General features: G+C 42.1%; 5 protein-coding genes across 9 annotated transcripts; 1 reads left to right on the forward strand and 4 right to left on the reverse strand.

Annotated features, from left to right (window-relative positions):
- Window positions 1–2,136: 2,136 nt before the first annotated feature.
- On the reverse strand, window positions 2,137–17,322 carry wapla (WAPL cohesin release factor a). The gene is made up of 20 exons (XM_076075957.1): window positions 17,046–17,322; window positions 15,964–16,371; window positions 15,068–15,782; window positions 13,837–14,144; window positions 13,536–13,666; window positions 12,545–12,640; window positions 11,846–12,007; window positions 11,015–11,151; window positions 10,219–10,330; window positions 9,460–9,690; window positions 8,724–8,835; window positions 8,501–8,598; window positions 8,157–8,233; window positions 7,567–7,742; window positions 7,196–7,311; window positions 6,837–7,061; window positions 6,041–6,257; window positions 5,007–5,095; window positions 4,828–4,923; window positions 2,137–3,966 (listed from the first exon to the last, which is right to left on the reverse strand). The coding sequence occupies exons 2-20, from the start codon at window positions 16,343–16,345 to the stop codon at window positions 3,901–3,903; spliced, it is 3,546 nt and encodes a 1,181-aa protein (XP_075932072.1). The 5' UTR covers window positions 16,346–16,371; window positions 17,046–17,322; the 3' UTR covers window positions 2,137–3,900.
- Window positions 17,323–20,407: 3,085 nt separating this feature from the next.
- On the reverse strand, window positions 20,408–39,004 carry LOC142931754 (serine protease HTRA1A-like). Of its 2 annotated transcripts, none has more exons than XM_076075831.1 (9): window positions 38,545–39,004; window positions 32,516–32,615; window positions 31,593–31,797; window positions 23,983–24,177; window positions 23,868–23,900; window positions 23,663–23,777; window positions 22,919–22,976; window positions 22,659–22,754; window positions 20,408–20,576 (listed from the first exon to the last, which is right to left on the reverse strand). In XM_076075831.1, exons 1-9 carry the CDS (start codon window positions 39,002–39,004, stop codon window positions 20,408–20,410), a joined length of 1,431 nt encoding a protein of 476 aa, XP_075931946.1. The 2 variants fall into 2 exon arrangements, with proteins under 2 accessions (XP_075931946.1, XP_075931945.1); XM_076075830.1 differs by having other exon boundaries at window positions 32,516–32,610; window positions 38,534–39,004.
- A 3,648-nt stretch (window positions 39,005–42,652) lies between these two features.
- On the reverse strand, window positions 42,653–57,039 carry LOC142931682 (pleckstrin homology domain-containing family A member 1-like). Of its 3 annotated transcripts, XM_076075730.1 has the most exons (14): window positions 56,895–57,039; window positions 53,188–53,418; window positions 52,231–52,287; window positions 52,069–52,114; window positions 49,755–49,852; window positions 49,230–49,361; window positions 48,836–48,976; window positions 48,648–48,716; window positions 47,991–48,055; window positions 47,802–47,865; window positions 47,609–47,698; window positions 46,439–46,512; window positions 45,646–45,720; window positions 44,260–44,629 (listed from the first exon to the last, which is right to left on the reverse strand). In XM_076075730.1, the coding sequence occupies exons 2-14, from the start codon at window positions 53,326–53,328 to the stop codon at window positions 44,395–44,397; spliced, it is 1,287 nt and encodes a 428-aa protein (XP_075931845.1). In that variant the 5' UTR covers window positions 53,329–53,418; window positions 56,895–57,039; the 3' UTR covers window positions 44,260–44,394. The 3 variants fall into 3 exon arrangements, with proteins under 3 accessions (XP_075931843.1, XP_075931845.1, XP_075931844.1); XM_076075729.1 differs by lacking the exon at window positions 45,646–45,720; XM_076075728.1 differs by lacking the exons at window positions 45,646–45,720; window positions 46,439–46,512 and having other exon boundaries at window positions 42,653–44,629.
- A 15,427-nt stretch (window positions 57,040–72,466) lies between these two features.
- phactr2 (phosphatase and actin regulator 2) lies at window positions 72,467–95,960 on the forward strand. Of its 2 annotated transcripts, XM_076075798.1 has the most exons (13): window positions 72,467–72,665; window positions 80,388–80,573; window positions 81,175–81,249; window positions 81,443–81,583; window positions 82,742–82,987; window positions 84,041–84,557; window positions 85,164–85,339; window positions 85,939–86,095; window positions 87,059–87,114; window positions 88,832–88,893; window positions 89,336–89,473; window positions 90,539–90,615; window positions 91,552–95,960. In XM_076075798.1, exons 1-13 carry the CDS (start codon window positions 72,623–72,625, stop codon window positions 91,565–91,567), a joined length of 1,890 nt encoding a protein of 629 aa, XP_075931913.1. In that variant the 5' UTR covers window positions 72,467–72,622; the 3' UTR covers window positions 91,568–95,960. The 2 variants fall into 2 exon arrangements, with proteins under 2 accessions (XP_075931913.1, XP_075931914.1); XM_076075799.1 differs by lacking the exon at window positions 82,742–82,987.
- A 6,220-nt stretch (window positions 95,961–102,180) lies between these two features.
- Window positions 102,181–103,400, reverse strand: sf3b5 (splicing factor 3b, subunit 5). Its single transcript, XM_076075755.1, has 2 exons — window positions 103,272–103,400; window positions 102,181–102,702 (listed from the first exon to the last, which is right to left on the reverse strand). Exon 2 carries the CDS (start codon window positions 102,672–102,674, stop codon window positions 102,414–102,416), a length of 261 nt encoding a protein of 86 aa, XP_075931870.1. The 5' UTR covers window positions 102,675–102,702; window positions 103,272–103,400; the 3' UTR covers window positions 102,181–102,413.
- Window positions 103,401–111,061: the final 7,661 nt, after the last annotated feature.

Raw genomic sequence — 111,061 nt, forward strand, 5'->3', positions numbered from 1 at the left:
TTTTACATGCGTAACAGCTCTTAGTACTTCTTCCAGTGCTGTTTTAAAAGCCTGATTCCTCTATGCCTAAATGCTCCAGTTGATCATCTAAAAGAGGATCCTTGAAGAATTAAATGTGTTAAATATGTGGCGATATGAAAAAACCTTCTCTGAAAGTTAAAAGCCAGATTGAATTATTATTATTATTTTTTTTAATCTTAACCCACATAACTATCATCAAAAGCACTCACAGCTCTGCAGAATTCAAGATTTGAAGGCTTCTCCACGTCTCCAGTCCGTCTGATGTGTCGGTACACAGGCGGCGACATGTTCCCGACATGAGACAGCTTGGTTTTAATTTGCTGAAGAAGATTGTTGTTGACCAGCAAAGCAACTAGCCTCTTCATAAATGTTTCACCATCCTGTTGCTCGTGCAGGAGTGTGTGTGTGTGTGTGTGCCTGCTTCAGCGAGGCGAGGGCGGTTTATCTCACCAAAGACAGCAGAGCTCTTACAGCTTGAGTGGGAATCAGTAGGCAACACCACTGATGAGAAGATGCGTGTGTGTGTTTGCTAGCACGGCAAATATATGTAGATGCGTGTTCATTTCACTTCAGCTGTTCAGGCACTGCGGTCAGAGCACTCACACCACCTAGTGGCATCGAGGCCTCGCATCGTTTCGCCTTCAGACGAAACCGCAGGAAAGATGAAAAGACCAACACCGCAGTACTTAAACATGTAGACTGATCATCCATTCCACCGTGAGGTAGAACACCAAAAACGAGTCGCGTGGAGTTAAAAAGATCATTTTGGCGGAAGCAAATCTCGCACTCGACAGTGGCCAAGAAAACAACAGTTTCTGAAACAGCACGTTCACAGGAGAGAGGCAGGGCTGAAAAGAGAAATAAGTGGAGCTTGGTAAAAATGCGTCCAGAGACGGAAGGGGGGGGGATGAAAGGATGAATGTCGTGGGGAACCTGCAACATTCATGTTGTTCTCCCCCTCAGGCTGTGCAGCTTCACAGAGAGGCTTTTGATTGGCAGGTGGAAAACAGTTAATCCCGTGTTCTGCATCCTTTTGTCCCTCGTTCTTCCCGCCCTCGCATTCTCTCTCAGTGGAGGACATCTCATCAATCTTGTAAACCTACAGGAAGCACTGCTTTCCTCCTCCTCCTCCTGTGTACCCCTCATCCACCTCCTTGCCACTGATCATGAGAGGGAACACTCTCCACCTTTGGCTTCCTACAACTGACGAGCCACCATGTATAATGTATAAAGGCAGAGGTTCCTATTATCTACATAAACGCTCTTTGGAACGCCACCTCCGTCTAATCATATATTTGCATGTGGTGAAACGAGACATAATTGCATGTTATTTGCGCACTGTTTACCAAACGTGTTACCCGAAACTTCCTGACGTTTCAGAGGCTGCATTTGTCCCCGCTTGTTGGATCACAGTTGACACAACTGTCGCCGGCGTTGGAATCCGTGTTGCCAGATAGTATTTCCCTGCATTCCCCAGGCTCCCCCGAGCTATTTGTAAGTTTGACTCTCGTGTAGCGACTGCAACATGAATCTTTTGTTTCCATTATGCAGCAGTCAGTCAAGCTGAGGGGCCGTGTCCACGAACTGTCACCGCTGAGTGCTGTTAAGTATACCGACCACGCTTCGGACTCTCACTGCATCCCCTGCCAGTTTGTCAGGGATGAGAAAGAAACGGGGGTTTCTCACACACACACACACACACACACACACACACACACACACACACACACACACACACACACACACACACACACACACACACACACACACACACACACACACACACACACACACACACACACACACACACACACACACACACACACACACACACACACACACACACACACACACACACACACAGAGAGAGAGAGAGAGATCCCTCACCACACAAACTTTCACTTAAAGCCTTGAAGGGTTACAGGCAGAGGCAAGCTAGAATACAAAGTTAAGCATTCGGCGGCTGCCACATGCATGAATGCCAAAAGGAAACTAAACATCACTCCTGTCCGAGTGGTTTCCTCCTGCAGCACTAAATGCTTCAAAACATTCAACCAAACGGCAAAAAGAACCATTCCTGTTTAAACAACTCAAGGAAGAAAACAGAGGGGGGTGTACTGAAAGTAGCAACTTTTTTCTTTTCTTTTTGGAGATACAACTATTTACATGTGACCAAAGACAATGTCCTTGAAACGGGTACAAACTTTTTTTTTTATCCTCTTCCTGTCGATTTTTGTTTTTCCAAATGACAACTCAGAAATATCATATAAAATAAAAAATATCAGCTTCAGGGAAAAAAGTAGTCTAAGCATTTTGTTTTTGTTTTTAAATGTCCATTAACCGCTATGTACAGGAGTATTTACAGTCTAAAATTTCATTCAGACCAGAACTTTGCAAAGTAATTAACAGTAAACACGGTTGCGACCGTGCTCACCCAGCCCTACACACCAGAACTAAATCTGCGTGTACAGAAATCAGTGATCGTACACGTGAGCAGCACATTACAGAGGCGTATTGAAGGTTCATGTGCATCATTACAGGTAAAATGACACCAAAAGAATAAATAAATGGGAGCTTATGAACGTTTTCCAACGCAGACACACCATGATGCAATGAGAGTAACACAAAGGTGGCTGGACGTACAGAAACTAGAAGCCGTGAGGAAATACTCCACATCGGTTAACATGACAAGAAAAATGACCTTTTCTATTAAATGCGGAAAGTTTTGATGAAATTTTGCGCTTTCAAACCATAATTCAGCCAAGTCTGTTACACTGAGCTGTGACACCTGGGATATATCTTAATAAAACATGGCGTCTCACTCGGTAAAGACTTTGCATTTACAAAAGCAGAAGACATTAAATTAAATACATTTCTAAAAAAAATTAACTTCGTTATAAATTCAAAAGGAAGCACAACAATCAATTTTTTCGATCACATTTGTTATATCTGCAAGTTTCAATGCATACTGTACTTACATACTCTTGAATTGATTGGAATTTAAATAAAGCTAAAGTAAAATGTGAGGAAGTTGATAGTTGGTGGAAGGAAATCTGAAGTTCACAATAATCTCCAGGTGTCCTCATCGGTCACTAACGGACATCCTATCAAATCCAGCATGACGCGCGGTCCTGATTCATAATCTGGGTGAGGGAGAACAAAAATGCCTTAAAAGGAAAAAAACAAATCTAAAAACATAACGCTCAGGCGACTTGCTAACTCGCACTTTACAAAATTAACGGAAACAATGAGAAGATAAAAAATCAAAAAGAATTCCCTTAAAACATTCAAGCCAACCGCAAACATTTAGTTAAATGGATGTATGCGTTCAAAATCATTCCACACGAGTTTACACACAGAGACGTCATTCTAACAGCCATGAAAGTGATTGTTTTTCATGCTAATCAATGATTTCACCCGTGGCGTTGATGCGGATGAGTGTCGAATAAAATGCAACGATCCATTAAATTTTGATTCAGGAGGTTCACACTGCAGCTAAGGCGAGCAGGAACCGAGAGCAGGCAGCAGGACAGGAGACTCCGCTTCAGTGGGCCCGTTACTGTGGAACTGTCCCAAGAAGAGGTCCGAAGAAGAGTCCGCCTTCATGTTAGACGTTCCTAGCCTCTGACGAATCTCGAGCCGACTCTGAATGGGACGTTAATGGAGTGGGAACTGCATGTCTGTCAGCTAGCAGGGCTTTGGTTCAGTATGTGCTCCAGAGACGGAGTGAAACTTTTCACTGCGTCGGGTGATCTGGTGAAGTCAAAGGAATGCGGCCGAGTCTCCGGCGACCCCCCCCTCCCCTCCCCTCCCCTCCCTCCGGGATAGCCTGGCATCCCGTTAATGTGCATGAGTGTGAGCTCCCCGTCTGGCCGTCTGTTAAAGGTGCTCCAGGTAGTCGATGGCCCGCGTGATGGACTTCTGCCCCGTGGTGCCCATCGCACACTGTGTGCGGAGACAGGAGAAAAACAAAAAAAAAAACAAGCGTGAGAGAGCGGCGACGTGTACCACTGTACCTGTGAGGTCTCGAGGCGCCGACAGTGAGGATTTCTTTTGAGCGTCTGTTCACTTGAAAAGGCGATATTTATGAAACAGATGGCTCCGGTCTTCAGCTCTGACAAGACGAGTCACTTTCAAAGCCGCTACAAAACGCACATCTGGGACCGTGTAACTGTTCGGTTTAATATTAATGCTCGGCTTATTCCGAAATCATCCTTCATATCACTACTTGAGCTGTGCTGCTCGGATACACAAGAATCATATTTAAATGACAACAATGTATTGGTCACATTTTGTATGGTAATGGCACATTACTGCCACAAAGCCTTTTAAAAGTGCCACTGGAGGCTGTATTTCAGACCGCCGAAGACGCTATTGAGATACATTTAAATGGGCGACAATCACAGAGGCTTTTTGGAGATTGTTTTTTACATCTATTTCAGACATTATGCATTCCTCAATCTCTGCGTTAATGAAATAAAAGCTTTAGTTTTCATCTACATTATAGTGTTTTCTCAGAAAGTCGCCGAATTGGAGGTGCAGAGAAAAAGAGAGCAAATACTGCAGTTCTATGTGAAACTAAAAGGAAATACCAAACATGTGCTTCTCCCTCGATGAGCACAATTTAAGGGCCTTTTGTGACTTCAATACATTTTCTCTGGAGCTAGGATCGCATCAGCATGTTTTGGCGTTTACAAAACAAAGCTCTGATGTCACACTGTCATTTAATTCTAATGTTTAAGTCTTGTGTCATGTGTCATCATGCAACGCTGATGAAAGAAGGCTCGTCTCGACAGCCATACTCACAGTGAGGTTCATGAAACTCAGGAACTTCTTCAGCATTTCTGTCATGATGGAGAAATCCCCTTTCGGTAGATTCTCTCTCACAGTAGTCACATTTTTCTGAGGGGGGCAGAAAGGTCGGTGAGCAACGGCACGAATATCTTTTGAGTCGGAAGATAACCTTAAATGTCTGATATTCTCACCTGGCTTCCCTGGCACAGGCAGCCCAGCAGCAGAGCGGTGTAAGAGGCAACGATGCTGTCCTCCATATGCTTGCCTGCATGCTGCAGAGCTGCAGCAAACACACGGGAGAAAGAACAATGATACACACATATACTTTCCTCTGCATTGTAGGAGGACACCTGAGTACTGGGTTATGGTGACATTTTAAACATGCATGCTTCAGCTGAGACACTGATGCCCCTGAAATAATTATAATACTCATCATTGTTACAGTTGTTGCTCTCGCTCTCTCTCGATAGACACTGGGTTTTATAGATTTATAAAGGCCTTTACTGTTTGTTTTCTTTGAATTTGGGTTCTTGTCGAACACTCGATTGAATTAAACTGCAGGTGCCGGGATTTTTTTTCTTCCGATTTTGGAAAATCTAATTTTTCTTATTGCGCACCCACAGCACGGGATAACACACAGAACAATTCAGAGCTTACATCACTTTAATCCTGAGGGCGATTACAATTTGTTATTTAATCCGATTTGAGTTACGTTTAGTTTCCATTTTAGTTGATTAATCGGCCTTAAACTATAACTGCTTTATATATTATCAAGTTTCATCTTTGACACTGATATGCTGTTCAGAAGCACATTCGGGTGTTGCAATTGAAGTGACGCCACTTGTGTCTGCTCAATTGTCTATAGAGCCGCTCAATAGCAGAGAAATAACATGGCTGCCAGTGCTGTGACTAATGTTTTTTTCAATGTCTTTACAGTATCAGACAATGGTGGAAGAATGCCAGCTGAGAAAGTGGAACTTCAGTCCAACATCAATAGATTAACCGCTTCAGCTCTAGTAAGTGTTTACAGTTTGAAGCCTTTGTAATGCAGTTTTGTGGAAGAGAAAGAAAGCCAATTGCTCCAATCTAAATTAGTTAAAAGGGAAAAAAATTAACATAATGAAGTCGTAATCAGCACAGTAATCAGCACTGCAACATTAAACACATGCATCTGGATTATGCTAAAAACGGCTCGTCTCACATGCACACGGACACAAACGTCTACCTTTATTTAGATCCAACTCTTCATCCTCCTCCTCTTTCTTCTCCTCCTCTTTCTTCTCGGTTTGGCTGTCGTTGGGTTCGGCCGCCACCCACTGGATCTCCCCAGACGTCTCCTGCCACTCGCCACTTTGGTCCAGTGCCGGTTTGGGCGCCTCGCTGATGAGGTCGTCAGTTTTCGCCTCAGCCAGGATGGCAGCGCGCTCCCTCTCCAGGAAGAGCTACAGTTTGGAGAGGAATAAACAGATGTGAACTCCAAACACAAACTGCTTTTAATTGGAGCCAAGTAACAGCAGATTTTTAATAATTTAAAAAGGGAATAAAGGGATAGCAGTTAATCATGATAGCCACGGTATTTCTTCATGGCGAGGTCAGAAAGCCACTTGGTGTACCAAAAACTCCCGTGACAGTTAAAGTTAATCCTTACTTTACTCTCAAAGGTTCCTCTCAGGCTTTCACAAAACTTTGCGCTAATAAGTCAGTTAGGCAAGGAGTTTGGTAAAGGAATCAACTATAAAGCAGAATATTAATAAAATAAAATTTCTATCTTGAAATTAAAATCCACAAATTGGTGCGCATCGATTTACACTTGCTCATTATTTAGTGTTCTGCCAAATGTATGAAACTTGAGCCTTTACTACTTTCCCTCATGACTGCTCATCACTAACGGTTTCTGCTCACATCCTTACTTTAAAGGAAATCATGGAGAGAAAAACAAACTATAGCCAAAATGAAGAAAAAACAACCCCCACACAGATAAATGCTATAATATGTATTAATGAGTCCTGGCACAATCCTACCTGCACCAGAGCAGCCAGAGCACCGGAGGGCTTGGGCCTGACAGCCGCTTCTCCCTGAGTCTCAGCTGTGCTCGGCGGTGCTGCCGCCGTGTCGGACTGTGTTGGGTCAGCAGGCTGCATCAGGCTGTCTTCCAGACAGGTGTCATCGACTATGTACTCCATGTCCACCAGACAGTGGCGGTTTCTGGAGCTGTACTCCACAAGGTTGATCAGTAGACCCAGACCCTGGTGAACACAACAAAACGCACAAATGAGAGACACGTTCATACGGGGACAGACTTACACAGAGCCAACACGGGTTGGAAGAAACGCCCTTTTCACAATTATGTGGTGTTTTGTTTTGCTCGAGACAATCTTACCAGCACTCGCACGTCAAAGCGCTGCTCCTGGGGGATGTAGCGGGGAACTCGGAGGACGCAATTTAGAGCAGTTGCGGTCAGCTGTTCCTGCTCACCTGTCTTCGTGCTCCCCCACTCTGCAGATAAAAGCAACACTAAGAAACTCTGCTCATACTAGTCAATACCGTGCTAAGTACCTGAAGCCTGAGTGATACGGTCCAAGTCTGTTTGAGCACATTAACAAGAATATAGCCCAAAACTGTTCATGCAACACTTCAGACAAACAATAAGACATCATACTGAGTCATGTCCAGTTCCTAACATCCAGAAAATGCCAGAGAAAAGCAACAGAAACAGAAAAGCAAAGCGTATAACGTGGTGGATGAGAATACCATTGTCGTGGGTAAGGTTGAGCAGCACTCCTATGATGGCCCTCATGCAGTCCTCCACAGCCTTGCCCACGTTGCTGAAGCTGCAGTGGGGCAGCGCCGCCCCCGACAATGACAGAGAGCTGTTGTTCAACGCCCTGCTGTAGCGCTGAATCATATCCTCGCAGTACCGCAAAGCTCTGGTGAACGCAAGGAAAACACACATTGATGAGATGAACTGAGGAACAAAGAGATACGGCAGAGATTACGTACATTTTGAGGAAACCAAGCGAAAGGATGAGGAGGAAGAGATTAAGAGGATAAAAAAAAACACAGATTCCCTTTATATGACAAAACACTGAATGCTATTCTGTGTTTAACAATACAGAAAAATAAATCCAAGCTTTATCTGGTCCGTTATGTTACTGTGTATTATTGCATTGAGAGATACTCAAGTAGAAAGACCTCCAACACCCCCGAGGACTCCGTTTAAGATGATGGGTACAATAGTGTTACAAAAAGTAGAGCGGTAAACTGAATGAACTGTTGTTATACTAGACAGTGCCTCAGTATGTGTTCATGTCCAGTCAATAATAGCTCCAAGCTGTGCTCACCTGGCAGAGGACACGATGAGTTGTGACTCTTTGTAGGCAATCAAGTAACCCTGGTTCTCTGGGTTCTGCACTGTCACCTGTTGACAGAGGATGAAAGAGAAATAAAGTCAATAGAGGGGAAAGAACACTGAACGGCTCCAAAATGAATCAAGAAACAGAAAAATGACGGGAGACACTTTCGCTTTGATCAGAGAGATAGTTGATAAGAAACATATTTTTAAACACAGCCTTTCATGAAAAGGTAACAATAAAAGTAACCATCCACTTCACAGTACTCAATTACTCTCGAGTTTCACTCCCGTGCATCTTTTGGTGAAAGAGGAAACCCGACTCGCAGTACTTACACTCTCAAGTACTCTCAGACACCTCTCAGCCCCCCACAAAGACGCCACCAGGTTCTCCTTGTCGTCCTCTTGGCTCAGGTTCTCCACATACTCTTTAACTGTGGAAACACAAAACACAGATACATCAAAGTCAACAGCTGTGACACTTGATCTGGGAAAGCAAATCTATGAACATCTAGTATAGAGACGTGCAAAGTGCCACTCTGCGTTGTACTCATCCTACCTTTGTCTACAATATGGTCCAAGCCGCCCAGGAGTCGCAGCTCTTCTTTGAACCAATCTCCTGCTCTCTTGGAGGTGAGAGAGAGCAATGTCTCCATGGCTAGGTGGCCCGTCTACAACAGATACAACATGTGAAATCTGCAATATGACACCTATCGCCCATCTTATCAAACCAGAAATCTGACACACATGAACACATTTTTCATAATTATTCGATAATATTGTCATGGATGCCTGCCTTATAATTTGACTCTTTAATTGGCATCTCCACATAAAATATGATCTAGCTCCGCTATCAATTTGAGCTTACAGATAATGAATATGAAGGAGCTAATGTGAACAGTAAGAAGGGCACCAAAAGACGCTTTTATTGGATCTAAAAACATCAGTGCAGTTCAACAGACTAATCTTCGTGGGACTACCTGTGATTTATTCACAGCAACCTTCGGTATAAATATTCCTTTAAATATAACATAATACACACAAACGGGTGCTTAGTGTTTCATAAGGAACAAGAGAATAGAAAAGAGCGCGGTGCATTAAAAACAAATTAGACATTTTATGCTCAATTTGACAGATTAGGTTTTTACTAAACCATTTCCAATGAAGCCATTCAAGTATGTATGAAGTTCTGCTTGTTAAAGAAAGAATCATTGAACCCAGAGAAGGTTGATAAAGCTGAACTAAGTACATCCAAAAGATGAAGCGTTTTTTATTTATTTCAGCATTTAACCCACCGTGATGTTTTCCAGGTCGAGGTGCTTGTTGTGCACCGTCTCACACAGCTTCCGGATCTTCTCCTTGACCTTTTCCACCTCCTTAGCGGTGAGCTGCTCCTGGTCGGCTGAGCAGTCCTGGTCCATCTCCAGCAGCTTGATCATAAGCTCCAGACAGGCCCTGTCCAGATCCATGTTGAGACGATCCCGACTCAGGATGTACATCAGCGCAGCCGTGCACAGAGCAAGGTTCTGATGGAACGAGGGAGAAAGACGTTTACAAAGTGGCGTGCAGAGGGGAGACATTGTGTTCAGCGGTTTGAGCGCCCTGGAGGAGCTGGAACAGCTCTCCACTGTCACTGCAGCGTTCTCCAAGTTAGAGGAACTTTAGCTCGGAGGGTTCCACATAGTTGTGCATGCACATGTGCAGCCAAGAAGAATTAGCACGAGAAATAATGCACACAGAGAAAATGTTACACTTTCAGGATAACTGAAACTGTACTAAAGCTCTCGGTGCTTTGACATGAATGTAATAATTAAAAAAATGAATCATGACTTTCAAATAACTGCAGGCATGTAGATACTAAACATCCACTTCATTAGCAAGTATTGCGGAGGTGTTGAACAAGATACTTAAAACAAACTAACACTTCTATAAAGCTTCTCATGAACACACTGCTATTGCTACTTATGCCCGTTAAAATAAGCAACAACGTCCACAGGACAGACGATGACAAAGTGAACTTGAAGAAAGAGGTGACAGAGGAGACTTCTACTGACCGGGTGTTGAGGAGAATCACTGATCATTTTGAAGACCTGCGCCACTTTCCCTCTGGCCCGCAGGTGCATCCTGAAACCAGGCATGGCGCACCGTGTGGCCAGGCTGATTATACTGAGGAAGAGGAGCAGAGGATTACTGAAATGAATGAGTCAGAATGTGGCATAGCCCAGTTCCAAAACAAAACCATTGTTTTGTTTTGTACTTTTCACCCTCTTCTCGCTGCGTGTGTCAAAAAATAAATAGTGCAGCACTAAAGGAGGCCGGACTCCATGCAGCGTTCTCTGAAGTCAAGGTTGTCTCTCCTGAATGGATTTCATTCTCACAACAGGGCGGCTGTGTGCTTTACCAGACTAAAGAAAAACATGAGCTTTATCTCAGCACATTACCCCAAAAGAGGGTGAAAATAACAGTGAGATGCACAGAAAAAGAAAAAAGAGCAGAGACGATTGCAAAATATAGGGACACACATGCTGCCATTTAAAAAAAAAAACGATCACAAGTGCAAAGCCTGTTGGTATGTTGCATGTAAACAAGACATTTAAAAGATATATACTTTGTACGACTACCTCCTGTTGCTCTCTCTTAGAATAACTATCATTTTTTTGTTTTATTTAATGAAGTATAAAATGTCAAGCTTTGATCAACTGAAGCAGCTGTTCGTGTAATTGCTTTTATAAATAGGCCGGTCTGATACATGAACAAATGTTAGGTGACAGGTGCTTGTACCATTCAATCAACTTAGCGAGGTATTTGGTAAAAAAAGAAGGGCGGCACCAAGTGTTTCATTCCACTTACCTAAGGCATCTCGTGTTGAGTGGCTGGCTGCTCTTCAGCCCCGTCTCCAGGTACTCAAAATCATCTGTGAACTCCTGATTCTCTCCGAACTCCACGACGTCGTTGAAGTGTTTCACATGCTGCACCACCGTGTACAGCTGGTGAAAGGGGAATGGGGTTAATTACAGCTAATTGGGAAACCGCACATCTGCCCAGAATCACAATCCACTCAAACAGGGACAGACACACCACCGCTATGAGAGGATTGCTCTCATTGTTAAAAATCCTCTTTATCGGTTCAATTACCAGAAATAGCTGACTGTGCTAATGCAACCATCATCAATAAAAGATCAGCATGTGGAGTTGGGGCCAGATCAGCAGTTGACTCTGTATGTTTACCAGAGTCAACAGTCATGCTGTGTGTGTGTGTGTGTGTGTGTGTGTGTGTGTGCGTGTGTGTGCGCACACAGCACAGGAGGGAGGACCCGGGTTTAAGATAACACCAGTGTGCAGTGACAGCTTAGCTGGAGCCATTTTACCTCAGGGGGTGTGTGGCTAACAGCCTGATCTGGGGCCCAGAAGGCCCATCTGTAAACGAGACAAGCTGGAGGAGATTTTAAATTAACAACTACAGTCCTCAGCACTACCTCCAATCCACAAAGGGCATCAAACAAACACTGTATATGTATATGTATAACCTGCATTAATGGGTAACGGAAGCTTCGCCGAGTATGAAAATAAGATTCAAATCATAGGAGCATGCAAACAAATAGAGTAAAAACTGAACACAAATAAGCATTAAGTTGCGTTCCTCAGTAGACGTCTAAAAACTTCCGTGTGCTCCGGACTCACCTCCTTGTGCTCCTTCCTGCATTTGAGCGCAGTGACGATGTCCTGGTTGAGTCGCGTGGGGAGGGTCTCTGACTTGATGACTTTGGGCGGCGGTGGAGGGGCTTTGAACAAGCCGTCATCTTTATGAGAGTTGCTGTCCTTGCTGCTGCTCGACAAAACGGCCTGAGGAAGATAAAGAGGCGGAGAAATGGGGCTCAAACCAAAGTAACAAAATCTGTTTAACGACATATCCCCGTGATTTACCACAGCCGAATAGTCGGGTAAACACACACAAGTCTTTAAGAGGTGTTGTTAACGTATGTCAGATGAGTTAAAAACTGCTTTTAAATGCTATCTCCTAATGGCCTGTCTCTGAACAAACATTTATTTCCATGGGGGGGGGGGGATTCAACATAGAATATACAAATAAACCCAGGTTCAACCGTGTGAAAAGAAAGACTAATTTGAGCAATTAAACAAAACTGTTGACTTCTAAGAGACCAATAAACTATATCCTGTGTGGACAGCAGGGAATGGGAACTTCTGGATACAAATAATACTAGTTGTGAGCATTCGCTCACACCCTGTAATATTGTTTGCCTGCTTTGTGCACAAGATGAATGCATACATTAGACCTTTAAACGCACCTTAATTGTGCTGAAATAAAACGCAATAAAGCAAAACTCAACATCAAAAACCACTCGGGGAGCGGTATCTTACCGGAGCGGTTTGAGCTCGTGAAAGTGGAGGCACCGGTTTCTCTTCAGGCTCCGGTTGGTTCCAGTGGCGAGCGTTGTACACAGCTTTAGCAGGGGACTGGAACCAAGAAAGGGTTTAAGAACTGGTTAGTTATCTGAACAGAGACAAAGCGTAACACCTGATTTATTCATTTACTGATGGATAACCGTCGTCACAACTAACATCAAACATTCCAGGACAGAGCTCAAGTCATTGTTGTGATTTAGCACAACTGCACACACAAATATTGCATCCTGCAATCATGATAATAGACCGAGACAACAGCAGCCTCAATGTAGAGCACAACAGTCCCAAAGCAGCACAAAACATTTCCTGAAAATGACACGAGTGCGACTCAATTATATATCGCAGAGACAGTGTGCGGGGTTCTGTCGATGATGTGGAAACAGTAAAACACACAGAATTAGGAAGACAGACCACAAATAACCCGAAGCCACTGCAAAACATGATCTAGATAAGCAGAGCATATACGGCCAGTACACACAATACCACAAATCAGAGCTGAGTTCAGACAAATATGAGCCCGACCAAGAAGTAATATTCAAACCCCAGCATACTGGAAGACCACGTAGGGTGAACGCTACTGAACACACATTTAACCCATTCATATGAGACTGTAGTTCTAGCACACATTATAGCTGAATAAAAATAAAAATCCATAACATTGAATGACTACAAAACTCATTTTAGTTGACGTTTAGCTTCATTCTAGCCCCCTTGCTCAATTTTCCTCTGGCGCTCTCCTTTCTCCCACTATCTCTGTCTATTTTTAGACACGCTAGCCATTATGTTATGTAAATGTCATTTAAATATGAATAACATTAAAGGAAGGCCTGTTTAAAGCCAAGCAGTGCCAGAGCTGAGATCAACTCTGGCCAGGAAGCAGGTTAGATGACAAAATTACTTTTTAGTAAGGCAGAGAAAGACAAATGTTTCTAGCATGCTCACAAACCTTTTTGGGTCCGCTGAAGATCTTTTTGAATCCACTACTAGTGTCCTTGGATTTGTCACCTGACTTTCCCGAGCGTCCTTTCTGCCCCTCAGCACCGCCAAGACTGGGGTCATCAGCGAAGTCAAATGTATCTGTCGGATAAACCAGATTGTTGATGGTGAGAGACAAGCATCGGTGTGTGAATGGACTGGTATGGTTTACAATGCTACAAATACCGTGATCACAATATCACCCAAACTGCACATACGTTAATGAAGAGCAACTAGATAACCATGTGTCTATACATTAAGGATCCGCTCACCTGTATTGCTGCTGGCCTGGCTGTCCTGAGAGTCACTGGTGTGAGGGCTGTCCACACCAGAGCTCAGAGCAGCTAAGGCTGCAGCCGCCTTCTTGGCCTTCTTCTCTTTGGCCTGGGAGCTCTCCTCATCGCTGTCACTCTCGCTCAGGTCGTCGAAGCCAAAGTACTTGATCTTGTAGTTACTCATGCCCGCCATGCTCCCTTCTGGACCCTCCTCGCCCCCCTGGTCCTCCTTGTCCTCAAAGCCAAAAAACGCTAGCTTGGTCTCAGTCTTGGTCTTCTTGGTCTTTGTCTGGGTGGGTCTGAACCTGGGAAGATACAGTGAGTGGATGCATTTCTTGTTTGTTTGTGTCATTGTTATTTATTGGCTGAGACTGGGAGAGAAAGAGGGGGAACGTGGAGCAGGACAAGCAAAACAAAAAGCACCCATTGAAGCTAAATAAATAATAAGAAAACAGGAGTAGAGTCCAAACTTTTGCACAACTCAATGAATACAAAACAAGTCAGACAACTATTCTCAGTGAAGGCAACACAATGTGACTGTTTAGAAACCACTGAAACATGATGCATTATAGAACTATAACAGACCACACATACACTAATGGCAGTAACGCCAAAGAGCCGACCTCGACAGTCAACGTGAAAACTATAAATTCATCATTCATCACTATAGTTTACCAATATGATCAGCCTGCTATGCTTCATCCAATCTGAAAATAGGTTCAGCACAGATCTGCATTTCATTTCAAACTATCACAAAGCAACAACAAACTTTGGCAGCGAGTAACACTTCCATGTACATGACATGCCTTATGAATAAAAGCCTTGCAGCAGAGTTTATACTACTTGAATACCACTTCAACTTCACTCAGTCACTGCCAAGAATGTATGATAATGAAATACTTGATAACATTTCCTTTCAAACATCAATATTAAGGCCTATACTGCTCCTCAAGACCTGAACAAATTATATTTTATAACATTCAGTCCAAATGGTGGATCCAGGGAAGTTGAAGACAGGATGATCAAAGCCACACTGTTAAAGTGTGTGCGTGTGTGTGTGTGTGTGTGTGTGTGTTAGAAAATGCAGGCGATAATATTACTCCGCATCACCCATTCCCACAATTAAGATTGCTAGATTAGCATCTTTGATTAAAGGATTTTTTAACTCTTAAAGTAATGTTCTTCACAACGCAGGCTGTTGAGTTGCACAGAAATTGAAATTACTTACCTGGTAGATTTGGATGCGGGCGTGTCCGACTTCTTCTTCATCTGGCTTGCTTCTCCGAGGTCAGCAGGGGTAGCTGGGGTGACTAGTTCGTCAATGCTCCGCTCAATCGAGTCCTGGATGGTGACGTTGCACACGGAGAGACAGGAAGGGTGCAGAACCGTGTAGTCCCGTACCCTCCCGCCTCCCCTGCCCGTGGGCTTGGCTGCTGGTTTAGCATTGGCAGCTGGTTTAGCATTGGCAGCGGTACTACTTGCGCTAGCAGAAAGGGCACTGTTGGGTTTATCGTGGGCACTCGCTGTTTCAGTGGGCTTGTTGCTGTTTTCAGCAGGTTCAACGGATGCTTTCTTAGACTGGTTGGGTCGCAGGTATTTCTTGCAGTTTGAGGCCCTTAGGGTGAATGGAGAAGGGGGAAGGCTGTCCACTGCCTCTTTGGGAGGCTCCAACTCTGCACTTTTCTTATTTTCCAACGGCAATTCAGCATAAGAGGAAGAGGTCTGGAAGTCTCTGCTACCGCCTGGTGCATCAATGGACAGTTTAAGGGAGGTGACTATGTTAGGAGCAGAGGAGATTGGCCTCTGGGGCGCTGAGAAGTTCTGTTCACCAGAGGGGACTGTGTTTGACAAGGAGGCCTTGCATGCAGGTTTTTGGTTATCCGATGTACTTTTGTACCTGGGCTGGTTATTTTTAACAGCACTCTCTTCAGACGTTTGCTTGGCTGTGAATGGAGAGAAAGAATGAGAAATGGTTACATGAAACAGCTGACACTGCGATAACATTGCTTGCAGACACTATCAATTAAATAAACTAATGGAGATGAAAAACAAAATGTCAGTACACAAATCACTGGCAAGACAATCAAGGGTGTTGTTTGGTATGTTGATGGATTGATGACTTACTTGTGAACTTGGCTGTTGAGTTTGCAGAGCCCTGTGCAGAAGTAACAACAGTGGCTGTCCCACCGCTCTGCACTGCAGTGGTCTTAGTCAATGCCCCTTCATTGACTCCCGCCTGGGACACGCTGTGAGGGGTCTTGGACTCATCATCACTGTCGAACCCAAATGGGTCTTCGTCACTGTCGCTGTCATCAAGCCTGGGCCTTTTGGAAAGCTCAGAAACTTCGGGTTTTAAAGTAGGCCTTTTGGCCCCCAGCTGAGCCTTGTAGGTGGTCTCCCCCCATTTGGTGGTCAGCGTGGGCTTTTTATTAGAGAAGACTTCGTCAAATTTAGAGTTAGCCTCCCCTCCCTTGCGGTTGTATGTTTTACCGAATCTGGATGTCATGTTGGTTGCTTTATGTTACATATTCCCTGTAAACAGAAGGCAGAGATGATTCAACATTTTAAATATCACTCAAAAGCGTCAAGTAAACGGTGCAAACGTCAGGCAGCGGACAGCTCGATCAATGCGTGTCTGACTGGTTAAGTAAATGTTAAATATCACGCTCGACACGCGGCGTTGGACCACGTTTTAAAACATGCAATCATCCACCATCACACTGGCATGGTTGGATTCATTAACTTGGCGTAAGCTCGAAAGTTATGTATGAACTGTCGGTTGACAGCACACCAAGTTCGCATGGCTAAATTAGCCCGCTAGCTCGAGCAGCATAGCTTGCAAATAACATTACCGCTCGTCTGCAATACGAGAAGGAGCTCGAGCGACTTGGATGAACTTTAGTAAAACTTTGAGTCAATTACATGAACTAGCGTCACACTGACAGGACAGTTAATTGAACTACGTATGTTACCCCTAGCTCGGCCCGCTCCTGCTTGTAAAGTTACTATAAAGTTAGCCGTTAGCTTCACCACTGCTAAACTATGCTAACGTTAGTCCCCTGTTTACACTTCACACTTGACTGCATCAAAGGTGGGAAATGTTGTGTTTTGAATATGATTAAGTAATTAAAAGCATACATTTTAATGCAGAGATTGAGGTTTAAAAATCGTGGCGAGTACAAAAGAATAGCAGCACACACTGTTACCTTCCAACTCCGACGACTAGCTTAACGTCCGCTTGTTTGTTAGCCAGCCGGCTAGGCCTGATCTCCACTCGCTCACAGATCAAGCGGGTAAAGTCCGTTTAAACAACACTAGAAACACAACTCCAACCGCAATATGTCCCAAGAGTAATGCTCGTTATCAAAGAAAAGCGACCAAAACGCACTCGTATCTAGTATAGCCTAAATATAGTGGATAATCCGGACTTTTTGCATTATGTAGTGCTACTGACGGCCATTAAAATATCCCCTCCCTCCTCGATCCCTGGCAAGACCCGAAAAGTAGTGCGCTGCAAGAAGGGCGATAGCCAATCAGCGGAGGGGAGGTTGTCCTGTGCTTCGAGACTCTTTCAGCAAATTTGCTTTTGATTGGTTAACAACTAAAACCATAACAAACGATAGGGGACGCTGGAGGTCCACTTTAGTTGATGATTTAAACTTAAAGACTTGCCAGAAACGAGCATTTCTCTCAAGCTCTTGTTTTTAAAATACGTAGTGTATTTCAGAGTGGACTATGTTGTTCTTACTGGAACAACTTTGAAAAAGACCTGGATTGGAAAATATAGGAAATTTATCCTATGAGGAAATATTGACAAATAGTCATTGTCATCACTATTGTCACCATTAACAATTTGGATTATTGATTATTGACTATATATTGTAAAAATATATATACGTATATGTATGTATATAGTCGCTTGCAAACAAATAAGCTCAACTGAAACAGATAAGCAACCCCAAATAACAAATAATTTTGTATTTAAATGGTTCAGTTCACTCAAATTTACAGTTTTCAGAGGTGCATGGCTGTACCACTAGAGAAATATATTTGTTTTATTGTTGTCGTTTTTCCTGTCATTTGAGTGAATAAACCCGTTAAACCACTAATGGACATGAGCAGTATTTAGGGGTCGAATTGGTCTGCCAAGGGGGAAAAACAGATGTTGTTAAGTTACTTTAGTTATTTCATGCTCATGCCAATTTAATTGCATCATTAGGGGTTTAAGTAAGTAAAAAATGTATTAAAAAATGAAGTGTACTACTTTAATAAAGTCCCTACATGTGGGCACAATACAGTATAATAACGTATATCTTATACAATCAATAGAAAACACAATTCTTTACAGGGAAGTCGGATCATTGCGTGCTCACTTCACTACACCTGCAGCATGTTGAAAAACAGAAGACATATAGATCACCAACACTGGCACTGGTCTGGGGCGCAGATGGTGTCCAATGAATGAATAGTGGGTTAGAAACAGCCCGGGTCTGCAGGGCAAATTGGTCCCAACTGTATCAACTCTGAAGCATTACTCAGCCCAGGCAGACATCACAACATTTCCTTCAAAGCATGAAAGTCTTTTAAAGATGCGGCATGGGGTCAGCTCTGAAATGGCTGGTCTCAGCTCAGAAACAGAGGGACAGCCTACTAATTTCTCAAGGGAGGCATTTGAAAGGTATTTTTCATTTTATTTAGCCATCTGACCCAAAGTAAATAAAATAACTCTTACTGCAATGGGGTCACAGCTGTTCTCTATATTACTGTAAATAATGCATGATGTCAACGGTTAAGTGACAAATCCATGAACACATTTCTTACTTTTTCATATGAGTCCTGTCTTACATCACAATTAACGAAATGATCAAATCTTCAGGTTCCATCATCGTTATGCAACATTTGGATAAAGAGTATAAAATCACCCTCCATATTCAGTCAGTGCTAAACATACAGATTTTCTTTTTTTTGGCTTCTGCGAGACTGTCACTCCACATCAAGGCTCAGAGGTGGTGAGGTAATACAGCCATAAACAGCCATGCCCCGGGTGACCGATGGTTTTGAGCTAGTCCTGGCAGTTTGGCAGTCATTACTTCTTTCAACAAACAAACTTTACAGCTACGTCCAAACCATTTTGTAATCTCTCTGAATGTGTTGCAGTCTTGGAATAAATGAGTCAGGCATCTGTGCTATTGCCAAGTGAAATAAAAACATAGAACTACAGTGTTGTGTGTAAAATCTGCCTGTATATAAATATATTCGGAGGGGTATATTAAGAGGAGAGACTGCAACACTGATACAGAACCATGAGATGGCAGCAACACTTCCTGTCACGCTTCTGTCTCAGGGATTTTTTTTATTTGTTTGTTAGAAATTTTGCACTTTTGGCCTTTGACCGCAAATTAATACATTTATCAATTGGGTGCCCAGTATGCGACAGTATTTAACTCAAACAAGTCAACATATTTTATAATGTCTAGTATAGCCTGAAAATAATGTGTGATTATGATACGTCTGTGGGCTGCATAACATAAAGGGAAAGCATCTGTAACATAGCTTCCATGTGGTGTATGGGAATGGAAAATAGGGTGTGAAGGATAAACATCCACTGGTTATTAGAGGTATGGTCTTAAATTCAAATGTAGCCACACTGCTAAATGACAAAATGTTCCTCTGTCTGTAAAGCATACTTTTAAAGCTGTTGAAGTTTGGTTACTTCTTGCTGTAGACAGCATAGCAGACCTTTCATTTGAGTAATGGTGGGTTACAATAGAGAAAACAAAAGCTTCTGCACAGTTTTTCCACAGCAGATTTCACGTTTAGTGAAAGAGAAAGACCGTCTTGTAAACCGTGAAGCTTTTTGTCGTGTGTGCTGGCTTCTGTATAGTTCTCATGAGGTTTACTTTTCATCATCATCCAAAATGTATGTGGTGAACAAAAATCTCTACCAAAACACTAAGTGTATTCATGCGAGCCACTGCATCGTGGGTCGGATCTCTGTTTGGCTCGCACTCCTGTCTCTGAGGTCAGACTGCAGAGCTCCTGGCCCAACAATAACACCAGACCACTATAAGGCCCATATGAAGGCAATAAAATCAATTTTGACATAAACCCTTTATTCTCTTCTCAGTATACATTACATAACCAACAAACAAAAAACATTCTACAGTACTTTAGAAAATAATTTTAGAAAACAACAATCATACAAATCGGATTTGCCCAGGGAGTCTCTAAATTGCTTGAAACTGCAGTGGAAGGCCTGGCTGAGCATAAGTCCATGTTAAAAAAGACACAAAACAAGAGAGAGCAGATACAAACAAGATGCCAATAACCATCATTGATCAAAGCATTAAATACTAAAAGTGAAAACAAACACAGAGAACAAAGTAGAGGACTGAGCATCTGTACAGTCATTCCTTTCAAGGCAAAGCCAGAATATTCCTGGATGTGTGGCGCCACTAGCGTTTGGCCACAGGACGAGGGGGTATCAGTAGAAGCCCCTCTCCAATGTAAGGTCCACTGGTGATAAGTCAAACCTAGCTCCAGCTCCTGTGGTGTGATTTGTGGAGGGTCAAGGGTCGATCTCCATGGGAACAACCGTGAGGATAGCGTCCTCGTTTCCACGGCGCACAACTATGCTCAAGGTGACGTCCCGCTTGACGGCGGCACTGACGTCAGTCGCTGATGAGATCCTCTGGCCGTTGACTGAGATGATGACATCGTGCTCTTTGAGTCCAGCACTGGAGGAAAGAAGAAGATCAAGACTGAGCAAGGGCTTCATAAATGGCAAGCACTTTATGTGTGAGTAACAGCCGTAATAATATCCATTTTAGTAATCTGGCGCTGATTATCTTAGTAGAGTGACATGATATTCCTGTACAGTTTTAGCCACTGAAGAGGTATATGGGACTGAAAGGTAACACTGGCCAGTGATGAGGGCTTCCTCTTGGTTTCAGATGCTGACCATGTCATCACAACATCAGTTTAAGAACAGCTGCATGTCACCCCCATCACTCTCTACCCTCATTTTCTGTCAGCTCTACCCTTTGTAGTATCAAATAAATGCAAAGACGCCACAGAAATAACAACAAAAACAACAACAAAAGCCCAATGCTGTTCTGCATGTGGTCTTATTAAGTATACAGTGTGTAAGAACTTACATTTTGTGTGGTGATATGCATTATTTTCTTATTGTCAGCCAATCCCATGAAAATACCAAAACCATCAATAAATTGATATCAAATATTATTTATGTATTTAAAGCCAGACATATCATATTCCTCTTACTCTTCTGTTGTTGTAAAAAAAATAAAAAATAAAACTTCCATCGCTAAAAATAGTCCAAAACAGATGCACTATTTACTGCTTTTTGAGGAACATTTGCTAATAAATTTAGTGTTTTAGGAATTTGAAACGTGAAATTATGTATGACATTCATTCATGTCATTACATCTTCAGTAGAAATCGATGAGCTATCAGTTGAGCGTATTGACAGACAGACTAACTCATCATTGGTTTTGGTCTTTTCATTTGTAGACAATAATAAAAACCTACAATATCATCAGTCCGATCCTTCAATGATCAAATATGCTGATTTTATGGCAACGTTATCCCTCTGCTTGCATATTGTGTTACTACAATTTCCTCTTCAGATTTTAGTAGAAATACATTAATTTAATGGCCTACAGATACATGTCAGCTACAAAATAAATCAAGTTATAATCAAGTTATCCTACTGTATGTATGGTCTTTATTCAAACAAATCTAACTTGTACTTTGGTCAGGTTTGGTTTGCAGGCCCGTGAGCACAATCTGAATCCACGTTACATCTGTTGTAAGAATTGATGATGGGAATAGTAGCACAGCGAGGTGAGAGCGCCTTGCAGATAAAAACATGTTGGCTAAACGTACACCTGTACTAAAAAAACAAACAAACCAGTAAATCTGAAACCACACGCAGACCAGGGGAGCAACAGTGTTGATATCAAAAGAGTACTCTAAATGCGGCTGCTTAATCACAGCCACATGCAAACACGGACCACCACACCTTCACTTGCCACAGCATCCATAAATAGCAGTGCAGCTCGGTGCTCCGCTCATTACACTCAGCTGCTCTAACACCTCAAACACAGCAAACCGATGGTTTTTTTAAAGGCCACAAAGCAGCACAAAACAGAGCGAGATCAAAAGCGTGAATAAAAGGAGCCACAGAAATGCAATTATTCAGAAAGCAGGGTGATTTATGCAACAAGTAAATTGACGAGGCCCTGTAGGGGGACCCCGCTCTGGAATGGGCTGGGTGAACAGGCGCAGGAAAACCACAGCACAGCCAGTAACCTCCCTGCATGAGGTTTGAAGGAAATAGCTGACCTCAGCTTCTTCCGAGCCCCACTCTGCTGGAGTTGTGGTGGCGGCTGATTGGAGTGGGCTGCGATTGTGGGAGGAGGGGGATATTTTAGAGGGCCAGGCACTCCAGGCACGCAGGAGTGAGCCATGAATCTACGTCCCATTACGACAGTTGTGTAGGAGGCTTTGTGTGTCTTTGAGTGTGCGTCTATGCACACTTGACAGTCAGAGGAGGGAAATAAAGCGAAGGAAGGAAATTAAATCTGTCTATTTGCAATGCGAGAGGGGAGCAGGAGCTGCACGGAGAGTGATGACTGCGAATTAAGAGCACACGTGTAACGACAATATCACATAGCTGAGAAACAGTCAAAGGCGAGTTGCATTTGTGCCTCACTGAAAACCAAGACGTTACAATCAAGTTAATTCAAACTGAGCCCACTCTAATGGATGCCATATGGGCAAAACATCCTCCTTACGTTGCAGCCGGTGTCTTCGCGATGACCTCCATGACGTAAGCTCCAGAGGTGACGTCAGGGAAGTCACGGTGTCGAGTCTTCAGCTCTTTGGCCAGCCTGGAGGTAGAAAACGGGGCAGAGAGTTTAGCAATCAACCGCCATTTTTATAAAGCCAAAAAACAAGAAATGTATATGTTGCAATATCCCATTGTCGAAGCATAATGAAGGCTGTACTGCTGCCATTTCACTGGCGACGGTCATATATAAAGTGTGCAACTTACGATGGAGTGAGAGTCATCATCCTCACACCAATGTACTTCTTCTTCGCAGCTGCTCTCCCTAGAGATGGACAACAACACAGTACAGATACAATCATTCAACCTCTCGCCTGCAACAGTCTGGGTTCTTAGTTTTATGAGGGCGTTTGTTTTGAGCTCCAAAACAATAAAAATCCCCCAGGGTATTTTTATTCTGTATGTGAGTGATAGACATATTACTTTAGATTGGGCAGTGGATAACAGATTATCTTGCACATGTCTCGCAGGACAGTGTGCACATGTACTCTTCCACGTGTTTCATCATCTTGTTTTTTTTATGTTATTTCATCTTTCAGACAAATCAAATCAAGGCGCCAAGCTGGCAGTCACATATTAAATACACGCGTGTGTTGTTCCAAAACTCTACGTGAGGCAAACGATGAAAAGCAATACAATAAAAGTACAACCTGACATGTGCTGGCTTTTTCTTCTTAGTAGTTTATTTGCAATGTCAAAATATTGTTGGGTAATGCTGGGCAAGGATTCATAATGCTAGAAATGTAGGTAATATATCTCAAGAGAGCAGAGAGATGAAAAATATCAACCAAAGAAATGGCATGCAGAATTACAGTACATGCTCCTTGACTGTGCACATCTCTTCAACTCTTGCGGCCAATTCTAAGAATTTTCCTCCTACAGTTTGTCTTGGAGATTGAATAGAAGTGACAAAATGAAAACATAATAGGTTTTGTCAGTGATAGCTCATACCTCTGGACAGCCTGTCATATGACTCTGCCAGGAACTCTCGTATTTTGTCTGAGGGTATGGCAAAGGAGATGCCGGCAGTCACTTTCAACGTGTTGATCCCAATCACCTCGCCATCCTAAAAACAGCAAAGCCCAGTTTAGTCTTTGGTGACAAAACCATTATTGTATGGATTTTAACATTCCATGGGAATGTAAAAATGGCTTACCAGATTTAGCAGAGGCCCTCCTGAGTTGCCGTACTGTCAATCAAAAAAGATGCATCACTTAATATTTGTGTTTGTTAGAAAAATAAAGCGTAGCCATGCATCTTCATTCGCGTACATTTATGATGGCATCTGTCTGGATGTACTCCATGTCGGAGTTGAGGAGGCCCAGCTCTTTGCCGCCTCGCTGAGTGGTGCTGACGATTCCCGTAGTGACGGTGTTCTGGAGGGAAAACGGGCTGCCGATAGCGACCACAAACTCCCCCGGTCTCAGGTCTGATGATCGGCCCAGCAGCAGTACAGGGAGCTTTGTCTGCAAGTGAGAAAACACAGAGGGACGACATGTTCACATCACTGGAGGCCAAAAAAATAAACTAAACTGATGGAGACCAGTAAGTAGAAACAAACACATAAAATGAACAATTTATTAATTAAAATGACATGAAGGCATGGCCTGCTAGTGGAAGCAGTGTTAGTGTTAGTGTTGCTTCAAGTGCAATTACTCTACTGAGCTTTAAGGACTTTTCCCAATCATTTGTTTCATGAGTGGACAGCAGGAAAATAATTACAACAAAACCACAAACAATCTTCTAAACACAACCCACTCAATGCTGCATTGAAATGCTCCCCAAAAAAACCAATTACTTCTTTTCCACCGCAGTAAGAAGTGACATTTAGCCCAAACAACGCAACTCAAAATGTTAATAATCAAGATCAAAAGCTTCTTTGTTTAACTGAGAGTGTGGCCCAGCTGTTAAATCATTCGTAAAGGCGAGTGTGTGCCAACAGGCCACAGATGCTGGAAAAGTGACTGATATACGGTAAATAATGAGAACCTTAAGCTCCGGTTGGCCCTGTTACACTGGGGCAGTGGAAACCAGGCTACGGAGAGCTGGCCTCTACAGACAGACAAGATATATCTATTCACCCACAGTCACAGTTTCCTCCTCTGAATGAAATCATCTCTGCCGGGCAGCCTGCAGTCGAAGCCCACGCCCCACCACATCACGTTGAGTGCATGCAGGGACCCGACGCCCTGAAGGCAGGCGAGCATTATCTTAGACTTAAGGACCTGTCCCGAGTGATCCTCCTATGTATCCATTTTGTTTACTCAGGGTTATAAATAGGAGCCGGAGGAGGCTGTAAGGTAACTGAGACAGCAGCACAAGTTGGCACACACAGACAAAAGAATCAAAGTGAAATATGCACACCCAGTCGAACACTCAGACATCGCACGCTTAATCACAAATCATATTCTCAGTCATAAAACATGACTCCTTGCTGCCAACGCATACATACATTTTCCTCTCTGTTTGTGGACGTCTGCAGGTAAAGACAACATAAACTGACAGCAGACACATGATTCATAAACTAGAAATAGGATTGTGGGAAAACATTTAAGACACTTTTGATTCAGTCGCCGGCATTTTAGACATTGCGGTAAACAATCTCGACCCTTAAGGTGAAGTTATTATTAGAAGATGGCAAAGATAGTGACAGCCAGTAACTGAGGTAGAGGACCTTTCAACCCTACTTTCCACCTTACCCCACACACACAGATACACAAATACAAAAAACACTCATGTCTGAGGCCGTGTTCGTGAATCCTGTGGGTTTGCTTGAACATTGTAGGGATGTTAAAAGTAAACACAGCACACACAGGCTGCAGAAGTATGTACATGAGCATGCATTTGGCGCGTGCAAACACACACACACAAACAGGCACCTGACCCAGGAGTAGCATGCTGTATAATCCTCCCCCCCCCCCCCCGCCCCTTCACACTCCCATGTGAGATAAGAGTATAACCAGATGGAGAGAGGAAGCAAGAGAAACACACACAGCTGAGAGAGAGAGGACGTCAGGTGGACGCTGCCAAGACATTCAGGACTCTGTCGGTCACCACGATAATGATAACGGTTAGTGATACTGCCGGTGTCATAGCGACTGTTGCTATCTGGCGAAAACCTTGTATCTTCAAAATGACAACTCTGAGGAACGGCTTTGTTCTCAGCTCGACTGCAGTTAATCCTAATGTCTTCTGAAAGAGTTTAATGAACGTGAGTAATACAGAGTTCACACACACACACACACACAAAATCACAATGCATTAAAAAAAAAATCATGTAAAAAGAGTGCGAATTGCATCAGTATGCTGACAGCCAAACAGCGCTGAGGTGAGAGGGCAGAACAAACGCTGAACATGCAGACTGCCCAACTTTTTGAAAGACCCCTAGCTTACATATCACCTACTAATCGTGCCTAGCTTACATATCACCTACTAATCGTGCCTAGCTTACATATCACCTACTAATCGTGACTAGCTTACATATCACCTACTAATCGTGACTAGCTTACATATCACCTACTAATCGTGCCTAGTCAGCAATCTGGAATGAGTTGTGGAAAATCATCTCGCCATGCGAGTCTGCCTCTCCTGACCACCCAAGGGACTCACCCTACTATTTTAGAAGAAGGTTACGACTGCATTCGTACTTCACCCAAAGACGCTATAGCCACACTTAAAGGAAGGAGGCAAGGTGAAGGAGGGAAACAACAAACACCACAAACCACTGGAAGGACAGTCTGAGAATGTGAGACGAATGAGTCAAACGCAGTTTACTTTGATATTATGTGATGCATGCAGCGCGCGTTGGCCGAGACCGGTTTGTGACCAAAGAAATATTTTTGGTCTAAGACCCAGAAAAGCAGCGGTTTGATAGTCAAAAAAAATAAAAATAAAACATACGTGCTTCAGAGTTTTTGAAAACGTCTACAAGGATATACTTCCTGAAAAGGAAAACTGTCACAAAATTCTTGAGTGTTTATATCAGAGAGAAAAGTGGGGCATCAGATTAAAGGAGGGAGGGCTAAACAACTTTGACCAAAGAAGTATAATTGAAAGCGGCTCGTGTTGTTTTCCGTCTTCTATCGCTGAGCTGAGATTTTGATTCAGCCTCCTGCACACAGACAGATTCTTGGGACCACATGGCGAAGGGACAGTCGGACAGATAAGCTGGCAGACAAGCAAACAGCCCGCTTTGAAAATAGCAGCAGAGTTGCCGTAGAGATGTGTCATTGTGTAACGTTACAACCTCGCTCGTTTGGAGGCTCATTTAAAAGCCATTACACTAACTACCGCTTTACGACCCGAGGAACCAGGTGCATACCATCCCAGTCAAGCCCAGATGGACTGTGGCGTAATAGTCTCTGAGACACATGTGTATGTATATACGCACACAGACACACACACACACACACACACACACACATATGAGCACACAGAAAGAGGGAATAGGCTGCCAGGGCATGAACCCTCACAAACTCAAGTCTGTAAATTAAAACCCACACACCTGGCACTGCTTGGATATACAGCTAGTTAAAAAAACACACACACACACATTCAGACTAGGAAGCTGCTTTGGAGTCAGAGCGTGGCCCAAACCGTATGGAAGCTAAACTGCAGTCACTTCACGCTTTCCTGTTCTTTTCATACCGGTGACTTCAAAGCAGGGAACTAACTTTTATAAGTTCCACCTTGCAACATTCATAAATACACAAAGGTTTAGGGTTGTACGTGTGCCCTCGGGGGTCGTGCTAATGCAGATAAAACAATGGGGCAGGATTCAGCACGCTCATACATAACATCAAGTCAGAGGAACGGAAGATCAGGCTGAGGGGACACCACGTGTGTGTGTGAGTTTGTCTGCTTGTATGGCGTGTACGTGACTCATTTATGTGTGCATGAATGCCTGTTTGTGCGTGTTTGGTAGACCGACAAAATATGTAGGTGAATGTAACCATGACTTTTACACACAAAGCAATAGTCGACACATTGAAGCGGGTCTTCGCTCCGCTGAGCATTCCCTCACACTGTCAGTAACATCAACATGTTCAAATCACACTGGCTGAGCCATATCCTTGCTGACACTAGTACGGAAACCACTATGGTTTCCATATGTTGTTGGGAAGGTTTCCGGCCGGTCTATAAGAGCAAACATATGTCAGTGAGTTCCTTGTGTATGTTCCACTCTGTGCAGCTTTGCCCGAGAGCTCAGAGGGCTTCTCGGCTCTGGCCAGACACCACAAACACTTTGAACTGCACAAACACAATGATGAGAGGAGATGAGGTCTTCATTTGCTTCAGGATAACTGCCTGAAGTATGTGAACCACAACTCTCAAGTATATGGTTTCTTTGTGCTCTGGGATGATTGGCAACCTTTTCAGCATTTACACCGGTGTGTGCTGGTCAGGGGAGGTTCTTCCCTGAATGGAAGAAGAGGTTTTAGAAAATATAGACTATATTGTAGTCTAGACTCTTCTTTATATGGCTGGGGGAACACACTGAAATCTGCTCAAGCAAGTCAGTGGGTCCCTGGATCCCAGTCTAAAAAGCAGAGGGTTATCGCCCTGCCTGTATGTGTTGCACTCTCCTCAAGCCAACACCCAAACTGTGGAGTAAGGGTCAGAGGATATAATCTATGCCCCTAATTAAATAGGTGTCGTGAACACACCAGAATACACCGTAGCTTTGTATCTATTTAGAACAAAAATGCAATTTAAAAAAGTGAATGTCTCAAATATACTGTTCGTTATCAACAATCTGACCATAGCTGTGGTTGAGTTGAAATGCTTCATACGCACACATAAAGTGATGTCATTGAATGGTAACCCGAAACAGTTTTAGGCTGCTGGGGTTGAAAAACAATTACGCAGCCAAAAAGAGAAAGTGCATCAAGACCCAGCGGGGCAAAAGAGTGTGTGTGTGTGTGTGTGTGTGTGTGTGTGTGTGTTTTTCTTGGCTCTGATCCCACCCGACTTCATCCTTAATGGGAACCATTTTGGTCACAGGGACAAGAGATGAAGGAGAGAGAAGAGGAGGACGTTGATTCATTTCCCCTCTGCGTGTCTCTGAAGGACGCCATGCAGTGTCTTTCCACTGGCAATGGAGCGTGTCCTCCTCGTCCCTGCAGTGAGCCGCCTTAAACCCATCCGTGTGCACACACACGCACATAAACAGATTTGAATAATTGATTGCAAGCTTGCATTTGTCTGTCAGTACTGTTAATCTAGGGAAATGTACACATCTCTTACTTCCTGGGTAAACATTTACCCAATGTTGCTGATGAATAGAGAAATGCGGTACAGCGAGGTGCATTCCTTCTCTTTCCTCTCTGCACATAAACACAGACACAAACTCATACATATTCCAATAATAGCCGAGTCCAAACCAGCACCAGGCAAAAGTCCCAGAGAGAGGGGTTTGAGACTCTTAATAGGGATGGGTAACACAGAGACAGATAAGAAAAACTGCCACACTGCAACATCTCATAAAAAATATTTTAGCATGAGGGTTAAGTTAATGGCTAATTCATTTATAGTTATATCCAACAGTTTTAGTGGTAATTACTTATTTTTGAGGCAACTTATCATTACACCGCCTCTGGTGTCTAAAATAGGAATAGGGAGCTTTCCATTCTAGTATGGCATATATATGCAGATTAAAATAATAACTCTTATGTTTTGGGTTTTATCTAAAAGTCCAAAAGCTCGACAGGCCTGCTGTGCCTACGAACCATAGGTTTTGAGCTTCAGTCAGTCAGAACAAAGCCAAGGATCAATGCATTCACTGGATTCAGCAAGGTTAATGACGACACAGGCCGTGCAGTAAAATGATCTGGAATCATATGGAAAATTCCCTGCACGCTACATTTGAGTGTTTTGAAGTCCTTCCAAGTCCGTCTGGGTCAATATGATGAAATAAATGTCCCTCCAAGCCAGCGAGCTTTCAAGTCAGAGTGAAAGCAGGTAAATCTGAATGCGTCCAAGTCATTGTAAGCACTTCTAAGTGAATGTGGCAGTGTCCAAGTTCTGAGTGAAAGAATGAGGTTAACGAGAGGCCTTTTATAAGCTGAAGCACAATGAGTTCTATCATTATTGTGCCGTTGCCACATCACACAATGCACTCATTAGCCTATTAGCTCACAGAGTCCTCCAGACATATGGATCCATTTTCCAGGCCTTGACCACATCGCTCGGTCTTTCTCTGTCCCTCTTGTTTTCTCTTTTCCCCCCATTCTTTCTACACAGGAACAAGTGAGTACAACGCTTCCCCCCTTCCCTTCCCCTCTGAAGTTCCATCTGCTGTAGACGGACTAATGTATTCCCCAGAGCTGAGGGGCAGACCACAGCCCAGAGAACGGACTGGGTCTGGCTTCCAATAAACTCCAATTTCACAGACAAAAGGGGAGAGAAAGAAGACAGAAGCGAGTCTTTACGCTCAGGGAAAACCTAACTCTATACTTTCTCACTCATAAACTGGTGCAATTGTTTATTGATTATCTGTGGCTGCTTCTGGAGTGCTGACGTTGACAGAATTCAGCTTTTTAATCTAACAGAGAGGACGCTATGAGGAAAAGGAGCAGAGAGTGAAGGCAGATGAAGAATGAGGGAGAGGAGGATGGATGATTAAAGATATAGTTTCAGCCCCTGTCAGGGTATGAATTTAACTCACATATGGTCATTTTCTACAAGAAAACTAAATAACTGATCTGTGAAGCTTCTTAAATTAAAGATACATTTGTGGGCTCATTTAATGTTTGTTTAGCATCATACTGTTGTAATGCTTTTAAGTCTACAACTTCCGTTTCTTTTTCATTCTCTATGGATCCAGCGTGCAGTAAGAATTTAGGGATATCTTTCTCGTTTTTTGCTCTGTTGCATCGCTGTTACCTCAGGTCAGCTACCAGAGATGTGGAATTGAGACTTGACACTTGGCCGGCCCGGCTGTGTCAACAATCACAGAGAAGCTGTGGCAACAACACACACAGAGGGATAGCGACTTCATTCTCTGCTCAGGTAGCCATTACTCCACTATATATTTACACAGCAAATAGTTGTTTGTTGCTATAATTCATATATGCTGCATCATTCACTCCGTTATCTAAACGTTTAGTTAACTGTCCTTGAATAAAGGAAGAATATTTCAAAGCTGGAATTCACAGTTATTACTCTTGGGTACTGAAATGAAATACCCTGTAGCTATAGGTTTGGATGACTATACTTTCCCTTTTAAATGTAATCCAAATGACAAGTCTCCTCGCCCTCCCACCCTCTCCTTAGATCTTACTCATCCTCTAATTTCGCCCTGTATTAGTTACACAGACACACACCTACACCTACACACACACACACACACACACACACCAACTTCCCCTTATTAGCAGAAATGCCAGTTTCCATCTAAATCATGTGTCCTTTCCAAAGAGACCACATGTCTTCTGAGGCTTCATCACTGACTCATGGCCTGGATGACCTGCTCCGACTTCACACAATGACTGATTGCACAATGACACAATGATTGCAGAGGACTTCTGCAATGATGAAGCACACATTTTTGGTGACCAGCACGAGTTATTTTTCATGCTTCCACAACATGAAGTAACAGCCATTCTTGAATCTGCAGCCATCTGCAACACGGGGGATTTGTTTGCAACATGTGATGCAAACAAATCCCCCGAATGATGATCAGGCCCTGAACCTCTGCCACGCTAACGTGGATCCCTCTGGTCCAGTAGACGGAGAAATAAACACAGACAGGGACGTGGAGAGAAAATGCAGCAGACATATGTCCTGTGCAGCAAAGGGTCGAAAGATTATCAACACTGGCCACAGGTTTGTGATAGTGAGTTTTGTAATATCTGCCAGTTGTTTTGGCCTTCTGACTGACCGGTACGTCGATCTTGAGGAGGGCGATGTCCGATTTCTCGTCCACGTCTTTGATTTTGGCATCGTAGGAGCCGCCGCTCTTCAGCTCCACTTTCACTCGGTGCTTATTGGCCACGACGTGGGCATTGGTCACAATCTGACCATCTTCTGCCACGATAAAGCCAGAACCACTGGCCACCGCCACCTCTCGCTTGGAATAGGTCATCCTGTGTGGGGAAGGAGAGGATGGTGGGAGAAAGGAGGAGGGGATTAGAGTATTTCCCTTCACTTCACTCTTTCAACAGGTCTCATCTTCTAGAAAAACTAATTGAGAAGACAGCAAAACCAACGCATGATGTAACAGTGTAACACTCCAAACGTGAAAGCAAACAAACTTTAAAGCACTTGAGCGTCTGCACAGGAAGTAAATACATAAACAGTAGGCGGGTAAGTATTCAAAGGTGAGCTGGAGAGATAAAGTATACATAAAAACGGTAAGAGGAAGAAACAAATATGGACTGAAGACTTTAAATACAGCACAACCTCAATGAAGAACAGCTTTCAAGTCAACCTGAGGCAGCGACGGCGGAGGAGGGAGGAAAAAGACAAGAGACAGATCTGAGTGAGGGAAAGATGGAAATGTGGAAATCAGAGAGCTGCAGACGTTGAAAGAACCACTTTACAAGCTACAGTGACAGACGCGACGGAGACGACGCAGACAAAGAATTGAGGTGTCAAAGAAGGACGAGATAAAAGAGCATAAAAGCTAGTGAGAGGATGAAAAGAAAAGACGCTGAAAGACTGAAGTGGAGAATGAGGTGCTCTACCAACTAGTGTGGTCTGGTTAAGTACACAAATGGGCTGTAAATGATTGTGTGTTTCAGTCTGTCCCACACACACACACACACACACACACACACACACACACCGGTGCACGGCTCTTACTTGCGGAAAAGTTCAATGTGAACAACAGACGGAGCAATTTTCTCCACCACGTCGGCGATGAAGTTGTATTTGTGTCTTGGGCTGTCTGGGTTGTCCTGAGCTGGAAATACAACACACACGCACACACGCACACACACACACACACAGGCCAGGATGTCAGATGAGTAAAAGCAAACAAAAGATACACCGAAATACTGTATGATGTAAGAGCTGTGTGAGAATGGAAAACCAACAAATAAAACTGGCCTTTATCATAACACAGAGGGGAAAAGAAAAGATGACAGTTCGTCTGAGGTGGAGACTGTCTAGGTCAGGCCTGACACATATGCACACACACTCATTTACAAACTCTTAACCCTGACCTTAAAACTCTCAAATAAATACTCAACCTTGACCTTTACCCCTCTTACTTCATTGTTGATCGTATGCACCGACTCTAAATTCTTGAACCGTCAACAGATCTTTTGTCAAGACCAAACTGATCCTCACAAGTATATTACCACTCAGACTCACACGCACACACACTGTCTGACACTGTACGTATGAGGACTGCCAAATTCACTGAATCACCCATTCCATCTATCCAAGGCAAGTTAGGAAATGTTGACTGATTTACCTGGTAATTAAGGTCTGCCCAGAAGACAGTTTAACCAAAGCTATGAATCAAAACTCCCTAAACCTTTCCCTCTGAGCTTTTCATCCTGCCAAGGCGTAACTCCTTATTTTGCCACGAGCCTCACACTGTATTTCAGTCATTGCATTCTCCTAGGGAGCACAATTTACAAAAGTCAAAGGCAGCCATAAGCCCTGGGATATCATTGATTGCAGTGAAGGGTTAAGGAAAGAGAAAGAGTCTTTCCACTTGAGGTGCATTTAAGCTAACAGAAGCATGGACTGAGCACCATCTTGCCGAACTGAATGCCACTAAATTATAGAGTATAAAAACATTTGTCAACCCGCAGGGGGAACATTCTGGTGTTATATGATCATTTAACTCAACTCTGTCCATCTGTCTGTCTGTCTATCTATGAAACAAGTCTACAACCATGCTATGTGAGCCTGAACTTTGGCAAAGCGGTGGTTTGAATGCTGCCATGCTGATGTGATCATGTTCATCAATACGTTTTGTGTGTTCAACACAAGTACAACTGAGACTGATGGAAATCTCATTAGTTTTGCAGGTATTAACTCAAAAACCGAAGTATTGAAAACTTTAAATTTTGATCCGAAGATGGCAGTAGATAAAAAGTCAGGGGATCATCAAAGTGCTTAGAGTTCATCCTGAGGGGGACATGGATGTCTATAAATGTCTATGATCCGATTCCATGACCATCCTTCCAATAGTTATTGAGACATTTTACTCAAAACCACAAATGTAAAACCTCCTGGTGGCGCAAGAGAAAACGTCATGGGATCACCAAAGTCAGTAGCGTACATCCTCTGGGTACCATGAACATCTGTATATAATGTTGAGATATTTCACAGAATAGCTGCAAACTTATGTTGTCTCTAACTTGGCGCTAGAGAAAAAGTCAGCGCTAATCAAAGTCATTGGTCTCAGCCTCTAGATCAGTGGTTCTCAAACGTGGGGTTGGATAGTTAATATTAAAAATAAAATAACATATTTTAGACTGAGGAATGCATTTATATTACTCCGCCTACAGCAGTGATATAATTTGCCTCACAGTAGATTTGTCTAGTGTCTGTGAGAGTCAAAGTGAGCATGCATGTGAGTTTATGATGGGGGATTTAAGTGGCAGATAAGTGGTAGAGAAAAAGTCACAGAACGTATAAAGAATCCACAGAGCCTGGAGCAGATTGAACAACAACTAGGTGCTATCTATTCAAACGAAACAAAAGTGGAGAGTCGAGAACTCCAACCTAATTATTCTGGCGGGTCGCGACTCGAAAAGTTTGAGAACAACTGCTCTAGATATCTGTATCAAATTTCATCCAACAGTTAAGCCCAATATGTAAACCTCGTGGTGGCAGGAAAAGTCAGGGGAACAGCAAAGTCAGTAGGTTTCATCATCTGGGGAGCATGAACATCTGTACAAAAAGTCATAACATCTGTTAGTTGTTGAGATATTTTGGTCTGTGCAGAAGTGTTGGACTGGTTCTCCAAACCTCCACATTTATTTTCCCAGTTGAACTTTAAAGCTACAAATCAAGCATTAAATCTGATAAATCACACAGGTTTCCCACCACATTAAGAGAGAGACGTAATGGAAAGATTGGAGTAATTTCCCCCATGCTAGATTCACACCCAGGGGGGTTGGTGGTCGGCTCTGATGGGATTATTATTAGAGAGAGCAGGCCCAGTGTCCAGAACCTGTTGTTTCTGGAGCATCCATACAGTCTCTTCCACTTCACCATGTTACCATGAGCGCTGCCTTCTCACACACACAGGGAAATGTACTTCCAGAGACACACTGCTTCAACTGCAACGCCATGTGATGATAGTAGAGTTATAGGCCCATTGGTGACGATTTTGTTGGGAAATCATAAATCAGATGTTGTGCACAGTTCAGTTACATTAAAGAGCCCGGCCAAGCTATTGTTGCATGATTTATAGACTGTGTGGGATTATTTCACTGCTGAACTGAGCTTAGAAAGGCTTTACTGTCGTAGAATTAAGTTGATTTACGAGCAGATGTCTCCTTGAATGCCAAAAATGTCTCATTCATCTTTAACTTCGAAGTTATGAAAGTCACTGATGTGTGGAGAAAAAGGTCAGCATGTCAAGCTTTTAGAGTAGCGTTGCAATCCACGTAACTGCTTTTGTAACATTTCTCCATCTACTGAAATGTTGCCAGAGGCTCACTCTAGATAAGCTCTGTAATTGCAGGCATCAGGTAACACATAATTGATTTTCCACTGTGTGCAAAACAAAATGAGTATTTAAATATGGATATCATAGGGCAAGAAAAAGGGAGATACCTCAGATAATGTAGCTGTTGGTCAGTTTAGAAATGTTTCAAGTGAAAGTGAACAGATAAGGTAGACTTGCTTCCAGCTGTACGACACCGTGACACATCTAACTGCTCTCTCTCTCTCTCACACACACACACACACACACACACACACACACACACACACACACACACACACACACAAAGGCCCCATATCCTTACCACTCCATATACCCATTACCCCCTCCCTGCTCTACACATTGACCTTCACCACACGGGTGTCCACTCAAGATCTCAGCTTCTTTTCTTTCTCAATTTCCCCATACATAGTACCCACTGTTTTATTGGCGCCTGCAGGCGGAAGCAGTTTTTTCTGATCCCCTAAACTAGAAAAACTTGATGCGAATACAGTAAGGTCAGTTCCTCTTCTTTATGCACGGACACTCACACACACAAGTCCTCTACTGTTGGCTATACTGAGCCAGGCTTATGCTAAATGTGTGGAATGGAAGCAAATCTTTCTTTTGCTAAAAAAAAAAACTAAAAAAACATATTTATGTGTATACTATTATACTATTACATAAGATAATTTCCAGTAAGTCACTGGTGACTCAATACACATATGTGACTCAACACAGATGTGAATGTTAGGGCTCAGAAGTGTAACATTGTGACTTATTTAGTTTGGATGTGGCTCTGATTTTCTGCAGTTAAGAAGATATACAGTCGAGCTTTGCTGCTGTCCAACAGTGACTCTACTGGCAGAGAGGGCAGACAAGGAGGTATAGTGGGCTTGGGAAGTCATAGGTTTATTTGTGTTATTTTAAGGAATTTAAGGAATTAGATGAGATATATAAGAGCATAAGAGCGAAGGATGTCTATAAAAGAAGCTGCAGCAAAGATGGTCGAGCACAGAGAAATGATGAGAAAGAGAATCACAGGCATCGTGAACAGGAAGGAAGATAGATGAGAAAACCAGACAGGGAGACCTGCAGAAACAGGAGCCGAGACAGACTGATAGAACAACATTAAAAAAAAGGAAAAGACACATGCACAGAGATGATCGTTTAATATTATGAGTGGCTGAGACAAGTCGAGGAGGAATGTGCATATTCAGCACATATCCCTAGCCGGAGTCACAGAGTGCATTCTGCTGTAGCAGCACAGTTACCCGGCAGCGAATTGTATCGGGTTAACAATTGGATTAAAATCTAAACAGATCATCTGCATGGCCACACCTTTATTCGGCCAGATCAGCTTCTAAAATGTTGTAGGTTGTTTCAGCGTCCACCGTGTGCAGTTCTGTGTAAATAACAGGATATTTGAGGCATTAGGATAAGGATAACATTTTTCCTGTCAGTCTCTCCATTATCACTGTCAATAAAGACTTTAAAATGCCAAAAACATAAAAAGTGGGTCAATTTAAATAAATATGACCCCAATGTCACAGAAATATTTTACCTAATTGTCTTTGCCAAAACTAACAGCTTGCATAATCAACGTCTTTACCGTCCAGACACGAAATGACATCATGCAAAGTGTACTTGCATGTTTTCTTAACATGGGGCCATGTTGCAGGGTAGCTAAAGGCACTCAGAGGGGGTTGAGTTTCTTTTCAGTGTCAACTCCTGCTATTCGAATTCTGCAGGCTTGATTACATCTTATGATGAATGTCAAAAATATCAAACAGGAGAGATGCTAAAGGCAGCATTATGATTTATCTGACATCTGATTTATCAAATGACTCGTTTTATTGCAGCTGTGGAAATGTGCACTGGGTTCCTTGGAACATCAATAGCACTCACCACAGTCTTGCTTTGTTTCAGACATGGTCAGCTGCCTGCATGACTTAATATGTAAGTTGCTTACACGACTGACAAACAAATGTGGCGATACAGTCTGCCCTACCACTACACCCACACGGTTTTTAAAGTATATGTAAACCTTTCCCAAAAATATGGGTTGCTAATTTTGTGTTTTCCTTCAGTGTCTCCGGCCCGTTTTAAACTGTCTTCAACGGAGGAGGAATTATGGCTTTGAATCAGCGCCAGGCATTCCTTTATGTGACTGTGAAGTGTGATTTATGAGTGACAACAGAGAGACAGAGAGCAAGAGAGAGACACGGAGAGAGAAAAAGAAGAGAGAGAGGAAGGAGCTGGGTGGTTGTGGGAGGAGGGGCGAGGTACGTTTTCCAAGCTTTGAGCTAAGTTATAGGTCTTTGAGGCAACAGGTGTTGAAGCTCTTCATTCAGAAGTTTTCAACTGCAGATGTGGCGCAAACTTCAGATGGACATGTGTAAAACAGATACACCAAAAACTGATACAATGCCTTTACCACCTGCAGCCTTGTGTGTTTTCACATTCCTGAACGGGTGAAATAGGTTTCGCATGACACTCTGATAAAGTGCAGGTCCATACAGAAACACTATACCAGTTACTACAAATGTATCACTTCAGTGCTGTTTCATAATGGCCACAGTATATCTGACTTATCAGGCTTTGGAAATACCTTTTTGTTTAGCTAATGCAGGCTTCACTGGCATGAGCTGTATTGTTTAAAACAATCGGAGGGATTATAGCCGTGTGACTGCTCACATCAAGCTTTACATCAGGAGAAAGCTCATGACTTCATTCAACCGGGCAAAAGTAAAAGACAGCTCTCTGATCGAGTCGAATTACAATGCAGGAACAAGAGGGAAACGCAGTTGAATGGGGGCTCTTGTTATCCTAAACACATGGGGATTGTGTGCCACTGAATGCGGCTTTAAGCTCCAACATCTGTGTGTATAGTTCAACCCACAAACGTCATGTGAGGATTTGAGGGGTCACACCTTCAAAGAGCAAGTTGTGAAGAGCGAATGTGACACACAATAAAGACAATTTACAGATTTACTTGAGCCAACCTGGACATGTTGTGAATGAACATAAATGTGTATGTTTGAGAAAGGCAAACAGTCCAGTGGATCTGAAAGGGAGATGTTCCTTTCACAATAGTTTATTTCAGCACAAAGTGTTCCAAATAATTACTGTTAATGGCACCACAATCATAACCATCCTACTTTCTACCATATCTTCAATATATCAGTTTGTGTTGTGATCTAAACAACCTGAGCGTTACCTTTCCCGCAGGCTCCCCGCTGAATGAAAAGAACAGGTGGCTGCTGCAGCTTCTGCGCCCGGCGGCTGACCCTCTTCAGCTCGCAGATATTCCGGTAGGACACCCCATCGCTTCCACAAACCGGTTCGGTGGCTTTGCACACGCAAGTCCCGGTCTTGCTTCTCCTCCTCACCGTGATAGTGTACGCCACCCCGGCGGAGACCGAGCACTCCAGCCCCTCTCCGCACACCGGGTCCCCGAGCTTCCCCAAGCCGCCGCAGGCTTCGCCCTCGCTGAACGCGCACACCTGGCAGCAGTGGCAGGCGTCGAGGCTTTGTCCTGCCGGGCAGTCGGCTGATATCCGGGGACACATCGACTTGTCACACCGAGCGGGACATCCGATAACATAGCGGCTGGAGATTTGCGCATCTGCCGGCGCGGACGCAAAGGCTGCGATTACGCACAACAGTGTCCAAAACATGATTCTTAAAACTAAACTAAAACAAGTTTTAAAAGTTTAAATAGAAAGTGTAAAAGAGTTCCAAAAGCTCGCTCTCTGCTTGTAGTGTAATGGGATGAGAGAGCTCAGTAGTAATGAGAGGGGAGTCACTTCAGCTGGAGAGGCAGTTAACAGAAACTCCACTGCGCAACCATTTACGCCACTTTACTTTTTTTTTGCTGGCACCAAAACATCTACGCAACAAACTTTATAGATAATCTCAACAAGCCTGGTGATTGGTGCGTTTACATGACGTACTGAACGGAAGAGCTGCGGTGTTGGTGTTTCTCCAGAAGTGTGAGGATAAAAAAACAGAGGAAAGAGCAGAAAATAAACCTGCATGGGAACTGATGTACAATTATCTCAGCGCTGTGACAGTAAGCTAAATATTTTTCAAGAAACTGCATCGCAAAAAGGGTAATGAAGTTGAGTTTAAATTCCCTTTTCTCTTGATTCCCTCCAAGGGGGATTGAGAAGGCCAAGGTCATCGAACCCTCAGAAAGCTATTTCAGAACGCCTTTAGCTGATATTGGCATTGAACCTGATTTAGTTATTTACAAACAAATAAAAATAGAAAATGAAAAACCTAGTGGTGGAAAGAGCCACGGTACAGCAGTCCAGATGTTTTACACGCTGCACAGACCTCCACACATCCTGCAGGCCTATTTCCTGCATGTTTTCTTTACTACTCCCTGTATGAATAAGTTGCTCCTGGCATCCACACAAGCCCTGTGGCTAATTATGAAAATCCGTGGTGGAAAAAGTTGGGTGGATTGTGGGATTTGTGGAGTTAATGCAACACTTTATAAACAGCCAAATTTGTTCTAATTGGAAAATTGCAAGACAACATCATTTATGATCTTATCCCAGCTGTATAAGCACCCAGCTAGCAGGGAAATAAACAACATCTGATGGCGACGTCCAGATAAAGTTCAAATGTAAATCAATCAAAGAGTAATCTAAACAAGTCTTTCCATTTTGCCGCATACAGTTCTCCGAGAAAACTAAATCTCTTCGGAAATATAACCTTTAAATTGACAATCTGTTGAAAAAACACGTTTTAAGTATCAATGGACCAAATGTTAATGTTGGCGAACAACACATCTCTGTTAGGTTTAAATGTCTTGGGTGAGCTGTAAAAGAATGCAGTAAACACTGAGGCAATGAATCAGCGTAATAAAACTCCTCAATATAATTTGATTGATTATGGGAATGGGGTTATTAATGGCTCTTGGTTTAAATGGTGTGGCTGGATGCAGGGGGGCACCACTGCTGCTTGGGAACAGAATGGATTGTGGGACGACGGTTCCTGCGGTGCGCCAGCTCTCGGGGTAACACAAGCCTCTGTATCCAAAAGGCAATTAGACAGGGGCATAAAGGGATGGAGGGCAGTCATATATGCTCTCAAAGACCGGACTGCCTTGTGCCGCACAGGAAACAGTGAGAGCGTACAATTTAGACCTGAAACCCTAAATTCAAGTTAGGCTGATCAGTTTAATGAGAGCACCATGTCATTTTGATGCATAACAACACACACATACACCGTCGACTGCTATACAAATGGATGAAAGTCATACAGCAGTAGTGAGACCGTACATCATCATCATATATGGCAAAACTCGTAGAGCTCAAGGACGTAGGCGAGAATCGGTGGGAAAATCCACACATGAAAACAACCTCATCTAAGGAACACCCATTCTCCAAACAAGGCCAATGAGTTTAACCGAGGATGGACTGCCCTGAGGTCTGTGTGATCTCTCCACCCCAGTCTGCTCTGGCTGTGAGTGAAGCCCTGGAGATTCCAAATGGGGCTTCATTTCCACGTCTGCAGCCACAACCAAAGTCTTTCATCCTCCAATAAGGAGCTCAGATGAACCTTCATCCTTATACATGCGGGATCCAGAGTGTACTGCACACACAAAGACCGGAGCCCAGAACGTGTCACGGCGGGTTATCTGACTGATTAAAGAGGCTTTACATATTCAGTGTTACTGCATGAGCTCACTCTGTTCATACTCCATCTCAACATTCTGCACAAAGCCAAAGGCTGCACATGTGAAGAAGAGCTGATGAAGGATACAAACATGGAGGAAACGTATACTCTATGTGCAGTATTAGACGGTATCTAAGTACATTTACTTGAGTACTCTACTAAAGTACTTGTGCTTTATTTCTATTTCATACTACTTAATACTTCGACTCTACATTTCAGAGGGAAATATTGTACTCATTGTTACTTAGCTTTAATTACTAGTGCAGATTAAGATTTAACTACAAAACAGTAATAACAATCCAATAATATGACATGGTGTGATAATGATTCTTACATGATTTTATTATAGTGATACTTTCAATGCACTTCATTCACAGTGTACTTTAACTTGAAGCTACTACAAGGAACCTTCATTTTGTGTTGATTCTGCCGGTCCGTGTGGTAATGGTAGTGTTTCAGAGCACCAGAGTCCCTTTAGAACACCTCTCATTTTACTGCAGCAGGGTCTGACAGCATGCCCTGCTCAGGCCTGGTTCTCCTGTGCCTCCCTTCTCTCCAGCGGGCCCAGCAAAACGGCCTGGGCCTCCAGCAGCACTGGTGAGAGTGTTGGCTCTCAGCGGGGACTGGTGGGGCAGCGAGGCGAAGCTTTGAGCTGTCAGTGTAATCACATCCTGATTGTTTGATCATACAGAAAATTATTTCAAGCACATTTCAACTAAAAGCCAACTAATTGAGTTATTAAAGTTGAAACAGTTAAATTAATCAAACATCTGTTTCATTGTCTTATTTGTGGTTTTGTATACTTTTGCCTGATCATAATACATATTGTGCCCTAGCCGCAATTAAAGTGACATATTTTTTTTACTTTTTTTGCAGGTCACATTTTAAAGGGTCAGTGTGTAGGATTTGATGGCATCTAGTGGTGTAGTTTGTAGATTGCAACCAACTGAAAACCTCTTTGGTCACTACAAGTGCAAAACAGTGGTAATGCCGTTTGCCTCGCTCAGTTGCCACCCACAATGGTGCATAGTTACAAAATCATTTCACTACAGGTTAATAGCAGACCACCTCAAGGTGTCACTCAGACAGAAGCAGGACATTCTGATGTAGCATTTCAAAATTAAAGCCCTTCAAAATCCCATTCATGAGCTAACTTCAAATCACTGTCTTGAAATGATTATTTTAACTATGCAGCATTTCCTCTAACATCTAATCTGAAATGAGACAAATTGTCGGTATAACACGACCGAGTACAGCAGGACAGTCTAATTTATTTCGAATATTTTTAAACTCGTGTCCAACTACACTAATTGTTTTGCATGCTTATTGCTTACAGTAAATGAGATTATGCATTTCTGTTCATCATTCTCTCTGCTCTCATTCTAGTAGATTATGGTTTGAACCAGTAGAACTTATTTCCATTCTGATAACTAAGTCATTGTATCGTTGATGAATGCTCGACTTGTGCAGCACTTCAATGGAAGTGAAGCAGAGTGAATGTTTTCCTCTCACCACCAGAGGGCAGAGGCAGCCGTGATGAGCGGACTAGCATTTACACCAAATAATCAAACCTTTCCTCCGGCGTGACTAAAGCTCACAGACTAATTGTGCTATTTGGAGACAGAAAAGCACAAAACTCAACGATACTCCAGGAAACCAGAGCACATTTTCAGTGTTTATTTCTTTCAAGTCATCCACATAATAAATAGACAATTCAAACCAATTACACCGGACTGAAAAGGGGTGAAATTGCTCAACTTGGTTGGGCTGAAAGGAAGCAGGCACTTAAAAAACAACAACATTAGTGTGTATTATTTATCAGGACTACAGAGAGACATTTTTAAATAAAACCATGAGGCAGCTGCCTGCTGCTGGGTTGGCTACACAGGTACACAGAATCAGACCAGGAAACACCTAAAAGCATATAAAAGATAAAGCTGCTGCTCTATTCTGCAAACACACAGAGCGGCCGTAGATAAAAACTAAAAACAGAAAGATAATCTGAGGAATCATTAAAATGTTAACATGCAACAGAAGTGTCTGAGCTTAAATGTTTCTTTTAAATGTTCACAGATTGTTTTTTTCTGTTAAACGATGATTCATACAGTACTCAGCTCTAAACAATGGACTGCAGGTTTCGTTAACTCATCTGAGCCAGTTATTACCCAAATCTATCAGCACATGAAGCTCATCTATACCTGACAGAGCCCTATTGTTGAAGTTGAATTGCAAAATGTACACAAGTATCACAACAGTGAGGCCAGAGTCTGGTATGTTGAAATATAGCACGAAAAAGAAGCTAATTTAGGATGTGAAGGGACGCTTTACCAGCAACTGTGAATAACTAAAAACTATTCATTGTAGATGTACATGTAAGCTACTAGTAGTGAACTTCAGTCAACTAAAATCACACTGAGGATGCTTTATTTTATTTAAACTTAACCCGCCGATCTATTAAAAATAAAGAGAAAAAGGCTGCAATACATTTGTTCTTACATTATTATACACATTGGGGCACATACAAATGTTTTGAATTGAACAGTCCTGGAGCTTTGAATAACAATTAGCATTAGAGTGAAAATATGATCTCAGACTCTGCTTGCCCCATATCTCTATCGCTGGCCAACAACAGTAGACAAATCCAGGCGAACAATAGTGAGTGTGTGAACGGACCACACAGGTAAATTAGCAGATAAGTGAGGTGATGAAAAGCCAGTCCTCAGTTTGAACTCTCAGACAAAAGGAAATGTTTGCAACCTTTAAAGTTCCCTTATCTTCTTGGCACAAAGTGGTTTACAAAAATCCTCCGTCACCTCGTTGTGCCTGTGCAGGTTAAAATAAAGCTTTGACACTGAACTCTAATCAGCACCACTTCACTAGAATTTTGTAGTTTTGTTTGACAACATCAACTCTTAGTAAATAAATACATCATTGTAAATGCGACAGCAGGCAGGCAGGGTGGGGTGGGGTGGGTGGTGGGGTGGGGTGGGGTGGGGGGGGGGGGGGGGGGGGGGGTGAAGACCGGGTCGTCTTTGGCACACGAGTGCAGTTCAGTGGCGGTGACCCAACTTTTATCTTTAGCACACTGACGGAGGAGCTCAAAACACGAGTTGCATATTGTCTTCTGCCAACAGCTTTGGTATGAAAACCAATAGCTGCCACGTTTTTTTTCCAACACCATCACATCACGCGCACGGCTTCCTCTTTAAATCTCCGTTAATGTTCTAAATGTCCAGTTCAACGGCTCAGACCTCGCTCACTGGCAGGTCGGCGTCATCCAGGTCCACGGGGGGTTCGGGCATGTGGGGCTCAAAGCTGCTCCGTCTTCGCCACGGGGACTCCTCGGAGTTATCGATGGTGGTCCCGGGTGGGTCGCGGGTCACTTTGCCAGGCGCGTCGTCTCCTGCAGGGACAGGCGTGCTGGCGTGCGGCTGTGACTGGGCCGTGGCAGCAGGCTCATGAAGTGCTCGCTGTCCCACGCCAGGCTGCGGGCGTGTGCCGCACGTGACAGCAGCCCCCCACTCTGGGTAGCATGGTGGCATGGCAGATATGGGCGAGCGAGGGGCAGGGGGGCCCGCGGGGCTGCGGTAGAAAGTGGAGCGGCCGCCGTGGTCCTGCAGCAGAAAAACAGCGGGAGAAGACACAAAGAGAGAAAAGCGAGACGACAAGAGAGTGGCTGTTAGTAAGCAAAGTGAAACCCTGACGTGTGCAGCGTATTTGAAGGGGACCGAAAGTGAGAGTTACAGACTTGGTATTAGCACCAGCGTGTGGAGCCGTATGCAGAGTAGGTACTGAAGGTTGAAGGTGCGGAAGAATGTAGCATTTCTAAAGAGGGGAGATGGTAGTAGCAGTAGTAGTAGTAGAGGTAGCGGGAGGAGTGGTAGTAGTGTCAGCAGGTTTTAGTTTTGGTAGTCTCAACAGGTTGCAGTGGAGGAGCAGAGTGCCTTAGGAAGCAGTGGTTGGTTGTTGCTCATTATTTCACAGCTTTTCATTGTCAGATTTCAATCTCTGAAACACAAAACAGACGAATGGAAAAGAAGAAAAACACAGCAGAGAAAGCAAAGAGGGGTTTGCCGCTGAGCAGTCGGTGAAATGTTAGTTTAGAGAAACATCCCAACTATAAAGAAAAGACTCAAATACTAATGACTGCCTCGACTTCCAAGACACTGTATCTGGACACAGTTTGTGCCACAGAAGCACAATGACACCCTGTGACTTAGCAGGCCTGTTAAAATTCTGATCTGTAGATCCACGTAGGCTGAACAAGGTTTAAGAAGCAGTTTCCTAACACAAGCATGTCTGAAAGTCCCAGAAGGAGCCACACACTTATCAACAGATGCTTTATGCTGAATCCAAAGCTCCAAAATCAAGCTCATGCTGAGTTTTAGGGACTGTTATAGGCAGAAATAATACAAAACACTGAAGACATCCTCTTAGCCCCTAATATTCATATGCAAACCAACACACTACTATGAAAACTAAAAGGTTTGTGACACTGGACATGTGGATTTCAGCGTTGGCAAGTCCTCAATTCAAAGCTGTTTAGCACACAAAACGGTATCGGTAGTCAACATGGAAACAAGCATCTTATTATTGTGTGTATCAGGAAGAGAGAAAAACAAAAACATACAGGCAGCGAACAGGAGGGAAGAGGAGAGACAAGCAGGATGTCACACATCTAAGACAGGTACACAGCTGCAGCAGACTGCAGAGATAACAGAGCACGAAGGGAAGAGAAACAGAAGGTGTGAAAGACACATGTACGCAGTAATACAGACACAAGATAGAAACAGGCTCACGGTACTCTCAGCTAAGCTGCTCATGTATGTGCATGGATTCTACATCAAATGTATTACACTGAAGCATCATAAATAATGGTGAGGACAGGTGGAAGCTCTGCAGGTGAAGCTATAAGGGAGGGAGGGAGTCATTCTGTATAGAAATATTACTAATTAGCATTTGTACAACTTGAGGTGTTCTTGTTTTCGGTTGCCGTGCCCCGTGGGCGACGGTCATCACATGCGAGAGAAGCTAAAATCAAGCACACCTCAAGTCTTCAGAATCCTGAAGCAAGTTTTTATTGTTTTAACCGGGCACCGTCGGAGCGCACCGAATGAAGTTTAAAAGTGACAGCGCGGCAAAAAAGAAAAGAAAAGGAAAAGCAAATGGAGGAGGAGAAGTGGATGAGGGAAGCAGCGAGGACGAGGGCATGAAGGGGAGGAGCGCTTGTTGGGTTATCACAGCCATACATGGTGGTTGGTTCTGAGAAAATAAAGGAGCATCAGATATGCCGGAAGATCCGATCTGCTCTCAAAAGGTCTACAACCACAGAGGGCCAGCCAGTGAGTGGAAAACAGTAGTACAAAAAAAAAAAAAAGGTGAACTTATAGTTTAAAAGGGGGGATTTAGAGGAGCTGACATACGTGCTGCTGCACTCCCCGATTCGAGACGTATACCTCTGTATACAAGGGTTCGACAGCCGTCTGGCCTGCCGCATCTGCAACAACACAGTGCAAAGCAGTATTAGAGCAGATGGGCTGTCGGCCCACAGGGAGGAGGAGGAGGTGGAGAGAATGTGACAAAGAAAGAAAAGAAAAGGGAAATAGAGGAGAGAGAGAGAGAGAGAGGGGGCACAGAAGAGGAAAAGGGGGGGGGGGGGGGGGAACAAGCTACACAGAGAGAAAGACACAGGGGGGAGGAAAGGAGGGAACTGTAGAGAAACCGACAGCGCAGTGGTGTTGGGGATAATTCCAGTCCAACCAGAAGGGGCCGACTGCGTCAGAGGACCCTCTCTCCTCTGCAGTCGGGACTATGGAGCTGGTTTACTTCTCACCTGCTCCAGTCTGGCTGCCTGTCTCTGTGCATGTAGGCTGCGGATTTGGCCGAATCAAGCGGTTCTAATCTCAATCTTCTCACACAGACGTGGTGGTCTGTGTGAGTACACCAGTCCGTCATCACGACCTAAATTATGATTTATGTACTGACGTCCTACTTTAGTTATAAATCTGTGTAAGGGAGCCCGGCGGCTCAGGGCGTTAAGGCGCTAAACAAAAAACCCACAATGTCCCCAGTTTGCATCCAGCTGGGGACATTTGTCCCCCCCGCCCCCTCATTTCCTGTCATCTGTTGATTCCCGAATAAAAAGCACGACATGGCCAACAATAAATAAAAAAATCTGTGTTTTGCTGTTGGGTGGTGACGAGGAGGGATGAGGGAAATGCAGGCTGTGCCAAGTTCTATGTGAATACAGCCTATAGAGTTATAATAATCCATATAATCATTTCCTTGCGGCCTGGTAGGAAATGTCTTCAGGCCCGTTGCGGCTTGGGAGTTCGCAACTACTGGTGCAGAGTACACAAAGTAGGATTTAGCTTCATCAACCTACCGTCAAACTAGCGTTTCTGCTACTCTGCATCTGCTTGAGATGAAGTCAAAAGGGAACAGTCTCCTCCCACCACCTGATGGCACTGAGTCAGTAAGTCTCAAGTCATTTCCCTTGTTCACAGGTACATTTGAGGTCTCCAGTCAGATTCAAGTCTACTTATAATGAATCCATACTATGGTGAAACTGTAGTGAGGTGCAATATACATACTGTGGCAGCAGACCTCCCAGGCCCCCGCTGGGCCACAATGGCCCCGGAGACGGCCTTAATCCAGCTGTGCATCTCCTCTTGGCTGTCCGCCTAGTGGAGACAAACGCAAAAGGACAAAAGACGAGAGAGTGAGACAGTTGGTCGACATGGAGACGAGCAAGAGCGCCATCACAGAGTTTGTGAAGGACCCTACCTGTATGTAGAACGTCCTGGATGTGGTGACGACTTCAAACAGATTATCTCTCATCATGATGTCACTACAACAAGAGTGGAAAAGAAGTCAGATCGTATTTATCTCATCTATATCAGGAGAGATAAACACAATCCTCCTGGACTTAAGATGTTTTTGTGGAATGTGAAAATGCTGGGACACGTTAAATACCTCTGTTTGCACTCATGGACTTTGTGAACTTCCTTCAGCGGGATCATTCTCAGCGGCTCTTTCTCCTAAAAGTTAAGGAGACGACCGTTAACACTTAAAGAAGCCCAAACTTAAAAACGGAAACACACAAGATAAATGTTACCGTTTGCATGCATGTCTAAAAAAAAAGACCGTCTTGCAGAGTTTTTCGGTTTCATAGAGACAGAACTTCCCTCACAAGTAGCAGACTGCAAACTAAAAACTGTTGTAGTTGTAACTTTCTTGACCCGGCCATTGGATACAGCAGACAGAGAGTCTGTGTCCTTGGGGCCTGTTGATAGCCAAATAGACAGATAGAGCTGTCACATAAGGGCAGACACGGACAAGGACAGGGTATGAGACGTGCAGAATTATCCTGAGGACAGTGTGTGTGTGTGTGTGTGTGTGTGTGTGTGTGTGTGTGTGTAAGGAAGGCCAGGGGGGGAACAAGGCATGCCAGGACATGTGAAATGAAAGCATAGAATTCCACAAGACGGCAGATAAAACATGTTAGAACTTGGGACAGTGTGTTTGCTGTTACTCTGTCTCAGACTGTGGGGGTGAATCCAGTCCACACACATCATCAATACAAATAAAAAAACATAAAAGGCTTCACATAACTTAATTTAAGTGAATTACCAAATCTGACTTGAAGTAGCTCATTGAGTTTTCCTCCAGAAGAAAATATCGCCGTTTCCAGTTCCTCATCTGGAGGGAAAAAGGGAAAAGATGTTCAGACCTTTTGTCTCGCCCCCACACAGCGGCCGGTACCCCCCACCCCCCCCACACACACACAGCGGCCGGTACCCCCCACAGCCGGTACCCACCACAGCTCCCTGCTTGACGCAGTAGCCTGACTTGATGACGGTGTGCTCCTGACTCGGCCTGCCCAGGAAGTAGGGCAGCTGGCTGTGGGACCGATGCATGGCCTCACGCTCCGTCCTGCCTGCACCATCGCCACAGTCATGCTGGAGGGTAAAGGAAGCCGGAAATATTGTAATTACAAAAATATGTCCGCCACAATCCATCGTCGGGTAGAATTGTTAGTTAAAGCAAAAGTAGTTTGGGAAAATATTACTATAGATGAAAAACTGAAAGTACTAAAGAAGTACTGTGGGAGTATTCATAGCTTAAGTTACGTTTTTCAAAATAACATACATTTAGCAGTTATGTGCACACAGTACGTCGTGCAGTGTGTGTGTGTGTGTGTGTGAGGTGTACCTGGGTCTGGGTGACGATGGGGACTCCTCCAATGATCTCTGTCTTATAGGAGACTTGTTTCTTGGGCCCTACGACATCCGGTAAAGCCTTCTGGTTCTCTGCATTCTGCTGCCCATCAGACAACTTTGGCACCTTAGGAAAAAACACACACACCAGACAATTTTTTATTAAACACACAAATAATAAACAGACATACACATTTTGTGGAATAGCGCTTTAGGATGGTAAATACTCCTTTTCTCCACAGATATAATCAAGTATGTAACCTTTAAAACACATTTAATATCATTTTCTTTCTGGATAATTAAGGCGTCATGGAGAACAATGGAAACAGTCCTTTATCCCAGGACTGAATACAACAATACAGCATCCTGTTAGTCACGCTCTGACTCACTCCTATCTAGTGTCTTGACAGACCGGTCATTCACTTCTACAGAAAAGGAAGAAATAAAAGCGATCAAACATGAGCCGAACAGATTAGTACGGATGACTCAGGGATGGAGTGTGCGTGTGTGTGTGTCTTACGGTGATCTTGGTGGCTTTATTGAGAGCGTTGACCCAGTCCACCAGGTCCTGCTGATCATTGGCCTGCAGGAAGAACTTCCTCATCCCAGCGTTGATGACTAATGGATCATTACAAAGAGAGCAGTGGGAACAGTTCAAAGAGGGAAAGTATTTTCAGACACCACTGTATTCTCTACACTACATCATCCGATTCATCCTGTGTTCCACACGAGTCGCACGCAAAAAAGCACTAGAACTAAGGAAGTACTATGAGGTGGGTGTTGACTAATTGGGCTTTTGGCCCGTCTTGAATAGATAACATGGCCGAGTGTCAGCAGAACAGAACCGCTGCCACAGATTTCTCTGGAAGTGAAAGGGACTCTCCCGGCAGCATTCCCTCTGCATGTGGAGGATGACCCAGCTGCCTCAGTCTGCCACCACCTACCCACTTCTCACCATGACGGAGGCCCATGGGCTACAAACCACTAAATATTTCCCACACATTTTCCCGCCCATGTGAACATGAGCAAACCCCATTTTTCCAATCACAAAGAAAATGTTGGGTCAAATGCTGATTAGCTATGGATCAGGATTTAGGAGCTGAAAGAACTCAAGTCTCGCTCTCTCGCTGCCTTAAATCCTTCAATTCTGCAGCTCAAACCATCCCTGTGTCTCCTGTGTTTCCTTTCGACACCATGGGAATGAATTACATTAAAGCTGGTCTGGTGAATCTAGCGGGGGCGAGCCGTAAAAGCCACTGGGAGCTCAAAGTCTGTGTCACAATGACGGTCATTCTTCCTAGTTTGGTCTGGCTCTTAAGACACACGCAATACCTCGCTTTCCCTGTTTTTCTTCCACTTTTCTGTAAATAAATCTGCCCGTCTGGTCTCATTTAATCTTCAGATGTGTCCACTGTGTGTTTGATAACCTGCTTGGTAGTGGTGACAGTGTAGTGGTCTCTGGTGGGCACTGGGAAGACAAGAGGAGGAGTATCAGATCTGACTCATAGCTACACATCATAGAACAATTTATGCATCCAAGCACCAAAGTTCACACGAACACACCGCTCTTGATCTCTTTCCCCAACCCAGACACGCACAAGGAACCGCCCCGTACCCACCATCCAATCACAGACAAGTCTCCACTGTCTTACTGTAAAAAGGATCTGTAGTGTGACGCCGATTTGCCTAACTCCTCTAAATACTTCATCACCCGATGTTTCTCGTTGCTAGATGCAGGAGGATTCGTAGATATTCGCAAGAACATGTGGCACACAAACGGTAGTTTAAAAATAACTCCCTGCATCTCTGAATCAGGTTCCGATTAGGATGCAGGCATCCTGTCGAAAACCTCAACAAGGGAACTGGTGCGCGCACACAGTCCGACACACTCAGTCACGGTATTCAACACGCTAGTATTTCCTGCTATTGAAGAGGATGGAGAGGGGGCTAGTACACAATAACAGGGAATGGAGGTTTACTACCAAATAACCTGATGATGGTTCCTATTTACTCACAACTATTTTTCTTTCCCGTCTTGACCGCACAGGGAGAAAAGACAAGGACAAAATGTCGAGATAAAACAACATCTTTGTTTCTAAATATCCACTGGTAGGACATGGGTCATGGCCAGATGGGGCTAAACCGACACAGACTACTTCTTTACAAGCGAAACCCGACCCTAAGTTTCAGTATGCTACAGAGCACATGTATATCAACATTAGTTGATGCACCACTGTAACAGAAGAAGAAGAACACAAGCTGATGTAAACGAGGAAAGTTTAAAACTTGTGGGGTGGGGAACGCACTCGACATGCTTGAAATGCAACTTGATAAACAGAAACTCAGACCATCAACCGCCGTGGTCGCCTGCATCTTTGCGAGTTGGCTAAACAGACAATCTTGAACAAGGCCCGCCGGGTCAATGGCGGAGAAAGTATGTGGAGAGCAGCACTTGACCAGGTGTAACGGGCAGAGAAGGACAGCAAACATTCCTCCCGGAGGTTACACGAAGTGTACTCAGCTTAGTCAACATGTGATTAAGCACACCGTCACTGCTGATGTTTGCAAAGCACTGCAGGCGAGTTCTATACTTGAACAAGATGTACGTTTATTTGACAAGTTTGGTTATCGTTTCATATGATTCATACCGTCAATACTATTCAACACACAGCTACTCCATGCCAGTATAAAACAAATGATTTAAACGGCAAAAAGGTTTGAGAAATCCCTGAAATCTTTATTTTCTCACTCCTCCAGTAAACGATCAAACTAGTATTCTAATGCAGAGACATTTTAAGTAGATAGCTCGTCTGTGACGATCCTTGTTTTCTTACCGAAGCAGAATTCCGCCTTAGGCCTCAGCTTGGTGGCGTCGCTGACCTAAAGGAGGACAAAGCTCACAACTGTTAGCTTCCCAGTTCAAGCGAACACTGTAAGTGGTTTCTATTGATGCAGAATCGTTTAGTGTCAAGATAAGCTTCGGTGGTTCTTCTCACCTTAGAGATGTAGGTGAGCTTGAGGGAGCCCACGCAGTCTGTACCAACCGGCAGGTTCTGTGGGAGAAGAAGAACAATATTGTATGCAGGCAACCATGAACCATATTAATAAGGCGGGAGCCGTAGCTGTGGATTAACGACGGAGTAAAATGCGGTGGGAGAGTGAAGTCAATATTACAGAGTTAGAACAGTGTGCGTTGTGCACTCCATGATAGCTGCTCTGCTTCTGAAACTACAGCATCCAGATTTAACATCATTAAAATTTAAGCTTTTTCAATCTATAAAAAGAAAGAGACTTACTGAATTATTTAAAATTTCTCCTGCACTACATGAACTATGAATAGTTCATGTAACAGTGCACTTAAAAATGCAGCATCTCCAAACCAGCACGATGAACAAACTAAGAGGAGACGGTAATAACTGTGACACCGAGGGTCACGGAGCACAAAATCATGGCCACTGTGGTCAAAAGCAAACATGAGCGCTCACCACACGGACTTATCTAGACCACTGGAAGACTTAAAAAAAAACCTAATCCCAGGATTAGAGTTTAACTACGAGTTCATTCAAATGTCTGCCGGTACCTAAAATACGTACCCAACCATCAGCCCTGACCTACTCCTGTGCCTTTAATATGGGCCTGACTGCCTTCAGCTAGAATTACATAATACACGTTCTCCCATCCTCGCATGTCTGGCGATGGAAACATTTAGCCTGTACTTAGTTTGGTGTCCATAATGAATGACGACAGCTTAGCTAGAAGTGGCCTGCAGTCACTCTGCAGTTGCATGAGAGCTGATCATTCACACTGTTCACCAACTACGGTTAGTTGGCATCCCTGTAAATTGTCACATTTTTCCATCAACACATTAAACATTAGCCCGTGCAGTTACCTGGTGGGATCTGTTCCAGAAAACAAAGCTAAGAGCTAAGCTAACACAGCCCTGTGTAATTTACCTGTGGGTTGTCCATGAACCACACCAAGCTTCCCTGCTGCGTGTCCAGAATGAAGTAACGACGCAGGAACTTGCCACTGCTCTCGTTCTCCTCTATGTCCAGGAAGCCACAGTTGCGGTTCTGTCGGTCCACGTAAGGCATCTCGCCGCCGGGACATTCCCTGGCCTGCTGGGGCCGGGAGTGGAGAGGAGAAGGGGACAAAGCGGGAACCGGGGGAGAAAAAAAAAAATCCTGAAGGAGAGAGAGAAAAGAGAGAAGTGTGAGGAGGGAGGGAGTAAATGTCTTTGTGGTGGAGCCTTGCTAGTGTGACCCGCTCTCTCTCTCTCTCTCTCTCTGTATCTCTGTATCTCTGGTCTCTCTGCCACCTGGAGCTCAGTAGGCTACAGCCTGCCAGGGAGATCATGTGACACAAACCACAACCCCGCCTTTATCCTTTTATGTCAGCCTCACCCACTCTCTCTCTCCCTCTTTTGCTCTCTCTCCCGAGTCCCTCTTTTTTCTCACGCTACCCACCGTCACTCTCTCTTCCTCACCCACCCTAGAGTGCTCCCTTTTCTCCCTCTTCGTTTGCAGTCCTCTCCTCTCTCTCTCTCTTTCTGTGTGTTATCTCCTCCCAACTGCTCTCTCTCTCTCTCTCTCATCCAATTTGGCAAGCCTCTGGCCAACCCCTTCTATCCCCTCCCTCCCTCCACAGCTGAGCACCCACTTGTGCATGGTAAAAAAAAAATAAAAAACACGCCAAAGAGCTCGGCCATGTTCCACACAAAGGAACAACACAAACGCCCTTAGGAGCTGCGTGGGAGAGAATGTCCAATGGTTAACCTGCTGAGATTCCACACAACCCTGAAAACCTACATGCAACAAAATAAGTAAATGATTACGGTGCATCCGTTTAGTCCTATACGAGTGTGAATGCTCGCATGTTAATGTCAAACCCCTGTGTGGGTGGTTGCAGCATTACTGTAGGCATATTGTCGCATTAGTCTGTTTAAGCCGCTGTCCTTTTGGACGGAGCCTGAAATATGTGATTGAGATGAGTCTTTGGAAAGCAAAAGATAAAGAAGCTCTTTCTCCGGGACATTATGAGCACTGTGTGGGTGGATCGGGGGCCACGCGGGGACAAAAGGCCTGCTTGTTGGGCATGGACTCTGAGCTGAGAGCGTCTCAGTTAGCCCCCCTGCATCCACCCGAGTCATCACAGGCACGAGAAAAAGGAGCAACACTGTCAGAGGAGACTATCTGAGCACGACACAAATAGGGATTGTTATGAGGGAGAGAGAGAGACGTCTCTGTTGAGTTTAGTGATCCTGGAAAAAAGAGGTGATGCGCACAAGTTCATCTGCATTTCAGTGATGCAGAACAGCTGCTAGAAATAATGCAAAACAGCATCCCAACAAGGTGAACAGTCATGCAACCGTGTACGCTGCTGAGACTTTGAATTTTCATTCTTGTGGAACAATAAGTACACGAACTAGAGTAAGACCCATCCTGGACTTTTGAGGTTGATAGCAATACTGATATTATATCAAATATGGTAGAAATATATAGACCAATATTAATTTTTCACATAAATACGTAACATTAAGAAACATTTTTGAAAAAGGATGAAGGCGAATATTTTAAGTGGCTAAAATCTATATTTTTATAACAATATGAAAACATTGTGACGATGTGAATTAGGTCGCACACATTGATGAACGTACAGAGAATTATGACCTGAATAAATAGATTCCCTATTTTAATGAGCTTATGTGAGTTTCAGCTCATGTTTAGCTGTCCGACCCGCAACTTTACAACTCAGCTGTTCATCGTAAAAACAAGCACGAAAAACAAACCCCTGTACACTACCCGCTCAGCACCAAACGGCCATTAGCTAAGAGCTGTTTAACATCTTCGAGTGTTTATCAGCTGAAGAGACAGATATTTCCCTCAGGAGACCAAGAACAGAGCTTTAAATACAGGACTTACATTCGACAGGTGGCCAGAAGTACGAGTCCAAATGAATGATAATGTTACTCAGTAACAGCTGGATGTGTAAATAATCAACTGTTCACCAACAGGTTCGCCGTATCAGCTTGGAAGTTGATCATCCAGACATATTCTGTACGGCGATATAGATATATATATATATAGCTCACCCATAAACATGACGTGGATGTTTTTAACTCAACTAATTCCTAATCAAAGATGAACATTGTTGTCTGGCTGATGGACATGACTGCATGTACCACAGGGTTGGATTTGACTCGTAATTAAATAAGAAATTGACAATACAATGTATTGCAATCTTATCTGACTATACTGTTTATTTGCACAACTTTTGCATTTATTTTAATGCATATATTACCATTAGATTACAGTCTAATTACTTGAGTAACCCATCCATTGTGTTGAGGACAAATACACACAATACGGCCTCTGTTTGAGTAGTCTAGGTAGCACATCTGGGTTTCTGAAGCCAGGATATGATTTTCTGAAATGCTCAAATACATAACCAGGATACTTCAAAAACAGATCATTGCCAGGATACTAGTACAAAGGCTGCTCATGACTGGGAGGTTACAGAGCCTGTGTGAAGCAAGCAATACTATAAAAAGACTGAGTGGAAGTGAACAAGAGAAAGTGAGAGGGACACACTAACAAAATAAATGAGAACATGCAAAGACAAGCAAATATGAGGTCTAACTCTGAAGTCGACTTCTTCCTATGTCAAATGTTCCCACGGTAAACTCACTCTTTACATTCGCCACAAGGCTTTGTCCACATCAGATGGCGGCCAACTGGTCACACATGAGGACAAGTCATAAAACAACAGTACGGAGCAGCTGGATAGGCCACAGGATCAGGGTTAATATTCTCTTTACCACGATTTGGACTACTTCCTGCGTCATTGAAAAGCCACACAACAGCTGTGAATACCTGTGGAGCAGAAAGCCTATATCTTGTTTTAATGCCCTACCTGACAAATCACTAATCTAGGCGTTGAGATCAGATTTCATTGTGCACTACAGTAGTTAGTTAGGCAAAAGAAAATCCTTTTTGAGAAAAAGCATTGGAAGCGAACCAGAAGCAATTTTAGGGACGAAACTAATTGGCTCCCTGCAGGTCAAAGGTGGGACAGGTCATTCAGGTGCAGCTGAAAAGAGTCATTTCTGGTCAGAATCTTGCACATAAGGCCAGCGGGGTTGACAGGCTTTGGCCTTCACAGTTACTCAGGCAGGGTCCCGTTCACCGCAGCGATATGCTAGTGAGGGTTTTCGTATTTGCAGAGCAGGACACAAATGTAGATGCTCACTAGGTTAATGATAACTAGTGACACTGACCGTGTGTCTCGGGTTACTAAAAAACAAACGACTTAACCGACGAGCTTCCAAATTACACGCGGGATAACGTTAAAATAACGTGTTACTTCTGCGATTCACAAACGGCTAATGTTCCAGCTAGCTAACGTGAGATCACCACGACACGCCGACAACGTTTCAGTTAGCGGCATCAGCGACTCCGGCCTGAAGTTATAACTGGCAGATACGGGCTCAGGTTAGCCTGCTATTAGCAGCTACTTCACACCACTGACTTATAATAAAACGATTCACACAAAACATCGAACTTAATGTAACCACCTAAAAACTGCCACTGGTGTATTGTTGAACCTGCTAGCATCAACAGCGCTTTACTAACTCTTGTTAAACGTTACGGGGTGAGCTTACCCGAGTCTGTAACGGCTACTCTCAACGGCCGTTGGTCTCGGTGTTGCTGGGTCTGTCCTCTCTGCCTCAGCCCATCTCCACTGATCCAGGAGCTGCTGCTGCTGCTGGTGGCGAGTGTGGAGCAAAGATTGTATATAATGAAGATGATCACTCTGTAGTGAAAAAACAAAACGTGGTCGTCAGTAGTTCAGACAGACAGCCAGATAGATTTATTAATCCAAAAATAATAAGAGTAAAAAAATAAATAATATTGAGTATAAAAATGCACAGTATATATACAATAAAAATAACAGTGTAAAAAATATTAAATGTAAAAAATGCACAATATATACAATGAAATAGAATAATATTAAATTAACTAGCTAAACAGTAGTGCAAAGTTAAATGCATCATTCGTTATTTTTGTTTTGCACACACTGTCATTCCTCTATGTATTATACTGCGTTGCATACACATGGGACACATGGACAATAAAGTCTCTTATTTTTTTTACAATATGCCAAGTGCAAACAAAACAAAATCTGCTGCTAAAGGGCAGTGATGCATGAAAGTATGCATTGGCTACACCTTTTAAAGAAAAAAAATATATATATATTTATTGTCAGTTCTGCAACTGGAAACATGATTGTGTGGAACATATTGTTCAAGGATGCTCAATATGGATTATGCTGCAGAAATGTTTTGGACATTTTTCTGCTTTTTTTTTCTTCCAACATGGAGTCGACTAGTTCAGCTCCATTAGCTGAAACAACAGTCGATTACAGATCAATCCATACAAACAGCAACTGAGCCACATTATTATATAAGGTGACCACTAGCACAAAGCAGTACCGATAACTGCCAGCATGTGTGATGCATCAATATGGTATAAAGCCACATGACACACAACCCTAGTATTAAGTTTGCATTCAGGCATGTTAGCCTGTATTAAAAAACAACAACAATAATGATAAATAACAGAAAAAAAGCTCTGGATGTTAACATTATGTTCCTTAATTGTTCTAACTCTTTCTGGTGCCGGGAAAATGAGATAGGAGTGACAGCTCCTTCCTTTGAATGACCTCTACTGTAGGTGTAAAGTCTGAAGCATCGGGGTGTCAAGAGCAGCGTGTCTGCACCGGAGAGTGGTGATTTAGCGACATCTAGCGTTTCAAAGCTGCAGCTGCAGGTCTGTCTATTTTCAATCGCACATTGGCGTTTTGTCATTGCGTAACATTCATTTTTAACAAAGGAACTATCACTTCAAGGAAGCAAACTTTATCGTGTCTATCTACATAATGTCAAGATCATCTCGTTACTGCTGCTGTTCCTCTATTTGTTTTTATTTCCTACAGAGAATGTAAGCACTGCATCCAGAGGCTTAAATAAATACTTTGTTTTTGTTGGGGAACAGCTGAAGACTTCCTGAAGATAATGCCATGACATTAATGAAAAACCTTTCTAATTATTATTAATATAATAATTCTTAATATTAATATTAATAACTAATAATACATATCATTATTATTATTTTCAGTTTTCAGTCACAGTTTGGTTAGGTTTAGGCAACAAAACTACTTTAGGTTTAGCAACAATATACATATGCTACATTAGACATACAGTATCTAATGTGTGCCTGGGTCATATAATGAACATGCAGCCACCAATACCTTTCACAAGTCCTGACTTTGTAGTCAGATCACATTTCTAAGTCAACCTGTCTTTCAGGGATGATGGGCGGTAACACACACACACACACACATACACACACTTTTTGTCTGCTGCAGAAGAACAGATTAAGTGGGAGGAGTGACAGGCAGACTGCTGCTGATGTTAATGAGGGTCACATGAGGGTTTTTCCCCCCATGTCTTCTTGACACTGTGGATCTGCGGGCTGACAGAGGAGGTGAAGATGGAAGAGGAGGAGGGGGACTCCCACCCGGCGATGAAGCACTTTTCTCTGCCGTGGCCTCTCCCCAGGCTCCGCTCCCTCAGTGACACCTCTGGATTTCGCTCCAGAGTACTGTTCAGGCTCCGGGGATCCCGCTCAGGTAGGATGAACCACAAAAACAAACTACGAGTCCAACCTGTAACCTGATGCTGATGTTGTGTTCCTTTAAATTCAAATTCCTTTTCAGCTGAGACATCAGAACTGAACCACCTGTCTTTCCTCGCCAACATAAAATGTCTCTGGTTTCTTTTGGTGCAGCAAGTTGTACTAGTTTTTCTTGGCCAGACAGCATCTCTAATAAAACATCTGTGGCTTCCTGCTCTCCTACACAGAGAAACGTCCTCTTCCTCTCACATTTTGTCACACAAAATGTCTTTCTTTACTCAAAATGTACAGTGTTGTCTCTTTTGTTTCATGATTTATTCTTTAACAACACTGAATATCATGTAGTGAGCTCTTTTTTTTCCTTCAAAAGAGACTTTATTGTTGAAGTTCATCATCACAAAAAGCAGTAATTAATAAATTATTGCATTAATATTGACTCTTCTATTATGACACACCTACCTAAATCATCAGGCGCCGCACAAGTCCCACAATGGGTTGAATGGAGGAGGTGTGACAGGTGGATTTAAAATACTGGCATATCCAGCCACTGGTTTGTGAATATCAATAAAGGCGAAGGAACGTTTCAAACAAATCCAAGGTTATTGAAAAGTTCTGATATAAAATCAAAGTGTACATACATTTGTACTCAATTTACACATCAGTGTGTGTGTGTGAATTAGTTTTAACTCTTAACATTAAGGTTTTTTTTCTATAAGGTTAAGTGTCAAAATGTTGTTAAAATAACCCTTTCACAGGCATTGTAAGACTTTGGCCACGGTGTTATACATCCTCAGCGTCTTACTTAAATGTCACTGTCACCGTTTTGCTGCATGAGGCCTTATACAGGCTTGTATATAGTTTCAGTGGTTAGAACCACTTCCTATCAGCACGTCTTCAGCGTTTAAGCCTCAAACTCAGCCTGCAGCGGCGCTCTCCACCCGACTAACACGCCTACTCTGACTTCTACTGCAGGCATGAAGTTTATCAATACACTGCTTTTCCATCAGGGCCGTCTTGCTCTGCAGTCTGATTAGTTTATTATAACATTTCGGTGATACTCATATGTTAGAAGTTGTCGTTATCTTGCTGGTCTTCAGCTGCCACAGGAAGTGTTCTGTGTTTATGGTTAAAGTTGTAATTACAGGAAATGCTCATGAGTGGAGCAGTCAGGAAATTAGATGTCCAAAGTTGATTATGTCTGTTGTCCGTTTGGATCTTTGAGCTTCATGATTCAAACTGTCGAAGAGTAACTTAGCTAAAGCTGAAAATGAAACACTCTATGGATTGTTAGGTGCTTCATGAATAATCCTCACGCTATCCATTTTTTATCATAGTTTTATGTATAAATTGAAACGACAATTTTAGATTTCACAATTTAAATTCATTCATTAAAAAAATCTCTTTACACAAATGTACACATTGTGCTATATTGTTCAGTGAAAAGAACAAGCAACAGGGGGAGCTAATTCACCATGTGCATTCAAATGGCACCTCACACAAGTGTAACGCGTAACCTGCATTTTTCACATCCATCCCACAGGGTGAAGCTTCAAAAGCAGCCAAATGGGGACAGAGTGAGAGCACGTAATCCTGCTACACGCTAAACTACAAATGTAAAAAAACAGTATTTCTCTCTGAAAAAATAGTATATGACTTAAAGCACTCTTTTTTAAACTTAAAGGTGTAGTATGATGGGATATTTCCAGCATTAATAGCTGAAGGGAGGGGTGTCTTTTTCATGTCCATGTAGTTTATTTCTATTCAACAAACTCTAAGAAAACATGAGACTAAAAATAATTGCAGCCCACAGGCTTGATAACAAATCAACAGTAAGTATTATTTCTTTATGTCCAATCATTTTTTCTCAGGGATATGAAGGACTTGAACTCAATTCACAGATTAACTTTGACCTTTTAAAGCTTGCACGTTGACGTAAACCAATAAGCCCACTTCTAGCAGCAATTTTTAATGCTTTTTTCTATCGCTTTTCTAATATAAGAATATGATACCTTAATGTGTGTCTCCATATAAACTCGAGCACTCACACACATGCATTTGTGTATGTGTTTGTGAAAAACAAAATCAATTTGGGATAATGTGTAGGCTGAGATGCTCTTTGCTATCTGTTGTAAATAGCATGCTGTCCTCCGGATGGGCGCTGTATCGCTCTTGTAATTACACAGGCAGAGACAAGAAGAAGAGAAGAGAGGGATGAAGACAAAAGAGGGTGGGGGAAAAAGGAGCAGAAACTGGAAGGATGGCCTATTGATCTATTAATACAAAAGAGAACAATAAGGGACAAAGAGAGAAGAGGGAAGAGAGTCAAAGAGGAATTACAGGAAGCAGGTTTTATGGAGAAGAGGAGGCAAAAAGGGTTGCAAGGACAGGATGATTAAGGAGGAGGAGAGGACAGATGAAAGGCTGAACAGAGGAAGAGGACAGCAGAGGAGTGTCAGCTTGCTGGTACACTCTGCGGGTACTCTCCTCAAAATAACATTGATTACAGACCCTTTTAGTCTGCAATAACTACTAGTTAAATGCACTGTGATGCAGAGAGCGGCCCTTCCCCCTTCACTGCCCACACACAGTCCATCCTCAGCCACTGTTGCTGTAACAGCCACCGACAAACCCGAAAAGCTCTGGTTAAGGTGTAATTATTGAAGTAAACAGTTTTTCATGTGAAATTTGCAGAAGCTTGGGATGAACAGACCTGTGCGTGGATGTTCTATGTAACTAATTTGGTTTGTCATCTGAATGATTGAAAACATTTTTTAATTCATGCACAGCAAATAAATAATGCAATTTAAGATTCCAACGGGTATCTAAACAAGATCAAGACTCTTCAGCGATGCTACCGGCTCTGTGAGGTTCTACTACACCTTAATGCTAACATCAGTATGATGTTACTAATGTTACTAATAATTCTCTCACATAACTGCCTTTAGCCTCTTTAGTTTGGCTGATTATACACAAAGTCTTCAGCAGCAGGAGGTCGAGGTGGATTGATGGCTCAACAAAACAACAGACTTTAACATGTGAAACCGTAGTTAGTTTCCTGTTTCCAACTGACATTTAACAAAGGTTTATTTGAATCACTAACATTGTCGTCCCCTGACCTTCACCATGTGGTTATCGTTGTATAGCCTTGTCGACCCAGGCCCCCTGGCACTAACCCTATCAGAGCAGGTGTTTGTGCCATAACTTAACCCACCCATAACCACAGTGGTGTCAAGTCCTAAAGATGTATTTCCCTTTCAACAGTGATGTGTAACGGTTCTTCTAAACAGCAATTACAAACTGGTTCTATGATCTAATTTGGAGCGCCCGTTGCCCTGAAGCTACACCACATGAGTATACTGGCAGCAGACAACGGGTGATTGTGATACATTAATTAAGGCGATTGCATGATGACACCCACAGCTGTGTCTTCATTTGTGTCGTCTGGGCTCCCTTCAGTGTAGGCCGATATTTTAACAAAACAGACTTTCTTTCTTTGATTTCTCTCTCTTCTTATTACACTCTCGGTGTTGTATGTGATCGTCTCTGCCCGTCCTTTGGGTGGACTGTACGTGTTGTTCTCACATTTAACGGTGAGAAATAAGGGTCTTTTTAAACACCTTGTGAGGTACAGGCGCTTTCATTTTTTTTCCATCTACTGCATTTCTGTTGTGTGCGATCATGTGTGCGTGGGTGGGTGTTGCTGGAGTTGATGAGCCAGTTGTTTTTCTTCTCGCTCGCTGTGAGCAGTTTTGTTGGACCGCATCGAAAGTTAAAGTCTCACTTTCTCTCCCTCCATCTGTCTATCAGTAACTCAGTTACTTGCTGAGCCTTTAACTCTATTAATATTCGTCGACGTTACGCTGCACAGCCTCAAACAATGCTGTGTACATACAGTAAGTGTATGTGACTCATGGAAATTTAATTAACGCTTACAAATGCTGGGTTAGTTATAAACAAAGTCAGTGAAACAGAGAGACATTATGGACAAAAGCAGGAAACATAGGTTTGTAGGCTTTTGGATTTTTATACATAAGACACTCGTGGAGAGGATGAGTTAAAGTGGAAAGTTAAAAAGGAGGAAAAGGAAATGAAGAGGGAATAAAACAGGAAAACTAAAACATCTACAGTACAACAATGATAATGACAGCAGCTGCTCTTATGTACTCAATAACATAATGGTTGTGTAGACATAATGTCTTTAATAAAGAACAGGAAAAAAAAATCAACTGTGCTTGATACACATTCACAAATAGCAGTCTGGTGCTATAGCTGCGGGATCCGGCGTCAAACAGTTACTGGCATACAGATGACATATATACAGTGTTGAGTGTGTGTGTGATGTAAAAACACAAAGAAAATGACCATCTGTCTGCCTCTTCCTCCTTCTGTGATTTCTTTATAGCTCTCCTGTCTATCTTAGAGTTTATATTGATTTATTTAGCGTGTGATTGCTACTGATGCTGGGTTTTTATGATCCATGGGTTTAATATCTAAATTGTTTTTATCATGGCACAGTCACTGTGGCACCATGGTCTTCAGGTGTGTTCTCCATTGTGGGTGGAGATACTCAGATGGGGGACGGTGTATTCTAATGAGTCTGCATGTGACACACGAAGGGGAGACAAATCTCAATGGCTTGTTGAAACACGTGTTTTCTGATCTTTGCGGCCAACTAAAAACAGACTGGGTTGTCTTATGTCACAGTTCTTGGGTTGGTATATGCACTCCAAACACTCTAGACACCTAAATGTATGTGCACAATTTTTCATGATATGCTGAATCAATTGGTCAGAAAAAGTGATAAGTCAGTTTATATCATCTTACATTTTTATTTTTTTGGTTTTTGGACGTTTTGTGTGACGTTTTTTTGTCTGAAATAAGGTTAAAACGACCTTAAAATGAATTAATGTTGAGTAGTTTACAGCAATAAGCTGTAACATTCAAAAGAATCACTGTAGGCGGCCATGTCACAGCCAGTGAATCTGTACTTTGGACTTCCATATAACAAACATGTCTTCTGTTTACTCCTTTATATCGTATTGATAGTGCGAAGTCTGCTCATATCTGCTAACTGCACTAAAAATATAAACGTGAAAGTGCAGCATTGAAAAGTAAACACACTGAACATACAGCACGCTACCTGTGTATTTGATGCATCTCCCTTCTATTTTCCTTCTCTCTTTCTCTCCTGTCCTCTCCCCTACTCTCCTTATTTACTACGTCACTGTGGGACATCAACAGAGGAGGGAGAGTGAAAAAAAAAAAATGAGTGAGACTGGAGCCAGACAGCAGCCAGAGGAAGGAGGAAAAACATGACAGGCAGGGAGATGGAGATAAACGCAGGAGGAGAAACACATATTGGAAAGGGAGAATGAGGAACTGAGATGGAAACAAACATTAACTTTTAATGCTCTTTATTAGAGAGAGGGGAGGCAGGAGGGAGTGATGGAGGGAGTGATGAAGGGAGGAGGGGCGAGTGAGGAGCAGACAGTGGAGAGAGAGAGGAAGTAGACAGCGAGGGGAGAGAGAAAGGGAGGGGAGAGAGAATAGGAGAAGAAGGGAGACTGTGAGAAAGGGAGGAGGGGGAGTCAGTCGGGGGAGGGAGGGAGGCAGAGTGGTGGTGTGTCGGGAAGAGGCAAGGATCAATTCACACTGCTGATAATATTCCCTGGGTCAAGTCATGGAACATGACGGTGAGTTTTTCCTCTCAAATAATCAGCTGGATCTTTTTCTTTCTGCATGTGTTGACTTTCTGTGTCTGTTTAATGTAACACACGGCATTATGGACACAGAGACATTATTTCCACCACTTGCTCTTCCCTTCCTGTCCTTATTGGTTTGTCACCTGTTAGCTGACGATTGCTTTAGGTGTACACACACACACACACACACACACACACACACACACACTATAAATCCTCAGCCTGTATTATGTGAGTTATGAAGCAGCCTGCCTACCGTGTTTAATTTGAAGTTAGCTTCATAAAGTCCACTAGTTAAAATAAAAAGGGGGGCATTTAAGCGTCAGTCAGTGTTGCTAGCTTTGACTGGATGCAAAATGAGTATCTGACTTTTGTCAGAGATCATTTGTTTGTCGGGTTGCTTCTTTGCCTTAAATCATAAATCTGAAATAAATCTGTTCCATATATCAATGACAACAACAACAGGGTCATGCATAATGTACAGGAACACTACTTTAAAGGCACTATAGTAATAACAGTGTGCAATATTAATAAGAAGCTAATGCTGCAAGTAGAACAATTAATAACCTTAAGGTTGGCTATATCTTCACTTAACCAGGCTTCTGGTGTGCCGTGAGGGCCAGTTTTGCTGCTGATATGGTGATGAACACTTATGCGTAACTTTAAAAGCAATTATTGTCTTTTTGTAAGTCAGCCCCACAGTTGCGTTATATCATTGTAGTTTCTTATATGACAAAGAAAAAGCAATGGCAGTGAGTTTATTGTTAATATTTCTATAGAGGAAAGAAAAGGCCGATTCCAGGACGGCTTAACTGGTAGCCATCTTGCGTGCATGAGACTATTCGACTAAATGACAATGATACGTTGGTGCATTGGTTGGTGTCATACTCAGCTGGAGGAGGCAGGCTATATCGGGCCTATGTTATCTAATATAGTTTAATTACAGTTTGCAGAGGTTGTCACATCACAGCTTCTATTTCTTATTAAAGAAAGACAGACATTTAGGGCAGAGATAATGTTTAGATTCCGGTTGTTGTTTTTATTCTCTGTTGTTGTCTTGGGTAAGCTTTACAGCAATAAATCCACTTTAATCCGCGCTCCTTTGTGTGTGTGTGGGTGTGTTTGTCTGTCATCCGGGAGCTGAATGGTTACATGACAAATTATTGCTGTTGTGTGTTTGTGAAACAGCATTTTGCAAGGCAAAGCAACATCTGTGAGTGTGCACACTTGCATATGCCTGTACTGTGATTTGTGTGTGTGTGTGTGTGTGTGTGGTTGATCATAACACTCTTCACTCTATTTTCTCAGCTCACTGTTGATCGTGTCATATTTTGTGTGAGTGTGTGTTCAGTAGACAATGTATTTGCATGTGGATATTTGACTTAAGTTATTTAGGCACTTTTCAGAAGTTCGCCTTCAGGGATCCCATTAGGTTTATATAACTAACCAACTTGGTTAGGTTTTAGAAAATATCATGGTTTGGGTTAAACACTTCCGGCAGAAAACTCTGAAGGCAAACTTTTCCCATGTGCTTTATTTAAAATTGCAGTCTGCACTAACTGGAGACACTGGACACTTTTGTCATGAATACAGTCCTCAACTCTCTGCACAACCACCTCCTGGGTGACTGAATTCACCCTGAAGGAAAATAAAGGATACACCTAACTTGAGTTGAAGGAACAAATACTGTGTCAGTTTGTCACTGCATTTGACAGATATGTCATTTGATCTCTCTCACACATACTCATCTAATTTCATGTGAGACTTGCCCTGGTGCAACAACATACTTCTGGCTTAGTACCTTGTTTGACAGGTAGGTCTGTATGACTCACTCAGATATCCTCATGTTAATATATTGATTTACTGAAATGGCTAAATGGCATGTTGTATCATTTTATCTCGGATGGTAAATGGTGGTTCTTGTTTACAGTTGTAAACATGGGATGAATGTTTGAAAAACCTGCTGCCTCAGACCTCTTGGGCCACAGACCTCAGTCCGTAAAAGCTAGCCGGACGTTTCCCAAAGCAGCAGCAACACTATCAACCAGTGGTGGTCCACTTTAAAAGCCATGTTGAGTCTCCATAAGAGTCACAATGTCCTGACTAACAGCCACACGTCACAGCCAGGCAAACTTCACTGACGTTCTTAGCGCAGCTGTTTTTCCGATGTGACTCCAGTATATCTGTACAGATAAATCTGTATAGATGGATTTAGACTGCTGTTTGTTTACGCTCCTCGCTCACTGTCCTCTTATGGCCTCGAGTCACACACTTCTAAAGCAGAGCCATGGCTTATTTATAATAAAATAGTGTCTGTGATCTGATGTTGCGATTATATTTTCTCTGTGCTGCGGCCATTATTCTTTGGTTATTATTAAAGACCCCACACTACAGTATCAATCTTTCATCCATCTCTTTCTGTCCCTGTCTCTTTCGCTGTCTCTCTGGAGCTCGCTTTATCTTCAGCTCTCTGGCTGCCTGTCTGGCAGGATGTCAACTATTGATTCATACAGGCAACATTTTAGCAATGATGGCGGCTTATGGGTTGTGCCAAACAGAATGCAACAAACAGGAGATCAGGTTTCAGACGAGCTGGCTGGCATACATGAAGAGGAAGAGAAATGACAGTAGCCACTACTGTATCGCTGCAACCAAAGACTGTACAGTTAATGATATAAGGTAAAAAACAATGTAGATTACTTTAGATTATTATCAGCAGCCACAAGCATTGTAATTCCTGCACACAGATGAGTCAGTCAGTGATTCATATTTGGTGGCTGCACTGCAAAAACAGGAAGACTGTCAGACCTAAAATGTCACAGTTAAAGGCCCAGAAAACGTACAAATCTTACGTATTTATCTATAACATTCAATATGTATGACTTAATAAGCAACAAGTCTTTGACTTCCATTATCTTGTTGCACCGTCTTCTTCTGCAATGGCTTAATGAGATCCAACTGGAGTATTAGCGCCACCAACTGTTTTGTTATTTGTAGATTTTGGTAGGAAACTACGGAAAGAAGTTTTCAGTAATAAAGAAAGTTCATAATGCTGGAGCAAAATCTAATTACATAAAACCACCACATTGACAGAGTACATGAAGCAAAATCAGTGCATTTTATAGATCATTAACAATCCCAACAATGACAGTCTGACACATTTTGAAAATCCCATGTATTTGACAGACTATAATCTGGACGAATGAAGCTTCACAGTGCTACTATATGATATTTCACTGGTTGTGTACTGAGACCATTTAAGTACAAAGAAGTAGTTCCTCTCTTGTAAGAGCTGGTCCTTGCTGAGTCACACTTGACTGTTATGAGAGTTTGGTACAGACTGTTGTGGTACAGAGATGTCCTTAGCTCTTGAAAGGTTAGCTACTCCCCGGTGTAACTTCACACACTTAAACCAGTTTGGATTTATGCATGTAAGGGAAATGTGCAACCGTACGATAGGCAACTTGTTATGAAAGTGCTCCTTTCTCTTTTAGACAATCACTGAACGGTCATGAATGCAAAAAACACTTTTGCAAAATGGCCCAAATGACAATGACACACATACATGCGCGTAGATCCCCTGTCCTTTTGGCTTTGACAATACTATGAGACTGGCAGTACCTCAGTTTAATGAATAAATCAAGGGGACGGGAGAGAGTAGCACTTAAACAATTATTACCCCCTTGTTCCGCTGAGGCTACTACTTAATATTTGATGACTCCTTTCCTTTCTTCTGGCCCTCCTCCTCTGCTGTCTTTACTTTTGCTGTTCCGGTCATTGAAAAGGTCAGCCCTCCTCAGTTGATCTCTGTTATTTAGTGTCAGGACGAACAGGACTCGGCTTCTAAAAAGTGTCACTTTGACAAACAAATTCCAATACTTAAAGCGGGTGTCCTCTTGACTTTGAGTATTTCCCCAAAGATCTCCAGTTTGGATATTGTATTCTTGCACAGATTTACAGTGAAAGCATCAGATTGATCTAAACTCAATCCAGAGGGAGCTTTTCCCTGACTTTTGTTTGATCAGTAATTGAAACAGAGGAATTAAGAGATTGAAGCAGTAGTAGCCAGAAGGGTCAATAGTAAGTTTGTGACCAGAAGTTCCCAAAGAAAAAATACGATATCTTTCTATCTTTGAGTTTTCTGTTGAAAGGCTTTGACTTTCTTGACCCCTCTCTCTCTCTCTCTCTGTACATCTCTTTCACACGTTCATTTAACACAGACAGAAAATAAAAGGAGATGAGACTAAAATGTTGTTAACAACAACATTGGGTTGTGTCTACCCTACAATTAGCGAAACTCTCGCGAAATGGGTAAAGTTTGACATTGAACTTGAATGGTTAAAGTTAGGATAGGTGGTCGAAAGCGAAAGTTTTAGCAATTTGTTTCTAGAAAACGACCACACCTGCAGGAGATGAAACAGAACACATACAACATACAATAAAAATATGTGAAAATATATGCGAAAAAACCCATTAGGCTGACATAAAACTCGAAGGATTGAAGGCAAATCATTAAACTTGAAGCACATCCAACTGAATCATCAATCAACCATTGAGAATTTAGCAACTCGATGGCATGAAAGACAAAATAATTTCTCACCTTGTTAGACCTGGCGATCTGATTCTCAACGCCACAGTATTTTCCACTGCCCTTTAACACACGTGTAGCCTCCAACACATTCAGTACGCGTCATTGCTGCCTCAAGGTTAATGACATTACCTCCCATTCAATACTAATGCAGTCACTTTCCTCCTGTGAACTTTACTAAGTACTTCCATCCTCCACCTCGTCACTGACTTCCATCTTATTTGCAAACAACAGTCCTGTAAGACTGCGGCCGTCATGGCAGCTGCCAGGTGTGAATGTGTATATGGATTATTGAATACAAACAAACGTGGATGTGAAACATTTGCAAATGCTCTCAAGCTGCTGTCAGATATCGTGATTCCAGTACATTAGCCTGTACTCAAGGTATTTATATTTAATGATGTCAGTGTCAGGTGTAGGACTTTGTGAATCACATCAAGATGAGAAGATTTGAATCAGCCAATCTATTGATGAGCAGATGAGCCAGGTGAATATATTGCGTAAGAGGTGGTGAATGAGACTGTGCAAGTACTTTAACAACTTTGGTCTGCACACACTGCTGCAGGAGTCAAATGCACTGCTTCGTTTTGATCTCCCCATTTTCCCCCTGTGAACTTCCCAAATTGGTTTTGTTTAGAGTTCGCTGATGGTTTTATTTGTCCTGTTGCAGCAATCCATAGCAAGAATGTTCTCTCTCACTGTATGTGATTATTTACACGCCAACTCTGTTTGTGGCTTCTTACGCTTTAATGACTGAGGGGAGAAAAGGAGGGGTGTCCAACAGAGACATGGAGAAGCAAAGAGTTAATGTCAAATCATCTTTAGTCGTTTGAGTTGTGTTGAAACGCTAGATGGCAGTCTTGTCCTTACATTGTGTGTGTGTGTGTTTGTTTTACCTTTTTTTTAGGGGGGACATAAGTCTGACACAGTCACATTGTGGGGACTGGCCTTCCTTTTGAGGACAAAATGCAAGTCTCAATATGTAAATCATTACATTTATGTGTGATGACATGATTTAAGGTAAGGTTGGGTTAAGTTTAAGGTTAAGGTTAAGGTGGGTTAGGTCTAAGTTATGGTTAGGGTAAGGGTAACTCCTCAGGAAATGAATGCAAGTCAATGAAATGTCCCCAGAAGTTATGAAAACCCAACTGCGTGTTTATAAGTCTGTGTGTGTTTGTGCATTGATGTCTGACCGCCCAATTTGGTCAAGCTCGGTTCTGAAGGACCTCAACTGACACTGTGACAGATAAAGCTCTCTCTCTCTCTCTCTCTGTCTATCTGTGTGTGTGTCTCTCTCTCTCTCTCTCTCTCTCTCTCTCTCTCTCTCTCTCTCTCTCTCTCTCACACACACACATTACACTCTAGTCGACTCCCATATTGAGAGTCTGGGGCAGGAGTGTTTGGCTTGGTTTGCCTCAGTGAGAAGTGGTGAGAGCTTGAGTGTAACATTAAACAGATATTATTTCTCTGTCGTACAATCAAAGGATTTAAAGTCTGTCCTCACCAACCTTGACAGATTTCAGCCTTTGCTCCCCTTTGACCTACTCAAAGCTGGATTCAGGGTTCACTGTCATCTCCTTCTTTTCAAAATAAATAATCTTCTTCTTCTTCTTCTTCTTCTTCTTCTTCTTCTTCTTCTTCTTCTTCTTCTTCTTCTTCTTCTTCTTCTTCTTCGTCTTCTTCTTTACCCATAAAAAGGCTTTGGGACATTACATCAAAGAATCACGTGATAATACAAAAAAAGTCACATAGATATAGGGTTTGAAAAGAGAAATATAATACAAAGTATCCTTCAATAAAACATGGATCAGGAGAATTTAAAGAAAGCTGCTTTCATTGGTCGTATATGATAATTAACTATCTTTAGGCAATTTGACGTCATCATCTTGGCCTTTAGGAATTGGTGACGGCAAATTTCACCTTGTACTGAAAATATATCAACCAAACGATTAATTGACTAAATATTGAATTGTTTCAGCATTACGTCATACCTTATACTAACAACCATCATCTCACCATCCCTTCGTATCTGTCCCAGCTTGAAGGGATGAGCATTGAGGTCTATTTGTGTATATATGTGGTATCCAGACATTTGCAGGTCTGCACCACAAGCTGTACAGTCGATATCTGCACACACACAAACTTATATTTGCTCTTTAAAAGCTATTAAATTAATTTGTAAAGGTGAAAGAAAGTACTCACATCCTTAGCTAATGTATAAGTACCAATATAACAATGTAAAAATACTTCATTATAATTAAAAATCCTACTTAAGTTAAAATACAGGAGTTATCAGCAAAACGTATGTATTGTTTGCTGAAAAATGTCTGCTGTCACTGATATATTATTACCAACAGTTAGACAAAGTGACACTGAAACCAAAAAGTTCCTCTTTCATTCTTTCTTTTCAGTTCTTTAAAATGGCATTACTATATCTTAGATTTCATATACTCTTACATCAATGTACAAGCAGCCCTTCAACCTTGTTGCTGGCTGAAATGGAGCTACTTTATCCACTTTATTTATAGTTAGGTCATTTCGTCCGGTGGTTTCTAACCCAGGGTTCAGTCCCTCCTAAAGGTCACCATATACATTTGAGGGGTCGTGAGATGATTAATGGGAGAAGCAAAGAAGAAAAGTTCTGCTCCAACAATTATTTTAAATATTCTCTTATCTTTGCTTTTTTAAAATATAAATAATGGCTGATTTGACCTTTTTTGGGGCCTCAAACTATTATTTAAATGAAACCATCTGAGAAGATTAAAGGGGTTAATCACTCTGGGTGTGTTTTATATATATATATATATATAAATATATATATATGAAACCTGGCAAAGGGTCCCACACAGTTCAGCTTTTGTAAGGGGTCACAAGCCAAATGGTTTAATTTCATAGCATCATCATATTGATTTGATATGTCAACAATTTGTCAAATAAAAGAACAATATCTCCCTTTTGCAGAGTAGAAGTAAAACGAATGGTTCCTCAAACTTGTACTTTTGAATGCTGCACTTTTACTTATTTGTACATTGTTGTATTGAATATTGTAAAACGTTCGTCCATCACAGTGTAAACTAGTGGCTGAAGGTGTCGGACCTCTTCACTCTTTGACCCCAGCAGCGCCTCTAATCCGCAGCGAGGAATGAGAGGCATTCTTCAGCTGCTCACAGGAGGAGGAGGAGGAGGAGGAGGGAGGGGAAGTTACGACGTAGTAGCGGCTCTCAGTCAGTCAGTGAACCAAGTTTCCAGCGACTCAGCCATCATGGTCTGAAACTTTGCATTTTTTGAAATGAACTCACTCGGCGGCCGCGGAGGGGATTTAAGCGGCGATAGAAGCCCCTGACCTGGGTGTGTTTCTTTTGGAGGAGGTGGGTGGGGTGGTGTCGGTCCGGAGAAGCTGAATATGGGTCAGACCGCTGTGTCTGCTGTGTCTCAGCCTGCGAGCGGTGAGTGTGTGTGCACATAATGTAACGTTACGTGCCTCCCTGTTGTCACACACACACACACACACACACACACACACACACATTCCGCTATCTTTACTCGGGATGTTTGCTCATTTCTGCCCCTCTTGCTTTGCAACATTTCTGTCGGATAATTCACGGAAACCTCCTCACGGTTCCAACACAGAAACAACGCGCTAAACGGGGTTCGTGCTAATAGGAAGTTAGCTCTCTGAGACGCGCTCGCATCCTCTCGGTTTCTAGTTGTGTCGCTGGTTGCGTTGCCCAACTGTTGGTGAAGCGGACTTCACTGTGAGAGGACGGGTTGTTGTGCAACCGAAGAGTTGCATCGCTGCCGCCGCTGGATGATGAAGTGCTCTGTTGAGTTAATAGGACTTTATGTGTTTAGCAACCGGTTTGAACGGCTCGGTTTGTTTTCCTACAAGACCCCAGAGATCTCTCTGAGGGCTCCGTGCAATCCAGGTGGATTTACATTTAATTCACAGTATGGACCTTATTATCAATAATAAGTGAGCCTATTGTCATTGTTCAGCTAATGGTTATTTTCATTTTTTATTAACTTATTGTGTGTTTGGTCTATCAAAATGTAACCCTTATCAAATTGCCTTTTTTTTTGTCCATTCAACACTTAAAAAAACGCCCAAATGTTCAGTATAAAATGATTTACAATAGAGAGAGGACACTTGAAGGGCTGGGACCACATAATTGTTGCCTGAAAAATGACACAAAAGTTCAGTTTATTGCCACATGATAGAAAGGAAAAGCAGCAAGCCCTCACTTGTACCATGAAATGTCTAATTATTTATTTGTTGATCTCTATTTGGACATTCCTTCCATGTTTTACTCATAACACTCCCAAAACAAACTACTTCAAAAAAAAAAAAAACTTACATCCTTTTTTTAATATATTCTTAATCTCAGTTCCTGTGATTGACGGCCATGCAGGTTTCATTCTCACTGTCAATGTCGAGGGCTGTTTCACACCCGCAGTACAAAGTGAATGCCACTGACTGCAATTTCCCCACCTGATGCAAAAGAAAACCACCAATTCAATAAGCATCACATGAATATGAATCACTGCTTCAGATGAACAAGTATATTCGTTTTAGAGATTGTCGGAGGTAAAACCAACACGAGTCGGCTCCAATACGCCTTGGCTTAGATTCTCCAGGTCCCAGAGAGATTTACACTATTATTCCAAAAGATTTCCCCTAAGTTTGGTGTTTTGATGATGGTGGTAGGGAGGGCGGTCTAAAGTGTGGCTCCAAAATCTCAGGTGGGTTGAGACCTGATATCTCCTGATTTAAATCATAATTCTGCTCCGTTGCCGTTCGTAGTCTTCCTTAAACAAAGTGAGTTGCTCGGTTGTCATATACATGAAAAGGTCGTCCAGCCTGTAACTGAAGATAAACTACTGGATGGATGCATCATGATCTTGAAGCACAGAGTCACTTAAAGCCTTAAAAGATCAAATATGAGACTACATTAGCACAGGAGTGTGTGAGAACGTGCTGTACCTCCACACTTACAAATTGTCTTTTTTTTTTTTTTTGTCCACTGTAGTCCTTTGTCTGTCCGTGAGCCATAAAAGTAAACATTTCCCATTTGCTCACATTTTTCATGGGAACGCTTTAAGGCAGCGAGGCACAGGAAGAGACGAAGGACTCCGGATGAAAACGAAACTGGACCTTTTTTATGACGCTGTCAGCATTTAACAGTAAAGACTCAGACTGTTTTGTAGCACACTTAAGCCAACATGCATAGGGTCCTGAGGCCATAATAGTGATCTATATAGGCTCAGCGTTATATTATGATGCTGTGCTGTGCTTTTAAATGCTGAATCTACAGTACTAATAGCAGGAGGGGGAAATGATCTGTCAGGGTCTTATTGAAAGATCATTAATATAAAACTGATAACCTCTCAGCCTTAATGAGTTATGACTGTGCGTTAAAACGCTGGGAAGCTGCAGTCTCTCCTCCTCGATTTATTTTGGGTCTGTTACTCCTGACTTTAATCCAGCAGGCCCTCTGAGTATCATGAGTTTAACAGGCCTGTGCTTCTCTGGCCTACATTGGAGAAAAGTTTGGAAGAAATGACCCAAGTGTTGAAACATCAGCTAATGCCCAGCGTCGCCCCTCCCTCCTCCGCTCTCATCCAACACCTTCTTTTTTTTTTGCCATATTTTCTTCTTCTTTCCCTGCAAGTTACTGCCCTCCTCCTCCTCCTTCCCACATTTTCTTTTTGCCCCACCTCTCCCCTTCTCTCTCTCTCCCCGTCTTCTCTTCTGTCTCTCTTTGCCTCTTTCTCCCTCTTCGTCCGTTCGTGACGTCCCCGGTGACTTGCAGCGAAGGAAGGAAGCCTCTCCCTTTCCCCCCTCCTCTTCCTCCTCAACACATGTTCCTGCCATAACGCCTGAAACAAAATAGCGCTGGCTGTCGCAGCCCAGCTCTTAAAACAGTGACAGAAATGGGAGACACACGGTTATACTCAACTGATAAAGTCAATACAAGTCGGACAAACAGATGGGAGGAATCTGTTGTGCTGTAAGAACACAGAAAAGTAACCAAACAAAGGTTTCGGGTGAGAGGAGATCCACCAACAAACAACTTCTGCTGCTCAAGCTTTAATGCATGGGGGCCACACGGGGCCCAGGTGTGTCCAATGCCACTGATTAGTCCTCAATCAGGTCTGCAGCCCTGGAGAAAGACAGCACAGACAGAGGGGCGCTCACACTGGCTTTGTTAGAAAACATCGCCACTTTAAGTTAATCTTAACATTACATTTATTTATTTGTTTTACAGTTATTTATCTGATGCTAAACAGCTCACTGACCCCTGCGTGATTACTTCATTGAGGCGTCTGTCGTGTCTCAAGTTGTGTTTCTGATTATCTCACTCATTCCCACAGCTGCTTTATATCCAAACCCTGACTCACCCCTTCAGCGTGACATCGCGAGTCATCCGTACCAAAGTAAAAAAAAAAAGCCTCCCTGTGAAATCCAGTGTGGAATCACCACGGAGTCGAGTCAGCAGCGGCTGTAAAGTGTAATAACGTCCCTGAGTTAACCTGAGGTGGATTGAAGCCACGATGCTGTGATTTAAAAGCTGCAGTCGGTATCATTTTGCTTTGTCTTGGCCGGATCCGTCTTGCCTGAAATGCTGTAAAACTGTAGCTCTGAATTGCCCTCGTTTCAACTTTCCTCGTTGAAGAGGACGTGCTATAATATATTTATTTGTCATATATTGTAGAGCACAAGTTTGTCTTTCCGAGGCTTTGAGGCGAAGCTGCATTGTGTTCTTTAGCTGTCTGTTCACAGCTACCTGACGGTGGTTGATGCTGTTACTTCCTTTAGCTGCTGACAGATGTCTATTCATGCTGTGGTCAAGGTTTGGTTTGACTTCGGGAAAGATCAGGGTTAAAATAAGTACTTGGCAAGGTTAGGGAACCTTTGTCGTCATTGTTACAATAAGATTAGGGAACGTTTGAGGGCATCCTCGCTCAAAAATAACGTCACCTGACTTCCTCCTTTGCTCCGAATGTACAAGTTTTGTCACTTGAAACTAAACGTATGTCATTTTGGGGAACTTCCTGAAACGACTAATGCTGCCGTTGTTGTGGTGACAGCTTCGTTTCGTGGGGGTCTAGAGCAGTGGGTCCCGAAGAACAGAATTAATACAGGCACATTCTCAATTGTAGTTTAAGGCTCTGCTGCTGTGTGGATTTATGGATAAATTAATAGTTATTATTATTTATCTCAAACAATTAATTAGATTAGGTATGCCACTTGGCATTTCCTTAATTTTCTTTACAAATAACATTAACCCGTTGCGTATTTTGATGTCTCAAAATGTTACGTAAAAGCTAAAGTAAATGTCTTTTAAGTTGTGTAAGTGTACATTTGAATAACGGGATGATTTAGTGTTAAGTTGCTCTCCATTGAGATTTCTTTGAAGATTAACACTTGTGTCATAGAACTGTAGGCGTATGAAAATATCAATTTCCTGTGTTGCAACATGACGCGTATCAGTTTCAGACATCAAAAATGTGATCCGTCTGGATCCTGGCTTCAACCGCTCTAATAAACAAAATCAGGATTTGTTTAGAAGATAATGAAGCACATGTCTGTTGATGAAGAGGACTTTCTGCAAAAGACTGTCGGTTCACTATCTATTTTCTCTTCTCTATTCTCTGTGTCAACATTCATCTTTCTATTTCTCTTTTCCTTTCTCTTCTTTCTCTTTCTCTCTGCGAGTAATACGTCTGTCCATCGTCCATGTTAGGTTCCCACTAGAGGTTTAATCGGTGGGCTAATGGTGATGATAATCTCTGTTACTGATTTTCCCATCATTAGCTGCACAAAGCAGCTGCTGAAATGCACCTATTGTTGCGATTTGATATCAACACAGGAACAGGAAGCGTGTGTGTGTGTGTGTGTGTGTGTGTGTGTGGATGTATACGTGTGTGTGCGAGAGGGAGAATTAAATTGGTGTCTGGGGAGAGCGTGTACTGGCCTCTGCACTGCACTTTTCCATGTCTTTGCTCGTGGTTTTTGTGCTTTTAATTGCCCTATTTGTGAATGTAAATGTTGTTTTGCTACATCCCTCAACAGTCAGGGTCGTAAGGTGAGCACAATCCTACTGAGAGCAGTCAAACCGGCATACTTGTATGTCATGCTGTGATTCAACATGCTGCAGTGTTGCTTTTACATTATTGGGCTGCACAATTTATCAACATTTTATTAATTAAAATCAATTGCAATTGTAATATGGCCTACCGCAATTTTCAAATCGCAGGAGGAGCAATTATTGTCAAAGGCAAAAAGTATGTCAAAATACAGTTTTAAATGAAATATTGTGCTGCACAGATGTCCTGGCCTACACTACGCAATCTTATCGAATTTGCAATCAGTCAAAAATAATCGCAATGAGATATTTTTTCTAAATTGTTCAGCCCTACTAATTTAGGCTGATTAACATTTGTTTCTTGATGACATAACTCTCCTACAGACGGCCAAATACCTGAAGCCGCACCTTAACATTGGATATAATATAGGCTGCTCTGCATTAATCTACCATCACCAGTAAGCAGCATCCAGAGACGGTTTATTCTGATCACTTTCAGCCATCAGTGAGGCGAACTGAGCACCAGATGACCAACAACATCTGGCATCAGCAGTCTGTCGGTGCTGGTGAGAGCCAACCAATTAACAGGCTATAGATTGTTTTCTACTGAGCTGAAGACCAGGATACGGATTAGCTCCATCAGACGAGAAAATATTACAGACGAGTTCAAAAAAATGTGTTTTTCCATTTCCTGGACTTCAACCGCATTCTTTTGATTTACCTTTCAAACGCTGGCTTTGTGCTGTTGGGCAACAGCAATAATTCTTTCTAAATGTTGCCGAGTGTGTTTTCAGCTGTTTTTCTGCTGACCATTTTGCTGCATAAGCCTCTTAAAGGGATTTGAGAAAACTCTGCACTGTTGCCTTTTCAAACGACCTTTGTTATGGTTCTGTCAGTAGTTACTGAGAAGGACACGAGCTGAGAGCAGTTGGTCTTTGCATCTTTACCCATCAGCAGCAAACATCTGATTCAGTCTCATTACTCCATGTGCTCCCATTTCTTAACAGCTAAAGGTTAAATCCCTCCTACCATCTCGCTCTCCGATATTGTCATGGATCATAAAAATGTGTTTGTTGAAGAGATGAGTGCAGGTCAGCATCTCTGACATGTACACAAGATAATAACACACAAACAAACAACATATCCTCGACATTGACGTTATTGTTCTAACAGGCGGAATGATTTAATTTTCCTCCAGTATTTTAATTAAATGCACAGTACTTGTTCAAACTTAATTAAAGCGTGAGCACACACAAACACAAGAGACATAAGGATCCAGTAAGTGCAGTGTGGTACAGTAGAAACTGTCACGACTGCTAAACCCACAGGGAAATAACATGACTCAAAGGCAGGACCCAGAGGTGCAGTAAGACAGTCTTTACTAATCAAACAGGTTCGGTACACACGAGATCCGTCGGATAATCAGGCAAACAAAGCAGGCAAGGACGAGGCAAACACGAAGTCTATAATAGCAGGCAGAGAGATCAGAGAAAAACCAGGAACACTTAGGAGATTGCTGGACCGCTGGACTCGGGGCAACAAAGACGAAGTGGCACAGAGACTGGGAAACACACAGACTCAATACACAGAGGAGGTGAGGATGATTAGGCACAGGTGAATCCAATCGGAGGGCGGGGGAGACAATCACATGGGCGGGAAAATACACAAGGGCAGGAAGAGAAGTCTCTGAAACGAGAGGAGAGGAATACAGAATAAAACAGGAAATAATGGAATGTTAAAATAAAAGTAAACATAAAGAGCAGGAAGAGACATGGCGATGACGAGAGTTTTTTTGATTGATCAGCGGAAATAAAATAAAAAAAATATCTCTGGTTCCGCTGCAGTCCAACAATGCCATTGTGTAATGCTAAATCAGTGGAGTACTCTTTTTTTTTTTTTTTTTTTAACAAATTAAATGCCCTAAAACAACTGCTAACATGCTGTAAACTCTCCCTAACGGTCCTGACCAGCCTCAGACTCAAACTTCAGCTCCTAGCTGCTACAATAACTTGACGTTCCTTTGAGGGAATTCATTTAGTAATTTGAAGGTACAAATTATGATGTTCAGGAAAAATTACCTAAAGTGTGTTAGCAGAGATAATAACCTTTTGATCCCTGCTGGGCTCCCTAGAGCGAGTCAGCAGAACTGAAAAAACAAAAACCTTCCTCTCCTTGAATCTGAGGAATCACACACCACCTCTCTTTCCTCTGTAAGGTTCCGGTATGACGCGCATATACACACACACACACACACACACACACACATAGATAAACACACACACACACCATCTGCACACTGCCTGAAGTCTTCCAGAGGGTTCACAGGACTTCTTATCTTTCAACAGGAAGAGGAGGACTTGTGGAAGGACAGGGATCTAACCAAGACACACACACACACACACACACACACACTGCAAGTACTGTACGAATATAGAGTTAGGAATGATATTCCTGCTCAGCCGTTGAACACTGAGAGAAACAAGATATTAATGCAGCAATGTACAGCGAAATGGTCCATGACAATAGTAAAAAAAAGCAACTAAAAACATTTATTGAGTTCAACAAAAGAGGCGTCTTTACCTATGCAGATTGTTTCAGTTGAGTTTTTTTTAACGGCCATAAATAGATAAATCTTTACAGTAAAATGATTCTACTTATTGTATCCTATCTTGTTGTTAGGTAACCACTTCAGTACCGTACATTTTAGACACGTAGGGACTTAAGTTGCAATGTTTTAATGTGGGCAAGATATCCAATGTGTCATGAGTTAGCGTGTGATTTCATCCACATCCTTTATTTCATACGACAACAGGGATCATAATGAAACTAGTCAGTGTTTTGCAATAGGAACAAGAGAAAAGAAGACTTTGTTTGCTTGAAGTTAATCTGGATATAGTTTCCCCGAACACATTCAAGTCCAGCATTAGCCGTGAACAGATCACATTATTGTTTATGTGATGTATTATCTCAATGCATCACATAAAGCTTCACCTCGTGCATGTAGAGAACTGTGGTGCACGCTTGTGTTTGTTTCATGGTGCTGATGTTCTGTTTTTGTATTTCTGCACGTGTGTCTTGTAGTTGATGGGTTGGAGAAATCATCATCGCTGGCCAGCTGTGACGTGGTGGTGGACAGCGCCACCAATACCCAGAATGCCCCTCCAACACGGCAGCAACGAGGCAAGCTGTCGTCAATAGGAAAACTGTTCAAACCCTGGAAGTGGAGGAAGAAGAAGACCAGCGACAAGTTCCAGGATCTCTCCAAAGGTAGGACGTCTTGCGTGTGCGTGTGTGTGTTGAGTGAGGATTCGCTCTCATCAGTCAAGTGTCTATACAACGTCATGTCTTGCATTTTTGGACTTGTGCTAAACAGAGGAGCTTTAAAAGGAAAAGAGTGAACGGGTTTGTTTGTAGCTCTCACTGATTCATTCCTGAAGTGTTGGCTGGGAAATAAAAAGGGACAGAAGTAAATACAAAAAGCTCTTTTTCTTCATGGCTGCCAGGTCTATGTACATATTAAAATGTTTGAACCCAAACCAAACCCAGCTAAACCATTTACTTGGAAGGGAAAACAAACATGGACATTGAAATTGAAATCTAACATTGTTTTGGAGCCGCAATTGTCTGGCTTGTTCAGTCTTTCTGTTTTATGGAGTGTACAAAACCTCGCTTTCTCGTGAGAGAAAAACAGCAGCAGTTCTGACTTAGTTCCTCATCTTGACTTTGACTATACGTGGCGCTGACACATGCCATTTAGCAAAAAGAAGAGGAAAGTGGCTGTTGTGCAATGCGTTTGTAGAATTCTGTGTAAATCGTTTGCTGTAGCTAAAAAGACAAGATAAAGGCCTTCATCTTATTGATCTTTCAGTTCTGGAGAGAAAAATCTCCACCAGACAAACGAGGGAGGAGCTCATCAAGAAAGGAGTTCTCATCCTTGACCAAGGTCTGTCTGATCATTCTTTCACATGTTTCTTCGTCATTTACACTTGAAGTTCAGCTCCTTCAAACGTGATGACATTTGCCTGTTGCCAGTAAAAGCAAAACCCAAAAGTCTGACCTCTGCTTCCGAGCAACTGAACACCTCTGGAAAGCAGAGGTTTTCGTTAAGCTGGTAACTATTGTTTATCTCCTTTTAGATGAAACGATCAGCAGTGAGAATCTGAATGGGCACGCCACATCTAGTGTGACATCAGAGAAGGTCAAAGTTGACATTGAGTCTCCAGAAACGGCGCTGGAGGAGCAGGCCACCGGGCCCGACAGCACTGAGGACAAAACAGGTAACTTTTGGATGAGTCACTGCATCTAACATGAGCTTTTGTCACACCAGGGCTAGTTGGTGTCCTTAACTTTCTGATCTCTGTACTAGTTGACACTTCAGCCCTGGAATAGTAGTTTCTCACTTGTATAGTATAGCTGAAATGATAATTAACTTTGTTGAGGCGTTTGTCTTGTTCTTGAATTTGACAAACTTCCATTTTCAAAATTAGAAGTGGCTAATTGTTACTGTTAAGCTCAATTATCACAGTGACAACACTTTGGATTGAGCATAAATTATACAATTTGAAAGCCACAAAAGAAATAATGAGATTGGCACAATTTTATGTGCCAATCTATGTGTACGTGCGACAATTGTACACTTAGAAGGAAAAAAAATAAGAACAGAAGAGGTTCTTTCTCTCCAGTTTCATCATGAATAACCATGATTTGTTTTACGCTTCAAGCAGAAAGAAATATTTTATGGTCCAAGTGTCTCGTTTTTTTCTTGGAAAATGGAGATATTCTGTATCCACAGTGGTATTAATGTGTCCAGTAGAGAACAAAGATAATGATTTATATGCTCGAACTAACACAGCTTCTTTTAGATGTGTGTTGCTTTGAAGTCTTTCCCTCTCGGTCATTTGTACCAGCTGCAGTTTTCTGGCTGGCATTAAATCCTCTGTGGGATCTCTGACGGGGTCTAATGTGTTCAGATAGACATCCCCATTGTACCGGCCTGCAGCAGGCGTTCACAGCCGTCTCCTAATGCCTCCCTCGCCCTCAGGAGACCGGCCGCCGTTCTTCTGTCTGATGCTGCCTAAGTGTTGTGCTGTTCTCATCTCAACCCTGTTAGCATTGAATTTAGAGCCGTTTCTTCGTTCATTTGTCAATAATCAGAGAGGCACACGCAACAAACAAATACAGTAGCAGAACACACATGCCTTCACATCGGAGGATGGGGAAGGTTAATGGGTTTTTTAATCCTTCATATCCCAAGCCTTATACATCATTCATGTTGATACAATCTAAATAAAACCTGCCCAAGACGAACAGATCAAACGTCGTCTCTCATCAGCAGCACCTCTGTCCAACTCACCTCTTATCTATCAGTATCTCTTTCTTTGCTTTTCTCTCATGTCCATTTGTGCATCTGTTTGCACAAATGTGCATCTGCTCAGAAAGGTGCGATACTAAACCGCTCGCCCGGGCAAAGCAGGTGCGACCCTGGGACGTTCAAGCTAAAAAACAGCAGAGCCCCACTCTGCCCTCCTCTTCCAAACCGGCGGCTGGCACTGCAGCCACAACTAAGCAAAGAGACGGTGCTTCGGGGACTAAAAAGACTGCCAAAACCACAGGCAAGACAGGCTCATCCACTCAAGCTAAAGCTAACCCACGGAGCACTAACAACACTAGTCGCGGGATTGGTAAGTTCAGCTAGTTGGGACTGAAGCCAGTTTGCCTGTCAGTGTTTTCTCAGTGTTCTCAGTGTTCCTGCCTGCCTCCCTGCATGGAAAATGTGCTTGCATCCTTGTTTGAAGGGAATGAAGACTCGCTATAAAGCTGTCTGCACCTGTAAACCGTGGCGTCATGTTCTGGAAGAGTTAGTCGAGTCAAGCTTCTGTCAAGTTGCTACAAAATAGTAGCTGTCTCTCCCTCTTGATTGCATCCTTTCCTCATTAGAAGAGATTTCCAGTGTTGTGAGTAACTGTTTGTGATATCTGTTTCTGAGAATGCAGAAGTGAAAATGTATTTTCTCAGCTCTGTAAACGCCCAATACAACTGTGTGTGTATGTGCACATTTATTTGTGTGTGTGCGTGTGCGAGAGCACATGAGTGTGACTGAGGTCCGACAATCTCATGTGGTTTAGATTGATGGCATGATGCAAGGGCATGATCATCTCGCTTTATCCCTTCATCCTGTGTGTGTGTGTGTGTGTGTGTGCGTGTGTGTGTGTGTGTGTGTGTGTGTGTACGTACTCTATTAACTTACAGCATGGTGGAACATGTGATGTTCATGCAGTCTTTTCTGGAGGACTCTGTGTAATTTATTTTAAGTTATTGGCGAAGTGGGACAAAAGTTGTTTTCTTAGTGTTTTAATAACATGTTCAGTACTTTCCTTTCCTCAGGCTTCCTTCAATACTGCTTCTGCCCAAGTCAGCTGGGACAAAAAGGAGCATTTACTACATTTCCCCCATAGACCTTTTTTTCTTAATAAAAATCATATTAACTGTACATTTATAAAAGACATTGAAAATATTTTTGACTGCAAAAAAAGATTCCTAAATCTAAGTTGGACTAAATACTAGTATAAGACAAAGAATCTGTATAGATAGGACAGGATTCACACCTACAGAAGATTGAGAGTTTTCGTTTCTGTAACCTGTGTGTCTTCTGTGGGAGGAAATTGGAGCATCTTGAGGAAAGAAAAAGTCTAATATTTCTCTTCTATCTTTCCCATGTTCCTGTTTCTCCTCAGCCAAATCCTCCCATCCAAAGAAGACAGGATTCACAGCAAAAAATACCCCCACCTCTCGTTTCCGTGCATCTAAGGATGCTTTAGCACAGACGGAGGCAACCGATGCAAGGACGAACCGGAAATCAAACACTTCCACCTCTTCCTCCGTACCTCAAAAGGCCCCCGTAGAGACTCCGAGCCAGCCAGGGGAGTTCAAATCCTCTCTCCTTTCTTCAAACACTTCATCTAAAGCCTCAGGCAATGACACAGAGGGAACTCATGCTGCTTCTCAACCTGCTCCAGAGCCTAAATCTGCTCCCAATGCCTCCATTGCTGGGGAGGAGACCCACAAGGGTATGGGTCCTGGACCCGCCATCCAGTCTCCCCATATCAACACCGCTACAGAGGACACTTCCTTCACAGTGGGAGAGACGGGCAGCGGCTCACAGGGGGAGAAACGGGGGAGAACGGGAGGGGAGGGTGGAGAAGAAGAGAAGAAGAAAGGAGAAACGGAGTCTGCTGCGGAGAACAGCCCGAGGTAAAAATGTAGTAAGGACATGAGAGGTGGTGAAACATTCCTCATGTTTCTTATACATCTCTAGAACATCTCTACACAGTAGTCGTACTGTCGTCACATGATACATGCTAAAAAAAGGATGGCTGACAATATATCTATATTTTTAATTCATTGAGTTCAATAAAATATTGACATTTACAGATCTCAGAATTTGTCCCATTTCAACAAATATGTGTGCTTTTATTCAATTTGTATTCATTTACTGAAGCGAGACGTGACGGGTGACAATAGACCAGACAGAACTTACTACATTTGGTGACATGACAGGATAAAAATGACGGGGCAAAACAAACTAAACAAAAATAAATAGGCAAATAATGAAAGTTAGATTTTGTGGTGTAAGGTGTATGTGTGTGTTAGCGATGCTGCAGTGCAGTCTGTTGTGTAAGGTTCCTGTGTGTGTGTGTGTGTGTGTGTGTTTTTGTGTGTGTGTGTGGTGTAGAGGAGCAATTGGAGGTGTGAGGTGGAGACAGAATAGAGATGGAGAGGAAGAGGAAGAGGAAAAAGAAAGAAAGAGGGAGTAATAATTACAGTGAGCTCACGCTGTCTTGTTATTGTTTCCTGCAGGTCTGCAGAGGCCCAATCTGAGAGGCCACAGGGTCTCAGCGTGAACACGGAGCGGGCCATGGTGACGGTGATCCCCGATAGGCCGAGATACAGCCAAACCAGCGACTCTGACTCTGACGGACCAATCCTGTACCGAGAGGAGGAGGAAGACGAGGAGGAAGACGAGTACACAACCAGTACGGGATTAATTGTGTACTCCTAGAACTCGTACGGACATTTCAGAGAAGCTCCTCGTGACCACACATCGTTAACTTTGACGTGTTGGTGTTTCGTATGAGGCCTTGTGTGAGGTTTCATTAAGGATAGTCTATTTATTTTGTAAACGCTGTTAAAAATGCCGGAAGGAACAAGCAGCTCTAGGTTTTTATTTACATTTGACACAGAGATGCATGTTCCTCAGAGTACATTGAGTCACCAGTTCATTAGGTTACTCTTGTAGTTTCACACAGTCTGTACATTCCAACAAGTCATGGTCATTAGCACCTGCAGTTTGTGGTATGTATCAAGCTGACCTCTGTTTTAAGTGTCACTTAGGGTTCGGTTGAGCTTCGGAACAGAAAGAACAGACCATAATGACTTAAAGGGTGTCATGATAGTTGATGCTAAGCATGTCAGCTCTAGAATAACCCAAACGGCTGACATCGTTAGCTATAGGCTGATCTTTGGACCGTCGGTGGACACAAACAAGCCGCCATTACTGCGGTGGCATCTCAGTTGTCCATGCAGGTGGTTAAGAAGCCTGTGACTAGTTCTCACTGTTGTGTCTTTGTTCCAGGCGCTCTGGCCATGAAGATCCGCCGACGAGACACCCTGAACATCAAGCTACGGAACCGTCCCAGCAAGAGAGAGCTGGAGGAGAAAAACATTCTGCCGAAGAGCTCTGAGACGGAGAGACATGAGCAACGGCAAATGATAGGCTCCAAACTAGTCAGGTACACACACACACACACACACCTACACACAGCATGCTGTGAAAATGTAGCAAGCTGTGAATTTTCATAGTAGATCAGCAGGGAAACAACAGAGACTGTTTAATTTTTTGTGTAGTTGTGGGCGGTGTGCTGGTACAAATGATGCACTTTAAAACTCTGTCTTTAAGTTTAGTTTGGCTTTTTCTACCAGATGAGGCAGAACGGCTGGTGACAAACAGCCTTTGGATTAACAACAAGAAAAGTGTGTGAAATAAAAAATAGTTTCAAACAAACAATGCAATGTATAAAAAAAGATATATATTTTAAATGTGCCACGTTTCGATCTAACGGAGATCTTCGATATTAAAAAGGTCTCCATCAACGAGCAGTATGTAGACACAAATACGTTCATTACTCAGGTGATTGTGATCTGCATGATTGAGAGTCAGTCTACTCGCAAGTTGGTCCAATCAGAGCAGAGCTGAACAAATAGAAACATTAAGATCAATATTGAATCAGCATATATATTAAATATAACATCAAATCAAATATATATTATACATCACAAAAACAAAAATATCCTAGAAACTACTAGATGTAGAAAAAAAAACATTAAAATGTAGAAAAGTAGAAGTACATTAGTAAAATAATAGTAGAAAATAGTAATATATTATTTGCCAAAAAAGAAAAGAAATTGTCAGGAATACAGCCAAGTTCATCTTAGCAATAGGCCAGAATTTGTGTTAACGCCTACATGTTAAATACAATACCTAAGAGGTTGATGAGAATAAATGAAAACTACTATATTAAAAAATACAAAAAAGTCATATACTACTTGTCCAAAAATATATATAATATTTTCGGGATACAAAGTTATAAAAAAACAAAAGAAATCACAAATGTTTGTCTTAAGTCAGTGTAATGTTGTTCAGTCTCGTGTGCTCCTCGTAGAAGAAGTATGTGAACCCAGTTTTGTCTTTTCAGGCGCCTGAGCCAAAGACCCTCCACAGAGGAGCTGGAGCAGAGAAACATCCTCAAGCGTAAGTTCATGAAATATCTATTAAACTGAGCGGTGATGCTGTGCAACTTGAAATGAACTGTCTAACATATATATCTGAGCAAGAAAATGGATGTTCCAGGTTGAACCAGGTGTTGCCAGGTACAATATGACTTGTGTGTCTCATTAATCAGATAGTTGAGACAGAATATGGCCGTGTAAGCTACGAGTTACATTGTGCGCAATACACACACTACACGTAAATATCAAATATTATTTGTGTGTCATGCTACAAAGCAGGCCTGAAATCATCTGCTGGAGGGTTTGCTGGATCACTTTTTGTGCCAATTTCAGAGACTTAAAAGAAGCATTTAAGCTTTGAGTATTATAATTTCAAAGTCGTGGTCTAACAAAACCAGTTTCAAACTGCTTTTTCTCCTAAAAGCTAAGTAAATATGTTTTATGCTAAGTGGAAAATAAGTGAAAATAGCAGCCCACTATTACGAGTTTGAATACAGCGGATACAACACAGGAAATTAAAATTCAAAGCTCAGAAGAACAGTTTAACATGACCACAAAGGAACTTAAAGATTAACTGAACAGTATTTCTGATCAAGTTCATTCATTTGTTAATACAGTTGTTCCATAAAATACTTTGAAATATACAACAGCTGTTTAACTGCCAGGATGAACCTTCGGCTTCACGGCTGGCTGGTGTAGTGATACAGATCTGCCGACGTAAAGGGGGCTGAAGGGCACGTGTTTACCTTTTGTACCCAGACTGTGCATCCAGTTGGTTCGCAACTTCAGTGCTTGGCGTCCATCTGGAGGTGTTGTTGCTTTTAAGTGTCGCCGTTTACAGTGTAACGCACAGCCTGCGTCCCTCCGATGTGTACAGCATGAAGAACAAGATGACGGATATTTATTGCGTAACTTTTAATTTAGGAAGAAACACCAAAAGCAAAAAGCAGTTCTGCTCACTTGTTCTGATTATGGGACAGAAGGTGAGATAGTTATTTCAGTCTCTGATACTATACACACTCTCCGGCCACTTTATTAGGTACATCTTTAATTCTTCATGGCATGGATTCGTTCATGGAGCTCCAGCAGGGGAACAACATTCCTCAGGGATTTAGGTCCATATTGATGCAGTTGTTGCAGATTTGTCGGCCGCACATCCATGATGCAAATCTCCTGTCCCACCACCACCATCGTCTGCACACCTCGGTTGTAACAAGTGATTTTTACTGTTGCCTTTCTATCCGCTCAAAGCAGTCGGGCCATTCTCCTCTGGCATCAACAAGGCCTCTTGACCAGAGATCTGCAGCTCACTGGATGTTTTTTTTCTTATTTGGACCATTCTCTGTCAACCCAAGATATGTGTATGTGTTTAAATCACAAAGCAGGTCATCTGGCAACAACCATGCCAAGTTCAAAGTCACTTGAATCAAATTTCTTCCCCATTCTGATGCTTGATTAGTCTACATGCCCAAATGCATTTAGTGAGTGAGTGTGCTACATATATTATACATCCATAAAGACGCTACAAGAGAGAATGCATTACATATTCAACTCACATATTACATTCTTTCTCTAGAATAAATCAAAGGATATAGGTTCTGTTTATGTTTATGTTTATGCTTCACAGCCATGGACACATTTTAATATGGCAAATCAAATCTTGCTGTTTATAAATAGAAGCAGAAGCTTGTTGCAGACACAGTAGTTGTGAAATGACTCTGTTGGCTTTTTGCACGCAGAAAAGAATGAAGCAGAGGAGCAAGAAGCTAAGCAGGAGTTAAAAAGGAGACTCTCCAGAAAGGTACTGTAAACACCAACCACACACACACACACACACACACACACACACACACACACACACACACACAGAGAGACACACAAAGAGAGAACAGATAGGACACAGTGAGTCTATATTTAGCTGCTAATATGTTTTGCTCCACCTTATGATTCACATTAGGAGGCAGAAAAGATGCTTTTTTGGAGATATCAGCCCATCTAGTGGACACAGATGGAACTGAGACTTTCAGTCTCTAGTTCTTGTGATTAAAGAAAACATTTGCTTCCAAGAAACCTTTAAAATAATAGAGGGTGCAATAATAAAAGTATGCATAAGCATATCGCCATATACAGTATGTTAGACTTATAACTTAAGACTAAAAAGGACCATTGTTGAACTTTGATGTTTATAGTCTAATTGCTCTCTTTCTTCCTGTGTGTGTTTGTGTTTGTGTGTGTATGTGTAGCTGAGTGTGAGGCCTACGGTGGCAGAGCTCGTCGAGCGCAGGATTCTGTGTTTTAACGAGTACGTGGAGGTAACGGACGCCAAAGACTATGACCGGCGGGCAGACAAACCCTGGACACGGCTTACTCCCGCTGATAAGGTGCTACAGCTAATACGCTGCATTGTAAAATCTTGACTATTTGTTTCTTATTGTTTGACTATTTTTTTTTCTTTATTATGTTATCAATTCATCCAGCTGTTGCTAGTTGTTTTACATACTTTATAAATGTGTAACATTGCGTTTTATATCGGCATGAACATGTGAGTGAACTGCAGGTGGTTAAAGGATGTCAAACTAGACCACATGGCCAAAAGTACGAGGACACCTGAACGTTACACCCATATGTGATTGTCGACTGTGTTATTCCAAAACCTTGAGCAGTGATCTGATGACATAACAGCCTCCTCTCTTCTGTGGAGGCTGTTGTTCCACCTGATGAAATTCACCTCAGCTTGCATGAAGTGAGATGATACATGTGTCGATACGCAAAGAATATAAAGGCAGGCATGCAGCAGATCTACTGTACAAACGTAAACCCTTGGGGATCGCTGGAGGGCAGTTTCTATGTCCAGCCTGCCCTCTGCTGTTGATGTTTAAAACTGCACAACATAGAGAAATCCCAGACCGTCGACCTCCTGAGCGCTGAACCCTCACCGACTTTAATCTGCATCAACTGCACAGCAGCAACAGAGGAAGAGACACATGCTGTATGAGGAAAGAGACAGGACTCCATGTTACCAGATCCTTTTTCATATATAGTTTGATAAAACTAACTTTCTGAATACAATAATCTTTTATATAATTTTTATGTTGTTTGACAACAGCAGACAAAAATATATCAACATAATCCCCAGGGAACAAAGAACAATGCACGTTTGCTGCTGTGTACATTGTTCATGTGTACATTGTTCTTGCCAGTACATTACAGCATTACATTATGAATTGTGGATAGTTCCCTGAAGCAAAGTCTGCAGCTACATATTTATGTAAAGTACTCACAAATAGCTCAAAAGGTCCAATGGGATTAGAGTAGAAAACACAGCTGTGTAATAACTGTGTTTTGATGTTGAATGTGTGTTTGGGGAACAGGTGGCCTTGTCCTGCTAGTTGCATTTTTATGAGATTTGTTTGTGTGTGTGTGTGTTTGTGTTTTCTGCCCCTCAGGCTGCTATCCGTAAGGAGCTGAATGAGTTTAAGAGCAGAGAGATGGAGGTTCATGAAGACAGCAAACAGTTCACCAGGTACTCGAGCGGTCGATGACCACCATTTAGTCGACCCGGACGATAACTCACACTTCATTAGTGATTCATCCCCATGAATCCTGCAGTTTACGAGTTCACATCGATCAATATTTGTATTACTCTGATCCTCCAGAGCCGTTTCCACCAACATTAACTAAAGCCATGATCTAAGCACCTCGGTCGACTCCAGTTCCTTCGCCGAGATCTGTGTGACTTGGCTTCATATTGTATCGCTGTACAGAGCGCAGAGAGATCAGTTGAAAATGTCAATTTATATTGCAATTTGAGAAAAAAAGTGTAATCTGAACACTATTAACCGTGAATCGTTTACCTGTTTATATTCTTATGACCCATACTGTTAACCTGATTTTGGCATTGTATATGTTGTATATATTTTGGATTTGCACCTTATTGTTATTGTTATCCAAGACTTTTATATATGCATGTTTTATGTTTGCACTTAATTGCAACTGCTACACAGCAATTTCCCTCTGGATAGATAACGTTTTATCTTTTTGTATTCCGTCATAATTTATGACACTAAAAGCAACTTTATCCTTGCTGCAGTGTTCCGATCAGTCATAAATCCTCAGCACAAAAACACTCCAAAAACGTCATGACACCGGACCATTTTCTATTTTCAAGGAATCTATGAATTCATTTTTGTTAGGGTAAGGATGTTTGAGTGTTTTTGTACCTGGTGAAGATTCATTTTGGATCAAAACTGGGCAGCAGTAGGTGATCGAATGCACTTCATTTTTGTATGTGGTTTAGGGCTGTCACTTTAAAAAAAAAAAAATCAAGTTGGAACAAATGAGAACTAACAACCCACTGCAATGTAACCCTAAACTACGTTGTCTGATTGATTTGTACATATTACATTCATATTGTGCATGTGTGTGTTGTATTTTCACACTTGTGTGTTTGTATTTCCAGATTCCATCGGCCCTAAGCGCTCTCACTGCCAGCTGGAGGTCAGCACCACAAGCTCTCCGGTCCACAGCTCCCAGCAGTCCCCCCGGCCCTCCAGACCCTCAGACCCTCAGTACACAGCTCAGTCCATTTTGCTTTGGGATCCTCTTGCAACTGATGATATACATTCCTGTCAATAGTGACAGTAACAGGTGTGTCTTAAGGCCTTGACCATCCATGGACACCAGTGAAACTTTTGCACATATCTATAGTCAGAACATTGGTGTGCATAGCGCTCCGATTAGATTATTTATTGCAGATGGCCAGAACATGCTGGTATGTGATGCTCTTTTTGTTGTTTTGGTTCACTTCATCACAGAGAGGCTCCAGGGAGGGAAAAATTGGGCAAATTTACCTTCTTAGTATAGTGAATGTGGCTCAGCTGTACTCAAGAGTTTGTGTACTTGCCAAGGTATGCCTTGTTACTAACTGCCAAATGTCCATATATGGGCATCCTCCTAGAACAGGAAATGGCAGCCATTGGATGGTTGCGTGCTGGTGTCAGTGCCTATGTCATAGATCAGAGGGGAGGAGAGGCAGTTTGTTCTGCTCCGATGTGCCTCTCGGAGTTGAAATACTGCAGTTCAGTTTTAGACATATTTAAAGTATATTGCCACTAGAGGGCATTATGACATTAGAGTTATAGTCTGTGAGGATGAAGATGTGAATGTAGATGAAGAATAATCTGCAAGTGTTGTATTTATAACTCGGTGGGCACCCGAGGCTGTTAACAGTGAAGTGCAATGGGAATCACTCCAATTCTAGACAATTCTAATCCCTCGGCACTCCCGATGATACACGATGACCATGCACCATCATATACTGTGTCTTATGTTGAGTTATTAAGTGCAAACCTCTGTTCACAAAGTGCGGGACTTGCTGTTTAGAGGATCTACTTTTTCAAGCTTTGACTTCACTAATTTGGTGCCAAAGAAAAAGCTGATATTTGATTCTATGTTGGTCTTTTGTGTGGCGGACTTCCTGTGATAAATGGCGAACAGGCACTGAGAGTTTCCCCACTGAAGCAATCAACAGTCCTCTTGAAAAAGTCGAGAAGTACTTTATTTTCCATTTTCCTTGAACGTGCTTTTGCGATTGAATCTGTCAGCCCATGATAGATACGCAAGGAGAGACCTGCTGACAAGTGGTCCTTATACATTTTGCCCTAACATGCACCTTAAATCCAGTGGTAAAGATCTGTTTTTATCAACACACAGTTTGATTTGATGTAAGGCATGTAAAGCAAAAGTAATATATTGATATGTGTTCTAGTAATGTAAGCAGACACAAGGGAGGGTATGAAGCAGCACAATGTATTTCTTGGAAATATGTTCAGACTTTAGATTTATGGTTTCTCAGCAACGTGGCTGAGGCGGTTTAGTTTTATGGATCTCTAGTGTTCACCTTTGGAGCATTTTCTTCTTTGAAGTGCTCCAATACTTAAGATGTATGTTAATGCAAACGTAAAGGGGATCAATTAATAATGCTTTGTTTTTGCGTGAATGCCAGAATGTCTTGCTGAGATATCAGAAAAAGAAAAGTCACGAGGCGAAATGTGGAAGGACTGATTTGCAGACGGAGAACCTGAACTTATAACATGCTCTCAACTATATAATACAACTGATATACGAAGACGGGACAGAAATAAACCAAAACTTGGCCTAGCTGTTCAAATAAGAATTAAGCAAAAACGTTCATATAAGAATTAAACAAAAACATGTTTTTCATCCCTGCACATTTGGACTATAGCGGAGATGTTGGCTGACAAGTGGTTGACAAATTGAGCTTGAGTCCAAAGGCTTGTGTTCTCATAATAGACCTCCAACCTCGACAACACTCGTCATTCTTACAAATAAGAACTGAAAAAGATCGATTTTATTCTTTCTGCTTCTGAATGTGAATGAGCTTGTAACATGAAATGATGTACAGTGATGGAAAAGAACCAAGAGTATTCATTCATGCGAATGTCTATCATGCTATATATATTGATTATTTTGTACACATACATGTATATCGAGCATGTGCATATATTGAATTCAATTTTACTACAAATATGACCCAATAGAATGTTTTAAACTCGTACTTTTAGTTGTCTTATTTGCCCCAGACAATAGGAAAGAGATGAAGAGTTCAGAACATGTGTAAGTGCTGTTTCTAGGCAGCATGTTAAAAACAGTATGTTGAATAACTGCCACGTCTTAACCAAACCTACCTGTTACCTAAACAGACCATGGACAAGCCAGTATACAGGAAGTTATCAATCAATATCTTATTTTGTATTCTGGTCCACCTTCACTTTAGCTGAAGTCGGGTACAATGCAGTAGATATTTCATGGATGGAGACTCCGTTTAAAAGCAATTTATAAACCTTTCTGGACTTCACTTTTGATTTATTTCTTCCGATGACCGTAGGTCACCTTGCACAAACTACAAAACGAAAAAAACAGGATGTGACTTGAAATTTTATTTGGTTCATGCACAGGATATAATCCAGATGCATTTCATAAGTGAGCAAACAGGATTCGGTCTATAAAGGTGAACATAATGCATCAAAGTCTAATAAACATTTTAGATACACAAATGTAAAGTGTTGGTGGAACAGCTGTGCTCATACATATGCTGCTTGCATCTCTGTAGAAAAGACAAGTTCATCTTAAAGACAAGTAACATTTATTTGAACCGAGCCTATTTAGCATTTATAAGCAGTATATAGTTGATGAGTAAATGTTTATATAGGTTTAAGCAGATAAAAAGACATTTAAAGCAGCTATAACCAAATAAGTGAGTCCAGCTCATTGTTTAACAGTCGTTACTGTTTTGGCTCCCACTGCTCTCATGGTGTCATTTCTGCCACAACAGGATACTATATACTACCTGCTCAGCAACAAACCGCAGACAGACACAGTAAGCGACTAGCTGGTGAACGTAGTGGGGCATTTAAGACTAAAGAGACACCGCTATTTCCTTCAGGAGTTGGTGGAGACCAAAAACAGCTAAAAGAGAGTGAATATTAGATTTATATTTGCCATTTGGGCTCAAACATGACTCCAAATGAAGGATGATGTTACTCCGTAACTGCTGAATTTGTAAATACGTCGATGTTTGCCATATCAACTGAAGAGTTGTTAATATGTAAAATACATATGTAAAATATTATAACCTATTCGTTATCGTATATAATGTCTAGTTGACTTGATGACAAGTATTCAACACATTTATAAATGGTTTTAAACCTGTCTGGATGATTTTAAATGTGTGAATAGCTCATAGGTAAACAGCCATGAAATACTGTGCTATCAATCATTCATTAGCTGTTTATGCAACAATTATGATGCTAAATCGTAGTTAGAATTGGTGACAAAGTACATTAATACACTTAAAAATGTCTTTATATTTGCTTAGAACTACATTATAGGTAGTGCGTTACGAACCTTTTATGAAGTGTTAATATACTGCTTATAAATAAATAAGTGGTGAAAATAAAAGTGTGACCTAATAAGATTACACTGTTTGTGTAAAACCAGGGTTAGAGCTTGTTGTCTATTTTAACACACAGCTGACTTTCTAATACTGAAACTACTTCAGGGAGTCCTGGTCTGGACTGTCATCACATCTATATCTTATTTTTTGTCCATGCAACACTGATGCATAAATCCATGTTGTAGTCCAGAATGAGGTGCAGGTGTTAAATTATGACCAGTCAGTATTAATCACAAGGAGCGAGTCCTGTAAAAACGTTTACGGCTGCAGTCTGTGTCATCTCATCTGCTATGGAACTGTGAAATAAACACAATAAACCCAAAGAAAAGTTACGATAACCCAACGCTCATTTCTTTGCATCGTTGAAGTATTAAACACACAATTCCTGCCATTATATTTCTTTTGAAAAAATCTCTAAAATTCCAGCTGAGTTGGTTTAAAGCATTCACAGACACTTTGACACTCGTTTTTCCCGGCTGCTGCTGTTAATTTGCAGCACTGGAGGCTTCCACCATGGAAAGGAAAATGTTTACATTTGAGGAGGTCTGCTGTTGTAGTGGTGCTTGAGGCTTCCTTTATCACTTCCACAAACCCCCCCCCCCCCCCCCCCACCCCCACCAAATACAATCAAGAAGCCATAATCAGACTACTGCTGCTGGTGATCCTAAAGCCTTTATTCTTCAACATGTAATTCACAGTCAGGTATCATGATAGGGATCACAAGTGTCAGTCACAATATAAACCCTCCAGCTCTAAATGCATTGATCTTTTTCTTTTTTTGTATTGATCTTTGAAGTCATAGGATGATGTCATATATATATCCCCAAAACAGCTACTGTTGCGTCCAAACTGTGTACATTGTTTTTGTATATAAAGAATCATGGGAAAACCTCTATTTTGTCATCTTGTTTTTTCTCGTCATATGATCAGTAAATACTTTAATCACTTAAGGAAAAATAGGCTTGAGCTTATTACACAGGAATGTATAAATAAAAGCGTGTCAGCAGTAATATGGATGCAAACAGGTAGAGTCCTGAGTATTGTGATTTGTTTTTATAGATTCAGATAAAACATTTGCACGTGCCCAACAAGCCTGTAAGAAAAAAATGTTTTTTTAAATACATTACATCATTCCTTTCAGATCTCCTGAAATAATTAAAAGCTGCACCAATTTTTTTATTCCCACTAATGTCACAAGGACGGAGAAATCTACAGCCTATCTGGACATTTTAACGTCGGGCAATTAGTGCCAATTAAGCCTTTCAAGGATATTATTCTTTTTTTTAAATGAAGAAAGCCTTTGAACACAGCTCGTCTCTTCACCTTCCGTGTGCCCTGAATTTGAATAATTGTCGAGGATGACAGCGTAATAACTCTTTAGCAAAAATGCATTGAACCTCGCTATGCTTTTTGGCTCTCTCCGAGATTCTGGGTTACAAAAGGCCAAACTAATCTGCTGAAAGTGGTCCAGACTGAAATATCTTAACAACTGTCGGATGGATTTTATTATACTATATTCATCCCGGTAAGGGGGAAATTTGTCTCTGCATTTGACCCATCCCTAGGGAGCAGTGGGCTGCCCATGACAGGCGCCCGGGGAGCAGTTAGAGGTTCAGTGTCTTGCTCAGGTACACTTCGGCACAGGACACGCAGCAGCCAAGGATCGAACCGCCGACCTCGCGGTTACCGGACAACCCTCGCTACCCCATGAGCCACGGTCGCCCTAAATACATATATGTATAAACGTTCATTGTGCCCAGAGAATGAATCCTAATGACTTTAGTGAGCCTCTGAACTTTCTTCCTGTGCCATCACGGCATCTACATTTGTAGTTTTCAGTGAGATGTCTCAACAACTATTAGATGGATTGCTATGAAATTTGGACATTCATGCTGAATTATAACAACATTCACCATCACATCAATGTTTTTATTCAATCGCTTAATTTATTGCTAAATACCTGTAAAACTAATGACATTCCCATCAACCTCAGCTGTGCTTTGTGTCAAGTGCAAATTAGCAAATGTTAGCATGAAGCTATGATTATGAACATCGGCATGTTGGCATTGTGAGCATATGTTAGCGTTGATCTTAAAGCCTCACAGAGCTGCTGCAGACACTTGTGTTGATGTCTAGTCTTTCTCTTCGTCAAATCCACATTGATGTGATTAAAGTAATGTATCACTGTATACTGAAGTTAAAATAAGAGCATCAACACTGACAAATTTGGTAGTCTTAATATTTCTCTACCCGTCTTATCACACTTGTGGCTCAGTTGCAAGGAACTCTGATTAATTAAATCAATCACTTTTTTTTTCCATGTCGTAATACAAATCTGTTTAATTTGACAAATGCAAAATAAGACAGTTCTAGTAACTCTAATAGCTGCTCCCCAAACAGGGATATATGAATGCATCTTCAGCCACCAATTTGCAAACCCAATGTGACAGAGGAGTCAGACTCAAACCGCTTTACTCTGCCGTGCCATTAAAACTACAACCGCTTTACTCTGCCGTGCCATAAAAACTACAACCGCTTTACTCTGCCGTGCCATTAAAACTACATTTTGCCAAATAAATTGTATGGTCTCAGAGTGCATGGCATCGTAATGCATGTGTTGCCAGCATCCCTGAACCTTTGAGCTAGTGTGTGTTTTTGGTGTATATGGGAGGATCTCTATGTGAACCACCATTAAAGTATCAAAGCACCAGCCCATTCATTCTATTCAACCTCATCCAGGGTACGAACCTGCCTTTTAAAGGGGATGTGGCTGTAATGGATTGATTCTGAAGAAAAGGACAAGGAAATGAAAGCCGGAGAGGGAAGGAGACAAGGGACGAGGAGATTCGGATATTTAGATTGCAGAGACAGTGATGGTAGGAAATGAGAGACAGTCAGAGGTGTGAATAACCTTCAACTTGAATTGCCTTCTCTGATAACCTGCTGCCTTTGGAATTGATTTTACAGAACATATGTGCAACAGCTCGACCTCAGTGACAGGAAAGGTGTGAATTAAAGTCTTTAATTTGCTTGTGATGTACGGCCTCTTGTCGACTTTGCTGCTCCCTTGCACAATAGACAGTGGTGATAATCGATTTTATAGAGCGAAGCAGGACAGCTAGGAGAGCTAGATAACTGGAGCAGCTGGTGCTTATACCTGGAAGATGTCCTCCTGGACCACAGTGATCATAAACCTCCTGCTCTCTCACAGACAGACACTTCTCTCACCTCACCACATCCACTCCGTAAATCCTCAGCTTAATCTTAAACTTTAACGTTTTTTTTACAAAAAAAACTAAAACTAATTTTGCTTTTAATTCCCTTTGCTCAGAACTGTCATGAAAAGTTAATTGTTCTGTAAGAAGTGAGGGTGACAACCTGTATTCTAAAAAGTTAAACAGGATTTCTCATTGCGCAAAACTGCTTCTGAGACTGCTCAGACGAAACACAAAGTATTTCATCATAAAGACCCAGCATACATACGCTTACGTCTTCTGAGGGTCGTTATATGGTAAGCCTATCTGAGTAGTAGAGATGGAGAGAGAAAGTGGAAGAAAAGGAGGAGGGGGTGTGAGCGGTAAAGAAGTAGAGAGTGGAGGAGAACAATAATGGATAAAACAGGAGACTGGAAGAAAAGGGCAAAGATAATTGGATTGTGGGAGCATTCATATTTGACGAGGGTGAATGTGCTTCCTTGACCTTTTCACCGCCTGACTGAGGTCCTGTGTAATCAGAGAGCCAAACGTGACGCTCACATCAACGTGAACACATATAGGGCGAGTGGTTATTGGAAGATGTCACTCACTGTATTAGGCACCTTTTAAAAATGCAAACATGCAATGATGTCATTGAACTTTCCAGTCTAGCTTTCAGAGAAGGACCTGTAGGAACACAATTAATCGCCACATTAAAAAGGCGCCGCAGGGTCCTGAGTGGCCACAGAGGTGAGGTGATAATGAACTGCCATGTGAGATTAGATCGATGCAGTGGGTGTTGAACTGTGAGAGGTTTAAGCAGGCCTGCACTTACTAACCTCAGTACCAGCGAGATGGGTCCTCTCCAGCGGGGGGGAAAAAAAAAGTTTGTACAGTTAAACTGCTTCAAGTGGAGCTGAACTTCATCTCTCTGTAGGTTTCAGCTTGAGTACCTCTGGAATTTAGGAAAACAGTGTGGGTGAGGAAAACGTTCTGCATATCCAAAATGATTATGAATTTAAAAATATACCAAATTAAATGACAATAGTCTTCGAGTCATTTCATTCATACTCACAAATGTCAACCTCATGGTGGTGGTGGGGAAAAGTCAGGGAATTACCGTTAGGATTCATCCTCTGAGGACCATGAACGACTGTACAAGATTTCATGGCAATCTATCCGATAGTTGTGTTTAATCAATCTGGACCGAAGTGTGTCCTAAGCCAAATTTTGGTGGTTCCAGTTTGGTCTCAGAATATAATAAAGCTCAGCTGCTGTGCTTTTGTTTGAGTTAAATGTTTTTTGGATATAGATTAACAACCTCAAAACCAGATGGTATGAAATGAAACAACATGGGAGTTAATTAAATATTTCTAGCATGCATTAAGAGAAAACAAGACATTTTTCTTTCAAAAATATCAGGGTCTCTCCGTCAGGCCTTAGTGGGGTATTCAATACCTTTATCACCTCATATGTGATCAGTTTTTCCTGCAAATATAACATGTGTATTATGAGTGTCCTTGTACTGTAAAAGTATTCATAGTGTGTTTGTTGGCAGGCAGGACACAGTATTTCTAGTCATTGTGAAGGTCTCCAGAAGGAAAAAAACAAGATGTTTTACATACACTGCTCTTTCCCTTTGCTGAATGAAAAAAACTATAAAGAACATTTCTTATGTTAGCACAGTATTATTTCACATACCGAAAAAAATGTTGTGATGATTAAACTTTTTTCAAGGTGAAAAATGGAGGTGTGGGGAGATATAAAAGTCATCCTGATCAGCCCATTTCATCATTTCTCCTGTCTGCTGGGGATTTTCTCAGTAGATTAATACAGTATTTTCACTTTCTTCTTTAGAGAAAACATTATAAATTAAAAAAGCTGTGCAGAGGAGGTCTCTCTCGGAGTGCTTTACCTACAACGTGGGTATGGAAGCTGCATTTGAGAGTCTATGATCAAAGTACACCCACCTGCAAGCCTTATTCCCATTAAAAAGTCCATCTCCACTAATGTAGCTGGAAACTGTGGAGCAGACGTCTATTTATGTGCTCAGAGCAAACAAGTCAAGCATTTCATGCGAATGTTTTATGTGTATGTGTGTGTATGTGTGCGTGATGGCACACCGACAGACCTCACGCGGCTTTCATGCCTGACTTGGCAGCGCCGTCTTCACGATTCTCAGTGAGGACAGATGGCAAGGACTTACCCCACTAAGTAACCCTCCAACACACACACACACACACACACACACAGCCAGACGTGATGTGCAACACAAGAACTTCCTTGGAACCCACTGATGTCTCTCAATCCAACAATGAGTCATGCATAGCATCCTCTCCCACCAAGTGTCTGTATGTGTGTGATTTTGGCTGGCAGCGTGCTTTGATAAATCACCTGAAGTCAGCAAGTCAAACCTTAGCGCCTGCTGCTCGTTTCCAGTCACACGTCTCACTTTGCCTGCTGCCAACAAAAGCCTTAATTGTACCGACTGCAACTTCAAGCATCTACTCTACATCAAACATCCTGAGGCGATTTGCATTGTGACATGATTTTCTCATGGCTGGTGGCATATTAAAACGACACTCCTGATCAAAGGAACTGATTCAAAGTCAACACAGGAATAATTTCCTTAATGTCTGCTGTGTTTCACGGCAGTTTCTAAGCCGTTGCAGCTGCTTCAGAAGTAAATTTGCACTTTGAAATCGAATTGCTATCACTTGCTTTTCAGGTGTGCAAATGAAAATAAACCAAACAACGCAATTAGTAGCTTCATTAACCACAAAAATCATATATGAATATCAGCCACCTCGTCAAATTAAGTTATTTGATTTTTTTTCCCTTGACTTGAAGGATAAACTGTTTTCCATTAAATAGTCAGTACACGTTATTAAAAACATAGCAATGTCTAACTTTACTCGGCAATCAGACGTAACGACACACAGCGTCGTCAGGATGTGTGGGTAAGTCATGCACAGCTGATCTGTGTGCACTCAAATGTGTGGGTGGATGATTGGGTACGTTTGTGTGTGTGTGTGCCTAAATGTGGTGCATATACGCGTGAGACTGTGTGGGTGGACAACAGTTCGTTGAATCTGCGAGGCCAAACAAGGGAAATTCTCTGCTGAAACATACCTCTGTGCAGTATACACAGATGCAGCTGATACGCTTCACCCGTGTTAGAGGTTGTTAATGTTCTAGCCTGCAAGTTCATATTTTCCAAACTGAAATCAAGTTTGTTATTAAAATATAGATGTCGATGCAAAAATTCAACTTCATAGACGTGCATGTATCAAATGACCTTTTATCAATACAATTGTGCACTGCTCTTGAGCTTCAAAACAAGAAATTGTTTTCTACAGTCCCAGTCCGAGACTTTTAAGTCCTATTTCAAGTTAACTTTTGAGTACTCTGCACATGCACACTTACATATATATCATTTTTATACCTATATCAATTGTTTATGGTAACCAAATGTTTCCTTGTTTCCCCATTTCTATTCAGTTAATTTCTTTGAGCTTATGCACATGTTGAAGCTTCATCTAATAAGTTATTAAATATTCCTTTTCTTCATCTTTTCTTCTCTTCTGTGGGATGGAATAAATCCAATATTGAATGCATACAATAGAATTTACCCAATTTGTTCTCCTGTCACGAATGGAATTTACAGATAGATGGTGAATTAAATGAAACATTTGAGTACGGTGAGTGAGAGAAATTCAAATGCCTGAGTGGTCACTGAGCAACTTAATGAGTATGAAGATGTTGTGAATCAAACTAACTGAACATGGAAAACATGTGTGCTGCACCACCACCATATATTCCAACTTAGGGAAGGTCTCTTAGAAGAATAGTGTTCATCTCTTCTATTGCATGACAGGAATCTACCTTTGTCACATATCTGTATGTAGAAATGACTACATTTTAAACGGTAACACGTGAATTTTAATTAAATCAAAACAGAAATTTCAACACAGAACACAGCTCCATCAGTTAATACAATATTCAACAGATGGAAGTACACCACCGTCTTTTCCATCATCTCTTCTAAAAACTGTTTGGAACGTTTCTTACTTTACTTTCTTTAACATTTGTAGTAAAAAAAGAAAAGCACAAACATCGTGTAAAAACCTCCACAGCTCACTCCAGTGTAATTTATGCATCATCAGGTTTGTCTAATGGGGGTCCACATGGTTGGAGCATCTTCTCCATCAGGTTGAAGCGGACTCTGGCTTTGCTCTCGTTCTCAGCGACGGAGAAGTAGTTGAGCAGGTCAAAATGTCCCATGTAGGAGCAGTAAGAGTCTCTGTGCTGGTTGACCAGCCATTCCCACTTGCTCGTGTCGGCGTGTCCTGTACCGATGTACTTAGACTGAAGATGCTCCAGTTGACTGTGGATGTTGTATCTATCGGTCATTCTCGCTGAGATGAGGGTCCCAGAGGCTCTAGACAAAAGTCAGATGCAATATCAGTTTATAAATTCATGCTGAGGCAAACTGATTGAATGTTAGCATTGTAAGCGGCTGTAAAGGCTAACTTTACATATTTGGCTCACGTTAGTTATTGTAACATTAACCACTTTCTGTGTGCTTGAGCTAGCTACGTGCTCAAATTAAAGTAAATAACTCCCTCGCTTTGAGCCATATCACATTAATGGCTAACGGTTAGAATGCTAACGTTATTCTATTATTAATAATGTTACGTTAGCATAACAAGACAGCTCAGTCATTATAAAGTCAACTACTCTCTATGTGTTTGACATAGTTACTTGCTTAATACAACCATAAAATATAAATAAAATTGGTCCATTGCTTCGAATTGCTTTCTACTGCTTTTACAAAGCAGCAGCTAGCATGCTAACGTTGCTTTCAATGGCTTTCTGGCTAACAGTAACGTGGAGTTAGCTAATGCTAGCTAAATACAAGTATCCTCGAACCGTCACTTAAAACTGCTCTTTTAGCTACATATGTGTTTCTAAGTGATCATGTAGCTTTCAAATACAAAAGAGACTTACTTGATAGAATGTGAGGAGTTTAGAGCGAAGGCTGAAGATGTAAATAATCTTTCGGTGGGTATGTCGCAATGCAATGAAACGATGACTTCCGGTTGGTTTCCCGTTTACAACGAACCGGGGAGAAACAACGCCTATGACTCTTTAGTTCCTCTTCTCCAATTCCTAACAAAATGTGCTTTAATGACCATGACGGTTAAGTACAGTGTTGCCTAACCATGTTGTACATGGTTTAATAATAAGAGATAAGAGAGATAACGTAATGGTGAGAACCACAGAGGAAAAAAGCTAACCTTAAAATAACAGATTTTGAACACACAAGAAATGCTGTTTTGCTGTTACAATGTCCCCCCCCCCCCCCCCCCCCCCACACACATGCAAGTCTTTCTAGCAGGTATACTGTTTATCATGTTCATCTTGCTTTAACGTGTAGCATGTTATTATTTCCTATTTTGCAATAAACACAAAGCTGTTTCTTGTGTTGTTTTTTTCTTAAGTGAACTACTACATTGTAATATTTCTATTGGTGCTTTAATTATGGGCAGAGTTGTTGTTCATCTTAATTACAGAGTAGCCTACTTATAGAGTGCACTCATCCCTGAAGCTTTAAAGACAAGACAAGAAAGGTGCACATTTTTGTTAAGGTTATCTGGTATGTTTTATTATAGCAAAGCTAATTCCCAACTCAGTCACCCGATGGGAGCACTTTGGACAATTACCTGACTCTTGCACAGGTTGTTTTATTTTTTTTATTTCAAATAAATTAGTTGTTTCTCATTACAAACAGCAGTGGAGGGAGACCAAGAGGAAGAAAAATGCAATATTCCTAGTAATGGGTAGCGGTAGTGGTGTCCTCAGCAGATAACATCCACTGGGTCAGACTACCATAACAAGATATGGTACATAAACCCCTCATACATTAAAAAATTCTAACATTTTGCTGCCTTTACCCAGGAACATTACTGCTTTTGTTCCCACTAGAGCCATGGTGAAAGATTTACAGCTTTCTTCCCCCTAGCTCTCGTTGTGGCAATATGCACATGGAAAATTGACTCTGGCTTCTGTTCCCACAAGGAGGATATCTGCCTGAACATTTACAAGTTATGGTGCACGGGGGAAAGGTATTGTTCATAGATGTTGGCGGCACTGTTTGTTGTTTTTTTATGTGTCCAGCCAGCGATTAATAGAAATAACTAAAAATCCAGAAAGAATCAACAAAGTTTGCCGTGATAATGGATCAATATTAAAAGCAAAGTAAGGTACAACGATGCAGTCAGAGGTTAATTTCCACTGACATGCGAAAAGCTAGGCATTCAAGTCGTTGGAAGAAGTTTAGATATAGAAAAATCTCCCATCATAATACAATCACATCACTGAGGTTCACTTTCATGTGTGATTACAGCATACTCTATTCAGTTAGGTCCCATGAGGACTGCTGCTCATATTGATTGTCTGTATAGCTCACCCGCTCTGGAGAAAAATGCCCAAGGATAGTAATTCGATATGAAGGATAACAGTGATAAGAGAGGAAGGTCCATTTATCACACTGCACCATGGAGCTCTACAGGGATAGAGATTACATTTCTGATCACATCCTGCTAGCAACCGCTGGGAGTGAGGTCAAAGACATCTTATCAACTGTGGTGACAATAGTATATTGTTCTTATGTCATTACAGAGAAAAAAGCAGGGGTGCCCAGAGGATCTTGTGAGCCTTAATTTGTTTCCATTCCTTTATGTTTGTGGTATACTGTAGTGCCATGTATTTAGTCTTTATGGGTAAAATAGGAGTTCAATGTGGTTTGAGGGATATAACCAGACTGTATCTCCAGTCCCTTGGCATAAGAGAAGCTAAATGCACAATGAGGGCAGCAGACAGGAAAATATGTGGGATTCGCATCGAACTGAGAATAAAGACACAATTATATGTGTGCCATTAGTCTTCTGAAATCTACTTGAAGGAGGAGAAATTACATTGAAGGGGGGTTGAATGAGATGTGCTGTTCCATTATGCTTAACAGGATTATTATTGAGTCCATTGTTATTTTGTTCTCATTATTGGGGAAATGGAGACTTGGGAAATATTAAAGTGTTATAGTAAGAGTAGTCCAAACCGCCAGCCCCACTTACAGTACAGAACCATTAAGCAGAGCTTCAAAAGACCTTTTCAGTGGAAAGTGGGATGTTATGGTGAACCAGGTGTGGAGTGTGTCTTCGTAGACGGTATTAGAACTACTCTGTACAATGCCCCTTATGAAGAGCCTTTTAGGAAGGTATACCTAACTGCTCCAATGCCTGAAAGATGCTCTGGCAGAAAAGGACAGTATGTTGTGTATGAAGGATCACTCGTGGAGACCAAGCGGCAACCTTCAGGGCTTAAAAATTAAGCTAATGCCTTGTGTCTAAAAACTGTAGTTCATCAATGAAGCTGGCTCCAAAAGTGAGTCAATCCCTGTAGACCCCGAGATTAAAATGACCAGCAAAAATAAACATGTTTACAGCCTGCTACAAACGGTTTTGGTCTCTATAGCTAATAGAGACCAAATAGCTAACCCTTTTAAATGATATTAAGGCTTAAAGTAAGGCATAATTAGGGCATGGCTGCTTTGAGTGACAGACGGGTGCCGTCACAGCCGCTAGCCGCTATCATGGCTGTGATTGTGATTTTGGTGCTTTTTTGAGAATATTGGACAAATTACGTGTCTTGCTGTGGTGTTGAAAGTACTAACAGAACGTCCAAGCAGTCAGTGCTCCAGTTTTTCAGTGAGGGAAAATGCACAGTGCATGCTCCCATCACATGGGCAGCCCACACTACTACCAACACTACTGTCTGCTTTCATGTAAGTTTTGATTATATTACTGGAGTGAGAATATTTTGTATTTTTTATAATATTTCAGTCAACCAGCAGTTAGTAGCCGGAAGACAAGTACACAGTTCATAACTTGTTAATACAATCTGCTCATTTTTGCGATAGCTAATTGTTACCATTTGGGATTTAGTTTGATTAAGCCCGCTAATTTGGTTTTAATTAATCTATTTTAATTTATTCTTTGTTGTAAAACATTTATTTTACAAGTTATCATTCAGGTTTTCAGATTATGAATTATCAACATTATTAAAGTACCTTTCTCCATTGATCAACTAGCTAACTCACCACATGGCACACTGGACATTGTATGTATTTGACAGATGAATATATTTATTTGACAAATAATGGGAGTATGACTGCTTATGAAATGGTAAAATAGTTTTTATCTATCTCAATGTGACATGTTACATACAGCCTGAGCAAAAAAAACAAATGTTTCCATTTTATTCCCATAATTTGTTAATTCCTTGCCCGAGACATAGGATTCAATGTAAATGGTTTTGTAGTTCTTTGTTTTTGTACTCTTGCCAGATAGATGTAGTCTTTTGTCACTTTTGGGGAGCTACATCTATGGTAAAGTAATAGTCCCAGGGGCATAATCAAACTTTGATAGCCAGCCTTTTAGTGAGCAGACTTGGGAGCTGCAAAGCACTAGCTGGAGGAAAAGGTAATGAAATCAGATGGATGGATGGGAATAGTGCCTGACTGGATGGCTCCGGTGCCCCACAGTCCTCCTGAATGATGGCTTCGAAAAAAATGGAGTCAGCAATACTTCCAGTGATTTAAACAAACTCCCTAAAATGGAGCCATTCTCAATTTCCAGGCGTCAGAGGTAGATAGAGAGGAGAAATAAAAACAAACTACACCCTAGGGTTGTTACAGCGATGGCTGCTTAGTCGAAGGACAAACTGAGGAGGTTCATTGGTCAGCTTTCAAACTGCCGGCTTTTGCTGGGTGGCTGGTTCATTGGCAGACGAACTAATGAGGTGAATGGCAGCTTTAAAGGACTCAGTGGTAATTTGCTTTCTGGTACATTATCTTGACCAACTGACCGGTTTGTTTTTCTGGCTTGTTTTCTGTCTGTTTTCTCCGGACAATGCAGGACTTTCATTTCCCCACCACACCTGAGATTCTCTCTGCCGCATCCACTTCTCTTCCTCCTGATCTGCTGTGAACCACACTGGCAAAATGCAATGTTCCTCTTGGTCAGATGATGGCATCCGGTTAGCCATTCAGCTAGGTGTGAAATAGCCTGAGGACACTGCTGCTCTCTGACAGTGCTGAGTTCCAGGGATATCAACGCTGGGGGGGAGGGGACTTCAATTGGATTTGACACAGTTCTGAACATACAATCTCACTCCTTCTTGCATTTCATGTCTATCGCCTGTTAAAAAACTCATTATTTTGTCCATTGGTCACGTGCTACGCTCAGTCAAGAGCCGGTTCACTCAAGGCTTTGGTTGTGACCTGAGAAAATCCACAAGCAGGGTGCAAAGATAAACCACGACTCTTTCTGGCCTGTGGCTTCTCCCCTGGAGCCTTCGGAGCAGTGCGTGACTTTCTCAAATGAATAGGAATCGCATTTCCTGTAAGGAGAGATGCAGCGCTGAATCTCATTATTTAGCCCATGCCAGTTGCCCATTCTGTGATATTCTACAGACTATATGACACTCAAACCATTTTAAAACCTGATGACAGGATGTACAAAACATGCACTTTTAATCAATAATGTTCGATCAAAAATATTTACATAGTCAACATGTGCAGAATCGTAATGAGATGATTAACCTGATCAAATATGAACCATTTAAAATAAAACAGTAACAGAATGTGTGCATTTTGTTATCAAGTTCTCAGTTGTTTCCTGTATGCAAACAGCAGAGTAAATAAATGAGCCATAGTATCACATTTCTGTCAGTTAAAAAAAAAAAAAACTAAATGTTTTTTGATCTTCTGATACAAACAAAGGCTTTGAAGGCTTTTATATGAGGTAATCTAACTTTGGTGTGGTTGATTAGCTAAGGTTTGGTTGATTAGCTTTCCAAACAGACAAGGGCAGCCTCCCAACGTCACGTCTGAACGAGAGCAGTGTCTCTGCAGAAAGAGGGGACATTCAACGCCACTTGATAATAATCGCTATGACAGGAGCAATCATGCTGCCAACTCCAATAACATATTGCCTGGCTCCCCGACAGGATGGAGTTGAAGGCATGTACGCAGACATACATGCAGCGATGCGCCCACGCCCTCCTGAGCCCGAGCTGGGGACGTTTTCTTACACAGCACCTCGTGCACTCTGCACATGCATGCATGCACATTGAATCCCTGGCGACCTCACAGATTGTCTGGGTTGATAATGTCTACGCATTGAGCACATTTGTATTTTAGCTGATATCTGAAGTTAAATTCTGCGACGACTCAAACTTTTCTCATGTTCGGAAATCACTCTTTTTTTTATTGATCACAGAATCAAAGCTTACTTGCAATAAAGGCAGCCCAGTGTGAAATATGAAAATGGTGTGGAAACAGGTTTCAGTCCATTTCATGCCCTCTTTCACTTCCCCTCAACACTTGGTAATACGTAGGCACCATATGTCAAGCACGTGGCCACTTGCTGAGTTAGAGGGGGCAGGGTCAGAGATGAGCAGAAGACTGAAAATAAAACGCACCTGCTGTTAAACGGGCCTAGTAATTGAGAATCACACTTGATTTAATATCCTGAGAATAGGGAGGAGTAAAGGATGGCAGATGACTCACTTCCGTTTCAAGTCTATGGCATGAAAATTCGTAGAGGAAAAAAGAGAATAGGCCCTTTTCACAGCAGTCATTTTGAATGTCATTGCATGGTAACCACATGTGTAATGAGGTGCTGCAGGAATGAGTCCTAAATCCCAGAAATGAGTTAGCGCTTTTGCACTTCCATTTTACTCGTCTCAAAGTTAATGGGTTTTCTTGAATGGGTTTTTGTTCAGATGCCTGAAATAAGGTCTAAATTGTAGAGATTTTAACATTCAACATAAAATATGTTGAAGCTTTTAACGGTCTTTAAAAAGGTGGCCTTGTTGTGTGTACTCATGCGATCATGGCGTAGTTCGTTTATAGCCTAACGTTAGCTAATTCTGCCGATTGCATTCAAGCTTCAAAAATCATAAAAGTGGTGTTTATTTGTGAAGATTATCTTGCAGAACAAAACGTATAATTATCATAAAGTCATGTTTGCCAGAGAGTATGCATTAAACTAAAATCCAATGGAAAAATCTCATTGGCTTCTTGTCGAGGGAAACAGTGCGTCTCTAACTTTTGGGTTTGGCTTGCAAAAATACATCATCCATGCACCTCTCTATCATAAACATTAATTATGGCCTTATTCCATTTAGTTTGAGCCAAGGCCCTGGTATTGTGCATGCTACAAACAAATTTCCCCCTGGGGATGAATAAAGTGCATATCTATCTATCTATCTACTCACTGCATGGACAGTGGACAGTGGACACTGGACAGAATGGGACACTAGTTAATTAATAAGACCTGTGTCTACCCTGCTATGTCAAAATGACTGCTGTGAAAATGGCCTATTACTAAAAGATTATAGTATATTACTTCATATTCCGTCATGCATTGTGCAGAAAAAAGATGAAAGACTATAAATAAGCCCATTGAATACATAATTGTTCTCTCAGCTCTCGAAGAGTCACGTCCACTTCAGTCTTCTGCATTCTCAAAGGATTTCCTATGCGAGTATCGAGGAAAAACTATCAGGCCTACATTTAAAAATCATTACATGGAGGACATTTATCGTGCCAAACACTGGTGTAGGTTCGTGTCTTGGTGTAGTTGCAGGCAGCTGGTGTTGTGCATGCTGGCTCTCTGGTGTGCCATACTGTGACAGATGAATTGAACCACAGCTATCGTTAATGTTATTTGTTACTCCTGTGCTTTTACTGCACTGACAAATCAAAATATCTGCTGCTGTGATATCTCAATCCACAGCAAAACACACGCACACACACACACACACAGAGCTGATGCAGCACCTTATGGCTGAAATATGGAGAATTGTCACAGTAGTAGGTATTTACGTGACAGCAATCATTTGGTGGTAAATTCCAGTGCCAGGAGACTAGTAGTGACTAGTGACTGTGGGGAACAAGCTCCTGCCTTAAACTGATGGTTGCTGGATTTCAATTATGTCTGCTCCGCCCCTACAAAGTATATGTTCTGATAATATCCTCATAATTCATTTTTATTGTTTGTTATTTGGACTACTAATCTCTGAGCGTAGAAGAAAAGCTGTGTTGTGTTTCAAGTTGAGACTGGAAGACATATTTGTATGTGAAGACAGGACACACCGCATGCAGGTGATATTTTATTCAGATGCAAAAAAAAAGGCATTCCTTGAGATTCAGAAGTACATTTTATTCCATAAACAATGATTAACAGCACAATGTTTACACGCAATTTGTTACAGAATGTTCATGAAGTAGAAATTATTGTCTTTAGATTACAGGAAATGCCATTTACAAGTCATGAAAGCAAGCAAATGAAAAAAAGGAAAAATCCAGTGGTGCATGTGTACGGATCATGGACATCATTAAATACATTTAGCTTCAACAGTATATTCTGTATGTGTCGCCTGCTGCAAAATGTGTCTCACTGCCAATTGGCCCCTTTTGTTCCAGAAAATGTTCGTTCATTTCTTATCATCTCACTGTTAATGTTTGTTAATTAACAAATTTAAAAGCATTGTTCTCGGACTAAGTAGCTCTTACTTACTTATCACAGCCAAACGTTTGCTAGCTAGCAGCATTTCGAAGCACAGCGTTCTGCTTATTTAATTAATCTTCATTTTGCCCTGAAATGCATTACACGGCATAAAAAGGTGAATTGCAATACAGCATGTGGCACTCAATGCCGCACACTAGCCAA

Source organism: Anarhichas minor, unplaced genomic scaffold (assembly GCF_050575085.1).
Source record: "Anarhichas minor isolate MPS153535 unplaced genomic scaffold, ASM5057508v1 ptg000054l, whole genome shotgun sequence".
Taxonomy (NCBI): domain Eukaryota; kingdom Metazoa; phylum Chordata; class Actinopteri; order Perciformes; family Anarhichadidae; genus Anarhichas; species Anarhichas minor.

Coding starts and splice junctions, on each gene's coding strand:
- wapla (XM_076075957.1), bottom strand. CDS start 16,345: ATGACATCCAGATTCGGTAAAACATACAACCGCAAGGGAGGGGAGGCT. Junction 12,641..13,535: donor TCTTCAGCGGACCCAAAAAG/GTTTGTGAGCAT, acceptor TCTTGGTTCCAG/TCCCCTGCTAAAGCTGTGTA. Junction 3,967..4,827: donor TGAGTTTCATGAACCTCACT/GTGAGTATGGCT, acceptor CTCCGCACACAG/TGTGCGATGGGCACCACGGG.
- LOC142931754 (XM_076075830.1), bottom strand. CDS start 39,004: ATGTTTTGGACACTGTTGTGCGTAATCGCAGCCTTTGCGTCCGCGCCG. Junction 23,901..23,982: donor AGACAGATGCCATCATAAAT/GTACGCGAATGA, acceptor TTTGATTGACAG/TACGGCAACTCAGGAGGGCC. Junction 20,577..22,658: donor GCGAAGACACCGGCTGCAAC/GTAAGGAGGATG, acceptor TCTTTCCTCCAG/TGCTGGACTCAAAGAGCACG.
- LOC142931682 (XM_076075730.1), bottom strand. CDS start 53,328: ATGCCTTACGTGGACCGACAGAACCGCAACTGTGGCTTCCTGGACATA. Junction 45,721..46,438: donor ATCGGGGAGTGCAGCAGCAC/GTATGTCAGCTC, acceptor TTATCTCTGCAG/TCTGCTGCAGCTGTGTACCT. Junction 44,630..45,645: donor TTCCCTCCTGTTCGCTGCCT/GTATGTTTTTGT, acceptor TTTCTGCTGCAG/GACCACGGCGGCCGCTCCAC.
- phactr2 (XM_076075798.1), top strand. CDS start 72,623: ATGGGTCAGACCGCTGTGTCTGCTGTGTCTCAGCCTGCGAGCG. Junction 86,096..87,058: donor ATAGGCTCCAAACTAGTCAG/GTACACACACAC, acceptor TTGTCTTTTCAG/GCGCCTGAGCCAAAGACCCT. Junction 89,474..90,538: donor GGCTTACTCCCGCTGATAAG/GTGCTACAGCTA, acceptor TCTGCCCCTCAG/GCTGCTATCCGTAAGGAGCT.
- sf3b5 (XM_076075755.1), bottom strand. CDS start 102,674: ATGACCGATAGATACAACATCCACAGTCAACTGGAGCATCTTCAGTCT.